Genomic DNA, 144,179 nt, shown 5'->3' on the forward strand with positions numbered 1-144,179 from the left:
CAAAATATGTGCCACATCTTTGTACGGAGACAATAAACTTTGGATCATAAATGTGAAAGCACTGGATGCAGCATTTGAGTCATTGTGGGACATACCAAATATTTTCATCCCGACATAATCAAAATTAGGCTTTAAATGTATTTCATCAATCATCAAACTGATAATTTTCTCTTTCTCCTCTAAAAAAGTATATTTTTGTTTTACATAACTTAAAAAATTCTCATCATCTTGTTCACTGCAAGGCAGGGGCGCCGACTTGCAAAAATTATTGAGGGGGCTAGACTGCACCGGTGATCCAGGGGTTATGTAATCCCATGGCGTCCCCCCGCCCCACTTTTCAAAAAAATAAGTTAAGATTTTTTGAACCTTGAAAATGCCAATTTACATATTTTCTGGTGTATATGATTTATACAAACAAACAATATGTGACATGGCGTTTTCAAAGTCAATCTAAGATTTTGTATACAAATTTTCTGGTTCAATTAGATCATGTCACTTGTCTTCAATGTGGGATATTTTTACAGTTCTATTTTGGGGGAAGTTGTGCAGTTCCGTGGCTAGGCATTGATATAAGGTAGGGCTTGACTTGCATGGAAGAGTACTCCCAGTGCGCTTAAATACAAAAAATATTGGGAGGGTGGGGGATATACCGCGGATTTAACCCCAGGAAATTTTCTAAATTGGAGATGGAAAAAGTAAGTTTTACAGTTTTTTAAGCATTTTAGAGTAATTTGTTATCAACATTAGAACCCCGAAAACTCTACTCTCGCTAACTCGACACATGTTTTGACTTTAAAACACACACACACACACAAAAAAAAACCCCTCATGTATGGTATTTTCGTAAAAAGTTAATTTAATTTATAGTATAATAATTTTGTTTTTATGCTATTACAGAATAGTGAATACATATATATAAAAAGATTGAAATTACACTTAAACAAATCTTAAATTATCATTAAAAAATAAAGCATAAGATATTGCTGTCGCACTTTGAATAATGAGTGAAATAGCTAATTTAAACTTGCTTTTAATAAGGCTTAGAGTTCATTAAATAAAAATAATATCCCACAGTTAATTTGTTTAATAAAGTTAATATAGTATGTAAATAGCTGGTTTTTATAGGGTCTTATCATACCCAAAAAATATTGAAGTATTTGAAAATAACTAATGCAGTACTATAGTAATACGGTAATAAAATAGTACTAATATTTTGAAATTTTAAATCCAACATTCTGTATGTAGTTAATTCTCTATTTTACAGAGATTTTTAAAATTGCTTTAAATACCAATATTAGAGCTGTCAATAGAAAGGTGCAAATGTCGACCGCCTGACTAGATTACCGAATTTGAAGTCGTCGACGACTGGTCGAATATCCAATTCATCCAAATTATATCGCCGGTTAAGAACAGCCAAGTTGTTCAATCACTTCTTCCCCATTGTTAATCGGACAGACTATCCGCAGGTTCGCACACTGGGACAAATTCTAAGTGCTCGCAGCACCGTAACACTATCATTATTCACACCACTCGTTTTCAGTTGACATACTTTTTATCGTAAAAATTATTTGTTGTAACTTATTACTGAATGTATTTTACAAGGTAACTATCTTCAAACAAGGAAAATAAAAAATACTGGAACAAATTTGTGAGTTTAGAAAGTATTAAATAACTAATAATTTTCTTAAATTATTGGGGGGGGCTCTGCCCCCTCAAAAAACTTTTTGAGGGGGCTCGGGCCCCCTCAAGCCCCATGGAGTCGGCGCCACTGCTGCAAGGATTCACATTAAATTCTGCACATATTCTTCTCAAAGTACTTACATGAGGTAAAATAAAAACATTTGAACTTCGTAAAAATTTGTAACAATGAGGAGAAATAGACTTTAAGAGACAACAAAATATGAGAAAACTGGGAGAATACCTACGTTGCTGTTTTGTTACATTAAAGTTAGCAAACTGTTCAATTACAAAATTTAAAAACTTGATCTGTGAATCATCATTGCAACTATCTTTAAGTTTTAGGAGAAGCTGAACAACAACATCACAAATTACTTTTGATTCATCAGAATTATTCACATCTGACTTACTTAACATTTTCAAAGAAGACAAAATTTTAAACAATATATTTGAATCATCAACTTTCATTGGAAAATCAAAAGTATCTAGTTTTTTTAACGAAAAATTTTTATGGAATACATATACATTTAAATCATTCTTTACAAGCATGCTGCACAATACCTCATGAGTTTCTGACAGATGCAACAAGAGCACGGAATCTTCTTTGGGAATGTAAGTCCAAAATTCATCAAGTTTTTGCTCTTGAAAACATTGCTTAAAGTTCTTTTAAGGTAGAAAACAGAGTTTTGTTTTTATACTCATTGTCAGCAATAATACTTGCCTCTTGAGCTTTTTTAAAGAGAGATTCCTCTAATCTCTTACGTTTTTTAGAAGGAGATTCTCGTGCAGGTGTGACTGATGGCTGGAGGTAAGATGGACAGTTACCCGGCAAAAATACAGGAATCGATCCGTCTCTTAAACGAGGATGTTTTAGTTCACTCTTTAGAAGTCTCATCGACTTTTCATCGAAGAATTCTGCTTCATGAAGAATGTCTTCTTTGCGAAAATGTAATTCACATACCTAAGGAATAGAAAACTCATCAATAAAAAAACATATGCAAAAAAAAATATTGAATATTAAGAAAAGCGTTTAACTGAAAATGATAAAACTCAACGATATTGAACTGTATTTTTCTACTTAAAATCAGGCAGATAGGTGCAGAAAAAGATTTTAAAAAAATTTTCTGCAATAATAATTATCTGTCATCTTATAGATATGCGACAGGCGTCTCAGCATTGCATTGTTTACCTGATATCGAATGTTGCATAATTTTTAAAATTGCAACATTGTTTAACAAAATTATTACTTAGCGAAAAATAATTATGTTTCACTTTCAAATATATTTTGTTGATATGATCAACTATATTTGTTAGAACACCAGTGACATAGCCACGGGGGTCCAGACCTTTCTCCTAAAATGAGTAAGAAAATTCAAAAATAAAAGTGTCCACTCTTTTAATATTTTCCTATCGCATGCATAAGATATGGAAATCAAATCTGAGCGCATACATTCCCCAACTCTTAAATTTTGTTATAAAAAATAAGTTTCACAAAAAAAAAAAAAAAAAAAAAGAAGAAGAAGACGTAATTGGGTTGTGCTTTTCCTATGAAAAAATGCCAAATGTCTTCGAAGAAGAGCATCGATTTGGATTAAAGATGCATCAAGTTTAAAATAGAAAATTTTTGAACTATTTTATGAAGTGCAAATGCATTTCCATTTAACATAGTAAATTTATCTATATATTAAGTATAATTATCAATTTAATTTAAAATAAATAATAAACCATTTCAAAAAAAGCAAAAAAATAAATAAATAAAATAATATAGTAAATGGGTAATTTGCTTTATGTTTGTCTGCAAGTAAAAACTGATGTTTATTATTATTAGTTGCATTCTGTTATTTACTTTATTACTTTTCATTCTTTCATATTTTATTTTCATATTGGTATGTAGGTTATATAGACAGCTGAGCAAACTCTTGTATTTAGATATCATAGCTACTTTATCATTATTAGCTGCATTCTGTTCATTACTTTATTATTTTTCATTCTTTCATATTTTATTTTCATATTGGTCCCCCGACACGACGACGCTTGGATATATTACTGCTATTATTTATAAGGTAATTTATCAGAAACCTCAAAAGCCGATAAATATATTATTTTAAACATTTTTTAGTCGGGTATTTTTAGTTCTTTATTTTAGTTTTATTTAAGGTTTTTTTTAGTCGGGGGTTTTTTAAATTTTTAATTTTAGTTTCATTTAAAGTTTTTTTCAGTAGGCGATTTTTAAAATTTTTAATTCAATTTTTATTTCATGCTTTTTAAAGGCCAGAATTCAAACTTTCCCGGACGTGAAATTGTAACACGAGATTCTGTGCCACTGAATCTGCGTATTCTGACAATAGTTGCAATTCAAGTTATTGCTAACCGTAGTATGCAAGTTATTGCTCACCGTGATATGTAACTTATTGCTCACCGTATGCAACATAGTGTTGGAAAAAGGTTTTGTTCACCGTGCAATTCGTAATTATGTTGCACAAAGTTATTGTAAATACGCGATCGTAATATACAGTCGGACCTCCATATATCGAAGTAGCAAATTGCCGGGAAAAAATTCGATATATAGAAACGATCTTATTTTAACATAAAAAACTTCTAAATCATTAAAACGTGCATGAAACCCAATTTATAATTTAAACGAGCATTAAATGAAAGATAACAATAAAAATATTAATTTTGCAGAAATTACATTTTTGCGCCTTCATACATCTTCATTCTTCGGCAAATCAACTTGATCTGTAACATTAGGGGATTTTCGTTTTGACAATGGAATCGAGTGAAAAGTAAAAAATCAATCTACTTAACTTGAATGATTTTTACTGAAGCTAAAAAGACTAGGAATGATACTCAACAGACAAAAGGGATAGCTTGAAACTGATTTTACAGTGATACTGGTTACAACTAAGATTTGAAATAAACTTGAGGGAATGTAAGAACTCCAGAACGGAACAACGACTGAACTACACACTCCTAAACCCCAGATTCCTCAAGTTTTGTAGCAACCTTTAGTAAACATAATTTTCTCCGCTAAGCTTCATTTTTCATGATACCAACAGTCTAAAGCAGAGAAAAACCTACGAGTATCTCGAAAAAAATTTCGATATATAGTAGAGACGTACCGAGTACTCGGAAACTACTCGGCCAAACTCTGATCAGATACTTGGCCAATACCGAGTAGTTGCAAAAAATTGAATATTGTCCAAGACAGATACTAAAATTTATAAAAAAAAAAGAGCAAGAATTATATCCTGCAATCATTTACCATTAAAATTTATAAGTCAAATTTAAATTTTGAGAATAATGAAGTTTGTAATGCTTCAATGGAATAAATCTTTATTTTAATGTCGGCAAAGTTAATAAAACTTATTTATTAAAAATTACGCAAAAAATGTAAGTATAGAAAATATGGAATTTTTATATTAAAAATGGATTTTTGCTGCAAACAAAAATTAGTTATAAAAAATGTGAAAATACCTTTGCTTAAAAAATAAAACAACCTTAAAAGTACAGTGCAGGAACTCTGCAGACACGTGTTTTGGCGTTACAAGGAATTCCTTTTTCAATGCACAAAATGGGGGCTCGTAGATTTAAAGGCATCCGACAAAAGTCGTATTTTTTTGTTGAATGTCTTTACATTCTTTAGCTCACATGTTATGCACTGAAAAAGACGTTCCTTGTAACGGGGGGGGGGGGAGGGGGGCAGAAACATGTGTCTGGAGTGTTCCTGCACATTTGTTTTATCTGCTTTTAAAAATTATTTATGTTTGGCAGATTAGAACTATAATTGATTGGTATACAGTGAAACCCCTCCTAACGGACACCCCTCTTATGCGGACAATTTGTAATTCCCCAGTTCCAATGCAAATAACATTATTTAACCCCTGTCCTGCTGACACCTCTCTATTGCGGACAAAAAATTTGTCCTGTTAGTGTCCGCATTAGAGGGATTTTACTGTACTTCGTTTTAATTCCAACTTGATTAATCATACCTTTTATTTATTTATTTTTAATTTAAAAAATTATTTTTTTGTAAAATTTTTGACACAAACAAAATTGTATATATATAATGCGTAATTAAATTTCAGCGGGAATTTAGTTTTAAAAACTATTATATGGACAAGGAGGTTTATACTACTATTTCAATAAGTTCAAAATTCATCACATGTGTGTCGGTGGTTCTTCTTAAAACATAATTGGTACTTGGAACTCGGCCGAGTAGTGAAAGGCCAAGTACTCGGTAACTCGGTACTCGGCCGAGTAATAAAAAGCCGAGTACTCGGTACTCGGCTACTCGGCCAAAGTGCTACTCGGTACATCTCTAATATATAGAGATTTTTTCGATATATAGAAACAACTTTTCTATGTAATGAACATAGAAATTTGCTGGGATTTCGATACATAGAAAATTTCGATATGTGGAAGTTCGATATATGGAGGTCCGACTGTAGTTATTGCTCACCGTATGTAATATAGAATTTAAAAAATGTTTTTCCCCGTACATTTTGTAATTAGAGTTGTAATATTCTGTTGTAAAAAAGTTTTTGCTCACTGTGCACTTCAAAATTATGAAACACAAAGATAATATAAACATGTGATTGTAAAATAGTTATTGCTCACCGTAGAATGACTGTTATGGCTCACCGTATGTGATGCAGTACTATTTATAAATTATTGCTTACTGTGCATTTCATAACTTATAGACGCAGTGAAAGGTTTTTTTGTAAATTACATAATGCATCATTCAAAAAATGAAGATCTTTTTCACAGGAGGTGAAAAACATCTCGGCTCTTTTATGTAAATGCAACTTCTATCCAAAACCAATGTATGTATGACGTTTTTTATATCTCACCATGCATTTATCAATTTTTTAGAAGTATTTAACAGTTTATTTGTAAATTGCACAATGCAGCATTGATGTCTCTCAAGTTTCTGTAAAAATGTAAAATTTTCTTTAAAACCTAAGTTCTATTTTCACAAAGAGTATGAAGCTTCTCAATGGCGGGAAGCACCATGGTCTTACATGTAAATACTAACATTATCCCTAAGTAATCCTTCTATATTGTTTATTATTGTTCACCATGCATTTCATAATTTATACAAGTAACTCATGATGTATTTGTTAATGATACAATGCATGATTAATAATCAAAAATTATTGTAAAAATGTGAAGTTTACTTTAAAACTGTTAGAGAAAAGCATTTCTCTCTCTCTCTCTCTCTCTCAGCTCTTACATGTAGTAAATGCAATTCCTATCTATAATAATTGAGTATATAATGTTTTTAATTGTTAACTATGTATTAATTTATAGGAGTAACTTAATAGTTTGCTTGTCAATTTAACATTACGGTATTAATTTTTCATATTGTAAGCAAATATAGTCTCGTTATGGAGAACTTATTATCAAGTGGAATGAATAAATATCCTACTGCTGTTATAGTTGTAGTTATTTTTGCCCCTAATTCCTTCGTTTTGTATTTAAACTGAACTTTTAAATATTTTTTAAGAGGGTTATTTGATATTTAAATTGTTTAGTTTAATATTTTTTTAGAGTTTGTTTTCCATTTTGATACATTTTGTATTCTTGTTACACAGAATGTTTTGAAAAAAAATTAAGAATTAAATTTTAAATTTCATCACCACTAATTTCAGCAAAATTTGACAAGCAGATACGCGCATAGGGAGCAAAGCTTAGGATTGCGGGGGGGGGGCATTCCCTCGACCCGATTGAACATTACTAAAATCTAGCAAGCCTGTGCATGGCCGAGTGAATCATACTAAAGATTTGGAAATCTTATCAATAGTTATGTAACGATAAATGATTAATATGTTCACTGAAATATGTTGAATTCAAATCTGTATTTCTTGTTACTTTTCGGCAAAAAGGTTTTTATATTAGTGGTATTTCGAAAGAAAAAATATTTTTGCAGTGAAACACACAAGTGTTCCAAAAATGTATTCATGCAACGATTTATGCTTGATGAGAACCCAATTTCTTCCATAGCTGTTTGTGCAAGATGTTGCTTTCGCTTTTTTTTTTTTTTTTTTCAAATTTGAAGAGTAAAATATAAATAATAAAATTTACGAAACTCGTTATGAACTTTCCTTTCACAGTTTGAAAACATATCCACATAAAATATAACGTTTAAAAAATGTTCCGAGAACAGTCGGATGTTGAATGTTCTATCGAGCAATTTAGGCAAGTAATTTTTGGGTAATTTAGATACAACCCTTCAATTATTATCCTTACTACGATAATAAAGGTTACGAAGCTCGTTATGAACTTTCTTTCACAGTTTGAAAACATATATATCCACATAAAATATAATGTTTAAAAATATGTTCCGAGCATAGTCGGATGTTGAATGTGCTATCGAGCAATTTAGGCAAGTAATTTTTGGGTAATTTAGATACAACCCTTCATTTATTATCCTTACTATGATAATAAAAGTAAAACTTACTTTCAAAGTTCGATGAAAACTCTTCCAATTTCCAATCTTCTAGTTTTTTCTTGACGAACAGATCAGCCATTTCGATCGCTCCGCAAGACAGCACGAAAAACGCGCCGAAAGCGTATGAACATTGTCGACACTTGTTCACGCTCTTGAGCGACGCGTAGCATGCGCAATAAGAAAAGAGTTCGAAGCTCGCGAGTTTTATTCTTGGAAGTCACGCTTATTATATTTCCTATTTATACATGAATATTTATTAAACCATGTTCTTGAAACGTTAGCTGCAGTATTAAATGATTGTATGCATCTTTATTCATGAATTAGTGTTTGATAATGTGTTGTATTCTTATATGATGACTTGGGTATGTTCGTATATGATGACTCGTATTTCTCGTATGTTTGTATTTGATGCCTCATTTACTCGTTTCTGAATCAATTGTATTCAAAAAAAAATGAATACATTCAGAGTTTCATTTTTGAATACATTTTTTTTAACAGTGTATTTAAACAGATTTCAGGCGCACTGTTTCTCTACTTATTCCTCTGTTTCTAGTTCTCATAAAAGAAAATCTTCTAAATGCTACGCTGCAGAAGCCGTCTCCTACCTCCTAAAATTTTAAAAAGCCTTGCAACATTTGTTTTTAGAGAGCGATTTCCTGAAAATTCCCGGAAGAGAACCCATGACTGAATACCTTGACCTCCACAATATGATAGATTATATAATATTCCCTTCAATTTCAAAACATTGCTATGCCTCTAACATTAACAAATATGATCTATCTCGAATAATTTTCGGAGAGCGACACCCGAAACTCTTCTTTCTGATATCAAAAAAGAAGGATGAAAATTCAGTTTTTAAAACTACAATTTCTAAAAATTTAAGGAGAAGGAATCTTTTCCAATAACCTCATTGAGGAACGCTCTCTAAGACTTCAGTTTCTAAAAAATTCCAGAGAGCCCTAGAACCCCCCCCCCCCCTTTCCCTGACATCATTCAAGACTGTCTTCAATTGCGTTTTTAGAACTTCAATTTTGAAATATGGGGAAAGAGATGTAAATCGATCGAGGACAATCCCTGAGTCATATCATTTTTCCTATCGTCATAAATATGGTCTGAATTCGCGTTTTAAAGACATAAATTCGAAAATTTTCCAGGGAGGGCATTCCAACTTTTTCTCTCCTTAACACTACCAAAGACCGTCTAAAACTACGTTTTTAGAACTAAGATTTCCGAAATTTTCTGGGGCTAAAGCCTCAGGACCCCCCTATTGATACGTGCGCATCTTCGAGAACTGACCGACCCCCTTCCAAAAACCAGAAGTTTTATTACCTCATTCTCTCCATATACAATTGAGGCAGTGAGAAGCAAAAAGATGTAAGTTGCAAAATTAAAAATTTGGAGATAACCAGTTCAAATAGTAGAGGGACCTCTCCTCTGTCTTGGGGCAAGAGATTGTACTAATAGCCCTGGTAGGTGCTGCTGTACAGCATGATTTAGAAAAAAAATCAATGAAGGCTTACTTGATACGTTTTATTCAAAACTTGAAGTCCACTTACATCCCTTTGCTTCTGACTGCCTGAATTTATATATTAGATATGATTGGAAACATTACTGGAAAAGAGAGAGGAAGACGAAAGGATCGACAATCATTTCAAATAAGAAAATTTTTTTCAAGTGCTCCAACCCCAAAAAAAATCTGGTGGTGCTACTGCTTCTGTCCCTTGGATCCCTATCATAAGCCCCAGCTCCCCCTACTTTTATATAGTTCCTACGCCTCTGCTCGAGGGGAAGGGGGATTAGAAAAATCTCTACAAATCCTTACTTCAGGGGGGGGGGGAGAGCAAACCCATTCAAACGTAATATTTTCCTAGTCAATATTTTATTTTAGAAATCGGGCGGTCGAGTGGTTTCCTGGGAACATTCTGTTTCCAGGAAACTGTTTCTGGAAGGAAAAAACGTATTAAGATGAGCTGTTGTTTACTTGTTTCATAAAAAAATGAATGGTGTAAAATATAACAATGGAATTTTACCGTGTATGGTATGTTTTATTTTTAATTTAATCTCACATAATATAATATATTTAAAAAATAAAAATCTTTGGTAAACGTCAAACAGAAAGTTCAGTGTCACTGATCCTTTTCTAACAACATTTTTTGTTTTGAATGCAATCTCACGTAAGAATAAGGGGAGGATTTGAAAAATCTAACGTACCCTTACATGGGGTTGCTGGGGAAGGGGGGGGGGGCAGGTCGAAAATTGCCAAAATCATCCTTACGTAATTAATGAATGACCTTCAACTTATAAACAGTGTGCTACAGGCATAATCAAGGAACGGAAAATGGGATGGTAAATTTTCCACTTGTTCCACATTAATTTCTTAAAATTTCAAAAAATTGCAATGAATGCATATGAATTTACCAGAAAGCATTCATAATGTCTTATGCAAATAATACCATAGAATATTGAGAGAGTATTTCATTTAAAATAAAACACACGATTGCGATATTTAGTATCTATATTTTACTTAAAACAAAAAAAAAGAAGAAACAAGGACTTCCTGTTTATCGGAAATAAACTATACAAATTATTCCTTTTTAATTATTTCAGTACACAAACCAGAATCACAAATCCATAATCTTGGAGGAGCCCATCCCTCCAGAAGCACCGCCTCAAATGCCACATAGTCTCTCCCCCCCCCCCCCCCCCGAAGAAAAAAGACCCCGTTAAAATAACCTTCCGCTGAAAATTTCATTAGCTTAGTTTGTGCAATAACTGCCTCCCCACTGAACTCAGTTCAGATCAGTGGTTGAACCGCGCCGTGCTGCGGACACCCGCTGGTGAGAACAATTTATTTTATCTACCCGTTTGTTGGCTCTCTCAGCTTCAATGAGATGACAGCTGCTTCCAGCTCGGTTATTCACTAATCCAGACTGGTGAGTTCTTATATGAACGAAACTGCAGTCTCAGGATGTGATAACCGGGATGCCCGGTATATTGCCTGAATGTTTTTAAGGGTTTCTTTTCAATTCAATTGTGGTAAAGTTGCTAATAAACCTTTTGAAAAGCGTGAAAATAATATGTTTTGAGAAAATTTTTAAGATCAGGAATGTATAATTTTTGTGATCGTGAATGTGAATAATTCATTTTCGGACCACGATTATTATACAGAATCATTTTCGAGATTGCAGTTTATAAGGTTCATTAAAATGAGAAACCAAGTCAGTGTGTCTAACTTCACATTAGACGTTAGAGGATGTCACGTAAGTGCGCATCTGGAGGCACCAACTAATAGTAGAGGAACTGACGCATGCACAACGTTTGATGTTGCACAGCGACAGTGTGGTTTCACACCAAAGAGAAGGTGATTACACAAGTTATCGTTCACTACGGAACATGTCCTTGTTTTTAACCACAAAGCCATTGAACCTAAAAGGAATCGAAAAAGCTCAAAATTATGAAAATAATAATGTGCTCTATTTATAGCTTTATTATTTTTTCGGGCAAACTTTTGCTGCAGACTATCAAAGTAGACATTCTAAAGTAACATAGGGACATAGGGTATACCTAAGTAGTACAAATGAGTGCAAAGTATTTAAAACCATTCATTTACCTAAAAAATTTTTAAAAAATGGATGGCATTTTTGTGAGACTTCAAGAATTGCATTAAAAAAATACTAACAGTCTTAAAAAGTAAAAATTGATAAATAATAGCCTAAAAACCTTCCCCAAGCCAAACCATAATAGTTTTTTCCTCTAACATACTTTTAACGCGAAAAATAAGACGATGAAGGTTGTTAGGTTTTCTAATTTGTCTCTTAAATAAACTTTTTTACATTTTTCTTATCTTTCTTTTCATTCTCATTTTTCATTTGTTTTCTCTGCTTAGCTTGTTGCTGCTCTAGTCTAAGCTGCTCTTTGACCGGAGTGTCGGTCAAAATGGCTGACTTTCTCTTTTTTCTTCCTTTGCCAGTCTGTTTTCTCGGACCCGCTTTTTCCAGAGGTCTCACTTCTTCTGGGGTACTACACTTTTACTACACTGCTTTCATACTTCTTCCTTCTTTTACTTTGTTGACAGCTTCTACCATAGTCTCTATGGTGTACTTGCCTCTTTCAGACTTCTTTTTGTAGTGTCGTACCACGACAAATCTGAAAACCCAACACACAGATCAATATCAAGTCATAAAATAATCAAATCATTCTGTGAACATATCAGTTTAATGCTATTTTTATAAACACTTAGGCCTATTTTGTTTTAACATGTATCTTTCATGAATGATTAAGATTGTGATTTATTTTTTGTCTGTATTTTGTTTAAAAATATAAGTTGTCAAATAAGAAGCTTACCTTTTCATGTGTATTTAACTATTTATGCTTCATTTAAGAGTAAATAATATAATAAATATCGATAAATAGTAGCGATCGAAGGGGGCGGGGCATATTTTCGATGCGATGGGACACGTTTTCGATGCGAAAATGTGCCCCGCTTGGTGTTCGAAAACGTGCCCCGTCCCCATGTTTTTCCTTAAACTTCACGCAGACGGTCAAAAAAAAATTTTATGGACAAACTATCACATCACAGGTAGCTCCTAAAAATGCTCTTTCGAAATATTACAACAGACAAAAACTTAACTTAAGACGTATATGTTTGTTTTTAGTTTAAATGAGGTCATCAAAATTTACTTACCTGTATAAAAACAAGTGAAACTGACGTTACGCAGCGACGTGAACAGCCTTCCAACTGAAACTCTCGTAGTTGTCGTCTAGTGGCGCAGCCTTTCAAATAGTCTGGTCGGTGCTTCGCTCTACCGGCTGGTTAACGAGTTAAAGTCAAATCGAAAATGTGCCCCGCGCAAAAACCTGCCCCGGTCTCCCCTAATTGAATTCTGATCAGCGGACGATGGGAAAGAGATAGAGAAATGAACTGCTTTTTTCTGACACGTGACTATAAGTTTTAAAATGGGTTATTTCAATAAAATTTGTTCAGTAAAGCAGGATTATTAATGGATAATTTTCTGTTAAGCTTTAATAACTAAAAGGAGTATTATTTATTCCATTAAAATTTATAAAAGTCGAAACATTTCAAAAAAAAAAAAAAAAAAATGAGAAAGTTGAACGCAATAGCTCCGATAGGACTCATAATGTCAAAATATTGACTGTAAAGCATACCTGATTAGCAGGCATTCAGGGGCTACTCGATAAGAGGTCACTGTGAACTTTCATAAACTTTCCTGTCCCAGAAAATTTTGTCTGACGAGTCTTCAAATTTCGAGCAGTTTTTTGCGAAATATTACATTAAAAAGATATTCTCATTAGATGTAGTGATGTGGGTAATTAGGAATTTCATTCGGAAAATAGAGAAGTAACCCCATCTGATATAAAATCGGGGAGCCTCTGCATGTATTACACTAAACAGAATGATACTTACCTGTCACGGTCTTTTGATATTTTGAAGATGGTTCCGTGGATGTTGATGATGATTCAGTTGTTAAAAATTGCTCAGGTTCATTTGATGTAGAAGGTTTGCTACATTTTCCCGTTTCAAGCCACCTCTCCATAGCCGCAATCGAATATGTAAAAAAAAGTATTTTTACCAAAATAGGAGCGTTCTTCAGGTCACCTCCTCTCAAGAAGACCAAAAGAACACATGAAATTATCTTTATTTTTGTCGGAACGTCCTTTTATTTTTGTCTTTTTTTTTCTGGTCATCTTGCGCTTCTTTTTTTGTTGGTCTATCGGAAGTGACATCACAGGATCCAACGTTATGCTGGCTTACGATTTGCTTTTGAAATTGTACGTTAATTTTTAGACTCCTCCTCTTTTTTTTCTGTAACGTAACGCTTTTTTGGTCAAATTTGAGATGCCGCAAACACATTTGAGAAACCGCGCTTCGGTAAGTTACTTTGAAGCCACGTGTTGAATAATGTCAAACACATGACACGTCTCCTTTCTCTTTCTACCCCAAACTTAACCTTTGACCAGCTAAGTGGTCTCCTAAATTTTTGTGCATCCTTTGGCCAGGGTGTTGTTGCCAGCTGCAAAAAACCGCCAAAGAGATCTGGTGTCTCATTTTGTTTGGGTAACATCGGGGTCGCTATAAATTGAATCGAAGCGGCGAAACTATAACACTGCAAAATTCGAAACAGAAACCTGGAAGCACCGAGAAATGAGATAAGAAAGAAAGGGGGGGGGGAACTCAGATCCCCGTCTGACTTCTGTTGACTTATTAGCACGAGAGTCGTAAAAAAAGTGGGGGGGGGGGGTGTCCATATACGCTGGAGACTCGACTATGGATGGTTGACATTGCTTCCACATAGTGGCATTTTTTATCCACCTGTTTTGAGACTGAAGGTTTTGACCATTGGCAGGGCCGGATTTAGGGGAGGGCAAGCGGGGCTACTGCCCCGGGGCCTCCACAACAAGGGGGTCCCACAATAAAATTTTTACAAAATATCCTAACTTTCACGCGTCGAAAATATCGGATATATACAAATAATACATCAAAATATTCGGATATATATCAAAGATCAAAGACTCGGATATTTTCGAAAATATGATGATCTTTTCGAATACTGATTAAGGGTCTTCCACTCGTTCGTTGCCCCGGGGCCTCCACACTTCCAAATCCGGCCCCTGCCAATTCGTAAAGTTGACATTTCAACTTTTGGCCAGCTTTTTGGTTCAAATACCGCCATGTGCGGCGGCTCTGGTCATAGCCTACGAGGATAGCCCAGATTCTCGTAGGCTACGCTCTGGTGGTCGAATTTGCCGCTAGATGGCAGCATGAATCACGAATTTTTAATTCTGCATCTGGAATCTTTATTTAACCCGTCGAAGTAAATAAACCTCAAACATGCGAATTTTGCCGAACAATAATGCGTTTTATTAGGTATTTATTGTTTGAAATTTGTTTTGATCATTTAATTGATGCAATTTACTAATAATGTGATTCAATGGAAATTAGTTATTATTTCAAAATCTTTTGCAATTGAATTTTCTTCCAATAAAACGTGCTCTTAAAAAATACAGTGTCTGTCAAAGAAATGCATCCATTCGAAATGAGTTAGCTGTTAGTGTGACCAGCGGATTGGAATGATATATTTCCAACTCTAATGGTAAATACAACAGAACTCCGATAATCCGTAGTAACTTAAACCGGTGCCTGTTCCAAGTGCCCCGAATTCCGAAAAAAATGAGCTGAAATTGTAACTTCTTCGAATTGGGTATTTGCTACACTTTATTTAAGCGGCTCTACCCCTAATGATCCAACATTCATGATCCGATAGGCTGTAGATAGAAAATACTGCATCTTAAACAAAAACTCAACAGCATGAAAGAACAAGAAACATGGACAAACAAAAGCAAAAACAACACAGAGGACGAAAACAAAAGCACCACACCATATCATGGGCGGTCATTCCAAGCTTGTCAGCTTGCGAGATCGAGATTTTCGCTCATGTGATCGGTTGTGACGTAGAAATGTCGCAAAGTAGCATTCTAATCTACTCGAACGTAGCTTGCGGCTAGGTTCGAGTAGATTAGAATACTATTTTGCGACATTTCTACGTCACAATCAAACACGTGAGCGAAAATCTCGATCTCGCAAGCTGACGAGCTTGTAATGACCGCCCTGGGAATGGCAAAAAGGAAAAAGTTAAACTTAGCCAACATCAATGGCCGTCAAAAGGTCCAACAGGCAAAACATCTATAGGATAACTGAGATAATTTAATAATGTAGCAAAAGAAAGAGGCACGCAGCCCGCACAGGCCTGTAATCTGTTTCCCTGTTTATTGAATTTTCTGCAAACTAGTATTGCATGATCCAGTGTATCAGGTGTGTTGCAACTGGTACAGAGAGGGGTATTCGCGTGTTTGATCCGGAATAGATTGTAGGTGGTTAGTGTGGTCCTAGTTCTTGAGATGAGGACATCTTCGTATCGGTTTCTGGGCATCATCTGGATTTTGTCCTTCATGTAGGTAAGGTGACTGTAGCTTTTAGCATAATTGGATGATTTCCAATTTAAGAGAGCTTTATCCCTGGACATGTTTTTGAGCTTGGGGATAATGTCTTCAGGGATTTTCCAGTGTAAAATAAGGTTTTCTCTAGGGCCATATTAGCGATTCTATCCGCGATTTGATTGCACTGTATTCCCACATGCGCACTAGTTCAGGCGATAACTATTGAGTGTCTGTTATCGATGCATCTTTTAATATTTTGAAGAATCATTGTGATAATATAGGTAATTTGTGCTCTTTTAAGGATGGTAGGAATTGATAAACTGTCAGAAAGAAAAATAACCTTATCCCCCTGATTTTCCACAGTGGCTGATTGCTAACCAAATAGCCAGCCCTTCTGCAACGAATATAGAATTTTCATGCGGTATTTCCTCCATTATACATTATTTTGTATTGCTGTTATAGATGCCGATTGAAGTTGGAGCAGTGACCTTTGATGCATCTGATGCAATTATTGGTGTGTTGTTTCAAGTGTAGTTGTAAAAGGCTTTGTTGTTGAGGTTCCTTGGGGTATCATCATTTTAAAAAGGCAAATACTTGCTGGGGTATATTGGCAAAAAATATTGGGAAGGGAGGGGATCTAGACGCCTCTGGAGTTCCGAAGGGGGTATGTAATCCCCACCCCCTTACAAATAACAAAGAGTTAATTCTTATAAATTAATTTCTTCACGATCATAGCTATCTACGATAAGTAGGAAAGTAAAAGTTAAATAAAAGCAGACATTCTTAAACAGGGGGACTACAACTTGTTCTCTTCTTGTAATCTTTGATGATTTAAAACCTTTCATCGAGGGCAGGATGGACTAAGAAACAAACGAATAAATGATGAATAAAAAATGCTCATAAGCATGTTAAAATTCGGCCATTACAATATTACTTTCGCGAAATCTTTTATACCTTTTACGAACCCCCAGGGGTTTGCGAACCACCGGTTGGAAACCGATGTTGTAAACTAGTTTATATAATTGAAGAATTCACAAAGATAAATGTGGCTGCATTCTATCACTTTTCCCCCTGTGATTTGACAACCAAGAAAAGTAGATTGCTAACTGTTAAGACCATGGTTAGCCTTCTTAGCACTCCAGTGTCATTATACTATGACACCGGAGTGGGAGTATCGAGTGAAGAATATGATCATGTGCTGCATATGTTGCACATATGGTACAAATTGTGCCCATAAGTGACAAAAAAAAAAAAAAAAAAAGTAAAGAAAACGACTTATCAATTGTCCCGAGAGGGAGGATTGTGTGTGTGTGATTTTTCTCCTTTCCATGGAAGTAACTATGGAATTTTTGGTAATGTTTTTGAGGTTATCAAGTGTGGTTTAATACATATTGATATTAAAGAGTCAATCGGTTTTAGTTTGACAGTAGGGTAGACCAGGGCACGTTTTACAGATTTTTTTCAATGAATGTTCTAAATTTTATGTTTTAACTTAGGAAATTTTAGACATTGCGATTTTATGAAGGAGTTAATGGAGTCAAAATTGGTATCTTCAGTTGTTGCTCAGTTTGTTTCTAACCATTGAAAAAATGATTTTTGAGTCCAAGTGGGTTGCTTAAACTTGCCCCGGTGCCTAATGGTGTTCTGTTAGTGTTTTGAACATAATGTCTTACCATCGTTAAATTAAAGCAAATTTATTACAGACTGAATACTGTATAAAGTAAAAGCTAAGCGAACATGAAGACAGTACTACACGGTTGTAAGCTATAAGAAACAAATTCGTAACTCAATTAAAAATTGGTGATTTTCAAAACTAAATTAGCTGAAAATACTAAAAAGTTTTGAGAGAGTTCGGAGCGAAAAAAGAGTCAGGGTGCGTTTAGAAGTAAGACAAGTAAGAACGTGCCTAAAGGTGCTCAGACATCAACGCGTAAACTTGCCCCGTCACCAAGTTTGGATTTATTTTTAACATGCAAAAAATTTAATAACATTTCAGTTCATGCAAATACAATTCTCAAAAAAGGATGGAATTCTGCTCAAAATGCTTGGGTTCATCAATAGATCTATTTCTATCAAATCTAAGAAAGTTCTTCTGCCTTTATACAAGAGTTTAGTAAGACCTCATTTGGAGTATGCTGTTCAGTTTTGGTCGCCTTATCTGAAGAAAGATATTTTTGTATTGGAAAGGGTTCAAAGAAGGGTAACTAAATTAGTAAGGGGACTCTCAGATTTAGATTATGATACCAGACTTAATGGGCCTTACATGTATAGCCTGGAGCAAAGGAGAGTCAGAGGGGACATGATTCAGTTATTTAAATTTATCAAAATGAAAGATGTAAATGGATTAAATTTTTGCGGGGAAAGCAGGACAAGGGGTCATTGTTTTAAGCTATTTAAATCTCAGGCTAACTTGGAAATCAGGAAAAACTACTACTTTAGCAGTGTCGTGGGCACTTGGAATAGCTTACCGGAAGAGGCGGTAATGAGCAAGATTGGATCTAGAGGGGGGCCATGGAGGTCATGGCCCCTCCCAAAGCCTTATGATTGTAGGAATTTTTTTAAGGAAAAGAAGAAAAAAAATATTATGAGAAGATAACAAAATTTAATACATGTATTTTACTGAAAAAGAAGTATAGGCCTTAATTGGGAGATAAATTATATCCCTAATCCTCAAAACAAAACTTTTATTTCCAAAATTTTTCTCCATCTTTTATATTATTTCTTGATTCCAGCTACAGACACTTGGAAGATCTCTAAATGCTGCTGTTCTCAGAGTATACCTATTGTTCACAAGACCAAATAGAGCCTAAATTTTCGTTTTTATGGCTTTGATTTCGAAACTAGGAGGAGAACCCCCTTTTCCCGTGCCCTTTCACAAATGCCTTGAAATGTAGCAAAAAATTTTATTTTAAGTCTTTTTTATTTGGAAAAAATGTCAACGGAAACTACCTATCACTTAACTTGCTTAAAAGCGACTTAAATGAATTTTTTTGGAACTTCAATTACAAACGAGTTTTGATAGGACCCCCTCTCCCCCTAGTTTATATCATGATGATAGCTTTAAAAGGAGGTTTTTTGGAGAAGCTCACAAATCTTCTATCCCTTTCTAAAATATGTATAAATATAGTTAAAAATCGAATTTTTTGAGCCTCAAAGACCAAATATTTCCAGGAAGGAAGGATTCTAAGCACCTTCACACTTCCTTAAACGTAAGCAAACATTACCTAAAGGTGCATTTTTAGGCTGGACAGCTGAAGAGTTGGAAGAGCACCCTTCCTCTTCTAACTTCTCAATGTATAATAACAGAATATTTTGGTTTCTAAGCTTTATTTTCAAAAAGTATTTTGGGACCAGCGCCCGAAACCTGACCTTTCTCAGTACATCATCAAAAATAGACAAAATGCGTTTTTTGTTTCCTAATTTTCAAAAATTACTCGGAAATTTAAATTTTGAAACAGTTTCGAGGGAGATTCCTAAATCCACCCCCCTCACCTAATGCTCGTTACCCCGAAAATTGAGTTATTAAAACTTTATTTTAATGAAATTTCTGGGGAGTTATCAGGGTCCAATTTCCCAGTAGGCAGAGTAGACAGTTACCTAGGGCGGCAAACTTTTCAGGAGGGGGGGGGGGCAAATATGCTATTATAATATACATTTGAATTAAATTGTTATTCTTGAAAGTAAAATATTAGCTTATTCTTTTATTTTCCACACAGACAATTTTTTTCTTGTTATTTAATAGTGATTACTTTCACACACATCTTACGAAAGTCAAATGTTTTCCTATCATGGTATTTGCCGAATAAAAATTTTTTTGGGAGATAACTGTGATCATTTCATCGGGGCGCCTCAGAATGTGAAACGCGATCATTTCTTCGTAAATTTGACAGTTTGAACCTGGGAAACACTTTTTCACGTTTTTTTGAGTCAAGGATATTTTGCTTTTTTTAGGGGGAGGGGGCGGCAGATTTCAAATTTGCCTAGGGGCGACATGAAACTGAATTCGACCCTGGGGAGTTTGTTTAAAAATTTCGGATGGCCCCTCCCAAAACATTCGGCTGAATCTGCCACTGGAAAACAGATTATTCTTTCTGCATGCTAGACGGAAGCTCAACTGATGCTCAAAAACTTAAGAGGATATTTGCTAGGGAGCAGCAGCAATATGTTATGACTGTTGACTCTCCAGTTATAATTCGTTTAAAAAAAAGGGCACTGCATAAACGTGCTCCATGCATAAACATACCTCGGTCTTCCCTACTTTTTAGTCTTTTTGTCCTCAACTTTGCGTGCACTAATCTTTACCTAGCTTCCTTATTAGGGTCCATGTTCCTAACATGTCTCGTGTGTCTGAATCGCTTTTCTGCAGAGAAATACAATTGAAACTTAAACTTTCACTTGGTTTTATTTTTTCTTATTTTTTTTTTTTTTTTGCGATACATCTGATGCTGGAAAAATCCAGTTGTAATAGAAAAATATTTTAGAGATTTTGAATCTTAGGGTAACCTTATTTGGCACACTTACGCACTTACTTAAATGACATGGATGGACTAGGTTGCCATGAGAAAATTCCGATTCTTTGAAGGGTGCCACAAGTCGAAAAAGTTTGAGAACCCCTTACTTATGCAATTCAGATGACTATTGAAAATTAAAGTCCGACTCTGAAATGTCTGAATAAATCCATTGTTTTCTCTTAAAATGAGCAAAAACTCGTTATATTTTTATTTATTACTTTCAGAAAGATACATTTTAAGTTAAGATGCAATTTTTCTTTCCTTTATTTTATTTGCTTTTTTATTTTAATTTTTTACAGGGCTGTTCCTGCAATGGTTTTAAGGACTTTTGGAAAAACATTGCAATTTCTCTTTTAATTCCCCCTTTCCACTATCAATTCTTTTCCTAACCCATTTTAAAACCAAACTTGACATTCTTTCCTTTTGAATTGACCACAACTGTTCCTGTTTTTAAAGTTGGTAATTATATTATTACTAAAAAAAGGTAGATATTTAAATCAAGTATTGCATGAAAAATGCATGCTGTTGTACAACCTTTGTGTTTCCTGATTTATTATTTTAGGTCTATAAAATTAAAAATTTATAAAAAGGGTTCAAATTTTAAACTTTTCTTTACATTCAATATACTAAGTACAAGGTGTTATCAAAAAAGTACGGTGAATGAATTTTTATAACAGCAACTGCTAAAGATTTGTCCATTAGCTTGCTCATCTGAGACAATCAGGGACAAGTTTTATAACACATTTGAACTTGTCAGTCAGCTGCTAGAGCCGCTAGAGTGAGGTTACGTTTATCATGTGTGTCGCGCAACATGGATTTCGAGCAACACATTAACTGTTGTAAAAGAGCTCAAGAAATCTTAAAATTGGTGTACAGTGACAATGTGGTAACTCTGAAGACAAGTGGTGTGACCAATTTAAAAACAGAAATGAGACTGTAGAAGACGAGCAGTGTGCGTAATATAATATCCAGTAAATTCAAAAACAGCAGAAAAGTGCAAAAAATGGAAATAATGATTCGATTCAAACAGAGGAATGACTATTAAAGAGCTATGACCCCGTCCTTAACCAGAAGCTTGATTTGCCCTTGGTTATATCATGCTTTTTTTGTTGCTTCTCAACAGGAACAATATAAAGAGGTTTTACTGTTTGCTTTATATGCTGTGCAGCATTCAAGTTGTTTGTATTAATGTTTATTTTTTAGGAAAATTTGAAATTTCTTCTCAATTCTGATGAAGAGAAGTATGTTTGAAAGTGATTCTACTAACTATGCATGTATTATTTAGTAATAATCTGCTTTTAAAATTGAATGTTTTGAATAAAAAATGTTTTTGAATAATTCTAGTAGTATACTTTCTGCTTTTGCTCATAAATAACACACAAATCTAAAATCATTCCTCATTATTGTTTTAATTTTCTGAATTTTATGTCTTTTCAGGTTTGGTGATGCTCAATATGAGATAATTTCTGCAATTTTATCACATTAATTGTTTTTGTTTGAAAATGGCATAAAACAAAATTTTTATTCGTTGGCTGTCTTTGACAATGCAAAATCAAATGTTGGCGAAGCTTTTTAAAAGACAAATTGTTTTGTCAAATGTTACTGTCCAATGGTAAGATTTTTATATTTTTTCTTCTAAATGTATTCTAGGTTTAAAGTTCGTTATAAAATGTAGATAAACATTATGATATTAACTTTTTTTGTTTTGTTTTTAGTTTTATTTTATTTTTAAACGTGTACTCTATGTTTTTCAAGATAAAGAAGTGTAAAAAAGTGTTCTCCCTGACTTTTATGCTCTCCATTTATTCAGTTTCAATTTTCGTGTATCACAAAGTTGAGGATTGAATATGTTCATTTTTCTTGCTATGTCTCTCAGATGAATAAAATTACACTATACTAACAGTGAGTGTATTCTTCATGGTTTTATTTTTTTCTTCAATTAAATTTTCATTTCATTAAAAAGTTCTCAATCTTGAGTTAAGAGCAATCAAGAGCTGCTTCTGTTTTTGGATGGAGCCATTATTAAAATATGACCAACAAATATTCTGTTCTGGAACAATAATAATGCAATTTTTCATTTACATTTCATGTAACCTTATTACATTCAATGCATGTGACACACTTTTAAGCTCTCGACTAACCCAAAAATTCAAGTATCTAGAATTCAGTGTTTTCTGTATTATCCGGGTAGTTGAGCTTTAACTGTACTTCTTTGTAATTCATTTATTTTGCTTTGGGCATTTTCATTTTCTCAAGTAATATAGTAAGTTCTTCAATGTGCTGCCATTCTAAAATTGTGTTGTTCAAAAAATTGTGTAAATCTGAGAAGTAAACATTTTTAATAGAACAATTGAGTAAGTGAATGAATTGAAAATCAAAAATGCATATGCCTTATTTTCATGTGTGAAATATGTCTGTGTTTGTGGTTAAAAGTTTTCTAAAGTATTTGTTTTCGAAATTGTAATATTTGTAAATACAGTTAATTCGCGATAACACGAATCTAAAGGGACTGACAAAAAACTTCAACTAATCAAAAGTTTGACTTACCACTAATTTCGGTTTTCAGCATTTTAATATTAGAAACCATCAAATATTTTAATTAATATGTACATATAACAGACAAAATTACAGAACGTAAAAGTTTGTAAGCACAATATGCGCAGTTTAATCAAAAATATTGAGAGAGAAAAAAACGAATGCATGGTTTTGATTTCCATACTGCTGGATCCACTTGAATAGAGCTGATTCTACTTCAGGAAAGGTGCACATCTTCATTCATTTCAAATTCAGATTCATGGATTCTACCGCTTTAAAAGTTTCTCTTTTTCTTTTAATATTGGCAGAGTACTTGCTTAGACATCTTTAATAGTGGAGAAAACTCATTCTGTCTCTTAGGAACTTATTAGCAAATGATCGAACTAAAGAATGAAGGGGAACACATCTTAACTTAGGTCAGTCTTTGAATAAAGGTACAATCAGTTGACTTGTCAACTTGACAGCTTGAAAGTTATTCCGGTAGCTTTGTAGCATGCTGATTAACTTTGCTCAACGTCAATATTTTTAGTATGTTTGACTTTGTCATGTCCCTGGGGATCAGATAGAGTAGTGCATATGTAGTGACTTTGCTATTTTGACTGCTGATTCTTACTATAGGCATTGGTGGTTAAAATATGAGTGGCACATTTTAAAATAATAGAGAGATTATTGAGCTTAAAAAGAACTGTTCCCACATACTGTCAATGACTATGACAGTACAAGGATACAAAATGTTTAAAGAAACAACTTCCAATTCCACCTTGAAAAATAAATTTAAATGTTCGCCGTTATTAAAAGTTAGGCACAGTTTAAAAAATAAATATTCTCAATTGTCAAGAAAGGGGATGTTGGCACTTTCACCTTTTGCATCTGCATGTATGTGTGAAACAAAATTCTCAATTTATTACCAACAAAAAACTAATACTGCAGCAGACTTGTCACTAAATGGGACTTATGAATTGAACCTTTATCCATGAAGCCTATTATTAAAAGATACGTATACCACTCATCCGAGACCTTCGAGATTTGAAGACCATCCAACTGCAAATGACGTCATCGTTCGTCAATCCACAATGATATTGGGAAGTGAACGCTTCGATTAGTATTTAGGTTTAATTAAACTGTTTGGTTTATTTATTATTGTCTTCTATTATTTTAGTAGCATTAAAAGTTCTACTTTTTCATTTGAAAACATAAAAAGGAACCCATAATTTACATTAAAAAATACACTGAGCTTATTTCATAGTATTTTACATAAAAACATTTATAAGTCTTACAAAGTATTCAAATAACTAAACACGATTTTATTTTACAATCATGTTAAAACAAAGTGATAAATAAACACAGTTTTATTTTTCATTTGAAATTATTTTTAAAACTAATCACATTTTAACTACTCGCATATTGTATTGAAACAATAAGTCTTAAGAAGTATTCAAATAAATAAATGAACTTTCATTTTGCAATTACATCAAAACAAAAAATAATTTTACCATTGTATTTGAATAAGAATTAAATGAAATTTTAAAAAATAAATAAACAATTTTACTTAAGTAAACGGGAAACATGACTGCAATAACATCAAATTAAAGTACATAATACCAGATTATTAATGTTAACTTAGCTGAGCAAATTTATGCTTTTAAAAAGTTTCAGAGTTCCTGAAAGCTTATTAACAGAAAACCCAAGGAGTTAAGAAAATATATAGTTCAAGACATTTTGCCCTTTTTAAGCATAACAAACAAGCATAGAGCATTTGGCAAAAGCACGTTGTGTATCCACTGCTCAAAAGTAATCTTTTGCACGCCCAGAAATTATGAATGCAGTTAACTCAACCACAATTTGTGCATAAATATCATAAAACTTCAAGACAACGGTGGAAAAAAACTTTTTTTTTTTTTTTTTAAATTTGTGCACAGAATAAGCTTGTTTGAATATTATTGGAGTGGCATAGTTGGGGGAAAATGTGTTTGAGTATTGAACCCACGACCTCCGGCGTTCAAAGCTAATCTTCTATCTCAGAACTACAGAAGCCCATCAAGGAATGTTTTTTGATCAAAATAACACATGCTAGTGTATGAAACAATTTAATCGAAACCGAAAATATAAGATTAGTTCAGTTAAAAGCCTGTTTCAATAAACTTGTTTACATATTAACTGAATATCAACACCAAGTTACGATGCTTCTGACAGCAACAAGTATATTTGCAGAAAATTTTGACGTATGTATACTGTCAGCTTGGAAAATCCATTTCGAATAAATGCGTGCACAAGGTCGAAAAAATAAAGAAATAAAAAGTAGCAAGTTAACCGTTTCAAATATTAAAGCAGTATGCTGAAATAACAAATTACAGACAAAGATATTAGAAAGGAAACTGACAATTGTTTGTTTAATGGAGGAAAAGTAAGGTAACCTTCACTGCATGAACTCAAATGCATAAAATGTAAATTTGTTTATCTGAGAAAAGTACTTACCTCCAAACTTAAAAATTTATTCCATGAGGCACCCAGTTTTTTTTTTCGCATGCAGGTTGTTCAGAAGCACTGACACACTTTCAGTCAGCAGACACTTACAAGACTTATATATATATATATTTTTTAATTGCCTCTACATTCCAGTACGTGGAAAGGATGAGATAAATCTAACAGTATTGTATTCAAAAATGTGTATCTGAAGTTACTTCCTATTTCATCTATTTCAGCCAGAGCATGCAGCACTACTGTTTACTGGTAAACTGCACTGCTTTCAAAGTTTCGCGACGACTGGTGGCGTAACGAAGCGAGGGGGAGGGGGAGTTTTCTGGCCTGTTATCACGTGGGATATGACTCATCTCATCAAAGTATAAACTTAAAATTTGCCTGAATGAGTGCTTCAAAAATGTTTTTATGAAATTTGTGTTAATTTTTGAAGTTACTTTTTGAAGGCAATAAATATTATTCAAAATAATTTGCATTTCAATTGCAAGTAAATCATTTTTCAAATGTTGCATTCAAATTATGCTACTGAAGAAAAACCAGGAGTTCCTCGAAAAATGTGGACATCCAAAAGGAATCCACATATCGAAGAAATTTAAAAATGCTGCTGTAGAACATTCTTTCTTACCCCTATTCTGTTGTCAGAGTAACAGCTGAGTCAAAAGAGCATGTAGTTAGAAACACTTCTGATTCTGCCAATGTGAAGTCTGAGATACCAATTCAAAGGACTACTACTGTCTCATAAAGAACAGAATAAAAAGAACTTTCGTTGCAGATGTGCTCTTTTGGAGAAAAAAAGAATAATTTTCTACAACATTTTAGCTATAAAAGCTGCTGGGGGGAAAATTTTTGTAATTTTCTTAGGTTTTCAAATTATGTTGAAATTTAAAGAAAAAAAAGTTTTTAATTTATAGTTTCATTTTCATTTAATTTTTCCTACAGGTGCAAATGTTTTCAGTCCAAGAAAGAAGAAATAAAGGTTAAATTTTACCATTTTCTTAGCATTTTTAAACACTTTTAGTTCTTTAAGGTATTTTTTAACTTATTACTAATTCTTATTTTCTTGCAGGGAAATTTAAGCAGAATTCCCCAAAAAAATATTAGAAACTTTGGAATAATTGCCCATGTTGACCATGGCAAAAGTACCCTTTCTGATCGTCTTATGGAATTTGCAGGTAAATTAATATTTTTGTTAACATTTTCAGTCGCAAAAATTGTTTCGTGTTTTTTTTTCTGCACAGTACTATTTAGTTTAAATTACACTATAGTTTAAGTATCTAGGTTAGCCAGAAAGTTAGTTGCACCACTTCGTAAACATGTTCTGTCTAAGATTTTTTTGATGACATTGTGTGGCAACACTTCAGACATGTATCTTTATTGTGTGATGTAGTGGCTGCTCCGAGACTAGTTAAGTTTGTTCGATAATCAGTCTCAAACATGTCTACAAGTAGCGTCCAAATTGGAAATGCATGCAGTGTTCCGTTTTTGGGGGCAAAAAGGTGCAATTTATGGGCAGTTGCATGAAGTGTGTGGTAAAAATGCAGTGCCACGTCAAGCTATCTCGAAATGGTGCAACATGTTTGAGAATGGAGGTACAGATATTGACCATGCTGAGCAAGAGAGAAGACCATCAACTGCAAGGTGGGAAGTGTGGGATCACCCTTTTTATAGCCCAGACCTTTCACCTCCTGACTTTCATGTTTTTGGTCCCAGGAAACAAGAACATTCAAAACTACGATACTATTCAGATGACAAAATGAAAGCTGCAGCCCAGAATGGTAATCGTACATTAGATGGGATTTCTTTGCAGAAAGCATCAAAACACTTGTACCACGCCTCGACAAATGCTTAAGTAATGGAGGTACTTATGTTGAAAATTAGATTTTGAATGGAACTTTAATATCAACAAGGTTATTGTAGCTTGGCAAGCTTTGAAATGCATTTGGCAACAGTCAGTTTCACCAAGGTTTTGCTGCGTGCAAAGGGGATTTAAATTTACGTTTTGTTACTTTCTTATGAATATGAATAACTATCGAGTAAAAGTGACTAGACATTCTGAACTGTAGCTTTAGATATGCGATTGCTATTAATGACAATAATTGAATCGAAAGAAAAAAGACGCATCGCGTAATTTGTAGTTATTTAAGAAATAGTTAATTGATTTGAACTAATTTATAGAAATATTATGCATAAATCACTTTAATTTTCACACCTGTTTATAAGCACTTTGAATTATATTCTGTCAGAGTTTTAATTTTATTAGAATTGATATAATGAATTGTTTTGCCTGTAAGGTCAGATTTAATCCAGTTTTTGTGTTTTTTTTTTTTTTTTTTTTGTTTTGTTTCCTGCAATTTGAAATGGAGCTCTTTGAAATGGTTTCAAGAAACCTCAAGATGAAAAGAACAAGAAGCTTTTGTCGGATGTCTTTTTATCCACAAGCTCACTTATTTTGCCTGTGGTGGGGGATGAATTTTTTCAGACAAATTCCAAATTTTCGCTATCAAAGATTGCAGTCATATTTTGAAAGTTTTCTTAAACGCTCTTTCTTCTCTCTTTCCACATTAATGCTTTAAAGTTGATTAATTCATTGCTCAAAGTTGTAATTTTTATTTACAATAAATATCCATGAAACATTCTAATAACGGGTAATATTTTGAATGTTACACCATAATACATCAAGGAATCATATAAAATATTTTAACAAAAGTGCAAGAAATGTGCAATTTTGATAAAGATACTGGTAAAAATAATTCAAAAAGATCACTACATTTTTACGCAAACAAAATGAAAAGGAAAAACATTCGAAATGAATTTATTTAAATATAACTTTGATATAAGAAACGCTTATTAATCATTCATAATTACCTCAGCTAAGCCTTTAAATTTTCACAATATTTCAAAAATATGGGAGGGGGGCTTTTTTTATGCATCAATTGATGTTTTGTATAAATTTAACCACCCATGTACTGGTTCTGCACAAGAAAAAAGAACGGGAAGAATAATCTTGCACGTGCTTAGCCACAAAGCAACCCCTCTTGGTAAAGTCGCTCTTCGTATTGTGTGATTCTGAAGCATTGCTTCTATACAGGGACTCGATCTGTAACTACTGTACTTTTTTGAAAAGAATCTGTAATGGTCAATACCCTGTCTGATCTAAAATGGAATGCTCATTATTATTATCAGCATTGATGTCAATTTGCTGTAATAATCATACAAGACACATCAATAGATTGTTTTATTTGAGATATTTTGTTCCTTGTATAATACACATTAAATTTATTTCATGAAGCTTCAATGGATGTAGTGCTTTTTAACGAAATAATATAACTTCGTTTTTTGAAAAAATCACGCTCAGTATTATAAACTTATTTTCGTCTTTGTAATCATGTATTTTTGCAAGAAATGACCTATGGTTGTTATTATCATTATTGATTAATTAATTTTAATATTAGTCATAAAGTTGAATTTTGTGCTGAAACCTAATTAGAAACAATTTTTGTGACACAAAAATTGCAAATTATACCACAAATTCAATTTGATGCATATTGTAACAATATGGAATGCAATAAAACTATTCATGTTGGTTGTATACCATTTGCTGTGTTTATTGTTTTGTGATATTTCATTTGCAATATTTTAAAAATTAATTTTAGGCAATATTCATAGAGATAGTAAAAATCAGCAGATACTTGATTCATTGCAAGTTGAGCGGGAAAGAGGCATAACAGTGAAGGCACAAACTGTATCACTCTTTTATAATTGGAATGGAGAAAGTTATTTACTTAACTTGATTGATACACCTGTGAGTATAAGTTTTCTGTTTTATAGTATTTTAAAATACAGATGTGTGGCATATGTTTTGCGGCTTGTGTGCAATGTTGAATATGTCTAATTAAAACTATTTTCTGTAATCTGTATTTATTAAAATAGTTTCACGTTTTTTTTGTTTATATCTTTTTACTTCCTTTACAAAAAAGGAAGAATTGTATTGGCAAAAAAAATTTCACTCAAAAATCGGCCTTAATTTCCATTTTGCTCACCCCTGAATGAATGTTGAGTTTTTTTCCAACCTGACCATGCGTGGATAAGTGCCTAAGAACGTATAGACACCCAAAATATCCATTTTGACCATCCCCAAGTTAATTACGAGTTTTCTCGTGAGGTCTGTATGTATGTATGTGCGTATGATTGTTACATAACTTAAGAACAGTATGTCCTCGAAAGTTAAAATTTGGCATGTAGACTCCTAGTGGGGTCTATTTGTGCACCTCCATTTTGGTTGCATTTGGATGTTCAGGGTTCCCACGATCCCTCAAAAGCAGGGTTGGCCGGATTGTACCCAGTGGGTTTTTTGAAAAAACCCATAATTTAGCCCACTTTGGGTTTTTTTTTTAATTTTCTGAGAAGTTTAAAAAAAATTAATTCTTTCACAATTTAAACTTCTTTTTTATTTGTTCTTCACCACAGACAATGGACATAAAAATTGAATTTTGAACTTTAATAGTATTTCTCAACTCTTCACGGCATTAAAAAAATACATCAAAGATTTTTAAATAAATATATTAACTTTTATCTTTAACTGGTCAATAAATAACTCAAATTATCTTGACTAAGTCCTGTCATGTTGATTTTCTCAATATTTGTAGATTGTACAAAGGAAACTACTCTAGCTAAAAGGCTTTCATGTCACTTATTTTCTGCAAACCAACGCGTCACAAATCTCGAATAAACAAGGTATATTTTTTAGAAATTAACAGGTTTTACAAACGGTTGGACAGAAAACAGAATAGGATGTACAGTATTTTCATTATGTTACGAAAAAGTTTAATATTTCTTACTCTGTACACAGAAATAGAAAAACAGGCAACATAAAATTCAAGGAAATGTCTTGATTAAGCTGGAATTCAGTAAAAAGGGATTTAAACTACTTGAGGTTCTACAGTAGTTTTGCGTAACAAAGAGAAATACAATAAAGTAAAATGCAAAACAAAAAAAAAATAATTAAAACCAAACTATAGGTTTTATCACTCGAAAAGTAACTTTGCCTTAACTGTTGTTTATCATGGAAATTAAAAAATCTGAAACTTCACCATTCTTGGGTTTCGTCATCTTTCACACTTTTCTTCAGAAAACGCTTAATTTTCCCCCAAGATGATTTTTGTGCTTTGTCCATATACTTACGCTACAATATTCTACAAGTACCCCACATTTTCCCTATAAAAAGACCAAAAAAAAAACATACGTCTTAAAAAACCCAGCTTTAGTTGGATTTTTTGGGTTTTATTTAAAAAGAAACCCAAAAAACCATCCATAGGCTTAAGAAAAAAAAAGATTTTTGCCATCCCTGCTCAAAAGCACCTACAGAGGCCCTATTTTTCAAGAATTGTTTGTATGGGCCCCTCTATAGGCCATATTTAGAAGCCAACAGCCCTAAAAATAAATCAAAGGCTCTATTTTTTTATCATTTGGGTCTTTCCATGTCAGACTTTCAGAAGTCATCTCTTTGATTTGTTACTGTCCCCCTCCGAGAAGTTGAGCTTTGGCCTTGAGCAAGTCCATTTCTTTCAAGGGAGAGAACACAGTAAGAAGAGGAATTGTTAGTGCAGAGTTGGGCTACCATCAAGCCTTTTGACCTTCAGCCGTTTCTGCACCCCTATTTCAGCCAATGGAATTGTTTAATCCGGTGGCCAACGGAGCTCAACTTGCCAGAGGCAGACAGTAACTGTATCAATATTTTGAAAAAAGAAATCTATCCTAATGAAATAACTAAGACATTTATCTGCACTTAAATTTATGATTTTCGAGGAAAGAAAATCAAAATTTTAAACTTAAAAAATCAGATTTTTTTGAGATAGTATCCTTGAAAAATGTTGGAAAAAGAGAAAAAAAATGTTTATTATTATTGTTTTTTTTTCAATGTTCTCTTAAATTAATGCATCCAAAATTTTTCAGAGTGGGACCATAAAGTGACCAGTTGTCAGGGGCGGATCTAGAGGGGGGCCATGGCCCCTCCCAAAGCCTTGAGATTGTAGGAATTTCTTTCAGAAAAAAAGGGGAAAATATTATGAGAAGATAACAAAATTTAGCACGTGTTTTACTGAAAAAGAAGTATAGGCCTTAACTGGGAGATAAATTATATACCTATCCTAAAAACAAAACTTATTTCCAAAATTTTTCTTCATTTTTTACATCATTTCTTGATTTCAACTACAGACACTTGGACGATCTCTAAAAGCTGCTGTTCTCAGAGTATACCTATTGTTCACAAGACCAAAGAGAGCCTAAATTTTTGTTTTTATGTCTTGAATTTCGAAACTAGGGGGAGAACCCCCTTTTCCCATGAGTTTTCACAAATGCCTTGATATGTAGCCAAAAATTGCATTTTAAGTCTTTTATTTGGAAAAAATGTCAACGGAAACTAGCTTATCCTGCCCTTATCACTTAACTTGCTTAAAAGCAACTTGAATGAAATTTTTTGGGACTTTAATTACAAACGATATTTGATAGGATCCCCTCCCTCCCTAGTTTATATCGTGATGATAGCTTTAAAAGGAGGTTTTTGGAGGAGCTCACAAATCTTCCATCCCTTTCTAAAATATGTATAAATATAGTTAAAAATCGATTTTTTAGAGCCTTAAAGGCAAAATATGTCCAGCAAGGAAGGATTCCAAACACCTTCACACTTCCTTTAATGTAAGCAAACATTACCTAAAGGTGCAATTTTAGGCTGGACAGCTGAAGAGCTAGAGAAGAGCACCCCTCCTCTTCTAACTTCTCAATGTATAATGGCAGAATATTTTGGTTTCTTAGCTTTATTTTCAAAAATATTTTGGGGCCAGCGCCCAAAACCTGACCTTCCTCCGTACATCATCAAAAATAGGCAAAATGCGTTTTTAGTTTCCTAATTTTCAAAAATTACTCGGAAATTTAAATTTTGAAACATTTTTGAGTGAGATTCCTAAATCCACCCCATCACCGAATGTCTCGATACCCCGAAAATTGAGTTTTTAAAATTTCATTTTAATAAAATTTCTGAGGAGTTCAGAGTTTGTTCAAATATTTCGAATGGCCCCTCCCAAAACAATCGGCTGGATCTGCCACTGCCAGTAGTTACTGCCATGCCAATACTATGGGAACATTTTTGCTGCTGTTGATAAAATTTTGCTTTAAAACTGGGAACGGAAAGTAACTATAGGTGGTGCTGTAAATCGGATAAAAACAAAACCAGCTTGTCTGCTACAATGTTCTGCTATGGTTATAAGCCAGCAATGAATCATTACTTTTCTAATTGTTTTTAACCTCCGACACACAAAGGAAAGAGTTTATAATGGGTGGACCAATTTCAAAAAAAAAAAAGTTCAAAAGAAGAGTTGATCAAGAGTGTTCTTAGCTAAGTTGCGTCTTTGGATGACATTAATTAACAAAGATATTAATTAAAAACCTCTAAACGGTTTTCTGCAATTTTTGCAGTGAAAACATATTTAAAGTTTTTAAAATTTAGTACTATAACAAAGAATATTTTTTTCTCCGAATGATAGAATGAGTTTGGAACTTTCATGTTATTTAGAATTCGAATTATAATGCTTTTTTAAAGCAGATTTTAAATACGGCTAAGCCTTTATTCAAGCGTTTGGTAACCAAATTCATTGTTGGCCGACAAGGAAATTAAAAGCAATGATTTAAAGCTTTTATATGTTGCCAGTTTCTATTTGTTAACAAATAATATACTTGTAATTGCTTTTTTAATAGTATAAGGCTTTTAAAAGGATTTTCAATATTCCCTCTTAATATACACTATATGACCTAAAGTATTGGGACAGTTTCAAAAATTCACATTTTTACGGATTTCTCGAGAAATAAATGACCAATTTCTCTGTAATTTTTTCACTTAAAAAGTATACTCTAGCTGTAATTTTCCAATAACAATTAAGTTTGCTATTCATTTAGGGGGGCCAGCAACAAATTGAGGCAACAACAAAAAAAAAAGGGTTTTTGATCATTTTTCATTGTAAATAGCTAGGAATAAGCTATAAATTTCAGAAATAAGTTACAAATCTATTAAAAATTTATTTTTATATTTTCATGAAAGCATCTTTTATAACAATGGAGATAAAAGCATTTCTTTCAAAAATGCAAAATGTTTTGAAGGCTTGAATCACGTTAAACTTTTCGTCAAATGTTACTAAACTTTTAGAATATTTGACAGCATAATAGAGAATAATTATAATACATTTTAAAGTTAAAATATTGAAAATTTAATGAAATATGAATGTTAAGAGCAATTAATTTTTTCACTGTGCATGCATGAAAGATAACAATTTATAACATTTATAATCCACTCAGATATATCCCACTACTCATTAAAAAAAATTCCACCTCAATATCTTTAAAATTTGAAAAGTTATTAGCGATCTAATGAGTCGAATTTCTATAATTCTTGGATAGGTGACGAATGGTAAGGGGTCGTTCGCAAACTGGCAATACTTTCTTGCTATTGTTGCAGAGGGATTCATGATAAGAACGAATTATTTGCAAACGATCCCTCACAATTCGTCATCTAACCCAGAATTATTAAAATTTAGCTGATTAGATCGTTGATGACTTTTTAGATTTTAAAGATACCAAGGTGGAATTTTTTTATGAGATGTGTTCCAACAGGGTCTTTTGCACCTTTTGGCTGGAAATCATTGTTAATTTCCATGCTAACTCTAGGTGTTATAATTTGGCAAACATTTGGCAATATATCGCCAAGCTTTTGGTCGCCAACTTGGCGACAAATTTGGCGGTTTTTTTAAAATCTGCTTTCATTTTGACCACTATTGGCGATATTAAGAAAGTAAACCATTGAATCATACTAAAATTGCCAATATTGGAAAAAGTAATCAGTATAAAATGTTACGAAAGGCGCCCGCATTGAACATTTGTGAGTGAAAAAAAAAATTGGACAGTTTATCTTTACTTTTTTATATAATTTTTAAAGTGTTTCCTTGCTTTTTACAAGGCACTATTAATATTAAATAGGTGTAAAAGGAAATTATGTGATGCACACATCAGCTCGTTTGTTCTGTACTTACCTTGATCCATTTGGAGTCTTGTATTTTAAATTCTAATTTTAAATCATGTGAGCTATTTTTGTATCCAATACAATTACCGTAAATTTGTTTCTTCGGTGTTAGGTGACATAGTTTATATGTATCTTACATGATGTATGTCTTACATAATTATGTTGTTGATGTTATTTCAATGCTTTGGATTAGTAGTGTTTATTGTTTAGAATTTAAAAGGTTATTGAAATATTAAATACATCATATATAATTCCATTTTTATAATCCATTCTAATCATTGCATTGTATTGACTTCTGAACTATAAAATCAGGTACTATTCTTCTAGTGCATATTACTTATTTCATTATAAATTTCAATAAAAGTATTAATTAAAATATGTAGTTTGTTTTCTTTCCGGAATATTTTGCGCCTGACACTCCTATACTAAAGTTTAATTTCTCTCTGGTAACCTAAGGTTGAACTATATATACACTGTTATATAGTATTCAAAAAGTGATACTTTTGAATTTTTCAGTTTGCATATCATGTTTTCAAACTTTTTATGAGTACATTATTGCAACGTTCTCATAGTAAAAAAGGGATATTATACCACAGATTTTTTCAGATTTGTAAAGCTTTCTGGCATGTATACTGTAATTCTTAAATGATTGTTTTTCCTTATTTTCCATTTCATTGTAATAGGGTCATGTAGATTTCAGTTATGAAGTAAGCCGGTCATTAGCAGCCTGTCAAGGAGTGGTTCTGCTTGTTGATGCAAATCAAGTAAGACTGTTAATAACATTACCCTTTAATGTGTTCATCTTCTACTGATATTTATGAATTTGCTTTTGACTTGTTGCTAATTGAAATGTGATGTACCTGTGTGGAATTATACATAAGCTAAGTACAAAACTGCTTATTTTCTTCTTTTATGAAAATCAAATCCGAAAGTTTATTAAATTGCCAAAATCTGAAGAACCATTTCACTATAATTTTTTTGTATGGCATTTAATTCTTTTTATTCTTCTAAATTTGCTCTAAATATGAGATTTTGAAGGTGTCAGTCATCAATAACGTTATGTTATAACTCGCATGGCGTAAATTCATTTTACGTCATGTTAGTTGTTACATTTCGTAACATCATAAAATAGCAGCAGCTTTGTAGTAGCTCCCCAAATTTGGTGTCAAGAATGAGATGTTAGATTCATTGTTAGCTTGGTAAAGTTTAGCAATATTGCCATAATGCCTTATGTTTAAATCATTGTCAATATTGTATTGTCATTATCCATAAAACTTTTTACTGCATCGATTTGTGAAGTAGGAGTTCTGGGTATTTAGAATCTTCCTTTTGTCTCTCCAAGGATCTTTCATTATGTATTTTTTTACACCTTTCATTTAGTTATGACTTTAGATTAGTCAAGTATTATAGCATTTTCATAAGATATTTGAATGTTTTGTAGTTCTGTTTAAACAAGTCATTTGCTTATGACAGTTAACTTAGGATAATTCAAAGCTTTGTAACTTGAATGTTATTTAATCTCCAAGTTTTCATTGGGTATTAAACTCTTGAGAAGAATGTGGGAACTTTCCTTAGCTCAAACTACCAATAACTCGAAGCTTTTATCCGGGCACGTGGGACTTCAAGTTATCAAGTTTTAACTGTAATACTAGAAATTAAGCAGTTTTATTACTAAAGCATATGTTTATTCCTGTAATATTCCTGATTTTTCACTCTTAATAAGGGTTGAGACTACTAGTTGCATTTCTCCTAAAAATCAAAATAAAGAAAAAGAGTTGTACTGATTGAGATAAACAGAACTAATGATATTTCTTTTTGTATAAGGAATTTCTAGGTTTTAAGTTTAAAAAAAATGATTCAAATCAATGATTTTTTTTTGTTAAAATCAGTTGACTTAAATTATTGTTACTTTGCCTTTTCAAGTTCTTGTTAAATTTGAGCTTACATAGTGTGCATATTTGAAGCTGTATTTCAACAGTAATATGGCACAGTTTTAAAGTATAGTTAGTCTCTTGTGTCATAAAACTCAATTAAAGCTGTATTTGTTAAAATTATAATTTCTCCTAACATATTATCATTTTTTTCTAGGGAGTTCAAGCTCAAACTGTTGCGAATTTCAATCTTGCATTTTCTCAAGAATTAAAAATTATACCAGTTCTAAATAAGATAGATCTGAAGAATGCACAGACAGAAAATGTTTGCAAGCAGCTTAATAATTTGTTTGGCATCTGTGAAGATGAAGTCCTTAAAGTAAGAATTTTAGGAATTATAATTATAAAACTTTGATGTTCAAAAAAGAAAAACTTTTTGAAGGAACCAGTTCAGAATTATACCAGACGTTAAATAATGTTTATTCCAATACGTATTGACTCTTGAACTCTTAGTGTAGAGAATTGTGACACTATGTGAGAGATACTTCCTAAATTGCTTCCAATATTTACTTTAAAAAAATGAAACAAAAGTTTGCCAAACTGTATGCTGTTAACATATGTATAGTTGCTAACTTCTCAAAGTAAAGCTTGAGAAGGAGCCTATATAAGTTAAAACTTTTCTGCTTTATCACTGTATTTTTAGGTATTAAAACCAGGGTTGGGTTTTGGACTGTCCAAAACTGGTTTAGGACAGGACAGGTGGTTTTTATCCTCCAAAACTCTCTGAAACTGTCCAAAAGTGTCTTAAAATGTGCAAAAGTATGTTAAAGCTAAAGGGGTGTAATCTAATCAATTTATATTTACTGCAATATTCATAATGCATAAATGTAAATATTTATGAGGTTTAATTTATGCATATTTAATATTTTTCTCCAAAATGTTCATTTAAAAAATATTTTACTTAAAAAATTGCCAATAACTCTATTACATAAAAACTTCATTATATTTCCTTATGTAACAGTTGGTAGAGCCATAAAAAGAAACTCACAACACTACCAAGACAACTAATTTCAGTTCCATTTATAACTCAAAGGAATGGTATAAAATGTGGAAATATTTAGGTGCAAAAGAAGAAGAAAAAAAAAACTTAATTTTTTTTAATGGTTTTTGCAAATAAGTTTTACATAATTTTTTAACAAAAATTATATAATATGATTAAATTTATGCACTTATATTTTAAAACTTGTGCTACTTCTTTTTTTAGTTCATATTTTTAATATGATACATTCTGTAACTACATTTTTTTAAAAATGTATTGCATTTAAGTCAATTATTGCACTATATTTTTCACACATGCATAAATGTTGAAAAATTTGCTTACTATTGTGGGGGAAAAAATTCATGCATCCAAATTGAAATTTTACTGAAGAATTCAACTTCTACATAACTAGATTAAAATCAGCTGTATAAATAAGTTATATATATATATATATATATATATATATATATATATATATATATATATATATATATATATATATATATATATATATATTTTATACTTCAATGTTCACATTGAATGAATATTTAAAAAAAAAAACTTTGCCACATTTTGTTCTGTGTTTAATATTTTCTCTGGACATTTTCAAACAGTTTTGAAACACAAGGGTTTTTGAACAGGACGGTAAAAACCTTGCCAACTCTGATATCATTTCCACACATGCATAAATATAGGAAATTAGGTTACAATTATCAAAAAAAAAAAAAATAATAATAAATAAATAAATAAAATAAACATATAATTGAAAATTTTAATCAAGAATTCACCTTCTGTGTAACCAGATTAAAATCAACTGCATAATAAGTTGAATGTTCACATTTAATAAATGTTCAATATAAACATTACTTTGATACATTTTATTCTGTTTTTGATGTTTTCTCTTAAAATACAATTTTATCTAAAAATATAGTTCTGGACAGAATGGTAAAAACCAGGGTTTTTACCGTGATTTTTTCTGTAGCATCCAAAACTTTGCTAACCCTGATTAAAATTTTTGAATTAAGTAAGAAACTACTTAATTTGCTAATTTTAGGATGGATTTTCAATACATTGCTTTTTAACATTGTTTACTTTTTTTTCATAATTTCAATGTGAAATAAGCTGTTTTAATGATTAAAGAAAGCTAAGTCTATCAAAGGTTGTAGGCACTTGGAATAGTTTCTAAAAAGCAGCTGTCTTTTCTGTAATTGCAGTGATTAAAATGTGACCCTTATGTGAAAGTCCCGGAATGGTCATGTAAGAGTCCCTTTTGTGTGATAGTCACAAAATATCAATGTATTGTCATCAACAGGCTGCAGTAGTTGATGAATGTCAGTCCAGGATATTGCAAAATGATTTCATAGTGACATCTTCTTACTGTCACAAAATGACCGGTCATAAATTAATTGTTTTAACAATGTTTGCAATTAAATACCAGAATGTATCCACTCTTGTGAGATGTCACAATTCGGGCACATGTACTGTGACCATTGTGACGGCCCTATAACTTTGCTATAACATGTCGCGACCCAATGGGATGAATATAATTTCACAAAATCTCTGAGTGTTAATACCAGTGATGTTGAAAAGCCCAGGACTCATCTCGCTGGACCCAGAACATGTTGATGGTCTTTGTTTTTGTGTATAGTTCACTGTAGTACTAATCAAATTGCACTATAAAAATAAATGATTCAAATCTGGTTCCCACAGTCTATGGCTAAGCATGTTTTTGATCCAAGATTCGTGAACTATTTAAATTCATTTTTAGTTAATGGAGGGTATGCTTTATACTGTAAAAATAGCGGACAGGATTTTTGATAAGATTACGTATTTATGTCTGCTTTTTAAAATGTCTTAGTATAAGTTTTGGATTATTTAGGTATCAGCAAAATTAGGCACTGGTGTGGAAGATGTTCTAAAGGCTGTGATTCAAATAATTCCTCCGTAAGTATTTGATTTATAACATATATCATGTTGTACTTATAAATATAGTATTGACTTAATGTTTAATAATTACAGTAAAACCCCTATAACGCGGACACTAATGGGACAATTTTTTTGTCCACAATGAAAGGGTGTTCGCAGGACAGGGGTTTAATAATGTTATTTTCGTTGGAATCGGGAAATTAAAATTTGTCCGCATAAGAAAGATGTCCTCACTTGAGGGGTGTCCGTTATTAGGGGTTTTACAGTATTTCTTTTTACTATTTTATATAATACAGTAAAACTCCTCCTAACCGACACCCCTCAAAGGCAGGTACCCCTGATATGCGGACAATTTTTAATTCCCCAGTTCCAATGCAAATAACATTATTAAACCCCTGTCCTGTGGACACCTCTCTATTGCAGACAAAAAAAATTGTCCTGTTAGTGTCCACATTAGATGAATTTTACTGTATATATTTATTAGGGTAATCCAAAATGATATGAGAAAAATTAAAATTGAAAGTATTAATCTTTGCATTGCTGCCCTTTTACCACTATGCTAAGTGAATTACCAAATCAAACTTTAATTTGTGATTGCTTGGGGGTCACAATAAACTGAAATTTGTAGTTCATGCGTAAAATTGTAACCTTTATTTTTTGCTTGTAAAATTTCTCCATTTATTTATCGTTTTGAAACAAATCTCTTAACTATTACAATTTACTCTAGAAGACTATTCTGCCGTGCTAAGTGCAAAAGTTGAATCTGCAGCTGAGCTCAAATTGAGAAATAACTTTTCAAAGTTTTATGCCTCCATATATTTCACTCAGATTCCACATTTTCAGATATTTTTAAAAAATATTTCCCAATTGCCCATAAAACATTGTATAAGGGAAAGAGGGGCACATATGAACATAGTATGTTTTATTAGGATAACGTCAAGCAAACAATCTTTAAAATTTCTCAAGTAATAACAGTACCAGTCCTACTTCATGGTCAAACTTTTATAGATCAAGGAGTCAGTTTATGTTTCTGCAGTAATTTTATCACTGTTTTCTTCACGTAAAAATACATTTTAAGCTAATTGTTGAGCAAAACTTAATTATTGCTAACCATCATATGAGCATTCAAGTAAACTTATGACAAAGTTTTTTTTAAACTTAATTAAGAATTCTTTGTTATGTTCTGATGTCAGAAAGGAAAATAACAAAGTTTTTTATTCTTAATTTTGTAACTATTAAATGAGTGAAATTTTGAAGAAATACAGAAAAAACAATTCTAGTTCTCATTAGCTGCAAGGCATACTTTTTATTTACAGGGTGGCGACAGATCAGGGAAATCAGGGAGATCAAGGAAAAGTCAAAGAACTTGATCACTCAGGAAAAAAATCAGGGAAATATCAGGGAATTTTGAAAAAATAACAAAAATCCAGGGAAAATTGAACAAATGAAGAAAAAAAATCTTTTTGCCCCTTGCAAAGCGAAGTACTTTGATTCGTTACCAATTTTACACCTGTTTTTTTTTTTTTTAAGTAAAATTAATGAGGTGCGATTATGCAGTGCCGCATATTTGTGCATTTTTTTCCCTCAAGGTCAAAGTATTCAATCTTAGGATGAGCTTCCTAAGATTGCTTCTGTGTCTGTAAAGTTGTTTATTTTACCTAGCTTGAATTTTTCTTCCACGCATTCCATGCTACGTAAAATAAACAACCCTACAGGCAAAGTGGAAGCGGTTATTGATGACTTTGCTCCCTTGCTTCTCAATCATTGTTTTTAAGTAATTAGCATATTGTTATCATGATTTCAAGAAAAAATCTTTGTTTTTTAAATGAATGCTGAAAAAATCTTAAAAGTTATCACTTGGCATTTTTAATTTAATTGCTAAAATTGAATTTTGACTGAAAATCAAATTTGTTTTTTGTCATGGTATTACTTGCTGTCATTTCAGATTATACAAAGGGTTTTTTTTCAGACTTTAAAACTCTTTTATTTTAAAACCGTTTTCATATACATTTTGCAATTTAAATTTGTTTTTGCATATCAATGTTGCTTGTTACTAAAGTAATCTAAGATTTTTTTTCGACAACTAATGAAATCATTTGAAATTGAGCTGTGTACATAAGTCAATATTTTTATTATTTTTTAATAGTTAAAGTATTGTATTCATTCATTAAAACCTTAGTTCTTGATTAGAGAATAGCTCAAAATGACTGGTTGTTGAAAGATTTCAATTTGTTTTCCGTAAATATGTCTATTCTGCCGTGTGCAGGTAAAGGGCAGTAACTACACATTTTTTTTTTTTTTGAATTTTTGTCATCTATTGTACCTTATCTTTATTGTACATACTCGCTTATTTGGTTTCTGCTGAAAAAGAGGCGCGAAAAAACCCATCTAATTCCAACATTTTTCTATTGTTAGTACTGAATCCACCACATTTCTTCAAATGTCTCGAAAACTAATTTCTGCAGATACTGCCGTTTGCCTGCACACGGCAGTATTATTTACGTAAGTAAAACTACATTACTTCTATACTTTAACTATCACTTGTTATTCTTGCAGCAACAATTATACTGCTTGAAAATTCAGTTCAAGGTTATCTCCATTTAAATTTTTTAGTTTTATCACGATTAGATATGTTTTTAAGAGTGGTTTTAATAATTTCTAAGAATTCTTACGTTAACTGGTTCCTGTAAGTAGACTATTTGTTTTAGATTGCCTACAATATTTCTCTGTCAATAATTTAATACACTATTTTTACCAAAAAAAGAAGGAGCATCTTTTCAAGATATATTTTTAATTAACAGCTTAAACGGTTTTAAACAGTGCATTTTATTTAATATGCAATGCTTTTCAGGTAGGGCAAAGAAAGGAAACTATTATCATTGGTAACATAAATCAGGGAAATTTGGTGAACTTAATCAGGGAAAAGTCAGGGAACTTTTTTTTTTTTCAGTTTCTGACGCCACCTTTATTTAGACACTCATTAGGACTTCCTGCTCTCTTTCCCAATTCAATTCAGGGCCATCCAGGGCCAAGGCCGCCCCTTTGCAGTTTGGTAGACACCCTCCTCCCCACAAAACTTACACTACACTGATTTTGAGCTGGAGACTCCTGAAGGGCCGGGCCTCTGGCTTCCGATTTGGCTAGTATCTGGTTATCAAGATGGGCCAAATTCAGCTCCATGCTACATCCTGCATAAAAAAATGCAAAAATCATGGTTCTCGCGTTTTCGTAGAAAATTTCTCAAGATACATTTTTGTGACTCATATGCATGTCTTGCCATTTATTTAATACTGAATTCAATGTTTTGGAAGTTCTTATGTTATTGCTTATTTTTATCTTACTTATACTGCATACTGTTAATATCTTAAGCATGAGAAAAAAATACAACACTTTCTCTACTCTATTTCATTTTCTGCACTACTTGTGATTGAAGAAAAAATTGTTTGTTCTCAGAAATGTTTTGTTTCATTTATTCTTAACTTAAAACAGGTGTGTCTTACAAAGTTATAATCATTTTGTCAGACTGGACTTCTGTAAGAGACTTCTGTAAAGTGTAAATGAAGTGCTTTAAATACTTTAAACTGTTCTAGAGTCTTTGAAAATTATTTAAGTTTTTGAAAGTCCTTGAAAAGTACTTCAATTTTGTCTCTTATCAAGAAAGTAAAGTATGAATTTTCCGAATGGCCAGAATATTACTCTTTCGTTACTTATTTTCTGAATCTCTACACCATTTCTTTTAAAGCATTTTGTACAGTTTTTACTATAGGGCATTTGATGAAATGGGAGGGGGGGGGAGATGTTGGGGAAATGAGCAAAAACAAATTACACTAAAAGCGGATATGAGCAAGTGACAATGTGCTTCCCTTTTCTCTTCCCTTGCTTTTCCTCTCTGTCCGTTAATGTCAATGATTTGTCAAATAAGCAATCTTTATTTTGATTAATCTTAACTTGCAAAAGAATGCATAACTTTTAAAAGGTTTTGTTTGCCTATTTTTTTTCATATTTTTGTAGTCTCAATTACCTCCATATGAGGTCTCAAAATACAGATTTTTATATCTACTTTTCAAAAAATTTCCCGGGAAGAAACCCCCAGACCCCCTAAAATAATGGATATTTTACATCCCACTTAAAGGGTCACTCTTCTCTTATCCTTCCCACTGCAGGATGATTAAATAAAAAACAAAATTTTAAAAATAATAAAAGCAGCGAGAGCATTAAAAAATGTGACAGAAAACATGAGGGCTGTATCAGTAAAAAAGACAGATACGGGAGAAAATGGTCTGTTTCACTTACGACAAAAATGTCTGAACCACAAAATGGGAAAACGTACCTGCAATAGCTCAGGGCCTCGTCAAGTATATATATGTACATATATGTATGTGTGTGTGTGTGTGTTTGGGCCATGTGCGAAACCGGACCCCTCTCGAAAAGAAAATTCTGGATACGGCCTTGTCTAGGAGCATGTGTGAACAGTTCCCATATCATCTAAGTTATATTAATATTAGTGTAGGGTATTATAAGTTTTTTAAATAATGTGTAAATATTTATAATTATTCTTTTTTTACAATCCATTTGTAAACTTATTTTGAATGGTCATCATCATTTTTTTAAATATTTATTTATTTATTTTTATTATTATTACTTTATTTTTTAAAATTAATTTGATTCTTAATATTTGGTAGAGTTTAGTGTTATATAATGCTTATATTGAAAAAAAAAGACAAAATATTTTCATTTAATTAAAAATCAAAGTTTAAAATAATTTTTACATTCATTAACATACTCAATAAGAAGCTTAAATAGTCAGCCATGTTGTCATGTCCTCGATTTTGTCCATATTTTTTTAACGACTAGATATCCATGAGAAAAGGCCAAATTATTTTTTTTAGATGTTTTAAATCAAAATTACACTTTGGAGAATTTTTTCAGAAATTCGGTTTTTGATCATTTTTCGGAGTCACCGTTTGGGCATGAGTTTAGAAAATCTCTCTAATTTCTTTACTTTTCAACCAATTAAGCTGAATTTGATATCAATTTCAAACTAATATATTTCTCTTTCAGCGTGAATGTCAGAAAGTATTTTGTGAACATATATATATATATAGTTGGGTGTTTCCACTCTTTATCTAAAGTCAGTTTTTATGCTTTTTCAATTGAGAGATTAAATAAGTCATATCTCCGGTGTACTTACTATGATATGCATGATTTTTTTTTTTTGTAGCATACTTAAATTATTCTCTTGCTATGTAGAAAAATGTAGAAGGGGTTTTTTTGTTGTTTTGAAATAAAAAAATAAAGGTTTGTTTTGCGGAAAATACAAGTTTTTTATTGCTTTAAATCCCTTTTAAGCTTAAAAAAGGCAAAACTTTTCAGAACAATTAATACTGGTATGTCAAAGGATAAAAATTGATTTGTATCAATAGTTAATCACTAAAAAGTTGTTCACTTTGGAAAAGAACTGTAAAAATCTCCGTTTCAGACTTCACAAAAAAAAAAAAAAAACACTTTTGATTGAAAGTACTAAATATTTATAATAATACTTTAAAGAATAGTGTAAAAAAATATTTCTAAAGCATTATTTTGTATTTTTTTTTCGACATTAAAGGATGGGGTAAAAAAAAGAATAGTTATTATTGTGAGAAGTTTTCATAGCATAAACTTGTTTGGATTACGTTACACCTGACAATGATCTTCCACTTACAGTACTCCCTGCAGCAAAACTCTAGATTTCTCTGAAGAAGATTTTTGCTGATTGAAGTATATTTTAAAGTCTCTTTGAAACTTACGGATAGAAATTCTGATTTTCTCATCTTTTGAAACAAAGGAAATAGTAAATTTTTAAAATAAATGCAGTCTGCACAAGTATGCCTTTATTTCACATTTTATAATCACTTTCACTCAAAGTGAAAGAAGAATGATGCATATTGCATGAGTATCGAAAGAGTGGAAGATCATTGTCAGGTGTTACGTAATCCAAACAAATTTAGGAAACTTTTCAATAGTAATTCTTCTTTTTTTTTCATCTTTTAATGCTAAAACAAATGCAAAATAATGCTATGAGAAATATTTTTCACACTATTCTTCAAATTATTATTCTTAATCTTTTAGTAGGCTTTCAATCAAAAGTGTTTTTTTTTTTTTTTTTTTGAGAAGTCTGAAACAGAGGTTTTTGCACAATTCTTTTGCAAAGTGAACAACTTTTTAGTGATTAACTATTCGTACAAATCAATTTTTATCCTTTGACATGCCAGTATTAATTGTTCTGAAAAGTTTTTGGCCTTTTTTAAACTTAAAAGGGATTTAAAGTAATAGGAAACTTGTACCTTCTGCAAAACAAACTTTATTTTTTCTATTTCAAAACAACAAAAAACACCCTTCTAATTTTTCTATTTAGCAAGAGTTTAAATATGCTACAAAAAAAAAATGTGATGCAGATCATAGTAGGTACTCCGGAGATATGACTTATTTATTCTCCCAATTTAAAAAGTATAAAAACTGACATTAGATAAAGAGTGACAACATCCAACTTTTCACAGAATACTTTCTGCCATTCACACTGAAATAGAAAATTAGTGGCTTGAAATTGATACCAAATTGAGCTTAATTGGTTGAAAAGTAAAGAAATTGGAGAGATTTTCTAAATTCATGCCAAAATGGTGACTCCGAAAAATGACCAAAAATCAAATTTTTGAAAAAATTCTCCAAAACATAAATTTTTTTCAAAAAACGAAAAAAAAAATTTAGGCTTTTCTCATAGATATCTATTTGTAAAAACATAATGGACAAAATATGAGACATGACGGCACATGGCATTACGCCGTTTGACCTGAAATGACCCAAATGCAATATATAGCAATAATCTTTACACAATTAAGTATTCTTTGTGTTATGCAGTCTTATAAGTTTTTTTTCCTTCTCTATCCAGTGATCAGAACCTGATGCAATACTTTAAAATTTGACAGTGAGCAGAGTTATATAATTCAGAAAAAATAGTTCTTTTTTTTTTAATGACACACTTTGAATCTGACGTAATATAGGTTGTCAATGTGATTAATACATATGGATATGTTTCACATTAAAGAGATTTTTGTTGAAATATGATTCTTGTTCTGTCTTTTTCAATCCTGTTCATATGTTCCCCCGACTTGTTCACATGTGCCCTTATGGGGGGGGGAAGCACATGTGAACAATCAAAGACATTTTTTAAAAAATCAATAAAGTAAGAAAAGTAATTGTTCAGAAAAATCTAAAAAAATTCCATGGCATAAAGAAAAGACTTCAATCATGAGGACATCGTTACCCTGAGAAATTAAAAATATTTTTTGAAAAGTAAAGAAATGTAAAAAATTGCTCACATGTGTGTTCACATAAGTTATAAAGAAACCCCTGGTGACAATAACTCATTTTTGATAAAAAGTGCAGGTACCACTTTTGTGCTTAGTACTGCAGTATTAATAAACTACTGATCAGTAAAGTTTGAATAGGTGTTTCATGATGAAACGTGTGCAAAAAGGTTCAGGAGCTAATCAATCAAAGAGGCTATGAGCCTTTAGAAGCAATAAGTTCGTGTAAAAGTCTAACGATTGCTATGAGAATTACAAAGTGGTGTTATACAATAATACCACTTTGTATTGATCGTAAACCATAAATTGACAGAATAAGAAAATGGTGAGAATTCTCCCCATTAGTGTAGAATATGTTGAGAAAATGTTTTTTAGTGATTTAATATATATATATATATATATATATATATATATATATATAGTATAAGTTGATGAATAAATAAAAGATTGTGTTAGTTTGAAATGAAAAAAGAAATGATTGCAGCAAAAAAGTAAAATTTTTTCAGTCCTCCAGGTGATCTTCAGAAACCTTTTCGAGCATTATTGTATGACTCTTGGTATTCTCAACACCGTGGAGTAATTTGCATGATCATGGTTGTTGACGGTACCATTAAAGTTGGAGAAGAAATAACATCTTGTTCCCTGGGATGCACATATGAAATTAAAGAACTTGGAATTCTGTATCCTGATGAAGTTCCTGTGCATGAATTGTAAGTATGCTGTTTTATTATTTACATATTTTCCAAATATTTTATTTATTGTCATGTTTTCTGAGTAACATGAAGAACCAATTTCTTCAAAACATTTCATGTTACTATATATATATATATATATATATATATATATATATATATATATATATATATATATATATATATATATATATATATATATACTCAATAACTTGAAGCCTTATTAAAACTCAAATATTCCTTTATTTGAGTTTTTAGTTGGTCCCAAAATAATGTTGTGTTTTCAATACAGATTTCGTTCCGATTTTATGCATAAAAATTCAGCCAAAGTAAGAAAAAAAGATGTTTTTCTCCTTCTAACACACTGATTTGCATATCAGCTTGTAGGAAAGTGAAAATTTATTTACAATAGTAATTAAGGAGCACTATTTACAATAGTGCTCCTTAATGCACACAGTATTGCAAGATATCTTGAAAAGTATACGATTGAGCATCTTTTTGCCCTGGGGCCTTACCAGCGTTACGTGTGTGACTTTTTGACACTATTTCTTTTCAAATAACAATAAAAACTAATATGATATCTTTTAAATATTTCTTATTAGTTTCGATTGGAGTAACATAAGATATGTAAGAGTTTTTGGTGGTGTTTTTTTCATAGGATAATTCTAATTTTTTTATAAAATTTTAAATGCAGCGTTTCTGAGTGTGTGACTCCAAAAATCTGAAAATAAGCTATACCTCATATTATTTTGTAATTTCATGTGAAGTTTTAAAAGATAAATGAACAGTATTTTTTGTACATGTGTCTAAGTATACTAGGTATTCCACAAAAAAAAATTCTAAAGCTTGCACAATAGCATTCAAAATAATTTTATTAGCGTTACGTGTGTGACTGCGTGCAGTAGTTGGGGGGGGGGGGGATTTCCTTATGAAAATCAACAGTTTACGTTAAATGTTATTGTGCACAGAGGTTCTTTGGTGCTCAGGAACTCACATGGGTTTTTTTGTCCCCCTGGGGAACGGGGGTTTTCTTTATTCAAATTCAGTTTACATCGGATCATGCCAAATTTGGCACAGAGGTACTTTGATGCTCAAGAATTCACATAGGGTTATTTTCTCCCCTCTATGAGAGGTCGACCCCCCCCCCCCCCTTAGGGAGATTTTGCCAGAAAATCCATAAAATGGATGTTCATGCTTATTAGTAACAATAACATTTTTTTAATTAAAAACAAAAGCCAAAGACATTTAAATTTTGAGGCATAACATTGCTCTTTTCTACGCATTAATGGGAATTTTTATGCTATTTTTCTTTTATTTAAGCCTGTGTGAATGTGTTGAAAATGCGTCACTTGACACAACTTTTATTTCAAGGTATACCGTGCAATGCCGGGGAACGCAGCTAGTAAATAACTAAATTGAAAGGATTAATTCACAAAAAAAAGAATCAAGATTGAATTAATTTTTATTCTAACATTTACTTATGTGGTTTAAAACTATTTGGAATGTTTTAAATCATCTGTAAAATTTATTTACTTCACTTCTTCTGAAAATTAAAAATTATCAAAAAATATTTATGCAATTTAAGGTATTTAGATCATTGTACATTTGATCTTAAAGTATGCAGACTACAAATACTTAGCTTAATTTGCTCTTTGGATATGAAATAAACAATTCTTACTTCGTTCTATTTGTTTATTATCATTATTTTTATTATTACTTTTTTTAACACTCATTGAGTCTTGATTTCAGTGCCAGCACACAATATTTTTAGCTGATAATGTGAAGTACTTTTTTCCTTTACATTCAAATGTAAAGACCAGAAAGCCTTGTTAAAAATTTTCTGCCGAATGAAGATGAAAGCCAGGTTACAGGTGTTATGTATCAAGTTCATTTATGATATGAGATATTTTTCTTCTAGTCCCCTAATTTGACCTTGGAGGAAAACTTTTGTTCCTTTTGCATTACGTGTGTGACCAAAAAAAAAAGTGACCAGCATATTTTGGGGGGTTAAAAACTTATCATGAGTCCTTATTTAAAAAAATGTAGATATAATTATAGTAAAGCATCTGGGTTCTTTATATTCGATAGTTTTCCAAAAAAAAATTGATGATTAAGTAAAAAATGGCTCTTATATTTATTTCACTAACAGAGCTTTATTTTTGACTTTGTCGATATGTTTTCAAATAAGGCTATATGAGATTTTTTGGGAAATTGTTTTCAAGTAGTTTATTTTTAAGTAGATTAATTTCTTGGTTAAATGCTGTGATTGCGTTACAAATTCTTTTGATTCTGATATCTTGCAAAACAATGATGCCAATAAAAACTTTTTTACTGAGTCAAGAAGAAAATTTTTGAACACAGTTAACTTTGGTTGCGTTCGATGAGCTCAACCGAGAGCGACCGGTTAGTTAATCACGTGACAGCTAATGATCACGTGCTCCAATCAACCAATCAACTGCTTAGAATGGTAACCGCTGTGGTAACCGGTTGATCATAGAACGATTCGGTTAGTAACCAGTTACTTACCGGTCGACCGGTGAGTTTCGTCGAACGCAACCTTAGAATTGAAAATCGCGTCTTTTATCGTAAATTGTGGTTTCACAGTTGGAGTCAATATTAATTTTTATGTCAAGAAAATTAAAAACTTTACAACTGGAACTAATCTTTTTTAATGTAAGGGAGTTATGATAAATATTTTATGGAGTTCATAAAAATTGGAGTGGTTGATACAAAATAAATCATCGATATATCTGTAATAAAAAGGTGCAGTACCAGAATCATCAATAGAAAATTTTCTTTCATAAAATAATAGAAAAAGGTTTGCTAGGGTAGGACTAAAATTAGCACTCATTGCAATACCATTAATTTGTTAAAAGCATGAATTGCCATTTTTTAAAAAGTTGTTAACGATACAAAATTTAGTCAGTTTGAGAAAAAAATTTCTCACTAATATTGAGTGAAGCATTGACTGTTTTGAAAAGTTCAATGACTGTGAATAGAAGCTCATTGAGTGGAATGTTGGTAAACAGATTTTCAAAATCAAATGTTTCTAGATGAAAGATGTGAAGTATATTACGTAATTTAATCACTTCATTGCTGTTATCGATTATCCAAAACCATTTCTCTTGGTAGAGCTTAAGTTGGTATAAAATTTACTTAAGATAAAATTCAAGTTTAACACTGAAATTTTCCCCAATTGTGTTGGTGGCAGAACAGATGAAAAAAAAAAACAAAACATGTGTTTTATGGAATTTTGGAATTGCGTAAAGGTAAGTTAAATGAATTAAATTAGGTTGGGGCAAGTTTATGAGTTTGTAAGCAGCTAGGAATTATTTTATAATGGAAGTTTCATTAAGTGTAGAGTTTTTGTAAGTAGTGGTTTTTTCCAATTCTGATTTCATAATGTTAGCATTAAGTTTTTTACAGCAAATAGAAAAATTGGAGTTGGCTTTGTCAACAACAGTGAAAACATATGCTTCTTTGAGTTCCTTGAGGGAATCAAGATCATATGCTAAAAATTGGAAACAAGAAGTCTTCATTAATAATTTCTCCAAGTTTCAATTTTAAACTAAGCAGAAAGTGGTGTCTGTATTCTAGAAAAGCAGCAAGTGAAATATTGTAACAGTGAGAGAGTTTCCTAATAAAATAATCATTTTCACTAGAAAGTTTATCATAGGCCTTCAAAAAATTAACCTTGAAGTTAGGATGGAATTTGATACCAAGTACATTTTTTTTTTAAATATTGTTTTGCAGAAAATTCAGATCACAGGTTAAAACATGACCAAAAGTAGAATTGAAAAACTTAGTGTCAGAAAAATTAGCACAATTACAATTGAAGTCTAAGTATTCTTCCTAGTTTTTGCAGCATCTTGATAGCTAAGAATTTTTCTGTAAAAGGAATTTGAAACTAAAAACAAGTTCACGATCTCGAACTGGAAAAAAGTCCAAGAGATTATTGTGTATTTTAAAAAGATGTAGATTGCCAAAAGGGCTATTCCACACTGAAATATTTTTTTCACATAAATTGAAAACAAATCTCTTTTTTCATTTTTTATATCAGATTTTGACCATATTTCCATATTTAGTAGCACACAGACAGAAACAAAAAATGCGTAGTTATAAAGGTAAATTCAAAAGCCATATTTTTCTTAATCATTAATTTTTTCTTGAAAAAACTATGAAACAACATTAAAACAAATGTTCTACTATAACTATGAGTTAAAAGCTTAAAGTCAAGAGTTTTAATAAAATTTCAAACCTAGAAAATACTCAGATCATTTTTGTTTCGGTAACACACGTAACGTGTAAAGTAGTAAAGTTTTTCTCCTAACCTAAATTAGCGGGCTAAAAGAAAGGGTTTAGCAGAAAAGTATTAGTAAATTGAGAAACATAAAAGTTCACTCATTAACTGATTTCCTTAATATAATAAAGGATACTACACATTCAACCAAAGTATTTTTATTCAACCAAGTTGATAGTGATTTGAAGATAAGCTGTGCAAAAATGTAAAATATACTCCAGGTATCAAAAGAATGAATGTTATGTTATCTATGAAGGGCAAAGTTAAGGCATGCAGATGCAGATGACTTGCACCATATTTGATAGTGATTTTTGATGATTGATCAAATAAAGCAAAGGTTGTTACTGACATACATGTAGGGGATTAGTGTTATGTGGATAGGAAAAATCCTAACCACATAACTTACCACAAAGGTTACCATCCCTCCAAAGAAGATGGCCCATCTCCCTGGAATCCTACAGAGCAACTCTCTGCCCCCAAATGGCATAAAAACAAACCCTATAAAATAAATTCCTCGAAAATATTCAATGGTGCAGTCTGCACCATAACCCCCTCTCCTCCTGGGCGCCCCTAGTCAACAATCTTAAAGACTTTTAGTTCACATGATTTGAAACTGACTTAAATAAGTCATATTTTTGTACTAAAATGAGACTTTTGAATGAAAAAATTTCACATGCGGCCGCACTCGTAACACTCTTCAGGAACATTTGTACAGGACGTATTCATTTTGAATTGGAAATGTAAGAGCTTCAAAAAAATATATTTACAAATAGTACTAACCCATGTAACACATAATACATGTGTAAAAAAATGTGGTTCATTTTACTCTCAAAGCTTCAGTTCATTCCATTTCTTTCATTTTCTGAGTCACAAACATAATGCTTTAAAATTTGATGAGGAATTTTAGAATTATCCACATTAAAAATATGGCTATTAAAATAACCCTTGATATTCTTCATTATCATACTAAAAGAAAATAAAAGATATTTTGAAAACTTCATTGAAATTTTTATTATTATTTGCAAAGAAACCGTCAGAAAGTCACACATGTCACAGTGAAAAAGTCCGGTAAAATAGTCTTCCCAAACCATGATCTACTTCAATTGTTAAAATAAATTGATTTCCTTCAGTAAATTTCAAGTAATTAAATGTTTTTGTGCAGTATTTGTGGCTATTCAGTTGTAATATTCACAAAGGGTAACACACATAACGTTCTGTTAACACATATAGCGCACCAATATCACCAAATTAAAAAAAATATTTACTGCTTAAAAAATTTTTAAAAATTCCCTAAACACACCTTTGATAATGTATCTCTCTATAAGAAACTAATCTTTATTTTACTCATTTATACTTGACAGGATTAAACGTATATGTACAAAGTTTCAAATATCTAGCTTTATAAAAGGTAACAATCATAACGAAATTTCAGAAAAAAAATTTTACAACAAAAAATTAATATGAATCTTCAACTTTATTTACATACTTAAAACACATGAAGATTTAACAACTAGTTGAGAAAAATATGAAAAGTAGCCAGTAAGTTTGTTACAAAGGGCATTAAAGTTGAAATATGCTGTGTAAAAGTAACACAGGTAAAGAATCGCCCAAAAGATTTTTGTAAGAAGCTGAAATTACAAAAACAGTGTTTCTTGTCTTGGTTCGATCCAACTTTATAGGTTAAAAGATTTGTAGCATAAAATTTCAAAATGTGAATTTTTAAAACTGTACAATTTAAGTTAAGATATTGACAGTTTGAAGCACAAATAAAAACAAATGAAAAAAAAAATATACAGGCCCTAGATCCCCTAACTCATATTTAGAGAAATAATATCCATTGAAAAATAATTTAACCACGAAAAGATTGACATTAGTGCGACTAATACTCACTGAGTTATGAAATGCAGCGTTTTGTGAATTAAACCACTGCCATCAATAACACTTTTCACAAGTTTTTGTAGTGTGTTTTTGCATATCATGGTATTACATTTGTAATTATTTTTAAATAGCAATGAAAAAAATAAATATTTTTTTTTTTATTTCAACAACGTGTCATTCTTCTGAAAGGGCGATAAGTTCCAATCTCATCTTCTATATGGCCCATTAAAACTTTAAACTCAAATATGTCCTTGAGTTTTGATCTCACAAATTTCAAGTTTTTTGTGTTAGTCATATTTTTCAATGAAGATTATTTCCCTAAGTATAAGGTAAGGGACCAAGGGCCCATATAAAAAGTTAAATTTTGTATTTTTTAACTCATTTTTATATTTTCTTCAAACTTTCAATATCTTAACTCTGCATCTGATTTTGAACAGTTTTGCAATTGGAAGTATGCATCGAGGACTAACAGTTGCGAAAATAGAGGCTTTGCGGGTTAAAATGGAACAAAAAAACATACATTCAATAATGAAAATATATGCATAAATAAGGATAGCATGCATGTCAAAAAAATATTGCGAATGATGCTAACATTTATACTGTCTAGTTTCATCTTAATTTATACCTAAGTCATTCCACCATCTTTTTGAAGTCTCTTTCTGTCAATGCCTAGAACTCTTGCTTTGATTTCTCATACAAGTACCTTTGTATCATTAAGTTTGATGCAATATAAAATTTTCAAACCACTTTTTAATTGAACTGAAAATAACGAATTCTAATGATGCACAAATATTCCAAACCTTTGTGTATGCATGTTTTGAGGTTTCTCGGTTACTGGAACCCTTTTTTCTATGCAGAAGACCGATTGCATAGAAAACCAATTGGACCAATAGAACCTTGTAGCTAAAAACATCCAACAAAAGTGACAAAAAAAAGAATGAAAAAAAACTTTAAATTGTACAATTGAAGGATTAAACAGTAATCAGTGAGAGAGTACAATCAGTTGAGTATCAGTATAATCCGCCTTTTTCTATAAACCTGTTCACACTGTATTTTTCAATAATACACACTTACATGTATACAAAAGAAACATTTAGAATTTTTCCTAAAGAAAAATATTAAATTTTTTGTTTTCAAAAATTTGCCACTATAGCATTTGTTCTAAAATTATGATAATAGTAATGATTCTACTCTAATTTCACATGTAATTTTTGATTTCTTTTATTTACTATGATTTGCTATTGTTTTCAGCTTCATAAATATATTTTTAGACTCTCTGGTCAAGCTGGTTACATGGTTGCTAAAATAAAAAACCCTCAACATGCAGTTATTGGGGACACATGGTTTAAAAAAGATACTTGTGTACAGCCACTTCCTACTATTATTTCTTCAAAACCAGTGGTAAATAGTTTATTTTGGTGATATTGTTTGTTTTATATTTAAATCGCCTTATTTTATCCAATAATTTCTGCATAAAATGTAAAACAATCTATTACTAATTATACAAATACAAAAGTGACGACCAGCAACAAGCTCTGGGCCCAGCTAGACTGGTCCTAGTCAATTTACAATCCCCAGTGAAGATCAATGGCCCTCTTAAAACTGTCTACTCCTTTGCTCATTACCACCTCTTCCGGTAAGCTGTTCCAAGGTTCCACTACCCTGCTAAAATAATAATTTTTCCTAATATCCATGTTAGCCTGAGATTTAAATAGCTTAAAACAATGACCCCTTGTCCTGTTTTCAGTGCTAAACTTTAGCCCCATAACATCTTTCGTTTTAATAAATTTAAACAGCTGAATCATGTCCCCTCGGTCTCTTCTTTGCTCAAGACTGTACATTTTTAGCCTTCTAAGCCTGGAATCATAATCTAAGTGGGAAAGTCCACTTATTAGCCTTGTAGCCCGCCTTTGAACCCTTTCCAATACATTAATGTCTTTCTTAAGATAAGGAGACCAAAACTGAACAGCATACTCCAAATGGAGTCTTACCAAACTTCTATATAAGGGCAGAAGAACTTCTTTAGATTTATTTGAAATAGATCTATTGATAAACCCAAGCATCTTATTGGCTTTGTTGCTAGCAATGCTGCACTGTTGGCTAAACTTTAAATCCTGACTTATTAGGACCCCCAGATCAGTAACTTTGTCTGCCTGACTAATGACTGAACCTTAGAAATAATAACTTGTACACTTATTTCCATGCCCTAAATGTAGCACTTGACATTTCCCCACAATAACAGCCATACCCCATTTATCAGCCCACTCCATAATATGATCTAGATCCTCTTGCAGCTGATTTGCTTGTTCTTCATTTTCTACAGTCCCCATAACTTTGACATCATCAGCAAAACAATTCATGTTCCCAGAAATATTTTTGTGAATATGGTTCATAAAGACAATGAACAAAACAGGCCCTAACACTGATCCTTGAGGAAATCCGCTTAAGACCTCACTCCAATTAGAATAATTTCCCCTTACAACTACTCTTTGTTTCCTTCCGGTCAGCCAATTTTTTACCCAAATGAAAGTTTTCCTTCCTATTCCTATATCAGCTAATTTGCTAAGTAGAGCAACATGCGGTACCTTATCAAAAGCTTTTTGAAAATCAATGTAAACAACATCTACAGGCTTCTTATTGTCCAAAGCCATGGTAACTTTGTCATAGAAATGTAATAAATTAGTTGCACAAGATTTACCTTTCCTAAAACCGTACTGAAAACTAGTCAATAGATTATTAGTCTCTAGAAAATTTACTATCTTAATTTTCATCAATGTTTCAAAAATTTTGCAAACCACCAGAGTTAGACTCACAGGTCTATAATTTCCCGCACTCCCTTTAAACCCTTTCTTGAAGAGCGGTGTAATGTTAGCCAGCTTCCAGTCCTCTGGCACTGTCCCCGAATTATAAGAAGCATTGAAAATGTTTGCGATTACATCTGCTAATTCCTCTGCACATTCAACTAAAATTTTCGGATAAATATTATCTAGCCCCGGAGCCTTAGTCTCTTTAATTTTTTTCAAATGAAGTAAAACGTCATCCCTGGAAAATACAAAGTCCTCAAGCTGTACTATAGCTTGTGTCTTGTTGGTGTCAACTGTTGAGATACAGTTATTGTTAAAAAAACTCGAAAAAAAGTTATTAAGAACATTAGCAATATCACTATCGTCCTGAATTAAAATTCCGTGCTCATCAACCAGTGGCCCAATATGACTTTCGAACTTTTCCCGAATTAGCGTATGCAAAAAACCTCTTGGGATTCCTGTTTATGTTATCTGCCAGTCTTTACTCCAACTCTCTTTTCTGAATCCGTACCAAATACTTAAATTTACGCCTTGCCTTACAATATTGGAGCCTATCTGCACTGTGACCTGTTTCTCTAAACCTATGAAAAGCAGCTTGCTTGTAATTTAGAGCGTCTTTAGTTTCCCTGGAGAACCACATTGGCCAAATTTTAGTGTTGACACCCTTTCTCCTAAAAGGAACATGATCCCTAACCGTATTCGCTAGATTTTCCTTAAACTCTACCCACTGAAGATTCACATCGCTATTGTCCAATCCAGAAGAAAAAACTGCTTTCAAACTCTTCCGAAGTGCCACAAAGTCAGTATTTCTGAAATTGGGCACAAACCTAAAATTCTCTACTTTGTGCATATCAAATTTAATCCCAAACCTAATACTGTTGTGGTTACTATCTCCAATGTGTTCCCCTACACATAACACCTGAACAAAGCCTTCCATGTCGCAGAAAACTAGATCTAAAATCGCGTCCTGTCGAGTACCCTGAGTTACAATTTGATCTAAGAAACAGTCACCAATTACTTTCAAAAAATCCTCTTCTCTGCTATTACTATGGTAAAAATTATTCCAATCAATTCCTGGAAAATTAAAATCTCCCATTATGGTGACTGACCCCTTGCTAGAAATGTCACTAATAATACTGAACATCTGTTCGTCTTGACCCTGGCTTAAGTTGGGTGGCCTATAAATATTCCCCAAACGTAGTTTTTTGCCCTTATTACTAATCAACTCCAGCCAAATCATATCAATCTCATTAGGTTTATCATTAATTACCGATTCATTGCACATTAAAGTGTCTCTGACATAAAATAAAACCCCACCACCTCTTTTACCTACTCTATCTTGTCTAAACAAATTATACCCAGCAATAGATAATAAATCATCATCACTTTCGGTAGCCCATGTCTCGGTAACTCCAATAATATCCAACCTCTCGTCTATAATTATGTTTTTCAATTCTTCCATCTTGTTCCTAATACTACGAGCATTTGTATAAAAAACCTTAAGTAAGCCCATCTTACTTTTATTTAATGCTGCACGATTGTTTGAATCCCAAGTGTTAAAATCTTTTCTCTTATTAGCCACCCTATTTCGGGTTAGTACCCTTTCGAATTCTGCTCCTTAAACCATGCCCACCCATTCCAACTTAGTTTTTTGATTCTGAAGCCTCTAAAACCAAACCACTAACCATTTTGACCCCTGTAGAGCTCAGATGTAGGCCATCCCTAGCAATCCAATCTCGTTTACATCTACTCCACACATCAATAAACCTAATACTACGCTTAACGCAAATTTCCTTGAGTACCAGGTTCATACACCTAGCCCGTTGGTTTAACCAACTCCTATGCACTCCATACCTGGGAAGCAAACCAACCACTTGGACATTTGCTGAACAGTTGGTTGCTTTGTCCAACAGGGAATCCCATTCCTTTGTAAACTCATCATTGTTACTATGGCCTACATCGTTAGTTCCCACCCACAACGTAACTACATCCTCTTTATTAAATACCCCCTTCTTTTCAGCAACCCTATTTACATCTCTCACCCGAGCCCCTGGCAAGCAACATCTAGCCACCTTACGTCTAACTCTGCCTATTGAGTTTCCCACCTCACGCACCATTGAATCTCCCAAAATTATACCCTTCGTTTCCCAGTCAGTCGCCTCAGCGATAACTTTCCCCTTTACCTCTGGAATTTTCCCACTATCTAACACACAGCTAATTCCCACATCCTTTTTACTAACTTCCTCCTTTAATTCTGGAATATTCCCACTATCTAACACACAGCTAATGCCAACCTCCTTTTTGCTAACTTCCCCCTTTCCCTCTGGAGTGTTTACCCCATCTACACGCCTACAGCCTAATGCTAACTCACCCTCCAAAGAAAGCATCCTAACTCTGATTTCTGAGAGTTCAACACAATTTGTGCAAATGAAATCCTTCTCAGACTCATCCTTCCCCTTAAACAAGCAGAACATCTGACATAGGTCACAAGAAATCCACTTGTTCCCTTTACCACTTTTAACCTCCTTCATTATGCATATAACTCCCATTCTAGCTCAAAATGGTACACTTAAAAAGTCAATACAAAAATACAAAATTGGAGAAATAATGTTAATTATTAGAATTAGAAAGCATTGGAAGTAAAAGATACAAATATTACTAAATCTTAAGACAAGCAGTAAATTAAAATAAACAAGTTACACCCTAAACAGAGCAGTCAGGCTTAACAAGAAATCAGCACAATTTAGGCTTAGCTACACAGAATAGAAAAACACTTTAAGAAAGCAAGTAAATCAAAAATAAGACTTAAAAGCACAAGAATACTTAATTATATGATAAAATACAATAAAAATACTAAAACTAAAGTAGTAAAATAAACAATTACAGTAAAAAATCACTTATCTCAGGAGCAGCAAAACACTCCCCAGCAACTGTAACGCCCTCTAGCGGCGAAAAGCTGCTAATTAACTGTTGTACTTTTAAAATGCTAATTATGAAGTTATGTACACTAGGGTGGAGTGAAAAAAATCAAAATCTGATAAATGCTATGTAATAGTGCGAAAAAGTGGCCTTTTGTGGAGATATTTGTTCGTGCAAAAGGATTTCAACAGCAAATAATATCTTGAGGTTCTACTTGTGTGTTGAAGTTGACCATTATTGCATGAAAACTGGAAAAAATAACAATTTCATCAAAGATTAAAATTTGATGAATTTGATGTAATATCACTCAAGAGTAGACTTTTTGTGTTGATAGCACACTGGATACGATCACTTTATTGATAAACTATGCTTTGAATTGGACCAATATCGCATCAAATTGAATAACATCGTGATTCTCCGTAATTTGAAGAAAAGTATTAGAAGTTATTATTTGTAAAATTTTCTTTTCATATTAATTAATACATGCATGGATACAGGAAAAACAAGCAATAAAAGTATTTCTTATCTAGTAAAAAATAGTTGATTTTATACTTAGCCCATAACTTTGGCTCAAAATGTAAAATTTAACTATGATGGAGAAAAAAGGTTAAGTATAAAAATTTGAAAATATAAATATAGCTTGCAACAGCCCACTTAAGTCTCACCTCAAAACAGAAGAAGATGAATGGGTTTTGAGCCCTCAAACTGTAATCAGATTGACTACAATAATACATAGTTTGGAGGCTGAGTTAAACTATTGTTTTGACTCCTGAAATGTTCAACTTTAGTGTTACATTGCGGGGTAATATTCCTGGATTCTAATCTTGGTTAAACAACAAACTGACGCTTCTTTCTCTAATGTTACCCATTGTCGCACTGCTTTAGAAGGATATGTCAGGTTTCAAATACCGTACAATTCAGTATGTACACCATTTAGCAGTTTCTTTCAAAGTTTTATCTGAAATTCCCTTCTTAAAAGAGGGAGCTAAGTTTTCACACTTCTGCTTATCAATTTACTTCTACTGCTTCTACTTATTTTCCCTGTACCTATGCAAAGATTAATGACTTCTATTACTTTTCCTCAAAGTACTGAGATTCACAATGTTATTCAATTTTGACACTATATTGGTCCAATTCAAAGCATGTATGGAACTTTAAAATATAGTTTCTTATTAAAACGATGGTATGTAGTATGCAATCTACACAAAGAGCCTACTCTTAAGTGATATTACATCAAATTTTTATTTTGGTGAAATTGTTATTTTTTCCTTTTTTTATGCAATAATGGTCAATTTCAAGACGGGAGAGGAATCTCAAGATATTTTATGCTGTCAAAATCCTTTTGCATCACCAAATATCTCTACAAAAGCAATTTTTCCACACTATTACTTAGCATTTATCAGATTTTGATCTTTTTCACTCCACCCTAATGTACACCCTACTTTCCAAGTGATTTCATTTGACAATAACTTATATGCTCATGTAAAGGTCAAACTATTTTTGATAAAATTTGAATGTTCAAAGCAGGAATTTCCTCAAGATAAAAGTTAAGGGAGAGCTTATTCTTAGAATACAGTACAATGATCTATTTATGAACTTGCTCCCTGACTGCCCAGGGGATCCCTGCCTTTGCTCCCTGAGCTATGTCCAGGAGGTCACTGCAAGCTCCAGTCTTATCACTAAAATTCCATGTTTGAATAGCTGATAAAGAGATAGGGTCCTTTTAATCCCTTTCTGTTGATTCTCCTGATCATTTAAGCTTAAAAGCATTTACTAAATAGAGCTTTAGCATTTTCTCCAATTTTTTTTCTGGTTCTTTTTCTCTGTTCTTTTGGGGTTTTCTGGGTCCCTTGGACCGTATTTTTCGCTTAAGTTGCGTCCCTTTCCTGCGAGTTTGAGTAAAAAACCCGCTGTAGTGTGTAAACGCAAACCCTGGTTCTTGATTATACACTCCTGTTTGGGAAAATTGCAACACCATGAAGAAAGCATCATAGTTGAATGAAATTTAATACACAGTTGAGTGGTGATGGTACAAAAATATGATTACATTTTCAAATCAAACAAAAAAAAAAAAATTGATAGAAATTAGTATTCTGTGTGTCCACCAGAAGAAAACATAAAGAAACTTGAAACAAAATATATTTCAAGTTTCACTACAATACACTTATAATTTTTCATTGATCTAAAAAATTCTAATCATTATTTTGGATGTATTAGTGCTTGAATTTTGTTTATTAATCTTATTAAATTTGTTGCCAGAAAAAATATGGTGATCCATTTTCTACTATTAGTCTTCATATTCTTAAGTACTAATTTTGTATGTTTCGAACAATGTCATGCATTACATTAAAATTTAAACTTTACAAAATATGGATCATTTTTTCTCTTTTTTAAAAAGGTTTTTGCAGGAATATATCCATCAGATCAATCCAAAGCTCAAGAGCTGAGAAAAGCCATTGAAAAACTGCTGCTAAATGATTCGAGTGTGAATGTTTCCACTGACAGCAGGTAAAACAATATTTAAAATTTTAGATCATTATATATATATATATATATATATGGGTGATTCTCCAAAATCCAAACAATATTATGTCCCAGTAGCCTAGCACAAAAATTGTTTATCTCAGAAAATGTTTTCATTTTTTTAATAGTTAGAAATAACTTATCTGATGTTATTATACTCTTATTAAAACAAAAAATCATTTAGTTTTTTCTACAAAAAAATTTTAAATAACCAAGAAAGTCACACTTTTGGCATGTCCCCATCCGTTTTTCAAATGGACTTAAATTATTTAAAAAATTTCTATTAACATTCCACAAATTCAATTTGTAGTACAAAAACTAAGCATACTTTAAGGTGTAAAAAGCATTCTTTATATAAGTTTAATTATTTAAATCATCAAGGTACATCATTTTAAAATTCGTCCCCAGGTTTTCATGTCATTCTTCTGTCCTAAGAATGAATTCAAGTATTATAGATAAAAAAGGAATTTTTAATCTGCTGTACTATAAAACTGTTTATTATCACAATTTTGTTAGATTCTTTGAATATTTTGTTAATATGATTTGTCTGCTGTTCTCATTAACATTTTGAAATTCAAGAATAGGGTATGTAACATTTTGGCTGTCATTCTCCTGGACGATATTTCTGTTTTAAATAAACAAAAAATTGTATCTCTACTCATTGTGTGTGGTTGAATTAAGCGGTTAGAATAGAAAAATAACATTATTTATCTTGCATATAATCCTGGGCCTATGTAACAGGCAAATTGTGTGGAAAATATCACACACACATACTCCTGTCCTAAAAAAATCACTCTCCTAGCATTATTTCTCAAGCACTGGTAATGCATCCCATAGAATATAAGGATTTATTTCCAATGCATTTGTTGGAGAATCAGATTGATTGTAAAAATGAAAGCTAAATTTGGCAAATGATAAATAAAAAATTTATCAGTGGAATAATTCTATTTATTTATTTAATTATTTATTTATTTATTTATTTTTTTTTTTTGTTCAGACAAATCATTCCAAAAGAGATTTATTCGTTAGACATTTGTTAATCTAAATGTTGCTCAAATAGGTTTGTGAAGTTGCTGTAAATTTCGTAGTTGCTTTAAATTAAAAGTAAAATACATGTTATTGATATTGCTGATTCCCTTTTTGTTTTATGTTTGTATTTTTTGAACCATAGAACAATTCGCAGGTAACAAGAAGGTAACTTTTCTTTTTGTGAATTTTATCATACTACTTAAGCATACTACTTATCATGGCTAACTTCAAGAATGTTTTAATGTAGCAATCGATTTTTTTTCGTTGAAATGAACTGGCTTTATTCACAGTGTAGGTTACTCTGAGTGAATAGTATGGAAAAACCTATATGGGACTTTAATTCAAAGAAATTAGGGTTGTCCATTAAGGGAGGTTTTACATAAATTTTGTTTTGTCACTTAATAGCCATACTTTTTTATTTTGGCTTTAATTACATTACATTACTTTAATCCATATACATTTATATGGGACTTTAATTCAAAGAAATTGGGGTTGTCCATTAAGGGAGGTTTTACATAAATTTTGTTTTGTCACTTAATAGCCATACTTTTTTATTTTGGCTTTAATTATTTCTTTATTACTATAGTTACATTTTAGATAACTCATGAAGAAATTCAATTTGTGACTGTCTTGGTGCTGCTTGTCAATGTCTTGCTGTATTAAAATTTAACCCCCTATTTTGAGGCTGTAACATAATCAAAATGAGTTCCCTCTATTTTTCTCTCAGTAAGTTCATAACAAAGTGTAAATATATATTTTTTTCAGTATTTTTATTTTTAAAAAAATGTGATTGGAAATTGTCAGGTTTTTGGAGAATTATATACATAAATACAGTCAAACCTCGTTATCACAGCCCCTTTGAGACTGTCAATAAAGAGTCGTCATAGCAAGAGCAACGTTATAAACAGGATGTCTCAAAAATTCGTAACTAAACATTAGTTTATAATAAAATTACAGATTTAATAAAGAAATTAAAATTTGATGTTTTGAATTTGATTTAAGTAATGCAGTTTTGAATTATTATCTGGTAAAACTAAAATTATAAAAAATAAAAATAAAAACTTTTTTTAATTTTTTCATTCTAAAATACTTTTCACTAAGGGTTTGCTTAATTTTTGAAGAATATTTTGAACACTCCTACTTTTCACATAGTTGGTTATTAAATGAATGAAAAATTGTTTCCTGTAAGTATAAGCAAGAAAGAAACAAATAAAGGAATTCTTCACTTTTGGCCATAATTTGATTCGATTTTCATGGCTAAGCCCCACTTTTCGGAAGTGGAAAAAAAATGTTTCCTAAATCTTTTCTCCGCTTTAAAGTTGTGTGTTCCTTTACAATCTAATGAGGGATTCTTATCTCTTTTTCTTATGGGAGAAGCTTGCAGTGACCACCCCTGCTTAAGTAGCTATGATCTTTCTTTTTTCTCTTGCAGCTTCTCTAGCCAAGTATTAAAATCCACCTGCTTTGCATTCCTTTCAATTGTCCCCATTGTCAAAGTCTGAAATCTATAAGAACTCGATCCACTTGCCCCCCCCCCCCCCCCCCCCCCCGACATTTTTGAAGTGACATGCATGGTCTATAATAACACGTCTCTTATCTTTCGTGAGAGTCAGAAATTCGTACAATTAACTTTTCCAGATATTTTCATTTCTTTACTGAAAATTTTTCAAATGCAAAGGAAAAATGAATCTTGTCTGAGCAGCTCAATGTGTAGTCGTAACTTGATTTTCACCATTAAACATTTGTAAAATCTGGAGTCACTTAACATTAAGATTATATGACATAAGTTCAGGACTTGGAAAAAGTGACGTGAATTGCGTATTAGAATAAGTTATAACTGTGTTGAGCATTGAGGTTTAAAGACTGCTGTTTCATCACCATTCATTTACAAATAAATAGGCTTCGTAACAAAGCATTATCTTGTGCCTATTGTGTGCATAACAGCTGCATTTTCAAGGACAATCTGACCCTAATTTTTACTCTGAATTTTATTTTGCTTTATAAAATGTTAAGTTATGGTAGAAAGATTAGAAACTAGTGCAGTTACAGAGAACTGTATTGTATGGATCAGTGGTTTAAAGTATTTAGTGTATAATATTTGTTATTAATCTTATTCTATCACTTTGGAATTACTTTTTCTTGAGTAATTTAGTTTTGAAATACACCTTTCATTTAACCTCTAGTTATGATAATGTCCCCTATTGCATGGATTTAGATTTTAAAAATTGTAGTGTTTGATTATAATTTTATATTCTTTTCTCATTTCTTTCAGCCCAGCTTTTGGAAAAGGTTGGAGACTTGGCTTCCTTGGTTTACTTCACATGGAAGTTTTTTGTCAAAGGCTTGATCTTGAGTACAATGCTCAAGTTATTATTACAGCTCCAGGTGTTCCCTATAAAAGTATGAAGCTATATTTACTATATTTTAAAATTATTCAAGGTGTATTTAGATACTTGGGAATTATTCAATTTCAATTGAAGTGAAAACCATTTTTTATTAAACTGATTGGCAAAATCAAATGCAGTATCTTATTACATTTTTGAAAAATTATAAATTAATCATTGGGGAAAAAAAAGCAGAATTGGATGTTTATTATACTACAAACTAATGAAAATAACTCACAATAATGCTGTGAATCTTTTTTTTTTTAATTATTTTAAACAGTTTTCTTGAGGAATGAAAAACTTTATATTTAAAATTTCATCTAATCCTCCTTGCTTTGAACGCTTAAGGAAAAAACTAAGTATTGCAACTAAATTGTGTTTTCATGAAGATTTTTAATTTTTAAATTATTTTCATACTACTAGTTAAAATCTAGATCTTAATGTTTGGTGTAGTCGCCATGTTTGGTCATTCCCAAGATGGAAGTACAAAGGTTGATCCAAAAGTAAGGTTCCCATCAATTTTACAAATGTACAGCACTGTCTATTCTTATTGAAATTTGAATCGTTGGAAAGAAAAATTGTTTCTCTATTTTTATACATAATCGCCATCTTTTTCTATGCATTATTTTCAACAGTGCCCAAACTTCTCTATCAAGTTCCACAGAATTCCACTGCCAACCCATTGAGGAAGCGTTTCACCCAATTTTTGACTTGGTCGCCACTCTGGAAACAATGGACATCAAAGTGGTCCTTAAACTTACAAGTAGAAACAAGTGGTAATCACTAGACTCGAGCTCCAGACTGCAAGGAGAGTGAGACATGACAATCAACAAACCACCCTGTTCTTGATTGCAGTGATGCTTCCTCTAAGGATTGGCGATGGACGTCTGTGATACTTAATACAGAAGTTAGGGCATTGCTGACAATAATGCACAAAAAGAGATGGCAATTATGTATAAAAATAGATAAACGTTTTTTCTCCCAACGATGTAAATTTCATTGAGAATAGACAGTGCTGTATATTTGTAAAATTGGTGGGAACCTTACTTTTGGATTGACACTCACTTATAAGATTCTTTAAGTGCCTAAATTTTCAAACCAGAATTGGAAGTTTATTGCTATGCAAACTGTTAAAAATAACACAAAATGTGTCATAATTTCTTTTCTTTTTTTTTTCCAAAAAAAAAAAGAAAAGAAATTATGGCACTCTTATTTTCTTGAAAAATGAAGTTTTATTCCTCAAATTTTATCTTCAGAATATTTTACTTTAGACGCTAATGGGCTAAAATCTGACTATTTCATCAAAATTGTAATTTTTTGAGGATTTAATTTTTTTATAATTACTTTTATGCAACAAGTTCAAAAATTTACTATCTTAAATTTTTTCGCGTAGTTGCTGTGTTTGGTCATTTGTAAGATGGAAGTAGACAAGACTATTAATTGCCTAAGTTTCCAAAAAGACTTGGATACTTATCTCAACACAAACTATTGAAAACTTCACAAAATGTGTCATAAATCATGTTTTTTTTTTTTTTTTCATTTTAAGTTAATTACTTTCTTGAAAAGTGAAATTTTATCTGCACAATTAATTGCATTTGATCCTCATTTATTTGAAGAGACTGCTATGAACTAAAAAAACTATTTCATCTAAAATGCAGTTTCCTACCAACTTCTCATTTAATTACTTTGAAACAATTCAAAAACCAATCTGAAATTTTCCAAAATGCATGTTTTTGTAAACAAATTGGTATTGAGTAATTCTGTTTTAGAATGGTTCCATTGGGTTCCCATGGGTTCCATTTATTTTATTTTATATTAAAGTAGTAAAAACTTGCCCCCCCCTTTTGTACTTTAAAACTCTGTGGCAGAGGTGGCCACTTATAAAATTTTAAAGTCTTGACCTTTATCATAAAAGTGCTCTTTCAACCTTGAAGACTTCAGCTGGTTTATTTTGCTTTAATAACCAAATACTTCTCAATTGAATTTATATTTTACATGGTGTCCTTGCACCTGGAAAGTTATGGGAAATCATGGATTTCAACTGCGATCGAATTCAGTCAGAGCCAGAACCAGAAAATATTTTCAAGGAGGGTTTAATAATTTTCCTACGGAGCTTACGAACCATAAAGAAATTTGTGTTAATGTTCAAGTCGTTGGGTTATCTATTATGAAAGTGTTTTATGCAGTTAACATTCATATGAAAGACATTTGAGTTTTGGAACAATATTTTTCGGAAATTTTTAAATATAAAGGAACATTTAAATGTCAAACCAAACTTTTTTTTGGGAGGGATTGAACCCTAAGACCCCCCCCCCCTTGTATACGTCCCTGAATTTGGTTATGAAAAGTTAAGATTTTCAGCAAAAAAAAAAAAAGCTTAAAAAGTATATTAGAGATTTTTCTTAGAAAAAAAAAAGTCTATTGTATACATTTTAGTTTTTACTTGATATTTCTTTTTTCCAGGAAAAAAAGGGAAAATTCTCATTAATTTCTTTTTCACAAAAATAAAGAATTCACAAAAATATTTTGCTTTTTTACAAAATGGGTACCCAAAAAATAAAACCTGGATCGACCCCTGGTTATCCAATCAGCTACTCAATAACTAATATAAATGCCAAAACTGCATCTTATAATGTATTCTGACACTAAACCGTTGACTCTTGCATGCAAGAAAATCATCCTAATCTTGTCAATATTCTTAGAAATGAACTATTTATACAATTGCTGCTGAAGTTGCACAGCTTTCCAGTGCTCCTTCTCTATTCTGTGAAGTCTGCCATCAAACCTGCAGAAATAATAATCAGATAAAAACTGAGAATGCTTGATCTAGTAATTATATTATTGTTCGTTCAGAAAAGCTCTTGAACACTTCAAACTCATAGGGAAAATTTTTGTTGATATAAAATGCTTTTTATTTATTCTTGTCCAAACAAAAAGCTATTTTAAAGTACTTGTTTTGAAAGCAGAAAATACAAAAGGAAAAATTTCTCACGTAATTTTACTAGGCTTTGCTGTATGCACTACCATTTAGATTTTACCTTCTGCAATATCGTATTGTAAACAACTTCAAAGTGCTTAGAAAAAGCCAATCACAGTTTAAAAACTGTTCAAAGAATATAATTTTGTTTTAAATCACTACCCTGTCACACTTCAGTTTCCATATAAATGACGAGATAATGTTCTCTACCTATGTTGATGTCAAAGTTAAGATATTAAAGATTGATGCTGGACTGAGATTGTCTCTTTTTCGTGCTCTTGTAATCCAGGGTAGCTGATTGACTCAGCTGTAGATAAACCATCCAGTGTGTTGGATCATATGCGAGATAGCTCGTTCAAACTATTTGATGTTGTGGGACAACCAGTTCACGCATAAGTTTTGCGATTAAGTGCTAATGTATTTTTGAACTGCTAAAAATTGAGTAAAGAATTGTTCACATAAAATAAAGACAAAACTATGGGTTAGAACTCTCGAATTAAAAGAAAAAAGGTTTGTTTGAACTACACTATTCTCTCAAAAGTCATTCGGGGAGAGGATACATAGACCTACCGACACTCATTTCCTTATCTCAGAACCCTCTTTATTTTGAAATATTTTTTTAATTCATTAGTAACCCTTTAAAAAAACTCTTAGCAATATTTTTATGATAGTAATCATCTTTTCATGTTTTTTTACAAACTTTTTCCACTAAGTAGATTAACACAAATAATGCTCAAGGCCTTTCTTTTTGAAAGTGCCCTTTTCAATTGCAGTTCATTTATTTATCCCTTTATAATCCTCTATTGAACATTACTCCTTTTCCTAGGTTTAACATCCCCTCCCCCCCCAACTTTATTGAATCAATAGGTTTTTGTTCAAATATTTGGCAGTTTATGGAAGTTTTCTCCAGAAACTTCTCTAAGCATCTGCTTGCTACCTATCAGAAAATCAAATTTCAGATTTGTAACCAATTCTATACAGGTCCTGTCATGCACACCTCTACTAGGAAGGCTGTCCTATCTCACTGCATTTGGTTCATGTCCACTTGATCACATGACTTTATGCACTCTATAAATCCCAGAGCATATTGTAATGAATGTTATTGCTTACACTTTCTCATGTCAGTGGCACTTCTTAAATTTTTTTATATTGTATCTAAAGTTTAATGTCTTTAAGCATATGCTTCAAGACATTTATTAAGTTCTTCAAAATCTTGGGTGCTGCCATCTATTATTGTTCATTGAAGTTAAAAGACATGGACTTCATTGATTTTATTTTAAAAACTTCATAAAAAAAAAGGGAGGAAAAAAAAATAAAACGGGTGTCTTCAGGGCCCGAACACTGCCCTTCAAAGGGTTAATGATTATTAAGTGGAATTGGAAACATTTTTACTTCATATAATTTTATTCAATTTAAAGAAATAAAAAACAGCAATTTGAAATTAATCATATATTTGCAATGCTAAGTTTTGTTTTATGAACAAACATTGCCCTTAAAAAAAACTGTTCTGAGTTTGATATATTCCTGGTAACATACAGCAGATCAAGTTAACTTATCAGATGTGATTTTGGTTATAAAGTCTACATATCAAATTCATGCAAACTGCTTATAAATAAAACAGAAATGTAAACGCTTTAAAATAGCATTTCATCTAGGACACTGTCCTATTTCTTTTCCCTCCAAATGCTTTTCTGACATACTTTATTTTTTTCTGTGAATATTAAGTATTCTTTAAAATTCAACTCTTTATAATAATATATTTTTTTCTTCACTCCTTTATTGTGTCCTTAGTTTTATCTTTTGAGAATTTATATTATTTAAGATTGAGAATTAATATTTTTTTCTTCACTCCTTTGTGTCCTTACTTTTATCTTTTGAGAATTCGTATTAAGCATAAAAATTCCAAATCTATTGAGAAAGTAACCCCCTCTCCCAGTTTCTTTTGAAAACATGTTAAATAAGTTACAGCTTACTTTGTGTGTACTCTTTGTGTAAGATTTTCTTTGTATTATCAAAGTAGCCAATAAATTGTTTAATTGTATTTATCCAATTGAATTTTTTTAGTCAAAATTAAAGGAGAGAAAAACCAAAAAGCATATGGTGGTGAAGAAATTTTGATTACAGACCCAGTAAAAGTAACTATTAAAAACTATTATTATTATTATTATTATTATTATCATTTTTAACTGAGTCTGTTTTATATGACCACTTTGGGAAACAATGATTTTGATAACAATAAACAAATTTTTAAATTAGATAAATATACCTATTTAAGCCATATATGCTCAGTTTTAAAGGTTTCTTGTTCACTGAATTTCAACCCTTTCAATGGGTTCCTTATTTCACCATTTGTAGGGGGTGGCTCAGCATCAAGGCTTTCTTCAACGGACTCATTTACTTCATGATTCGTTTAGTTTTCTATCACAATCTAGAAAATGCCTGACTCTGTTAATGTGGAAGCTACAGCAATATTTTGATAATTTTCTATTCCTGTCTAAAACTCCATCTGTGAAGAATTTTCTGCCAATTTTTAGGTTTGTTTTCAATTTTTTTTGCTGGTGAAAAATTACACCCGGACAAATCTTGGGTAGGATCGTTTTCCGATCGTTTCAACAGAAATCTAATTCTTAATTCAAAAAAATGATAGCATTAAACAATGTAACGATCCCATTAAGTGATAATTTAAACATACAAATCAATAGAGAAAGTGAGGCTTGAGTGAGTTTGATATAAATTAGCAATTGGTAACATTAACTGCTATCACATTTAGCAAAGACTACTGTATGTTTCAGTACATTGTTTCTTATTTAAACACCCTCTGTTTTACTTTATCTTCCTTGCATAAATGGGATCAATAATGAAAATACCAGTTTCCTCAAACATTCTGTTAATTGCTGTTCTGTTAATTCTGATAATGCAGTCAAATCTCGCCTTACACGAGGGATGCATTCCAAGACTCCTCACGTAAGTCAAAATTTCGCGTTGTGGAAAAATGTTGTGTCATATGATTTTTTTATTAACATACCCAATCATTTTAGACATTTAAACACATTTTTAACTGTTTCTGACCATTTGTTAACTATATACAGTAAAACCTGTAAAATTGACCACCTTTGTAAGTTGACCACCTGTCTATGTTGACCGCTTTTGTCAGGAACGGAATTAGTCCTATCTTATATAATGAAGGAAAACCTCTGTAACTTGACCACCTCTCTATCTTGACCACCTGTCTATCTTGACCACTAATGAACACCAAGTTTGGATTGGAGTATTGTAAAAAACCCTTTGTAAGTTGACCACTTGATTTATTTTTAAAAATTTTATTTAGCAAATTATTTTATTATTATAATTTTTTTTTTTACGCTTTCCAAGAATATTTCTGATGCCAGACCAGCATTTTACCAACTAAATGAAACAGCAGCATAACTAAACCTCCTTTTGAGTTTAACCACATGGAAAACTACAAAGAACCCTTTTATTCTCCAAACTTGTTTTTCTTCTGTTGTTAAGCGAAAAATTTGTAATTTTTGATTAGCTATAAATTTTAGGAACTATTGATATAAAATGAGTAACTTTTCATAAACAATAAGGCTTTATTTTTTTTGATCAATTTACTGAAATTTTAAATTTCCACGACACATTATACGTCATTCTGGGAAAATAATCTCTAAAAATATTTGAATAACATCTTAAATTATTGTTTCAAAGTAATGCTAAGCAATGAAAGTGAGTTAAACAGAAAGAGCAGGTGTCAATTGCAAGAATTACAAAAAAAAAAAAAAAAAAAATCATTACCCCCTTTATAAGTTGACCACCTGTCTAAGTTGACCACCAAAGTACTGCACCGCAAGTGGTCAACTTACACAGGTTTCACTGTATTACCGTTTCTTACATAAAAAGCTGAATTTTTACTTTATTTTTTTAAAAGTTGCATTATTCAACATAAAATACTGTTACGATACACAAAATCAATGATCAATGGGAGAGATATATATAAAAATGAAACAGTATGGAAGGTACAATATGTAGTAATAATGAAGTACTGCATTGCAATAATACTATACAGTAGCTACAATAAGTTACATTTATAACTTAAAAATTGAAGATGATGATTTATCCTGTGCAATCTGATCATCATTCTAATATATTTATAAATACAGTAGCTTCGCAATTGCTTTTATAACATTTACATCTATGGTAATACCCCTCTGGGACCCCCTGGACTTATACAGATTGCCTTCTCTTGACTTTTAATAATACCTATGAAAGATTCACCCATCTACCTAATTGTCATGCTACCTTCGACCTACTTTCTAGTTGTTCAAGCTTATCAAAAATCTTTACCTTTTCTTAAATTGTTGCAAGCTTTCGCTTTTTGTTTCTGTCTTCAAACTTTAGATGAAACAGCGTGCCTGGGTGCCACAATATTTCATCACCTTTCATATTTAGAATAAATAAATGAAAAATGAGGAGTGGTGATACATACACACTAACAATGCTATGTTTATAGTGGGGTATGTGGGAACTTGGGCAGTCAGTGATGCTGAAAGTATGAAAGTACATTCACAAATTAATGCTTAGTAGTCATGATGCAAAGCCAAAGCTTAACATCATGATTCCTTTCTGAATATTTCTGTGTTGAGAGCGAGAAATTCGCTTTAGCTCTAAAATTCTTTGCTCTGGAAAAACTCGCGTTATAGCCAATTCAGGTAAGTCAGATCTTGTTGTAGTGGGAGTCGACTGTATGAACATTTCCCAGCAACTTATTACTTAAAACATTTTGCATTCTTCTGAACTGATGATGTTAAGTACTGCTAGTAGTTTCACTTCTACATCTTAAGAAGATTTTTCTTTTAGTTTTTCTTAAATTTCGGGTATAACAGTATGCAAGGATCAGGCACCTGTGCTGATTGTTCTGAATAGAACCAAAAAGAAAACTCTGCTACAATCTGCTGCAAAAGTGATATTTTGGCCTCTTCTGTACCAAAGCTTTTGTTAACTTTTATTTTTTTTGCAGTGTTCAATTGTTTTTTTAATTGGTAAGAGGAGGGGAAAAAATAATTATTTTCATTTTCTATAAATTGTTTCTTCCACAATAGAGCAAGAACAGCAGAAAAAGCTGCATATTTCTAAAAAAAATTTACTGAAAAAAGAGAAAGCTTTGAATCTTATCATAGCAAAAGATTGAAGAATAGGCTTGCTTAGTTGTTTCTTTACATGTTTGCAAAGTTTCTTGAACATGATGTCATGATATGTGGAAGAAAGTTAACACTTAAAACATCACACTTACCAGCTACCTACTTGGCAGATTAGAGGAGATCGCTACCTAGTCTGTACCCTGCTATTCGCTAGTGCGTTTGATTCAAATGAATCTAATACTCTGTAAAATAGAAAATACTGTTAAACTCTCTTAATAAGATCAATAGGGTGTCCCAAAAAATGAAAGTTGATGTTTCAAGTCGCTCACCCTCTTATATTTTTCCTTTTATGACAAAACAATTGTAAAAAAAGTTTCATATAATTTTAACAACGGCAATCTGTGCCGACTTGCGTCTGAAAGTGAATCAGCACTGTGTGGAAAGTGGAATAGAGAAAAAACTTTTTTTGGATTTTGAAATTTTATGTCAATAAAATGTTGCCCTATAGCCCCCTATGTACCCCAAAAATATTTATCCAAGTAATAAGATATTTAGGTACCCAATTTTCCGCAGTCAATTCAAAGAAATACTTTTGTGACAAGATTAGTTCCTGAATTTTGTGTTAAAATGCTAAGTATTAATCAAAACTTGAAATAACTTCCCTAATAGCACAGTGAGCAAAATAAGATGCTTTTGTGACCCTGGTATGCATCACAAGCAAAGTCGTAAATAGGTAGCCTCAACATTGAAATGTCAGTTCGGGGTGACGAATGCAGTGCGACGTTGCAGTGACGACACAATTGCAACTCAGGTCACCTAGTGCCGGTTTCCCGACTGCACATTGTAGTCACAACGACTGTTGCGACCCATCCGTGACCTAGTTGGGAAGTTGCAACAACGTCACATTGAAGTAACATGAAGTAACTGACTAATGACCGAACCCAGTAAATAATAACTTGTTTGATTATTTCCATGACCTAAGTGTAGCACTTGACATTTCCCTACATTAACTGCCATTGCTCAAACATCCACACACTTTTTGTTATCTAAAGCCTTGTCATATAAATGCAATAAACTAGTAGCACAGGATTTACCTTTCCTGAAACAATACTGCAAACTAGTCAACAGACTATTTATTCCTAAAAATTCATAATCTTAATTTTGATCTAAGTTTCAAAAATCTTACAAACCACTGAAGTCAGACTTACAAGTCTATAATTCTCTGCATTACCTTTACACTCTTTCTTGAAGAGCAGTGTTATGTTAGCCAGTTTCCAGTCCTCTGGCACTGTCCCTGAGTTATAAGAAGCATTGAAAATATTTAAAATAACATCCACTACTTCCTCTGCACATTCAACTAAAATTTTTGGATAAACATTATCTGGTCCAGGAGCTTTAGTTGCTTTAATTTTTTTCAAATGAAATAGGACCTCCTCCCTGGAAGACACAAAATTCTCAAGCTGTATAATAGCTTATGTGTCAAGTTTTGAGATACAGTTATTGTTAAACACACTGGAAAAAAAGTTAATAAGAATATTTGCAACATCCCTATCGTTTTGAATTAAAATTCCGTACTCACCAACCAGTGGCCCAATTTGACTATTTCGAGCTTTATCAGAATTAGAGAAGCAAAAAACCTTTTAGTTCAGTGTTATCTGCTAACCTTTGCTCCAATTCCCTTTTCTGAAATATGTACCAAATACTTAAAATTATGCCTTGCTTTACAATACTAGAGCCTATTATCACTCTGACAAGTTTCTTTAACCTGACGAAAAGTAGCTTGCTTATAATTTAGAGCTTTTTTTAGCTCAATGGAGAACCACATGGGCCAATTATTAGTACTAACACCTTTTCTCCTAAATGGAACATAGTCCCCAACCGTTTTTTCTAGTTTTTCCTTAAATTCTATCCATTTCAGATCTAAGTTATGTTTTCCAATCCTGACGAAAATACCTCTTTTAAGCTCTGCGTAAGTGCGACAAAATCAGTGTTTCTGAAATTGGGCACAAACCTACAACTTTCATCTTTGTACACTTCAAATTTAATCCAGAACCTAATACTGTTATGATCACTATCTCTAATATGTTCCCCTACACACAACCCCTGAGCAAAACTTCCTACATCACAGAAAACTAGATCCAAAATTGCAGCCTCTCGAGTTCCCTGAGTTACAACTTGATCTAAGAATCACCAATTACTGTTAAAAATTCCTCTTCTCTACCATTTCCAGGATAAAAATTATTCCAATCAATACCCGGAAAACTGAAATCTCCCCATTATGATAACAGATCCCTTACTAGATACGTCACTGATATTACAAAACAGCTGTTCATCTTGTCCCTGGCTTGAATTAGGTTAGCCGAGCCCCTGGTAAACAACACCTAGCCACCTTAAGCCTTACTCTCCCAACTGTATTACCCACCTCCCTTACCATAGAGTTCCCCAAAATTATACCCTTAGTTTCCCAATATGAAATATTTATCTCTGAAATATTTACCTTCTACAACTGGCATGCACCCTAATGCTAACTGGGCTTCCAAAGTTAGCATCCTGAATCTTAAGTTTAAGAATTCTGTACATTTAGTGCAAATATGATCCTCCTCCAAAACAGACTCATCCTCCCGCTTATACAAGCAGAACATATGGCATAAGTCCACAAGAGATCCACCTCTCCCCCTTCCCACTCTTAACCTCTTTCATTATGCATATAACACTCATTTCTACTCAGAGACTACTCCAAAAAGTCAACCAGAAATGACAAAAATGCAAAAAATACAGAATAAATGCTAAAAACAGCAATATAGCAGTAAATAAACAAACTGAGTTGCTATACCCAACGAAGCACACAAAATCAAAACAAGGAGATCACCACATGTTAGGCTTAGCTCCAAAAAATAATAAACATTTCAAGAAAGCAATAATAGCAAAAATATGCCCCCAAAACTCTAAACTATATGATGAAATACAGTAAAATACTTAAATTAAGCAGTAATAATCAAAAAATACATTAGGAAACCACTTATATATATGTGCATTTGAAATCACTGATATTTGAGCTCCCTACATTTAACGTCCATACCACAAACCATTACACCGCAGAATCCATCTTCCCACCCGGGTTTAAGCCAAGAATCCTAACCGCTAGACCAAGTGGGAGTTGTTGGAAAAAGATTAACAAGTGATGAGCTGTAGACCTTCATGTAACTTAGACGCATCCACTTAGAGGTGCCCACTCTTGCAAGTCACAATGCAGCTTTACCACAATGTCATAGAAAAATGAAGGTCTGAAGGAGGCATTTCAGATTCAAATAATGAAGAAGAGTTGCAGGTGAAAAAATCACATCACTAAAATGTCCATAGAAATATCCAAGTATTTTTATTTTTCTAGAGCTAAAAGAAACTATCTAAACCAATGCAATGACATTGAATTTAGTTCAACAGGAACAATAAAACAATTAACAACAATTTACTGTATCAAACAGCATCACATCTTCTAATTAAATGGCCGAATGCATAAAGATATGTTGAAAATGCATTTTCACTTATTATTTTAAGACTATGCCATTTACTTCAAATTGAACTGGGACACACAGGGACGCATACACATAGTGAGAGAGTAAGAGAAGAAGAGAGAGTTTACAAAACTGCTACATTTTATATCAAAAGCACACGTGGGGGAACATCTGAAGACTCTGAAGTTCAATCATTTATATTGCCACACACAAAAACTTAAGAAAACGACTCTCACAGTTATTACAAAATGAACTCACTAAAATCTCGACCCGTTCAAAAAGTGAATCGCCCGAATGGCATCATTACCGATGAGATGTTGTTTGTTTTGCATTTGGAATGATTGTGTCCGATCCAAACTGTATGGGAAAAACGTATTTTAGTTGAAGAAAAAACATCAGGTTTTTTTTTTTTTAGTTTTACAGAAAACTTGAGTAAAATGTTAACAATCGGCCCCATTTTTGCCACATGCAAAACCAAAAATGTTACACAAACTATTTATGTTGATATAAAAAAAAGTTTATTGTATTTACACATTGATAATAAATCAAACTATAGTAATTTCAAAAAGTTACAGACCCAAAAAATTTCTCAAACTATTACAAATACAAATTTAGATTATATTTCCCCCGAAAATTATTTCACAAAAATTCCTAAGTTGCATTTTAGTATATGGCTTTGTCAGGGCATCAGCTTAATTTAATTTCAATTTCATATACCGTATATACTCGCGTATAGGTCGATCTCGCGTATAAGTCGACCCCCCTTTTTCAGAGAAAAAATCTAAAACCCGCGTATAAGTCGACCTCCATACTTTCCAAAAACATCGCGAATTATTTTCAAAGAAATTTCAAAATAATGAACACATTTATTTACAAATAAAATAGGAATTAAATAGGAAAACATTTCTAAAAGCCTTCAAACTCGGATTCCGAGTCGGACGCAAAAAAAAGAGTTCATTAAAGTCCGCTTCCGTCATCACCGCGTCATCGTATACATCGGCAGCTGCAGAATCGTCAATGATATCAGAGGTTGCGTTCGACGAACCTCACCGGTAAACCGGTAAGTAACCAGTTACTAACCGCGGCGTTCTATGATCAACCGGTTACCGCAGCGGTTACCATTCTAAGCAGTTGATTGGTTGATTTGAGCACGTGATCATTAGCTGTCACGTGATTCACTAACCGGTCGCTCCCGGTTGTGCTCGTCGAACGCACTCTCAGTCTGAATGGCGTGACTGTTGACGATAAATATTTTCATACGTTTCACGATATTTGTTAATTGCTGATTTGATCCTTAATAAAGAAGAATAAAATTATCTTTATTTATATGTATTATTTAGGTTTTTTTAGTTATTATTTTTGAATAAGTTCACTTTTTCACACGATCAACTTATCAGCAACTACCTGTAACCGCACATCGGCATTTCTCGTAGCTTCCCAAATCTCGTTGATCGGAAAAAAATTTTCGGAAAATTTGACCCGCGTATAAGTCGACCCCCCTTCCTTTGATCTCATTTTTTGGACAAAATTTCTCGACTTATACGCGAGTATATATGGTACACCAATTTAAATAATTTTTCATTTGCCAAATTTCTCAAAAAATGGTATTTTATGTCAATATGTTTACTCTGCTGATTCTGTATAGGGACTCTTAGAAAAACCTGTTGCTGCAATGTTGTCACAACAAATATATATCACAATTTTTTTAATTTAAATTCAATTTTTCATTATTCAAGATTCTCATAATCCAAACAAACTCTTTAGCAGCTTCTGCGAGTGTGACATACTCAGCCTCCGTAGTAGAAAGAGCTTAAATGTTTTCCACATAATGGGTGTGTTATCCAACGATATAATGTAACCCCCTATTGAAACCTATCATCTCTGTTTGCTGCCAAGTCAGGATTTGAATAGCATTAAAAATTTTTTTTCCAAAACATTTGATAAATTCAATTTAAAATTTTTAATGTACAGAACATATCCAAGAAGTCGGAGCAAACAATGCCAATGTTTAATTCCTGGATTAGATTAAAATTCTGAGAAAATGTTTAATGCATGCTATGTCAGGGTGAGATCTATTTGCCAAATATGCCAAACCAATTAAATTCCTATATGGTAAAGATTTGCATTCCTCCTGCTCTGATGCACTATTAGGAGAATCAATTTTAGAATAAATTACACCATTTGTAGTAGGGAGGTTACTAATAGGAATATTATATCTAGAATACAATTAGATAATTTTATCAATATACTATGTTTGATAAATGTACCAATTCCCATTTTCATTTTCATATTCAACCCCCTGTAATTTTCTTATCTCCCGCAAAATTTTCGATTCAAAATAATTTCTCAAAACTTTCATAATTTCATCTAGATCAAATTTCAATCCATTAAAAAGTATGATGTCATCAACATAAAACAGAAGAATAACCTTATTTTCATAAATATAACAATTATTACTCCAGTTTATACTAGAAAAATTCATTTTCAACGATGTTTCATGGAGTTCAAAATACCACATTCTACCACTCTGGTGCAAGCCATATAGAGCTTTCTTTAATAGACAAACCTTTCCAGGCGCTTGTACCTTACCACTAGGTTGTTTCATATGAACATCAGTATCCAATTTGGCATACAAATAAGCATTATTAATGTCCACATGTTGATGACACCATTTAAAAACACACAAAAATACAGAAAAACAATCTGATTATAGAAGGTAGATAAAACAAGGTTTTCTCCAAGACTTTACTCTTGTAGAAAACCTTGTGCACATAAGCGCACCTTGTATTTAACTATATTTCCTTGGTGATCTTCTTTAACAGTATACCCACTGATTTCCCAAAATTTTAACATTGTCACGTGGATCTACCAACATCCACACCCCACGGTAATGCATCGGCTGAATTTCCTAGTCCATTGCGTTTATCCAATGTGAAGCCTCATTTGAATTAACTGCTTCTCTAAATTTTCAATAAGTTTAATTTCAGCAATATTTTCCTCCATTAGATCAGATACTTTACCCTCTTTTAAATTTTTATGCGAAAAATCAAAATAAGATTCATTAACTTCTATATTGTTTTCATTATGAAAATTAATTACTTCATATAAAGAACACTAACAAGTTTTAATCCCTCTACCCTGTAATAAATATCAGTTTGATCTCCCGGCAGCCTAGGAACAACTTCACGAGTAATCTCAGAACTTGGCCTTAATTCACTAGTAGATTCCCCACTAGAATATTCATCCACCCCCTGACCTTCAATTTCCTGTTCTGACTTGGCTGGATAGTTATCATAATCATCAAAATTGTCAAGTAAATATTTCATAGTTTGTGGACAACTTAACCCAGGATCCAGTACAACATCCGCGGACTGACATTCGTAAGTGGCTGCCACTTTGTAACAATGTATTGGATTATGACTTTGTAGTAACGCATTGGGACTGTCATATGATGGTCACATACACATTCCCTTTTGATCACTGCTATTATTGGTTAAATTTTGACATCAGCGTGGGAGGACAGTGACAGATAAAGGTAAAATCGTGCAACAGTCAGGAATGGGTCACGCTTTAGTCACTGATCTGTTGGAAAGTTATTAGAACTCTTAAAATTTTGTCGTTCACTGATTTTGTTAGAGAGAAGATCAATTTTCAGACTTTAATCATTGAAAAAGAGGTTTTTCATCAAGTCACTTTAAGGTTACAATGCAATGTCTCCTTAAAGTTACATAGTTACCGGTCACAATTCAGTTGTTATAGTGACTTTGTAGTGAAGCCACATGGAAAATATCGCGAATGTGTAACAATGTGACTGTATTGTCAAAGTTAAGTCACTTTTTGACTGTGACACTTGTGACTAGCAGTGGAGTCACTGCGACTTAGCTGTGACTCGTTGTGCTATTAGGGTTTTCTGAAATTAATTCATCAAATTTCTATCTCTGGGAAGCACAACTAACTTTAATAATACATCTGTACACCAAATTTGACTGAGCTTTCTTTACTTGGTATGCTCATCTGAGATAAACTTCTTATTTCAGTATGCGCATAGGTAATCTTTATTAATGCAAAGAATCTGCTGCACTAGTTTACTCAGTAAATACTTTAATTCTTAAGCTTTGGTTAAGTGGCAGCTTTTAAATTTTAAAATTTCTGACATTGTTTTTATTTATAAATTGTACTATTACTCACATGGTTTATTTTTTACTTTATTTTAAGTCAATGTATTCATTTTTTGTATTAAAGAATCTTATAATTTCTACAATGCTTAGTTTCCAGATCCAAAGGTTGTATCCGAATATTTTGAACCAATGGTTTTAGCAACAATTATAACACCAACTGAATATTATAGTGAAATTTTGAAGATGTCCATGGTAATTATTTTTAGTTAATACTTATCTAAATCTTTTATTATTTTAATTTTTTGTATAAGTATAGAAAGGAGTTCAGCATAGTAGGGTGTATTAATTGTGAAGTCAAGTATGGTAGTGAAATTATTATGTTTTTGGTTTCTTTAAGAAGAACCATACTTAAAAAAAAATGAAAGAAAAGATTCTTCCTTACATGAATTGTAGGCAAAAAGTTTCTAATTTTGGTATATGTTATTCTAAAAATGCAGACTATAGTTTTATGCTTTTATAGTTCTGTATATGTGAATATAGTTCTGAGTAAATAGTAACTTGATTCGGAATATTGGTTATTTTTATCACAAAATAAGGTGGCACTTGTTTATTCTACAATAAAGTAAAGAATTGTGAGAGAGTGATTTGAAATCAGAACTCTAGCGCATCAAATGAACCTGAAGAACCTGCTGACGTACACAGATAAGGTGTAAAAGCTTCTAAAAAAAAGGTAACAGTATCACATTGTTGGATGCAAAAAAAAAAATAAAATGTTTAAAATATGAAGTAGACATCACAAGTTCTCTCTTCTGTAGCAAGTGCACGAAAATGTTAATGAAAAATGTTGTGTTTTTTAAGTGCAGCAGTAGGATTTTAAATAGCTAAAATATAGATTTATTGAGTTGTGTGTAAGCTGAAGATAAAAGTAAATGTTTTTTCTCATTGGTCCATGTCGATTGTCTAACACTTAAAAGAGGAACTGTAATTTATTGCAATTTAATGCAACAAAGGAACCTAGCAGTCAAAAAGACTGCCTGTGGCATGTGTAGGTATAGGGCATTGTCTAGCTTTCTAGTGTTAAGTTGTTTAAAAATGTGTTTGCACACAATTTCTCCTTTTCTTTTCATTATTTATTCATTTATATTTTGACTAAATTCTTTTTTTTTTTAAATTTCATATTTTATTTTCTGACATTTCATAGCAAAGAAGAGGGCAACACAAAAACATCCAAACCATTGATGATGGCACAATGATGCTTGTATTTAAGTTTCCTATGAGTGAAATAATCATAGACTTTTTTAATGAACTTAAGACGGTGTCATCAGGATTTGCTAGGTACGTCTAAAATTTAAATAATGTCTAAACAATGTATGTTTTTATATTTTGTATGGAAGCTCTTAATTGACTTTTTAGCTCTATAATTTATTCTTTCAATTTAAACATTTATCATTTAAAAAGCGTTACATTATGATCTGTTTCAACAGACAATGCAAGAATTCATGTGTCTTCTACATTGTAATTGTGGTTCAAAGCATTTCTGTAAAATTTCTCAACTAACTAGCAGGAATCCTTGATTCAATTACCTTCTTTAAGGCTTAGAAATTATATAAAAATGGAGCATAATGTATGAATAAATGCAAACTGATATCTATCAAATAAGTGATTACAAAATTTAAATTGACTAATTGCTGATTGAGTGGTAAGTTACAGACTGAATGATTAACATGGGTAATATTGAAGAAAAAAATTATTTTGTAGATTGCCATTTAGTTTGAAGTGTGATTGATAATGTTGCTTCATTTTTTTATGCTTCATCTAACTATTTTAGTTCATTAGTTTATAAATTTAAATATGTATTTATTGAAAAATTTTATTGTATTTCTTTTCTAAGTACAATATTTGTTTGCTTATTTTATTATTTTTCATTCTAAAGCTTTGATTATGAAGAAATCGGCTATGAGTCAAGTTATTTGAAGAAGGTAAAAAAATCATGCTATTATGTTATTACACTTCAGAGGTTGCTTAGTTTATTTGATATATGTAAAGAATTTATATTTTAAACAGTCGCTTGAAATATGTTGCTTGCTTAACCTCATGAAAGTCTTAAGTTTTATTAAGTTATTCATAATAACATTATTTTGTTATTGAGATATTTAGTTGACATCTCAGGTGTGAAACTAAGTGATTTTTTGAAATTGATGTAAAGTGATGTGCTGAAATCTATACTAATAATATAAAGCAGTAGAGTTTGTTTGTTTGAACAGGCTAATCTCACGAACTACTGGTTCAAATTGAAAAATTATTTCTGTATTGAATAGTCCATTCATTGAGGAAGGCTATAGGATATACAACATCACGGATCACGCTATGACTAATAGGAGTGAAGCAGTAATACAAAATATTATGAAACAGGAAAATTTATATCCACTATAATATTAAAATCTGTTCGCGTCTGTCTGTCTGAAGATCTATCTTCTCAAGAATCGCTGCGAATCGAGAGTCGAACGAGATACCGATCAATTCAAAATTTTCCAAAGAAAACAATAGGACCAATCTCGTAATTGTACAACTTTAATTAGCGGAGATATTAATTAAAACGTTAATTAACATTACGTTATTCAGGAATGTTTATTTCTTTCCTGTTGCCATTTTGAATCTGGGTGAGCAAATAAAATTCTAATAATTGTTTTAAAAGAAATTTTTTTGGCTGCTGTCCAAATCTTAAAACAACGTCTCCATTTAGAATTTTATTTTAAATTAGTTTAAAATTGGTTGCTCCTATTCGGACGCAGCCTTTATTTTATCGTCTGTCCTTTTTTTATTTTTTACATTCAATGTTCTTGACTCTTTTCAGCATATGAAAGTTGTTCCTTTAGCTATGTTTATTGATTGTAGTGTAAGTTTATCTTTCACAGGCCTCATATTTTGGTACACTTGGGATGTGCAACTAATTATGTTTATTTTGTTGGACTTTTTCCCGTCAAATGGATGAATTTTCGAATTGTAACAATACTCTTTTTCTTTCCTGTTTCTATTTTTAAAATACAGTTTATATCGTTAAAAGAACATGTTAAATTAAGATTGTTTGGATTTCTATGTGAAACAGAGTTGAACAAAAAAGATTGTTTTTAAGGATTTTAACTAAAGCTAAATTGGAATATGATGACTTGGTATTAAATTAATGCTTATAAGTAGTTATTTAGTCTTGGTGCTTTAGTTTCACGTAATCAACAAAAACGTATCTGTCATTCTTTGTAAAAAGCTGATTGTAATTATGCATAAATAGTTCAGATATAGTCTATCAGATGTAATTAATTTTAACGTGAGCACAGATTATAGTTGATAATGCATATATTTTCATCTTTTGTGCTAATTGAAAATACTCATAACTTGTATCATTGATAACTATGATTAAAGTTAAGGAGATTATTGCCAAAAATATGCTCTACTGATGTTTTGCAAACCTTGCATTACGCTTATTTATTTACTCCTTAGCGCTTTAGAAACTGATGTCAGAGTAATACAAAAACATCAGTTGGACATCTTTCATTTTTTAAGTAGCCCGTGCAACGCCGGGCACGCAGCTAGTTACAATATAAAATGCTTGGAACGCAGAATATTTCTAGCCACAGTGGCTTGACATGATGTTCTGGCGTCGCGATCCAATAGGCATAGGTTCAAGTCAGCCATGAGGCAAAGCTAGAGGGTACCTTTCATAGAAAATCCTAAACAATGCTAAAAATGATTGGTTAAAAAAAAAAAATATATATATATATATATATATATATATATATATATATATTATCATTATCATTATTTATATATATATTATCATTATCATTATTTATATATATATTATCATTATTTATATATATATATATATATATATATATATATATATATATATATGTATACAGAGTGTCTGAGAAAGATCCGTACAACTTCAAAAATTTATTGAAAAAGAAACAATAGGGTTACAGCGAAACTAATTAGTACATTAGATAGAATAACTCAAAAAGTTTTTTCCCTATAACTAAAGTTATTACCTTAGGAAATTTCTACATGAGACCCTTTCGTAGCACGAACAATATCAAGACGATAATCCAATTCCATCCACGACCGTTTCAGCATGCTAACCCCAACAGTAGCTGTTTGGATGTTTTGTTCCGTTGTGTTTGCGCATCGGATTTTATTTCGATATACCACGCAACACATTGAGCTTTCTTCACACGATCCGCCATTGAAATAACTAAAATGCTTTAATATTCCATTGCGTGACATGTAGCGCCTTATATAGTCAGAAGCATACTGCAGAAAAAAACTTTTTGAGTTATTCTATATAATGTACTAATTAGTTTCGCTGTAACCCTATTGTTTCTTTTTCAATAAATTTTTGAAGTTGTACGGATCTTTCTCGGACACCCTGTATATATATATATATATATCATTGTCTTATTTTTCTTATTAATTAACTAATAATATTATTAACTAATAACATAAAGCTGAAGTTTGTTTGAATGTACTAATCTCAGGAACAACAGGTTCAAATTAAAAAATTATTTTTGTGTTAAATAGCCCATTCATTGGCAAAGGCTATAGGCTGTATAATATCACGCTATGACTAATCGGAGTGCAGCAGCAATAAAAAAATGTTAAGAAAACGGGAAAATTTATATATATACTAATATTATGAAGTTGAAGAGTTTGTTTGAATGCACTAATCTCAGGAACTACCAGTTCAAATTGAATTTTTTTTTTTTTTTTTGCGTTGAATAGTCCATTTACTGAGCTATAGGTTTTTTTTTAAATCAGATTGACCGAAATATTTGTAATTGCAAATTAAATGTTTAAATAATTATTTAGTTCTATGAATTCCTAATAGATGGCGGGGTAAGTTTAGTTCTATGAATTCCTAATAGATGGTAGGGTTAGTTAACTCTTCGAGAGGGAGCTGGCCGACAGTGTCAATAGCTGCGAGGAGCCATGATGTGATCAACAAATATATTTTTGAATGCGTTTTTTTGCAATGTTCAGGTACATAATTTGATTTTGTAGGATTTTTCTATTGGGTTTTGTTTTCCTTATTCCTTCAACATTTGTTTTTTTGCTTATAGTTGAAGATAGTTACTTATCTAAGCAAATAATTTGATTTGTCGTATTATTCAATTGTTATTGTTCATTATAACGTTTTTATTATAACATTGTTTATTTGGTGAAACACTTGAAATTGCAGAGGGAAAACCGCTTTACTCGCTAAAAGGCAGAGTTACGGTAGCGTGGTTGCTTGGCGTGTTAGTTGAAGAATTACTTTGAGTTTTAAAGCTGTTATTAGTATTTATATGTGATTTGGCGAATAGTTTTAAATTACAAAGAGCCTTTAATAGGTCTTTTGAAAAGGTGTGTACAATTTTAATTGAAGAAAAATAATCGTCTCACATCAGAAGGGGGGGGGAGCGTGTATTTCTTTTGCTCAACAGATTTCCTTTAACTTCTTAGCACAGGCATCGTTGTGGGGGTACTGCTAGTGATAATATAAACAATAATAGTGACTAATATTTCCTGTTTAAAATATACCTTATGAACTATATTGCCCTAAATAACTTCCCTTTAGAGTTTAGATGTTTTGTTGAAGATCTAGAAAGCTACTTGAGGGTTTATCCTGAAACTTCATGAACCCATAAAACATGTAAAGGTGTAATAGTTCAACCTAGGGGTTGGCCCAAAGGCAGTATAATGACCAGCAACAAATTGAGAAAAACAATTGCTTAAGGCCACCGTGTAAAAAGTGATGCTTGGACTTAACTGTAGTATATGATTGATGTTTCTTTTAACTATTGTATAATAATAATGCATTTATTTGTTGGGACCTGAGACATATTTTAAAACTTCTTTTTAAAAATTTAAAATGGATTGCAAGTTTAGAACCCCCATGATTTTTGACCTTATACAATGCAGTTTTCAGAAAACTTGACAAACTACAGTCATTAGAACATCCTACAGTTCAAATATAGCAAGTGTTAAATATTTGATATAATATGAGCAAAAAAAATGCATCAAAAAGTTTGTTCTTGTAGCAGACCGACATATACATTGTGTTCCCCATTTAACCTGCAAAACCTCTATTTTCACTACCATTAATCTTAGGTGCATACTTCCAATTGCAAAAATGTTCAAAATAAGGTGCAGATTTAAGATATTGCAAGTTTGAAGCAAAAAAGAAAGCTGGTGTAAAAATACGAAATCTAACTTTGTATACGCAATCTAGGTGACTTACATTTTGGGTAATAATCTCCCCTAGAAATTATTCCAACACAAAAAATTTGAAATATTTCAACCAAAACTCAAGAATATATCAGAGGATATTAAGGACCTTGCAGAAAATGAGATTTGAATTTATTGCCTTTCCAGAACAATGACAGGTTGTTAAATTAAAAAAAAAAAAAAACAAGATATTCATGGTTCATTCTCACAAAAATGGTCATTTTCATGTTCTTATTGTAATGTAGTAAAAGTTTTATGACAAATACATATTTTTAGGGGTTTCAAATACTTTTCAGAATAGAGTTTAACAAGATAGGTAAATTAAAATGTACTTATTTTGTTTTAACTACATTTTAAACTTTTTTTTTTTTCAAAAGACTGGCAAAAAAACTAAAGCACATGTTTCAAAATGTTGCATATTTTTTAAACAAAAAAAAATATCCTTTTGAATAAAACATACCACAACAAAATATGTTCTACCGTTCCTGAGATAATGTACTTTAAAGATTTTGACGAAAATCCCAAGTGAGAAATCGTGACAGGACCTCCATCTTTGGGGGCCTGTATCTTGGCGAAGGAATTTTTTTTTGGTTAAAACAAAAAAAGTGTTTTTTAATTTTTTATGAATTTTAACATTTGCTGAATTCAAAAAAATCGGATTACATCATGTTACGCTCCTTGTTGAATTAGATAGATACTACCACATATATATATATATATATATATATATATATATATATATATATATATATATATATATATGTTTTCTCTTCTATTATGCAATTTTTCTATTAATTCTATCTTAATATCTTGTCGTAAATATCTGCCTTTTTATTTTTTCTAACAATTTTTTGCATTTCCATTTTGAAATAACTTACATAGAAAATTTTGAAGAAATAGAACACAAAATTAAATTTTCAGTGCATAATAGATGTAAAGTTATAAACATTAGCAGTCTTCTGGCACAATATTTTATTTCAGATGGCAAGTTTTCACTCTTTTAATAATTTTATCAGAGCAATTTTTAGAAAGTAGGAATATTTTCCATCTACCCTTTTTTTTTCTTAATAACTAATATACGTTTTAAAGAAAACTTCATGTATGCACATGAATATTTTTAACTGCATGATATGTTCTATAACTGTACTCTTTTTTTCTTATCATTTGCAGTTTATCTTTACTTTGTCAGCTCAATTAATGCTGTGTTTTTCCTAACATTTTAGGTGGATATTTTGCTTAATGGAAAAATTGTTAACGAGTTTTCTGTGATAACTCATGCCTCTCAGGTGCAAAAAGTTGCTAGAAGGATGTGCCTTAAATTGAAAGAAAGTATTGAACCCCATTTGTTTTTGATTGCTATTCAAGCTTGTGTAGGTGGAAAAGTAATTGCCAGAGAAAATATCAAGCCTGTAGGAAAGAATGTTACTGCAAAACTGGTCTGTAAAGCATTTACTATTGTGCTTTTGTTTTCTTTCCTGAAATTAGTTTCTCTGGACTATATTAAAAAATGCTAGAAAAATTGTACAGTGTATGTGGTTCCCCTTGATAGTAGGGTTCAATTATTCATGTAATACTTAACTATTCTAGTGTACTCTGGCTGGTAATTGAGCACTTAAACATAATTTCTTTTTTTTTTTTTTAATGGCAATTCTAAAAACCGAAATTTGGCAAACAATGGTACAAGCATTTTTATTGATGTATATAATTCTGAAAACATCAATAAATAAATAAATAAAACATAATAAAAAAAAAAGGTAGTATTTAAAGTCACCACTGAGCAATTCCACGAAAAAGTGGACAAGAGCGTTTAAACTTAAAAATTGTTTTATTGCTACAAGTAATCCATCAAATTAAGCTTATAACATGAGGTTTATGAAATTGTAAAAAAAAATTTCATAAAAGGAATCTTTATAATATTTTTTTAGCCTAAAGTTATCTTAATGCAATAAACTTGTATGTAGGAAAAACATAGTATTTTCATTGACTGAGAATCACTCATTAAAGCAGCAGCATTTTTATTATATGTGTTTATATTACTATTTGGGACATTTCTCTATCTTTTGAAACACTTAATTTCCATAACAAAATATTTAACAGCATGTTTAGTATAAAGTTATGAAGTCTCGCTATCATACCCGTCACACAAAAGAGGCTTAAGTTACCATAGCAAATGCATTCTTCCATGGAGAAACATGAAACTTTCCAAAGTTCTAATGTTTGCAAGTCTGAATAGGAGTAGAATGTTTAAGTTTGATCAAATTTTCATTCTCTAGGAACATTTTGGTGTGATGGGTGTAACAAAAGCTTGTGACACATGTGAAAATATCATTGTGACAGGTGCATTTAAAATAGTTTTTTTTTTTTTTTTTACACTTTCTAATTCAGTTAGAAGACTTTAACTCCTTAAGACCTAGTCCACCCCAAGAGGCTTTGTAGCTTAGATCCGAGAGTGGCCCACTTAAGCAAACACGGGGGTAGTGGGTAGAAAGAGTCCCCTAGTGTGAGACCTCCCCAAGGAGGTTTTTTTCTTCTCACCACTTGTCGCTCAGCAATTGGTAGTGACAATTGCATGAATGGAGAGTTGCTAATGACTTGAGATCACATGGCATCCTCAAAAAATGAGAAAAGATGAATTCATTGTGTTTTAATTTCCTGCACTTTTATTAATTCTGACCATTTTATACCAGTTTTTAGAAACAAATGGTATTTTGGGTTTTATAAATTTATGTATGAATTATCATTAGTAAAAATGACACAAAACATTGTTAATAAATCACACAATTTGCAAATTATTGCATATACATACTTCAGGGTTACAAGAAACCTCAAAACATGTGTATGCAACTACTGCTTGCAAAATTTTGCCATCTATTAACTTTTTTTCTATCATTTTTATTTTCAGCCCAAAAGTACTTATTTCTTTCCAGTTTTAGAATCTTGAAAGCAACGCTTAGCTTCTATCAGTGCTAAAAAGGCATCTAAACAGATCTGCCAAGAGCTTTAATGGGCCCTTGAAAATAAACTGAGCCCCCCCCCCCCCCCCACACACACAACTGTAATCCAAACAGTAGTGCAGCAAAGAAGGAGATAGGAGGTCATAATTCCATTAAGTCATAAAACTACACATACGCACACATAATATGAATATTATGAATGTATACATGGTTCAACCAACTCCCAGGCTCAGGTCACTGACTAAAGAAAATGCATTGGCAACAAGTTCTCTCAGAATGGGCGAGAAAAAAAAAGAGTTATGTTACAACATTATAAATTTTTTAATCTAGCGAATTATCACTTTCCTTTTGAGTTCAAAATTCTGAGCTAAGCAATTTTCTAATAATATATTAAAAATTTGCACTTTTAAAAATTTAATCACAAAACAGCATTTTCTAATTTTCTTCTGAACAACGTGTCACTCATGCTCAAAGCAGTATTTTTTGATACATACATCTGTATGTATATTAAAATAATAAAATAAGATGCTGTGTGTGTTTGTCTGCCTTGAGTCAATCATTAAAAATCTCTAGATTAAAAAAAAAAAAAAAGATTGTTGTGAGTTGTGCTATGTATAGTGCAGCTGTAATAAGTTGAGCTACGACATTGGCAATTTTTACCTTCTCTTAGAGAAATTAGATAAATATAGAGATAGATATGCATAGAATAATAAGGATAGATATATAGATAAAGACAATAGATAGATTTAAACACATATACAGAGATATAGATATTGATGGAAATGATTTTTAGATAACCATCAAATTTACTTTAACGGTCAGCGAAAATTAGTAAAAATAGTATGTTTCTATTTTCGATGATGAGTTGTGCGGAAAAGGTGCCATTAGTGGCATTAAACTCCCATAAAAATTTTGAGGTGTGTGGTAAACTTCTTTCCTTTGCCAAAAATGAGTAGAAGTTTTGGCAATTTTCAGTTTTTAATAAATTTTTTCAAATAGTAAAAATTTTGTTCTTGCCATATTTCTCTGCCATAATTACATAGTTTTATCTCGCATGATGCATTTTTAGATGCATGGTGTGTTATAAATTAACTAGTTATTGGGAATATTTTTTTTAATTTAAAATATGCTATTAGAAAAAGCAGTGCAGCTCTCTGTTTGATTTGCGTTAAAACCAATGGAAGTAACACAAAATTCAAATACAAATACAAAAGTGACGACTAGCAACAGGCTCTGCGCCCAGCTAGACTGGTCCTAGTCAATTAACAAGCCCCAGTGAAGATCAATGGCCCTCTTAAAACTGTCTACTCCTTTGCTCATTACCACCTCTTCCGGTAAGCTGTTCCAAGGTTCCACTACCCTGCTAAAATAATAATTTTTCCTAATATCCATGTTAGCCTGAGATTTAAATAGCTTAAAACAATGACCCCATGTCCTATTTTCAGTGCTAAACTTCAGCCCCATAACATCTTTCATTTTAATAAATTTAAACAACTGAATCATGTCCCCTCGGTCTCTTCTTTGCTCAAGACTGTACATTTTTAGCCTTCTAAGCCTGGAATCATAATCTAAGTGGGAAAGTCCATTTATTAGCCTTGTAGCCCTTGAACCCTTTCCAATACATTAATATCTTTCTTAAGATAAGGAGACCAAAACTGAACAGCATACTCCAAATGGGGTCTTACCAAACTTCTATATAAGGGCAGAAGAACTTCTTTAGATTTGTTTGAAATAGATCTATTGATAAACCCAAGCATCTTATTGGCTTTGTTACTAGCAATGCTGCACTGTTGGCTAAACTTTAAATCCTGACTTATCAAGACCCCCAGATCAGTAACTTTGTCTGCCTGACTAATGACTGAACCTTGCAAATAATAACTTTTGCACTTATTTCCATGCCCTAAATGTAGTACTTGACATTTCCCAACATTAACAGCCGTACCCCATTTATCAGCTCACTCCGTAATATGATCTAGATCCTCTTGCAGCTGATTTGCTTGTTCTTCATTTTCTACAGTCCCCATAACTTTGACATCATCAGCAAAACAATTCATGTTCCCAGAAATATTTTTGTGAATATGGTTCATAAAGACAATGAACAAAACAGGCCCTAACACTGATCCTTGAGGAACCCCGCTTAAGACCTCACTCCAATTAGAATAATTTCCCCTTACAACTAACCCTTTGTTTCCTTCCAGTCAGCCAGTTTTTCACCCAAATGAAAGTTTTCCCTCCTATTCCTATATCAGTTAATTTGCTAAGTAGAGCAACATGCGGTACCTTATCGAAAGCTTTTTGAAAATCAATGTAAACAACATCTACAAGCTTCTTATTGTCCAAAGCCATGGTAACTTTGTCATAGAAATGTAATAAATTAGTTGCACAAGATTCACCTTTCCTGAAACCGTACTGAAAACTAGTCAATAGATTATTAGTCTCTAGAAAATTTACTATCTTAATTTTCATCAATGTTTCAAAAATTTTGCAAACCGCCGAAGTTAGACTCACAGGTCTATAATTTCCCGCACTCCCTTTAGACCTTTTCTTGAAGAGCAATTCGTTCTTAATCACTGGTAAACCTCTTAAAATATGAACAAAGTTATTATATCTTAACTTAAAACATGAAACGGCACTCCTGTAAGAACATGAAAAGAAAAATAAAAAAACAAAGATGTCATTGTAGGTGTTAAAAAAAAAGAAGGAAGTAAATGTTGTTGTTGCATGCCCCCATGGTCATCAGTGCTAGACCAGATACATGAGTTTAGGAAGTAAATAAAGAACTGCAACATTTGGTGTACATTTTTCATACGAATGAACTCCCGGTTGGACATCTGATAAATAAGATAGAGAAAGTACTGAACCTAAGAACTTTCTGGCGCAATCAAACCCAAGCTGATGGCATGCGAAAACCTACTTATGCTATCATTCTATGTTACCTCTGTCATGTATTTCTACATTGACAAAAGAAAAGGAAAATACTGAACATTTGAGTACGGACCAAAAACATAATTGATAGTTGTGCAACTGTTTCAACTGGACTGTGCTCTCCATAGTTTCAACACAGCCAACTAGGACCTATTACGTAGTCTAAGTGGCTCACAGCTACCTACAGAACTTTTTGTTTGCACTTAAGTACCTCAAAAACCAAAGATGCCTTACGATGTCTCACACTGTTCTTAATATGAATTGATTTGCCTATGTGATTCGCCTGAAGAAATGACCAGGATACGCAAAAGGGATTTAAAAAAGTAAATAACATGGCCATCCTAAGAATTTCAACAATGCCACCACAGCAATGAGAGCTGACGAAAATCACGGTATAAAAACATTGTGATGAATACTAAGTGAATAAATAGATAGCAATTATAAAAGAAGAAACAAGGATTGAGAAATTCGAGTGTTTAAGGTTCCAAAATTAAAATTCAAGTTAACTGAATATGACGATATGCTCGGATTGTTTCTTACCCAATATCAGCCAACCTCGAGTCACGAAGTGTCTTTTGTCACAAGAAACAGGAATAAACATGGTATCCAAAACAATTTTAGAATCTGAATCAATCTTAGAATCGTCAGCTGTATGCAGTAAATAAAAATATTACTAAAATAGCACTGAATTTGCAGATAGCCATGAAGGAAAAAGATGCTTTCATTGTAGCAATACTGTAACAAGTAAAAGCGCTAAAATGCAGAAATTTAACTCAGAAAAAGCTTTTATTACCTAAAAAAGTGTAGATAAAAACACTGTTGAACGTACAAGCAGAAATTTTCTGTACATCCTCACCATCTTTTGTTCTTTGTTGAGTTCTGTGCTGTTTAATCCTAATTTTGAGTGCAGCTGCAAAGTTTTCAAATATCACATTTCAAATTTAAAGTATATGCAGTAAAAAGTTAATTTATGACACACCACACATCTAAAAATGCATCACATATGATAAAACTTATAATTATGGCAGAGAAATATGGCAAAAACAAAATTTTTATTATTTGAGAAAATTTATTGAAAATGTTAAAAAAAAACTGAAAAATGCCAAAACTTCTATTCATTTTTGGCAAAAGAAAGGAGTACACCACACCTCAAAATTTTTATGGAACTTTAGTGCCACCAATGGCACTTTTTCCCCGCAAATCAACACCGTAAATAGAAACATACTATTTTTACTAATTTTAGCTAAAAACATGAAAAAACAGCATTTTTCGAGACATCAACCCAACTGCGGCAGATCAAGAAATTGTTCAAGAAAATTCAAATTTCTTTATATACACTTTACTCTACTAATGGCACCTTTTCTACACTACCCATTATCAAAAAAAAGTTGTTTTTCGGCCCATCATAATGAACATGTATCCATTCTTTGATTTTTTTACTACTTCTTTTAGCAGTTATTGAACTCCACTTATCCTCAAAATCTAAAAATTCTTCAATTATTGATACAGTTAAAATCATACTCTTTATATTCATACTTAGTATCTCTTTTGTAGAATTTAAAAATTTAGTTCATAAAGACAGTAGTAATCAAAACAACTGTATACACGAAACTAACCTTATAGCTAATGTTGAAAGGTGATGTGCTTATGTTATAGGCTTTTGCATCAATGTTAATTAGAATATTTTTCTATTCTTTGACTATGTCTTACTTTATTTTTCTAAATAGATGTTTCTTAAGATATTCTGAAAATTTTTTTACAGTATGGTGGTGATGTCACCAGGCGGATGAAGTTGATTGAACGTCAAAAGCAAGGAAAGAAACACATGAGAATTGTTGGAAACATAGAACTATCAAGAAAAGCTTTTATTGATGTATTGAAAAGATGATGTTTTTTTTTGTTTAGCGAAGCAATTTTTGATATGTCTCTAGAAATATGTATTTTTTAAATATTGATATGTCATACTGTGATAAAAAAGCTCTGTAAAATTCTGAAGTTGTTGGAAATTTCTAAACTGTGCAGTATACAGCTGATAGCAGTAAGTGAAAATCTTATTCAGTACAAATGATTGGATTAGATATAATAAAACAGAATAACACAAATTAAGTGTAGAATCTCTTTTCATAATCTCCGTTGAAACTTGTACCAGTTTATCTTTGAATTTTGATTTTGACTCTTTAAGTGTGTTAAGTGCTGCAACATAAAACTTCATATTGTAAACTGAAATCCTTTAATTTGTTTGGTCATGTAATTATTCTTCAAAACTAAGATGATCTTTTTAATAAAATAAGGTTGTTATTTGTTTTAATTGAAGTTTGTGTAAAATTAAATGCTTCTATGTTTTATTTTTGTTTTTGCATGTTAAAAGTCAGTAAATCATTTTGACTGAAAAAGGATTTTAAACACTGTCATTCTTTTCTCTGTTTTTAAAAATATAAAATCTGATAAGTATGATGAAAAATATGTAGCAATTTCAGAACTCACTTTGGAGAATGACACTCAGCAAGTAGTCCTGTTCACTATAATGTTAACTAAATCATTTGAATGGAAATATTGTTGGAATGTTGGCCGCCTTTCCTCTAAAAATTTACATTGTGGCCCTTGGTTGGAGAAAAAAGGTTGGAGATCCCTGCGCCACGGCCTATGGGTATTCGGAGATTCCCCCCCCCCCCATAATTTGGAGGAGGGGGACAGTCCCCCTCAAATTTTTTTCATATACAAACCTAAAAATTTAAGACACAAATTTAATATATATATATATATATATATATAATTAATTTGAATTCTAAAATTTTGTATTCAAATTATGTTTTTTGCAATCACGAGTTGCGACAGGACCCTACTTTTTTGTTACTACTCTACTCACTTGTTTCTAGAAACAGCTCCTGTCCCACCTCTTAGGCGGTTACGTGTGTACAGTTGTGTATGTGTAGACCTGTGTGTATGTAGGTTGGCATGTGTGTTGGTTATGTGTAAAGGTGCATGTGTGTATATGTATGAGCGTGTAGGACATGGATGCCACCGACCAGGAGAAACGGCTACCGTGAGGAGTTGCATCTGCAGAAGACGGTGGGGTTGAAAAGGAACCAAACATCAAGGAAGGTCAAGTGAAAACAATTAGCAATCGTTATTGCTCAAAAAACGAAAGAAAAGAGAGAAAGAAAAGAAAAAAGCGACGTGAAACCAACTTAGTATTTTTGATTTTTAAACAAAAAATAGTTGTGACTATTCAACTTTAACTCTTTAAGACCGGGAAGGGGGGAATTTTTTACTACAGTTAAGTCCTGACTTTTTTGACCAAGCTATTTTGGAAATGGAATCGTCCACTCTGAGACCCCCATCGGCAGCATCTCGTCAGTTCTTGTGTGCACTAATTACAGGAGGCGTGGTAAGCTGTCACCTTAATCGCTGTCACGCTTCAGGCGTGCGGCCTTTTTCGCTATTTCCCTAGTCTAGCGTTTATGTCAGGAGGAAAAACTAATTAAAGTTCTTGGTGGACCTCACAAATGTGTCTTGGTTGAGTCAAATTAAAAAGCATATTTAGGTAAATCATTAACATTTATTAGTACTAAAATACAACATGTTAACAAGGAAAAAAAAGGCTTCTTAAAAATATATTATTCTTGTAGAATCCTATCCAGCAATAATAAAAATATTGCAGCGAACATGAACAATAAATAGAATAGTTATACCACAGGTACTCCTAAAAAAGTTCATCTTGATAATGGAAAAACTGTCCAGCGATATCAAATCATCTTCCGCCAGTTGATTCCAAACGAAGTCTTGAAACATCCATAAGGCCGGCCGGCCCTATTCATTTGGCATGTAGATCAAGTGGAACGCTATTCCATCATCAATTGGACGGTAGATCCAAGGGTTGGTAGCCCACTACAACAACTTATGCCGGAGGAGACATCCTGGTTATGGTTGCAGGGGAGAGAGAGAGATCGATGGACGGATGTCCACCGCTTAAATACAGCTTCGATGACGTTCCACACAATTTACATATTCTTGGTTGCAAGTTCGATGAAATTCAATAAGAAAACTCAGATAAATATTCTTGGCGACACTTAATTTCGTTGAAACAGTTACATTGACGGACAAGATTTTTTTTCACTGTGATTTTAACTGAACCGTCAATCAAGCACCGTGCGGTTTGTTTACATTTCTTACTACGCATGCAGGAAAGAACGAAAGTTTTGAGACTGTATTTAATTAGTGCGGCGTCAAGATATGGAGAGTCCACTCACATAAAAATAGGTAAGTATTATTAATGTCATTTCCCCAGTACCGGAAAGTCAAGAAAACAAATAAAAAATATCAAATATTTTGACAGTTTATCGCGTATGTTGGTTCAGCTGTCTGCGATCTATAGACACATGGGATGTTTTAAAATTAGGAGTAAAACATCTGAATTACAAAAAAATATTCAAAAATCAAAAGCAACTTCGGAATGAAGAATTTCAAAGGGAAAAAATAGAACAAGTTGCGTGAATGAAAAAGAATGAATATCAAAGTTTCTTCATTTCCCCTACCTCCCGAAAAGCGGGCATCTTCACAAGTTATTAGCTATCAATCCTTGTAGTTGTATTGCCATTGGGAATTGTACATCACTGTCACTTGTCCCATCAGTTGAAAATACTTCGGTCGGAAGAAAGGATGTTTGAGGTGGTCTCACAGCGTGACTTTCCATCAGTTCCTAACCATATTGCTAATCAATTCGTTTTTTTTTTTTTTTTTGGATATGTACAGCATACATCGCAAAATGCCTAACCTTTCTAGCAGCTTTAGTTTTTGGAAACATTTCCCCCGATTTCGATTGATTAAAAAAGTTTGAGCACAGCCAATAACTTTTTTTCTTCTGCAGAATAATAAATTATAAAACATATAGTTCTTTTTAATACATGTTTTCCTTTTTTATAAAGTTATTGAAAAAGGCTATAATAAAATTATAAAACATTCTTTTTTCAGAAATATAAATATTTTTTAGATTTTTAAGAGACATATTTTAGAATTACAGAAAATCAGAAAAAATATATGTAACAGGGGCATGGCGAGAAAAGGTATGCCGGGTTAATTCCCAAATTCCTTAACTTTCGCATATTGATTGTAAATCTTAATATATGTTATTCACATATATTAGCCGCCTTCAACGCGTAGATGATTCGCCTTTTTGCACAATTCACTTTTTATGCCATTCGCTCTCTTCTCCAAGAATGTTGCCTTCGCTGACTGCTAAAGTAAATTTGATGGTTCCTAAGAATCATTTCCAAAGCCTCATGTGATACTTTGCGGCGCATGAGGAGTTTTGAATATCTTAAATAAATAATAAAAATCTATATCTCTGTACATGTGCTTAAATCCACTTATGTTTGTAGCCATCTATTTATCTATCTATATCTCTATATTTTTCTAATTTCTTTAAGAAAAGGTAAACATTGCCAACGTCGTAGCTCAACTTATTACAGCCGCACTATACATAGCACGACACACAACATTTTTTTAAAATTATTATTATTAAATCTCATCCTTAACTGAACGCTTCCTGAAATTTCCATTGTTAGATTTCTAACGATTGTCACGAGGCAGACAAACACATAACTTCTTATTTCATTATTTTAATGTATATAAAGATAGATATCTATGCATAAAAAATATTGCTTTGTGCGTAAGTGACATGTTGTTCAGAAGAAAATTAGAAAATGCTGTTTTGTGAATACATTTTTAGAAGTTGAAATTTTTAATATATTACTAGTAAGTATGACTTTACTCACACTTTTGAACTCAAAAGGAAAAGTGACCCTTTGCTAGATTAAATATTGTAACGGATCCGGCGAAACTTCCAACTTTCTTGAAAGGACGACACAGTTCTTGATAAAAACACAGGAGCTTTATTTACACGATGTACAGAAGAAATCGTTAACAACTGCTAAATTAATCATCAGCAATTAAACAAATATCACTCAACACTATAAACTCAACGGTTACACACATATTTACTTCCAAATACGAAAACAACACAGCGAAATGCCTCGCAATAAACAGAGCTAATACACTCTCAGAACAAATTCTCAATCGAAACTGAAAACTTTTTATCACGCGGGACGCTTTTATAAACATCGAAAAGTTTCCACAACATTTTTACTGCGTCTGGAAATGCGTAGACCGTTATCAAATTTTATCAATGAAAAAAAAAGGAAATAGGGGATCGTATACTTCAGCCGAATGTAAAGGGGTTGTATATTCATTACAAGAAACTATTTACAGGTTACGTTACTACAATAATTACTATTTACAGAATTCGTAACATTGCCCCCTTCCCAAGGACTGCACGTCCCGGGCAGTACAATCCCCAGAAAGGGTGCCAAACTTCTATCACAAGTTCACAAATACACACATTAAATAATAACCAATAATGCATAGGAAACACAATAATAACAAGAAATATTACTAAACATTAAAAGCAAAAAAATTATCTACAACTTTTATGTTATCAACCATGGTTGTTTACGTAATACTCATGAACTATGGCCATAGTATGGGGCTAACCGATCATAATGTACAACCCTAGGGTTTGCATTAGGTGATTTTTGGATCCTCACTACGACGTCATTCAGTCGGTTAAGGACTTTGTAGGGTCCATCCCAATGCGACTGCAATTTGGGTGAAAGACCTTTCCGTCGGATGGGATTCCATAACCAAACCTTGTCGCCTTCGTTGAATTCATGTCCAGTAGACCTTGTGTCGTATCGGGTTTTCATCTTCTCCGCCGCGATGTTGATTCGCTCTCGTGCGAAGTTATGAACGTCTTCCAACCGGGCCTGGAGATCCTGGATGTACTCCTCAGGCGATGCAGGCGCATCCGGAGGACGACCGAAGACGAGATCACAAGGTAGCCGAAGCTCTCGTCCGAAGAGCATCTGAGATGGGGCATATCCGGTAGTCTCGTGGACAGCACTGCGGTAGGCCAGCAGGAACAAAGGTAGCTTCTTGTCCCAATCCTGTTGATTTCTGGATACCATAAGAGAGAGATTATTCAGGATTGTGCGGTTAAATCTCTCCACCATGCCGTCCGATTGTGGGTGTAGTGGTGGTGTCCTAGTTTTCTCAATTCCGAGAATTTGACATAGGCCCTTAAACACAGCAGAGATGAAATTCCTCCCTTGGTCGGAATGGATCTGCAAAGGTGTTCCATATCTCGAGATCCAATGCTGGACTAGAGTCTCTGCTACGGTGGTAGCTTCTTGATCTGGAATGGGATATGCTTGGTGAAGTAGTCAATGAAAACAAGAATGTATTTGTTCCCATCAGCAGTTCTTGGTAGAGGACCCAGGATGTCGATCCCAATTCGTTCGATAGGAGCTCCAACGTTGTACAGATGTAGCTTCCCTCTGCTTCTTTTCTTCGGTCTTTTACGAGCAGCACAGGCGTCACAAAAATGGCACCACTTCTCCACGTCATCCTTCGCCTTGCTCCAGAAGAAGCGCTCCCGAACTTTATTGAGGGTTTTCAAAACACCAAAATGTCCTCCAGTCGCACTACTATGTATTTCGTTCAGAACATCTGAAATCCTTGATCGGGGAAGTAGTAACTGCCACCTAGACGTTTTGCCGTCATCAGATTCCCATTTTTGGTACAGCACGCCGTTCCGTAAATGGAGCGAGTTCCATAAAGCCCAGTATCTTTTTGTTGCAGGACTGAAGATGGGAACGTCCTGCCAGCTAGGTCGCCGACTGTCACTCTCCATGAACTCAAATTGGTTTTATGTCGGGGTCTTCAATTTGATCTTTTCGAACTTGGTCGTCACTCCATGGATTCTGATGATGTTGGAGTCACTGTCACCTGATAGGCAGTAGGGCTAGTCGTTCCATACTGTTTCTCGATTCGGGAACAATAATTGCAGCTCTCAGGACAGGGTCTCCTTGATAAAGCGTCTGCATTACCGTGAGACAACCCTTTTTGGTGCTTGATCTCCATGTCATATTCCTGGAGCCGCTGTACCCACCTTGGCTATCTGGCCTTCTGGATTCTTGAAGTTCAAAAGCCAAGTTAACGAGGCATGATCTGTCCGAAGCAGAAACTTTCGGCCGTAGAGGTAATGATGAAAGTGTTCTACAGCTTTCACAATGGCCAGTAACTCCTTTCTGGTGACGCAGTAATTTCGCTCCGACTTTGATAAGCATTTGCTCCAGTACGCGATGACATGTTCATTGCCGTCAATTTCTTGGGATAAAACAGCTCCGATGCCCTCGTGACTCGCATCAGTGTCCAGGATGAAGGATTTTTCAGGCTGAGGATAGGCGTTGATGTTAAAGCCTCCTTCAGTCGTAGAAATGCATCTTCGCATTCTTTGGACCATTCAAACTTTTGCTTGCTCTCCGTCAGCTTATGCAAAGGTCGTGCAATGTTGGAAAAACCCTTTACAAACTTCCTGTAGTACGTGCAGAGCCCCAGGAGACTTCGCAGCTGATGGATGTTTCCGGGACGACTCCAACTCTTGACCGCAGATACCTTTTCTGGATCGGTTTGTACACCTTCAGAAGAGATGATGTGACCAAGGTAGTTCACCTCCCGGCGGAACAAATTACATTTGGACGGGCTTAACTTTAGATTGGCTTCCTTAAGCCTCTGCAGCACCTTCCTAAGATTTGCCAGATGTTCTTCGAAACTGCGTCATACGATGATGATATCGTCTAAGTAGACCAGACAGGATTCGTAGGAAAGTCCTCTTAACACTGTCTCCATAAGACGCTCGAACGTACCTGGTGCATTGCAGAGGCCGAAGGGCATCACTTTAAACTGTCATAAGCCTTGTCCAGTTGTAAACGCTGTCTTCTCTCGGTCATCAGGGTGTATCTCAACCTGCCAGTAGCCGCTCTTCAAGTACAGGGTCGAAAACCACTTGTGTCCGGAAAGAGTGTCCAAGGTGTCGTCTATCCGTGGAAGAGGGTAACTGTCTTTCTTGGTGATTTCATTCAGCCGCCGGTAATCGACACAAAATCTGGTGGAGCCATCTTTCTTTCGGACCAAGACGATGGGAGAGGCCCAAGGACTGGACGAGGGTTCGATGACATCATTCTCCTGCATCTCTTTCAGGAGGGTCTCAACCTCTTCCTTCTTGGCAAACGGTAGTCGTCTTGGATGCTGTTTAATAGGGAGGTGTTCTCCAGTGTAGATCCTATGCTGCGTTAAATTCGTACGGCCAACATCCTCCGATGTAGATGAAAACAGATGCTTGAAATCGTCCACCAATTGTTCCGCAGCAGTTCTTTGATCTTTCGATAATGGCGCACTTCCAATTAACTTCGATTTCAAGGACTCAGAAGACACAGTCTCGGGGGAATTGATTCTTCTAATGATGCAGTTTACTGGAGTACAAGTTGCCAAGACTTCACCTTTCCGGATATTCCTGGGCCTTTCACTCACGTTGATGACTCGCACAGGAATTACATCTTTAGAAAGGTCCACAAGCGTAGATGCTACCAGCACTCCTTTTGGGTTATTGCTTAAGTTGGGGTATTCAATGAGTCCAAATTGAAAACTATTGCTTTCTTCAATGGAGCCAGGTATTAATGATTCTGACCGTGAGGGAATCGATAAATCTGTTTGGGCTATTATTTGATGAGCGGATTTTACATCACTTTCTGCGGGGAAAACGGCTGTGTCTTCTCTCATCGAGTGCAGCTCATTAGTCTTGAAGTCGAGGTTGAAGTCATACTTCTTTAAAAAGTCCAATCCGAGAATGAAGGGGTCTGTGATAGCAGCAACGAATGCCGTATGATGGTAAGGGGCATTTCCAAACACAATTTCTAAGTTCACTGTACCTTCAATCTCGATCTTGTCACCTGTCACAGTTTGGAGGATAACGCAGGGCGGCGTCCATAGAATGTTGAGTCCAAATTGACGAGCCACATCTGTTCTAATGATTGTAACATTGGCTCCAGTGTCAATAATCAGCTCGCAGGGAAACCCGTTTACATATGCGTAAACAAACAGTCCATTACTGCCGCCACTCGTCGATGAAATCTGGAAAACTTTAAGATGGGGCTCATTCCAATTTGGCGACCTCCGCCCCGCAGATTGCCATGGCTTAGTTTTCCTGGACCTGAGAGGGAGAGGCGCTCTTCCCTCTGGTTTCTTGGCGAGCTTCACAGTTTCTTCGTAAGTGACCCTCGCCGCCACATTTCCAGCACTTAATTGGTTGTCGATTTTGGTCCTTGGGAGCCGAAATCCTTTTGAGGGTTCCTGCAATTTCTTTCATTTGCTTTTCAAGTTCAGCAAAACGTGACGAAACCGGATCAAGCTCATCAGTTTTCACGCCGCGGATTGAATGGCGATCCTTGCGGATTGCTTGCTGGGCGGCCTCCAACATCATCGCATACACAACAGCAGAATTCAGGTCTTTGACATCCGCCATCCGTAGAGCTTTCTGGATTTCTGGATCTCGAACCCCGTCGATATAGTAGTTGAGTGCCAGGTTGTCTCGAACATCCGCAAGACAGTCGCAAAAAGCAAGATGAGACAGTCTCTCGACGTCCGCCGCAAGCTCTTGCAGGGTTTCCCCGGTTTTCTGGAAACGGGATTTCAACTGGAGTCGGCTGAAATCTTTCTGGCACTTCTCACCGAAGCGAAGCTCCAACGTAGATGTGGCGGCGAAATCCAGGCGTTGGCTGTCCGGAAGGGTCTGAAGAATGTCCGCTGCGTCACCTCTCAGGGATGCTGCAAGATGGCAGGCCTTGGTAGCAGAGTCCCATCCGTTCGCTTCCGCCACTATCATGAATTGAGTTTTGTAAACCTGCCACGAAGTTTTCCCATCGAATGTGGCAAGTTTAATGGACGGTCGAGCAACCGATGTGGGAGCGCCAAACTGTACAGAGCTGCTTTCCGCGGTCGCCAATCTTCTTTCCATGTCCTTAATTATTTCTTCCTTAAATGAAGTAAATTTCTTGTCTTCTTCTTCCAACTTATTTTCCACATTGGCGATGCGCTCTTCCACAGTATCAAATTTTTCTTCCAGAGCATCGACTTTATCTGCCATGGCGGTTAGTTGATTCTCCATCATGGTTTTCATCGACGTTAAGTCACTTTTCATTTCAGCTTGACATATAGTAATTTAAGTAGTTAAATCACTATTTAACTATTCTTGGTTAGTCGCTAATTCCTTTTTTAACTGTTCTTGATTTGCAGTAAAACTTGCAGTCAAATCACTTTTTAACTGGTCTTGATTAGCCGCCATATCATTTTTCAATTGTTCTTGATTAGCCGCCATATCACTCTTCACAGAGGTGATTGCGTCAAGAAGTTGTTTTAATTGTTCATCCATTGCGCGAGTAATCACCATAAAAATAAAGTCCAAATTTAAAAAGTCTTTATGAAAAAAATGTCCAAAGTCACACTTACTCCAAGAAATTCCTAAAGTAGCCCCACGTTGGGCGCCAATTGTAACGGATCCGGCGAGACTTCCAACTTTCTTGAAAGGACGACACAGTTCTTGATAAAAACATAGGAGCTTTATTTACACTATGTACAGAAGAAATCGTTAACAGCTGCTAAATTAATCATCAGCAATTAAACAAATATCACTCAACACCGTAAACTCAACGGTTACACACGTATTTACTTCCAAATACGAAAACAACACAGCGAAATGCCTTGCAGTAAACAGAGCTAATACACTCTCAGAACAAATTCTCAATCGAAACTGAAAACTTTTTATCACGCGGGACGCTTTTATAAACATCGAAAAGTTTTCACAACGTTCTTACTGCGTCTGGAAATGTGTAGACCGTTATCAAATTTTATCAATGAAAAAAAAAGGAAATAGGGGGTCAAAAAATTCAGCCGAATGTAAAGGGGTTGTATATTCATTACAAGAAACTATTTAAAGGTTAAGTTACTACAATAATTACTATTTACAGAATTCGTAACAATATATTATAACATGGTAACATAATTCTTGTTTTCTCTTCCATTCTGGGAGAATAGTTGCCAAGGCATTTTTTTAGTTACAAGAGCAACCAGAACTTTGGAGTTGGTCGGACCATGCTTACATAATATACATATTACACTGTTAAAAAAAAACTGAAAATTCAGGTAGTTTTCTGACTGTTTTTAACAGAATATTTCCGTAATGCTCCAAAATGTATTTTTTCCTTACAAAAACGTAAACATCCCGACGAAAACGGAATTTTTCCATTTCTAGGGTTGCCGCTGTGCTGTACTTTGCTCCGATTAGTCTTCAAGTCATGATAAACATCACTTATTGATAGTGCTTTTTAATCGCACTGTTACATTTTGCTAATTAAAAGCATATTTAGAATAACAACTCAGATGCTGTAGACAAAATAGATTGCTTGCTATTTCATGTCTGTAGAGTAATATATTCGTATGTCGAAATTGTTTATACGCCTTTGAGCTTTGTAGGTTTGAAAAAATGTTCGCGCCATTTTTAGACTGGCAGATATGTTTTGATCGCCCTAGTGATTTGATGTGGGTTTTACTGAGTCAGTATTAGAATATTTTTGTGGTTTTAATATTTTGCTCAATACTTTGAACAATTCTATTCGTTAGTCATATTGTGTGCTCTAGCAGTGAGAATAGTTTAAGGATCTCGTGTTATCAATTTAAAATAAAGCCTATTGGATTAGCTGTATCCAGATGCATTTAGCACCGCTGGTCATATGTAAGTGTTGTTGAATATCTTTGTGCATGTTAATATATAAATGTATTTTCCTTGTTAATATGCATTTGATAGAATTCCGATGATAGTTTATTTAGAATTTATACAACTAATAGAGTTATTTTTTATTGCTCTTACGCATTCTTGAAAGTCATTAATACGCTTAATGCCATTTCGTATCTATACCGGAGATTATCGTGTTGTGCGAGCAAAATAGGAAAAATCACTCAGGTTTTTTTTTTTTTTTTTTTTTTTTTTTGGGGGGGGGGGGGGGGTTCGCTTCACAGTTTGGAATACTGAAAATAACTATTTTAAATCTCTAAATAAAGGTGTATTGTTGATTTTTGATATATACAATGAAAGTTTTGGCAACAATAAGTACTTAATTTAATTTATTAAGATCTTATCCAACAACTTATTTGAGATTATTGCAAGTTTCTTGGAAAAACAGTTCGGGTAAAACGAATTGATTGATATTGATATATGCTTAAGTAATAATGATTATGTACTAAAAATCTATGTTGCGATTCCAATGAGTGAAAAATTTGGATATCATTGGGGGGGGGGGGGGTGTAGCATCTGGAACCAAAAATACTTCACGTGCATGTCAATGTTTCTGTTTTTAAACACAATAGATATGCGGTACTCTCTATCAGATATATTATGATATGATTACGTCAACCGGTTTTTAATAGAATTTTATTTGACATATTCTGCAAATAAAAATATCATATTTTTCATGTATGTTTTTCCATGCCACCCCAGACAATGTGCGACGAAGGGAATATCGAACAGTATCAGCAGGGATAATTGGTGTCCTATTCAAACCCATCAATTTTTCTGCTAGTACTATTTGATTAATTTGACTCATCTGAAGTTGATATAAAAAGTTTTGGTCAGCAAATGGATGCTTGGTATGTTAGGTAAGTTCTCTCTCCAGATGTTAATTTAAAAAATCTTTGAGTAACAAATGCAAATAAAAAAAAGTAATAATTTTAGAACAGTTAACTATATCTGCATTATATATCATTTTAAAGAACTAAATTTTTAATGAAACGAAAAGTCAATACTTGACATAACTTTTTAAATATTTTTTGAAAATAAAATCTTTTTACTTAAATACGGGAAAGTGAGAAAAGGAAAAAAATACCGCAATGAAAAAATAAGGAACGTAAATTCTGTTGAAACACAGAAAGATCGTAAATGAACGGAAAAATAAGAAATGGAATTTTCGTTCAGTCACGAGAAATTTATAAACGGAAAACTACAACTACGGAGAAATAAGAAATGGAACTTCTGTTAAATCACGGAAAGTCATTGAACGTAAACGTAATATTTACGGCAACTTTGCTGCCGGTACTTTCTCCGTTATTTTCAGGAAATTTTTTTAAGAGTGTACGTGTGCGTATATGTAGTTATTATCTCTTAATATAATTATGACTTCGTATCTCGTTTTTTGTTGCGCTACTGTTTGGGTAACAGTTGTGTGGGTGGGTGGGGGGGGGGGACGCAGTTTATTTTCAAGGGTTCATTCAATCTCTTAACAGATCTGTTTAGATGCCTTTTTAGCTCTGATTTGCTAAGCGTTGCTTTTGAGATTCTAAAACTGGAAAGAAATAAGTACTTCGATGCTGAAAATAAAAATAATGAAAAAAAAAAGTTAACCGATGGCAAAATTTTACAAACAGTAGTTGCATACACGTGTTTCGAAGTTCCTTTTAACCCCAAAGCATGTATATGCAATTATTTGCAAATTGTGTGCTTTATCAACATTGTTTTGTATTATTTTTACTAATGATAATTCGTACATAAATTTATAAAACCCAAAATACAATTTGTTTCTAAAAACTGCCATAAAAGGTGAGAATTAAAAGTGCAGGAAAATAAAACGCAATCGAATTCGTCTTTTCTCATTTTTTGAGGGTACCATGTGACCTCAAGTCATTAGCAGCTCTCCATTCAGCAATTGTCGATGTCACTTGCTAAATGACTACCGGTGAGAAGAAAGGAACTTCCTTGGGGTGGTCTCTCAGTAGGGGTCTCTTCCTGCCCACTACCCCTGCGTTCGTTTAAATGGGCCGTATTCGGGCGGTCTCGGATCTAAGCTACAAAGCCGTTTTCGGGCGGCCTCGGTCTTAAGGAGTCAAAATTTGTGCACAATTCAATCTCACTGTCTGTCGCAGTGACATAACACGTGACTGGTCCTGTCATGTCACGGGACCAGTGGGAGTCCGAGACCCCCCCCCCCACTAGGGTGGTTCAAAAAACCTTTTTTTCAGCTAGAGTCCAGGACACCCCCTATTTTCTTTAGACTTACTAATAGTATAATACTGTAAAAGTTATAGCTTCTACCTCAAATTTTAAGAGGATGCTCAATGACCCCTTAATTTAACATTAACCGTAGCATAAGAAAATGCCCCAAATTCAGAGACATTTAATTTCCCCTGCTGTTTTTTGGTAAATAATTATTTTATTGCAAGGTATATGCTTATTACTAGTGTATATTACAATATGTAGCATTGTTTTTTCAGTTCAATGTATTTTTTAACCCCCTCCCCATACTTATAAAGTTTGAGGGAGGGGGTTGAGCAACCTCTTTCAGTTGAAATAGGAAGCTAAAATTCTTCCAGTATATTACTATCCACAAATCTAAAAATATTGATGGGCGTCCTGTTATCTAGGAGAAACTTGGTTTTTTTCATGTATTTTTCAACCCCCCCATAACCCCCACCCTCCGCAGAGTCAGAATATTAATTAAATTGAGATAGTTTTATTAACTGAAGCAATAAAACGCTGCATGAAGATACAGTTTTAGATTAGTTATGTGTTAAGGCATAAATCACAATTTTAATTGCGTTTGAAAAACCTGTTTTCCACAAATTTAGGAAGAATTTCATCAAACATTTGAAAAATGAGTACACAATTTTTGTTGTAATTTGTACTTCATTACGTATTTCATTTTATATTTCTGCAATGCAACAGCGTCAGAGGAGGACGTCAGAGACAGCGCCCCTTCCTTTTTCTTTATTGTAACTGAATTTCCATAATTGTTTAATTCCAATAATTGAATGTGTCTCCCACCTTTTTTCCCAGGACCACACCAATGTGGCCCGCACGAAGATATTCCCTTTTCTATTTATAGAAAATAGTTTTTTTTTTCCCTTTAGTCAAAAATGAGCACAACGTAATAATTCCTACTGTAGCTAATGGAAATTTACTTTTATTCATTTGTTGTAGTTGGAATTATATAACTAACAAGTAGCAAAATTTATAACTAGGAACTAATAGTAAATGAAACTTTTTTTATAACCTTTTTTTATAACTTTTATTGGAAATACAAATGGATTCCTTATTCATAGAAGTAAATTTGAGTTTAGGCATCCATGTGATATGGACGAAATTATAAGGACAATTAGAGTTGTGTGTTTTAAAAAGCAAAACTTGCATGTTTTTTGTTCTGCACACTATGCTACATAACGATATAAATGCTTAGTAAGCGATTGGAGAAGTCACATTCTATGTTTAGTCTTCCCGCTGGGTACAAAACTTAAAAGAATTTGAAAAATTCAGAGTGATTGCTTGAAAAATTTCACGACGTACTATACGTCAAATCTCACAAATTTGAATAGAGATCGGTTAATTAAAGCTTTCTCAAAAATTCCGGCAAATAAGGTCGACAAAGACGAAAGGGTAGGAAATCTTCTGTTTCTTTGTGTGTGAAACTAATGATGATAGGACGAGCATGCTGCAAAAAACAAACACCACACTGTTAAAACCAGGAGTGCCAGTTCACCCTGCGGTACTGTTTTTTCACCCTAGGGTGAAAAAACAGTACCGCAGGGTGAAACGGAGGCTAGGAAGTGTCGTCAAGGTGCTTTTGGTTCCTCAGTGGGTGAACGATGTTAACAAAAGTGATTCAACAGGAGAGCGACTCATTGCGCATGCGCTCTGACTTATCGTCCAACGACAACTACAGTTTGAATGGCGAACGAAGGAAGTTGCAACGAAATTTGCTTTCACATTGAATGAAGTACAAAAGTGAAAATTTCGTGGATTAATCTTCGAAATCTCGCGTAAGTAAAGGCATTTGATCATATTGTAGCACTTAGAGCTTTCGAACATATTTAAAGTGTTTAAAGTATGTTGACAACTGCTTATTGTTCCGTTTACCATGTTAAATATTTAATATCTTGCTATTTATATCCTGCAAAACTGTTACCTAAAACTATCTATCAGTACTCTCTTGAACAACAACAACATAAAAAATAAAAACGTTTAAATCAGTTGATAATTGAATTGCTAATTCAGGAATAAAAATGCATCGACGTGAGCAGCCTATGTACCAATATCTATTTCTTCTCAAATGAAATAGCTACGTAGTGGAAACGAACAAAGCAGCAAAGGCGGGGGGAAAAAAACGCCTGAAAAGAAATCTTTCTCACTTAGCGTTTGACTCATGAGTTTCACATCGTGTTTTGGTTAACGTATCTTTCTTAGGCGTTATTGCATGAAGCGAATGTAGTTATCTACTCGTTTTTATTTTTAATCTGACGTAAAACCTGACATTGAAAAGAAGGGCTTTTAAATCAGTATTTATCTTGTACGCATAAGGATACTCAAATATCGAATCTTATACTAAGTATTGACATGTTACGCTCGATTAAAATTTTAAACGTTTATGAACGCTTTTATTTTCCCATGATTCTAATCTAATGTTACCTAATATTTCTGGTTGTTCCGGCAAATGATTGATAACTACCTTCCCTATTCATTTTCAGTACGGATCTTGCAGTAAAAGTTGTCAACAACATGTTCATTACTGAGCAATCCAAGTGTGAATATAAGAAAAATAGTGCACGAACAGACAAATTAAAGTCATGAACGCTTCTAAACTATGTTCGAAAGTTGAAATGTGATCAAATGCCTTCGTATATATAAATCAAAATAAATAAAACACAATTGCATTCAAAAACGCAAACAACACGGGGGGGGGGGGGGAATCTCTCTAGGAAGCAATTAAGGTGCCATTTTTCTCACCTAGGGTACCATCTTTCACCTACGGTGCACGTTGGGTGAAGGGAGCCAGTTTTTCACCCTTGCTAAGGGTGCAATTTCGGCTCTCTATCGGGTGCCGCTGGTGAACAAGCGTTTCACCACTGAAAGGTGCCAAACGCAACCTGTAGTTTTAACAGTGCAAGAGATATTACATGAGAATTCAAGTTCGATACAGTACTCGAACTGTTCAAGATCTTTTACAAAAAGAGCCTTAGTTCCATTATGTGGAACTAATGTAATGACAGACTCTTAAAAAAAAGTTCATAAGAGACCCAGGGTTGAGCATGCCAAAAATGCGTTGTTGGGGTAAAAAGTGGGATAATGCAATGTTTTCCGATTTAAAAAAAAATGTTTAATTAGGGTGGATTAGATGGTTTTTGCAACTTCTGGAACGATGTCTGAAGGGAAAAAATCCCAAAACGTACATTTGGTGGCTGATCAGTAATGTCTGACGAAGTTTCGCAACAAACTGAAACTATACCAATATTTTTTTGTACACGGCAGAATGAATTCTGAGAGTAATGTTAATGAACTCAGCAATATTTGAAAATCAAAATCACCGTTGATTTCGAGTTTGAACTATTTGTTCCAGCAGAATAATGCCTAATTACATATTTCTCAAATCTCAAAATCATTGCTTGATGCTTATTTCGTGAAATGACTGTGCTGGCCGGACAAAAGGCTCGACCTAAGTGTAATAGAAACTTAGTGAGGCATTCTGGCACTCGGAGTCTGAAAAAATGGTATTCAATATGGAAACAAGTAACAACTCATTTTCTCCATCGAAAAAGCTAGGATAATAAGAACGTTCTTCAAGTTCCATGACTTCAAGACTGCTAAAGACGATTGGAAAAAAAGGGGACATTATTGCTAAGTTTCTCAGGGCAAAACGATCGTTGTCCTTATAATTTTCTTCAGGTTTAACAATGACATTTTTTAATTAATCACGGCAAAACATTGATATTTCGTGTTTTCAAATGTTCTAATGTTCTGCATTCCACAATGATTCCCAGCATAAAAAGGCATTTTGTGTATAAGTTTCACTGAATTACCTAGGTCAGTCAGAAAGTAAGTTGCTACTACTGCAGCATAACCAAGGCAAGATTAGTTTTTCTGTTAATCAGTCGCAAACATGTCTCGACAGCTGCAAGTAACGTCCAAATTGGAAGTTGCAGTGATTCGTTTTTTGTGGGCAAAAAGGTTAAACTGCACTGAAATTTATGGGAAGTTGCATGAAGTGTATGGTGAAAATGCAATGTTACGTTAAGTTATTGCGAAAGGATGTAACATGTATGAGAATGGGCCTACCGATATTGATGACGCTGAGCGCGTGAGAAGACCAAGTTTAGGTGGGAAGTGTGGGATCACTCTCTTTAGCCGCTTAGACCTATCGCCTCTTGTTTTTGGTCCCATGAAACAAGAACTTTCAAAGCGGCAATACCATTCGGATGACGAAGTGAAAGCTGTAACCCAACAATCGTTATCGGACATTGGACAGGATTTCTTTGCAGAAGGCGTCGAAAAACGTATACCACGCCCCAACAATTGCTTAAATAACGGAAATGGTTAGGTTAAAAAGTAGGTTTTGAATGGAACTTTAAGATAACAATCAAGTTATTGTAAAATTTAAATCCTTTTCTCTTTTTCTTGGGCAGTGCAACTAACTTTTTGACTGACCGTCGTATTTCAGATTATTTTTCCGTGGAATTTTTCTGCTGTCGTTATAAGTCCGACTACCAATGTTTCTACATTCAGTTTATCATCGCCGAGAAAAAAAAATTGGGATAAATTAGTAATCTGGAGTTGACTGTAGTCCATTCCACCTCTCGGATTCACGCTTGGTTGGACACACGCTGAAAATTTCCTCCTTGAGAAAGAGGCGCTTTTGTGTTATTTTATGTACAGTATGAGAGTGTTGACCACAAGATAAACACCAATGTGAAAGTGATCATTTTCAGAGTTCACTGTTTTTGTAATTACATGTTTTCCCTCTTTCCTTTCTTTGTACTGAACAAAGGCAGTCAAGCAAGAGTGCAAAGCACAAACATTCTAATTCATTTTTGTTTTGATTTCACCAGAGCAAGAAGCAAAACAATTTTGATTAAATTTCAACAAACGATGAAACGAAAAAAGAAATCAAGCCGTCCTTTTCTTTTTGCAGGAGTGTGGTTAAAAAGCGATTTCCAGCATTAGTTTTGCTTGTTTCTACAATTTATGCATGAGTGGTTGGGAATCGAGTTTGTTCCTCCTCAGCACTTTTTGGGAGGAAATTGGTTTTCTTCAACATCAACAAAAAGAAGTTTTTTTTCGCTTTAAAATAACGAATTCAATAAACAAACTGAACTGTTTCTCATGTCCCAATAAAAACAATATGAGGTAATAGGGCTTCAGAAGGTGTAAAAGCTTTTCCCACGGGAATAAAACCAAAGGACGATACTTGCTGTAGGGGTTGGATTATATAAAAACAGTAAAAGGTTAATAGACGACAAAGTAAACAAATTAGAGGCTGCAGAAGGTTTAGAGTCAAATATCGTTGGTAGTATATAGGGGAAAAAGTAGATACAGGGAGACTCGAAAATTCAATTACATTTATTATTTTTTTGTTAAAAAACATAGAAATTAATTTCTTTCAAGTAGTACAATATCTGTCACTGTAATAGGTATTGTAAAAGTGTATCTAGAAAAATTCACACAAGCAAAAAAATAAATAAATAAAAACGAAATGTAATTTTCTCTCCCTATTCCCCCAGTAAGTCGGAACAATGAGACATGTTTTTTTTTTTTTTTTTTTAAATTAGCAAGTTTTGAAACAATCTAACGATCTGGGAAAATATGAATATTGTTGAAAAATATTGCTGCCGTTCGGATTTTGGTATGAGCTATTGCCTTTGATAAGGTAAACTTCATGTCGTCTTGGGAGACAGTGGTGACATTTACCGCAGATTGGATCTTGGATCAGTCAGATTGGACTGAGATTAAGATCAGAGGTTCTTAAACTTTTCCGACTCGCGGCACTCTTTGAAGAAATAGATTTCTTCACGGCACTGTAGTCTATCTCTATTATTTAGACGTATGAGAATTCCTTTCGGGGCTTGGAAGCCTTATTATTGAATCATTTTTTTTTTTTTAAATACAGCAACAACGCTGACTTCACTAGAGAATAACACTGTACAAGTTTTGTTTCCAAAATGTTCGATGCATCGACTTTTCGTTTTGCGGCAAGTCTAATTCTTCTTTCAATCGCTGTAACATGTCACGATCAATCATAGAAAACTCAGATCGCCTTACAGTTATAACAAGATCGCTCACGTGAGACACTGGCATGCATAGGCCCCCGGAGGTCGCCGTGAACTCCCCCCCCTCAAAAAAAAAAATCCTTATTCGGCAAATTTTGTCTGGCGATTCGGCAAAATTATCATTATTCACATAATTTGGAGTTCCATTCGGCAAATTGGAAATTTCTCCCCCTCTCAAAAATTTGAGTTCGTTGCGCCTATTAGCCCAGTAAATTCAGGCCGAAAATAGGGTCGATGCACCACAAATTTATAATTAGCTGAATTTTTCAGGATTAGTTCCTGAACGTGTGAAGAACGAGTCGTGAAAAATTCCCATGTGAGCTTCTATCCAAAACGGCGGATTAAAGATGGCCACCTGGTACATTTTGCCTCTCTTATATCTATATCAAAAATGAAAATTTTTCAGCTCTGAAAAAATTTCTAGTACAGTTTCGATACATAACCTAAAATAAGCAATAAAAAAATTTCAAACTTTTTTTTTGTACACCAAAAACTGAAATTTCTGTGTTCTACGTAATACGCCACAGCCAGGGGCGTAGCTAAGGGGGGGGGGGGTTGGGGGACAAACCCCCCCCCCCCCCGAAAAGTTAGTCTCAAAAAAAAAGAGAAAAAGAAGAGAGAAGAGAAAGGAAAAAATTCCAAGCGATTACACACATATATATATATATATATATATATATATATATATATATATATATATATATATATATATATATATATATAATATATATATACATATATATATATATATATATATATATATAAAAGAAGTAACCCCCCCCCCCCCCCCCCCGAAAGTCGGGTCTAGCTACGCCACTGGCCACAGCAGAACACATAAACTACTAATATATATAATTTTTTGGGAAATTCTTTCAAAAATATTTCCCCCCACATATAAGTCAAAAGCTGTTTTTTTTTTTTTTTAATTCTAAAAACTGCTATATATGTTTGAATTGGTGCTTGTGTTTTACCGACATTTCCCCATAAAAAGCTATAAGCATATTTGATCTGCAAATTGTGTTTTTGGTCTGAAATGCAACATTTTTGATGTGAAAATTCAATGCTGATCTGTGTAGCTCTTTGAAACTACCATAAATCGTAAAGTGGTTCGAAATGGCATTTGTGATATTAAGTGATTATTAAAAAAAGAAGAAAAAAACACTCTCAGTAACGTTAGAATTCGTCAAAAATGGTTCAAAACTTTTATTTTTATTGAATAGATCATTGTTATCTTAAAATCGTATATTTGCATTTTAAATAGCAAAAAGTTATTCAAGAGGTTTTTTTTTTCTTTTTTTTTTACATTTCTATATGTGACAGTGAAAAAAAAAATGTCGGTGCAAAATTACTGCCTTCAAGTACTTCAGGAAACTGTAGAAAACGTAACTTTTGAACGCAAATATTTTTCGATTTCGAAACCTTTTGTTTGCTTTTTTTTTCTTCTATTCTTATATGAAAGTGTTACCTACTAGAAGTAACCATAAACAATGGCCCAGCTAGGTTCCGCAATTATTTTACTCATAAATAAAAAAAATAAAATAAAAAATGCCTTGTTCATGGAAATAAAAAAAAGAAGAAAAAACTTTTAATATTTAAAAATCGAGACCAATTTAATATCAAAGTAGTAATTTTGTTACTTGTGCAAACAATCAGCTATTTTAATGATTACTGGGAACATAATATTAAGCTCTCTTAATTAAAGTATGGCTTAATTAGTAGTTTCAAATGTATGTTAACAAAAATAGTACTTAGTAAATTTGAGGGGTAAAATTGAATTGTATCTATTAGGCCTATATTTGATTAATATAGGCCTAATAGATACAATTTTCAGTTGGAAAAATTTTTTCTTTGTTCTCGGAGGTGAGAATTTATTGTGTAACATGACTGACTCCTTGTCCTTCTAAAACGAACTAAAACACAATGTTAAAAAATTAAATATACTTAAACAGGTTTTTTTAGAGCTGAAATATTTTCATTTTTGACCGAGTTGTGAGGAAGGCAAAAAATAAAGCGGACATCTTTGATCCGCCATTTTGTATGGAAGCTCATATGCAAACTCTTAGGGGACTTTTTATTATTTACTCTCCATGCTATGAGGAACTAATTCTGAAAATATTGCTTGATTATAAATTTGTGGTGCAAAAAATCCTAAATTTACTAGGCTATATGTGTAAATGTGTCAGTAACTTTCGTCCGTGTCAGACACGGGCAAATGCTTCAAGTGGAAACTCGTTGTAATTAACTCGGGAATCGTCAAAATGGATATTTCGGGCGTCTATACGTTCATAGGTATATATGCACGTGTGGTCGGGTCGAAAAAAAAAATCGACATTCATTCGGGGGTGAGTAAAATGGAAATTAAGGTCGATTTTTGAATGAAAATTTTTTCTCGAATACAATACTTCTTTTTTTGTGAAAGGAAGTTAAAGGATGATCAAGTGCACCCAGGCCTCCGATTTCAACTAAAAATGACACACTATGTAGCAAATAAAATTTAACACCGCATTTACGGGTATGGGGAACAAATAAAATTAATCTATCAGCGATGTATATGGAATGCAGCTTAGGATTCGAGTAATTACAGTTTTAGAGGGTCTTCGTTTTTGGGGGCACTCTCAATATTGAGGGGGGGGGGCATTGCTCTGAGAGGGACGGGCACCCTTTTTTAAACAATGAAATTTTCTCTACAAGGAGTATCTCACCCTCCCGTTGAAACTTGCTAACTTGATGTCAAAAACGCATTTTTCGGAACGTTTTGGTGGTAACGTTGGTTGAAATGGGGTTGAGGTTCCTTCCTGAGTCGTTTTAACTGAAGTCAATATCAAGCTATCGTTAGCGATATTTAGGGATCGAATGCTCCTTCCAGAAATTTGCACAAATAAAAGTTATAAAAACGAAATTTTATGCTATCAGTGATGACTTTAAGGTTATGAGGAAAGTGCAGGGGCTCTCTGGAAATTTTTCGTCGTAGAACTCGGGAAAACGCAATTATAAGCTATCTTTCAGAACTTTAAGAGAAGTTTTTGGGGACTTACTTTAGATTTTTTTTTTAATTTGAGTCTTTTTAAGGAAGAATTTTACGCAATTCTTATCGAAATTACGTTACTTAGCGGTTCTCCTCCGGAAATTTAATTTCAAAGTTATTAATTTTCAGATTAAAAACCTCGATTGCAGAATGAAACTATTTCCTCCAAGTCTTTCTATACCATTGCAGATCACAATTAAAGTTGCTTTTAAGTACTGATCAAATGGGAGATGGGGCTGCTGTCCCCTAGTCCACCCCCCTCTTCCATTAGTACCCCACTACATATATAGTGTATATATTTATTCTAATGCATATTTGAATTCACAAAAGTATTGCTGTACTAAAAACGTCTGAAACTTTGATTTTATCTAGTGTGAGTTGAGACCTTATGGGATGGGGGGGGGGTACAGTCCCCCCCCCCTCCTTGGATCCATTGCTAGTACATTGTGGGAACTTACGCTCTTCAGTGATACTAAAATGATAAAGTCCACCACTAGCGCAGCCAGAAAAAACTTTCTGGAGGGGGTATTTTGATCAAAAATACCTTTTGGAGGGAATTTCTTTATCAAAACAGTTCTTTCATATGTGTAAACTACTGTATATATTAGAATACGCATTTATGTTAAAACCAATGCCTCGGGGGGCGGGTTCATCCCCCCCCCCCCTTCGCTGCGCCACTGAAGTCCACGAAACCAATATACTTAGTTGCCAATACTTACGCCCAACGATTCCCTTCCAAAAATTTTTGTGTTGTCGGCTAGAAATTCGCGTCTGCTCTAAAACTCGAAACTTGTGAAATAGTATTCATTTCGCGTAAGTCGAAACGCACCGCAGCTTGAGTCCATTGTAATTTATTTCTCAATCGGAACTAGTGTATACACTAGTTCTCTATAACTAGTGTGCTAGAAAACCACAAATGTCATTCGCTGAAAATAATCTATACGTTTCTCAATAGACTAGGTTATAAAAACGTAAAATACGGGAAATACGTAGAAAGCACAAGTCAAATGGAGAAAAATCTTACGGTAATTTAGATGACACTTTCAAAGGGTATAATATCTACATTTTACGAAAAACATTATTACGTAGGGGAGACCGGGGCAAGATGACGAATGCCTTAATTTTTCCGTTTTAAACTAGGTAACTGTATCAACTGCATGCTACTGGCTCTCCTATCCGCTGTTCGTTCAGCAACAGTATAGAAATACTGAAATCGCCATATTTGTGTTAGTTCTGAAGCTCTGATTGTTTATCGTTGCCACGGTCTAACTTTTATGCATGTGTAAATAAGCTCTGCTGCATATACATATAGGATATATTGTGTCTCTTGAGTATTTATGAGTAACTTAGTTTAAATACTACCTATTACCATGAATAAATGTCAATTAATTGCCTTTTTTTATGGTTGTGGAGAAGAATCTGTTCAAACAGGCAGTCTGGGGCAAGATGATGGGCAGCAACGCGGGGCAAGATGACGAGCTTGCCTATTGCCTGTGTTTCGGAATTTATTAAACTAATTATGTTGTCCACTTTTACAAATTCCTGTAAACGCTGTGTACTTATCCACGCGACCTTGCGCTTCTCCTCTGGGGCTAAAGGACGCATTGAATCAATGGAGGTATCATTCGGAAGCGGTTGACCAGGGGCTATTTATAAACTAGTCGACCAAATGACTAGTTGAATGAATTAAACCAAGCAAAGAATATCCTGCTCTGCTGATTATTGAAAATCATAAATCTCACATAACTTTGCAGGCTATCTTATATTGCAGTGAAAAAACATTATCATGATTGGGTTGCCATTTCACACATCGCATCGTCTCTAGCTCCTGATGCGTCATTTTTCTGCCAATTAAAAACCTAGTATAGCCAAGCATGTGACAACTTTATGGTTATTCATCAAGGACAAACTATAACAGCAAAAAAAATATTGGTGAGCTTTTGAGCATCGCTTACTTCAAAGCAGCTACAGTTGGAAATGCCGATCAAGGGTTTAAAGAATGAGGTATTGAGTCTCATAATTTTCTTGTTTTTAGCGGACTATGACGTTGTTGGCTCTGAAACAGGGAATAATAGTGCTAATCCTCAGACCTAGGAAGTAGAAAACCAATAAATCCTCCAGACGAAGCAGAAGTCATTGAAAATGCTGATTCCGATAAACCAAAGAAGAATGTTAGTGTTTTTGATTTCAATGCATTGCCTAAAGCAACACAATGCGAGAAAACAAAAACTGAAGCTCAAACATTCTTAGAAGCACACCCATCAAAGAAATGTCAGAACAAGGAGCAAAGCGGAAGAAAAAAAGAATTATTTAAAAAAACAGGGGAAAAAAACTCAAGAAGATAAAAAGGGAGTAAAAAAAAGTTCAGACCAAGTTCCTGTAGGCCCAAGTCTATATTACTCTGGACCCGTATTCATGCCAAGCAATACAGTTGCATAAAATTCAAAGAATAGTGTTCTAAGATGCCTTGCTTGGTAAAGTGGAATTTTGTGACCCTCCAACAGAAGAATGGATCCAGAACTGTAAAAGCCAAGAGTGGTGGCATGAGGAATGTTCCAATCATGAAAATGGTATTTTTATTTGTGTCTATTGTTAGCTGCACAACTTAACACTTGAACATTACGCTGCAATGCATTACGCTTAATTTGATACTTAGTAAGATGTAAAAACATAGCTATCATTTGTAAAACTAGATAACATATTCAAAACATAAAATATGTTCAACCTTTTTCAACGTTGTCATCTTGCCCCTAGGTCTAAGTCATCTTGCCCCAGTACTGGGGCAAGATGACGATTTGTTGAGGTTATGAAAAAATAAAAATATCCTTTGTTATTTTTATTTGAAAAATTAATTGGTAATATATTTAATACTACAAAGGACCAGTTTAACAGCTCATGTAAAATTAATTTTACTATCCTTAAAAAAAAATTAATAAACCACGAAAATTGTTAGCATAGTCATCTTGCCCCGGTCTCCCCTACCATTTAAAAACCATTGTAATACATTGAATTGCGAATTCTGGCAGGTTGAAAATATCCGTATGTGGATTGATTTTCAGTCATTGAGTTCAAAGTGATAGCATCTTTCAGGATTGAAATATTTAGATAGTTTTTTTTCCTGGTCCTTTTGAGAAGGAAAATACACACTATACTCTTTCCCTATTTGTAAGCTCTTCAACCCGTATTATCCCACTGTCCTATTTAAGGGACAGCTGAAGGTTTGATCAATCTTTAAAAATAACATTCTTCTCAAATGTAAGAAAAATAAATAAATTGGGATAAAATGGGATAATGCAACATTGAAACAAGAGAAGGGCTGTGCTTCCGGTTCTTCTTGTTAATTTCCATCGGCAAACGAAAAGCTTTTATGTGTTTCTATGTCATTTCTGAACAAAACAACTGATTTTACTGTTCAAAAATGGGTCTTCAAATAATGAGGAAAGAGAAGGAACCAGTTTCAAAGACAGGAGAGTCTGTGGAATGCATTTCTAATTTCATAGATTAACTTTCAGCAACGTGGATTATCTTTAAAAAACAGAAAAGAAAAAAAAGTGCTCATTTTAGAACATTTTTTTAAAAACTTTTTAGGGCAAACGTAAAATGCGGGAGACACCATAATAACAAACTTACAGCACTGGTAAAATTAACACTATTAGTATACGGAAAAACTGGAGCCTGATGAAAAAAAAACGCAAAATGCGGTAAAAACGTAGATTCGGGGGACGTAAAATCGGGGTTTCACTGTGTATCACTTTATTCTGACTTACATGTTACATTCTTCTCAAATGGTAAATCCAGGAGCAGTTGTGATTAGTTTTAACCCTGAAGTGAATGCCATACAAATATTTGTCTCGTTTACACAAAATCTCTAACCAATGAAAAAGTTAGGGATTGAACAAAACAAATAAAAAACTTTTTTTCTCCTTTCCATTATTTATTTATTTATTTTGTTCACTATAGCAAAATCGTACGGATCAACTAGTCTTGTTAATTTTGTGATTTAGCCATTTGTTGTACCTTTAACTTTTCTTAAAATATGGACAAAACTTTGGATTTTAAAAATGTTTGTATGTGATCATAACTCTTCTCCTCAGAGCAGATATAATTTTGCTGACAACAGCCCTCTACTCCTCTCAGCAGGCATGCTCGACTTGCCTTAAGCTTTCAACTAATTGCGGCGCTTGTTTCATTCTTATGGTGAAACCAATGAGAGAGGATCGGAGATTGGCCGAGAGAGAGTGGAGGATGATGCGGCGGGGTTACTAGCTCTGGCGAGAAATCGTTACTCGAAGGATTTTCACTTCCAAATGTCGTTTGCTCTCTTCCAAGAGCAGGGTTGCCAGACGTAGTATTTTTGATACTACGATAGTATTGTTTCACCCCAAATTAGGGGTTGAGTATTTTTTGTGGTATTCCGTTAAAAAATGGGTTTATATGTGATTTTTTTTTATTTCGAAAAAAAAAAGAGAGACAAAACAAATTACGTACAAAGTTTAAAATCTGATTTTTTTTTTTAATTAAACGATGAGAATATATATTTTTTTTAAACCACCACCTTAGGCATACATATTAGAGCCTGCAAAAGTATTGTTATTTTTAGTTATATTTCTTTTCCAGCAAATGGCGCCAAATATAGTATTTTGTAGTATTTTTTCAGAGGAGATGTAGTATTTTTCTGTTTTAAAATCTGGCAACCCTGTCCAAGAGAGAAGTGATTTACGACTGCTCCGTTCACAGTGAGATTTCATGATAAGGACAGGGGAAAGAAAAAACAAAGGGCGCCAAATTGGAAAAATAAAATAGGACAAAACCGCGATGGAATTTTAGAATTACAGTAAAACCTGTGAAGTTGACTACCCTTGTAAGTTGACCACCTGTCTAAGTTGACCGCTTTTTTCAGGCACGGAATTAGCCCTTATCTTACATATCAACCTCTGTAAGTTGACCACCTGTTTAAGTCGACCACTAAAGCATAGGCGGATTTAGGCTGTGAATTATGGGGGTGCAACAATACAGCAGTGGCGTAGCTAGGGTGGGGCGAAGAGTGTGGTCCGTCTCGAGCGGCATACTTTTCGGGGTGGCGATTCAGCACTTTTGATGTGAAAAAAATCAGATAAGGAAATCATACTTTAAATCTAATACTGGATTCAATGAGAAAAGAAACCCTTTTTGAAATGTAAGGTTTTGGTATGACTGAACGGTCATTTCAGTGTTCAAAGTTGAAATATTTCTGAAGTGAGCCCTTAAACCTACCTTATTCACTTAACGTCCTTAAATTATTTTTTAACACTTAAATTTTATTTTTAAAACTTACATTTCGGAAAATATTCAAATAATATCAAATATATTTCTGTAATATAACATCTGTTTCTATATGTAAATATCAAATATATTTCTGTAAAAGTTGTTTCTTTGCCAGTGCTGAGTTAATGCAGGGAAAACGAATTGTTGGAACTTTATTACCGAATAAAAACTGACTCTCTATCGTCCCCAAAGGGTAAAACTGACTTCAGTTTTGATAAAGATTCGGTAGAGAACCCCATCCCCCCAAACGTTACTTTTAACTGCAATTTTTGATGTAAATTCAGAATATATCTTTGAGATAGTACCTTTGCTTCCTTAAATGAAGTTTTCAATTTTGAGTTCGATAATTTTCAATGCGTTAATGTATTAGATATGTCTCATTGAAAGGGTAGCAAATAGAGTAACCATCCCGGGCGACAGAAACTGTAGCTACGCCATTGCAACATAGGTGATCGGCAGGGGGGGATACAGCACTGCAAATGGCAACTAAAGCTGCTATTTTGACGGCATTCGACTATTTTGACGACAAAAGCGACTATTTTGCAATCAGTTGTAGAATACGACGACTATTTTAGTAAGTGTAACTAAAATTCGTAAAAAAGCTAGGTTTTTTTTTCTCCTAGGAGAAAAAAATTGTAAAAAAAGTAAAAGCAAAATCGCTTTTAAGTTGACCCCCTAGTTACCGGGGGAAAATGAAAAGTTTTACCGCGTTTAATTTTTGAAAACAATTGTTTTAAAAAGTAGGAAAATGAAATGTCATAAAACATTCACGACCAGAAAAAATGTGATGATTATATTTTTGTATAAAAAAGTTTCGTTTTTACGATCGCGGTTTTCGTAAAAGTATCGTTTTTGCGAGTGCGATTTTTGTAAATTATTAGTTTTTGCAATCGCGATTTCTGAAAAAAGTTTGTTTTCACAACTACTTCTTCTTCCCTTTTTTTTAAAACTGTTTTTTGGTTTTTAATTTCTTTCATTCGTACTATATATTCATTTTTTTTTTTAAACGAGAGCTACTTTTTCTTTCGATCGGAAATATCATGAATGTGACGTTTTGAGCTCTTTTCATAGTCTTTTACTGTTGTCTTTAATTAACAGTCAGACAATAAGAAATTATGTTAGAATGTGTCAGTGCTGGTTTCTATAGAATTTATTCAGGGTTGGTCTAAAATTTGAAAAATATTTTTTCAAGTTTTCCTTTAAAAAGGTTGTTTAGAGAAAATTTGTCCCGCGTAGGTCTGTCCCACTTCATTGCATTAATATGATATAAATGCTATTTAAAAAAAAAAAAAAAATAGGAGACTGTTTTAGAAACTATATTTTCTGTACCTAGTAACTATTTTGGAGACTATTACTTGTATTAAAGGCAACTAAAGCAACTATTTTTAGTAGTGGAACTCAGTGATAGCCCTGCCCACTCCTTCAGAAATTTTTGAAATTTTAAAGTGGAAATGTTGGGTTTTAGTTGATTTCAGAGTGATGTCATTGCACTGTTTACTGGAATGATGTGTAAGGATTTTATATCGTTTTTGAGGAAATATATCACAATAGCCATATTTTTTGACTCAAATAGCCATGGTTGTTTTAAAGAAAAATAAAACTGTAGTGTTATACCAATACATACCCAATTACAGAGTATAAAAGTAAAATACAAATACAGCACAGAAATATAATTAAAGGAATGTTTTTATTTGATTTATGCAATTATTTATCATCTTTCTTTTTTAAATGGAGAAATACTTCCTTTTAATTCGTGTAGCACAATTTCTCTCGCACTGGCGATGAGTGGTGACTGGGTCACACAATAAGCTACATATTATTGTATTTTTTAGGTTTGCTTTTAAGTAAATTAACTTGCAATTAGCTGTAGAAATATATAAGTTGTTTTACACAATTCCTGAGGAGAAATATATATTTCCTCCTGATAAAATATATTTCTTTTAAATTTTCTTTGAAAATCCAACGAAAATTGTTGGGGGTGCCGCGCACCCCCTGGCACCCCCGAAAAACCGCCTATGCACTAAAGTAGTGCACCGCACGTGATCAACTTACACAGGTTTTACTGTAAATCGAAAATTCTCAGAGAAGCAGTTCTAAAATGCAATGAATCTAATTTTATTCATTTAAGGGGTCACAGTACCTTTCAAGCAATTTCTTTTAATTTATATAAATTTTATATTTCTTTGCAACCATAACATGCATACTTGTTTCGTAATCAATAATTTATTTTCAAAATTAAAAAATATTGCCTACTTTTTTAAAAAATTCCAAAAATTGAGGAAAATTTCAATTTTTTAAAATTCCTAAGGCTTTTTTATTTTTGGACTAATTTAAAAAAAGGTTTTTGCTAAACGATCTCTATAATCATCTCTAAAAATCTGTGCATTCATTTGTTTATGAGTTTATTAGAAAATTTTCTGTGATTAATTATGTAAAAAATCAAAGTTTTTTTTAAATTGCTTTTTTAAGGTTTAACATGCTCTAAATATTTGAGCAATTTATAAAATGCTTATCCAATCCACAGTTTTGTCAAATATGTTATCCCAATTGCAAAAAGTATTACTTTAAAGCTGTATCTTTAATAGAAAAAAATCCTTAGTGGTTCTAATGACAACACAAAAAAACCATTATCGAGAAAAAGCAATTTAAAGTTTTTCTTTTGCATAAGAACACATAGCGAGCATGGCCTAAAACCACGCGTAACGTTTTAAATATTGAACTAAAGCAATGAAACTTTTCCCCTGTGTCCAGAATAGCTTTTAGTTTTGAAAAAAGCAATAAAATTTTTTTTGATCGTTTCATCATTTTGAGGTACTGTTACCCCTTAACCACAAAACTTTTATGGCACTGCTCCAGTAAAAAAAGAAAAAAAAAAATGCAATTGGTGGTCTAGTCTTTGCCCTAATACGAAAATAATCTCCGCATGCAACACCCACCCATGACGTCATTTTTACGTACGTAACAAAACCCGCTAGTCCAGAGGCGGCCCTAGGTCTTGTGGGGCCCTCAATTGAAAATTTAAATGATTATATTAGTTGCAGGGCTGTTCACAAGAGAGATACCTTTTATTTTACAAAAAACATTTTTTTTCTACATAAAATCCCACATAGTAAAACCTGTCGATAACGATACTGTTGGGACCTAAAAAAATATCGTAATAAACAGGTTATCGTTATAGACAGTATCGTTATACACAGGTTTCACTGAGTGTCTTTTAGAGAAGCCAATACCGTTTAGTTCAAGAAAAGAAAGAGAGGGGGATAGAGAGTAATGTTTTTTTTTTTTTTTCTGCGCTAACTTTTGCAATTTTGGGTTTCTTAATTTGATCAGAAAAGTGTATAATTTAGTTTGTAATAATTATGTTATATACTTTTCTGTGATGTTTTAACAACTATAATATTATTTATTTCATTAAAATTTACAGAAAGCATTAAAAAATGGACCTTACGGTATTGGCTTCTGCAAGAGAAACATGTTTTAACCATGAAAAATTCAGTTTTGATTCCGTAGTTGAACAACTACATAGGAAATCAAAGATCACTTCTTATTTAGGCCTGAAGGAACTCATTCTTAACCTGTTTCATCCCACTGTCCTATTTAAAGGACAGCTGTCGGTTTAATCAATCTTTACAAATAATATTCTTCTCAAGTTTAAGAAAAATAAATAAATTGGGATAAAAAAGGTTAATAAGTAGTTGATCTGTATACGTTTTTAATTCCTATTTTTTCCATGATCTCGATATTTCTCACAGACAGTTAGATAAATAGCAGGGGAAAATCAACAGATTTTATTTACTGGAATGAATATCTAGTCAAGATCAAAAATAAAATCATTATATATTTATCACACTTTTTCCTTACTTGAAAATAGATTGATTTTTTTAAGGATAGCGTTTCTCAATATTTTTTGACCAGCTAACCAGTTAACATTTTTGTGAAAACATTCCACGGATCAGTAGTATAATCCCCTCGCCTCTTTTCTTACAAAAAACAAGAATTATGTATCAAAGAACTTTTATATGTGTTAGTTCTAAGCTTTCATTGTATTTTACTCAAGATAAAACGTTAATGTAGGGACAAGTGCGGGGGTCTTCTCATATACATCAATTGGAAAAGACAGAAGTCATTTTTCACGCTTTATTTCGGCGTATAAATGCAGCTGGCCCCGCTCCTCTCGCAGTCCTATTCTTCCCCACTCTCCCCTAATTATTGTAATTATTAGGTCTCTACCGATGCATCGGCGCCGATGGTTAAAAAAATTAGCCATCGGCATAGGCAGCCGATGCTAACATCGGCCCATCTGCCTTGAAAAACATCTAAATGCCGATGTTTTTTGGAAAAAAGGGGGGAAAAAAACTTTTATCCGTCTATTTTGTACTGCATAGTTAAAAGTACAGTGCTGGTAAAAAAATAATAAATTGTATCACCCTCGCGTTTTCACAACAATGATGTGAGAAGTTTTGGTCGACCGATTAACGATGAATGTCGGTGAAATTCTGCAAAACTTATGAAATAAACATTTAACAGCAGGAATACGATAATTGTTTACGTAGATCGGGGCTGTTTCCGGGCCAAGGCAAACGGCTGACCCCATGCTCATTTTTCCATTTCTGAACCTGCGTGTGAGTTTAAAGAAAAAAAATTACATGACCCCATGTTAATTTAAGTCTAATGGCAGGATAAAGGTTTTTAAATTGTTACTTACCGGTTTGGCCCTATGGGCACGGAGCAGAATCATCCTGGAAAATGACGTTCGGAACTGAAGTAAAGTGATCCCGGATAGTAGGAAGCAATTTCTCCTCCAAAATGCCATTATACACCTAAGCGTTTACTGTTCCTTGCACAAAGTGAAACCCACCAACTCCTTGGTCAGAAATACATCCCCAAATCATCTGGGATACGGGATGCTTGACTGTATGTTGAATGCAGTCGGGATGATATTCCTCTCTCTTGCGGCGCGGGTGATGCAATTTTTTTTTACCACCACTGTAAGTAGAGCATAGGTCTCGAAATCGAGCAGCAACGGGACCGACACCAGTTTCCGATTTCGGAGTATGCCGAACTTTGGGTCACTATATAAAAATTTTCCCTAGACACTTATCAAACAATCACTTGGTTCAGAGTTTGAAGAATTTTACGCTCTTAAAAGAAAATAATTACCGTTTATGTTAATATGTTTGTCGATCAATTTTGTACGGAAAATGAGGTTCAAATTTGGGGAATCAACCAATGTCGTGGGATAAAATTTCCGAAATTTTTTCTTCGCGAAAAGAAATCGAAATTCTCGATGTTTTCCCGATTTTTAACTTAACTTTGTTAACTTAACACTAAAGAAATAAATACTCGGATATTCTGACATAGAATCTGAACCTTAATTGAAGACTTTAACTGCAGGAAAAACTCATTCGTAAGAATAGTAAAATAGAAAAATTCCTTAAAAAATCCATATTTTTCTTTTTTACTTTTAAAGCCTAAGAAGAAGACTATTTTCCCCTGAAATCCGTATTTATAATTTTATAGCTCGTCGCCTAAAAATAAAGTTGCATGCAGCAATCTTACTTTCGCAGTAATTGCAGGGTTGAGGCGGGACCGGCGCGAATCTTCCAGTGAAAGGGAGGAAAAATCTTGATGACAAGATTTTCCCTCCTTCTCTCTAAGATTCTCGGTGGTCCCGGTTGAGGGGGATAAAGGGGAATGAAAAATGAAAAAAAAAAAAAAAAAAAACATTTCTTTAAGTTCTATATTCAACTTTTAATCCGATTGTATTAGTAAGAACTAATTTAAAAAATATTTTCTCCACAGCTATTGAGGGAAGCGACAAAAGTAAGCAAGATCATGAAATTTAAATATATTAGTGAATTCTATTAGTATTGAGTATTAAAAAAAAAATTCCAAAAATAACTTAAATGCTTTTATTCTTTCAAACCAATTCAAACCAATTGCATCTTTCAAATAACTAACGTGCATTTTAATATGATTCTTCTTAACAATCGCTTTAATCGTCGCGAACCAAATAAGATTGCGAGGCAATCTTTGTGAGCGGCAGCGAGCAGGAGGCATTGCCCCCCTGTTGTTGCAAAGATACGAATTTTTTGTGACCACTCCTTAACACCACGTAAAGTTTTATTTATGCATTTATTCATTTATTTTCGTTTAAAAAAACTTCACCGGTTCGAAACCCTTTTTGACATGTTTTTAATGGCGTACGAGTAGATTTTTTTTTAAATAAGAAACGGGAAAAAATAGGAAAAACCCTAATGGTCTGATATTTTTTCCTCAAAACTTTAACGGGGAGAGAATAGAAACCTTTTTTTTTTATTTTTTCAAAAAAAAAGAAGAAGAAAGAAATAAAAGGGGATGGATCGGGGGGGACTCACCGGTTCCCGCATTTGTTTCAAAAGCTTTTGCCGGTCGGTGGGTCAAAAAAGGTTGAGAAACGCTGCTTTTGGGAACGGTGGTGGGTAATCTATTTCAAAAAACATTTTTGCTCATTTTCTGACGCCATGTCAATTATATTCATTTACGTTTCTTTTTACGGAATAAAATTTATTCATTTAAATTTCTACCAAGCATGAATCGATCTACGATTTTTAAGAAGGAAAAACACATACCTTACTAGCCGGCCACTAATGAATATCTTTAGAAATGAAATATAGTTGCTTTATGCATCTAAACATAAATAAAATAGTTTTTGATTACCTAATTTTTTATCGGCATATTTTCGTACTGTTAGCTAATTTTAGCTGATTTTCTTCAAAAGAATATTAATGATAGCATGAAACATTTTCAATTTATGGGAGTCTTGTAGAGATATCACTTGCAACTTTTTTTTATAAAACTAGCTGCGTGCCCGGCGTTGCACGGGCTACCTAAAAAATGTAAGAGCAGTCCAGTTGATGCTTTTGTAGTACACTGACACTAGTTTCTAACGCGTTAAGGAATAAATAAATGCGCGTAAAGCAAGGTTTGCAAAACACCAGTAAAACATATTTTTGCCAAAACACCTCATCAACGTTAATAATCGTTATCAATGATACAAGTTATGAGTACATTTTCAGTCAGCACAAAAGGGGAAAATATATGCATTATCAACTATAATCTTTACTCACGTTAAACTGAATTACATCTGATAAACTATATCGGAAATATTTATGCACAATAACAATCCGCTTTTTACATAAAATAGTCTACTACCCGGCGTTGCCCGGGTGTTTATTAATGCAACATACCACTCAGATAAATATTTGGATGGATTATATCCACATGGTCGTACAAGAATTACATCAATCCGTTTTCCAGGTACAAACCCTCAAAGAACTCAAATAACTTGTAAATCACTCATTTACTTTACGACGTGCACGGTCCTCCTCGAAAATGAAAGTTATGTCATGTGACGCGTATTTAACAATCAGGCTTGAACAAAAAAAAAAAAAAAAAACAGCAAAATTTTGCTGCAGATTACGGCAAAATAATCGAAAAGTAAACAACTTAAACACCCTGATTACAGGAAAAGCCTCAAAACAAAAACAAGAATTTTACCTGTTCATATTCGAGAAAAAAATGGCAACAAATCTTTCATCTCAATAATTTTCTTCACCCGATATACATTTTAATAAAAGCGTTGTTGCGGAAAGTTGAGATGAAGCACTGAATAATAATTTGAATGGAGGAAAGCCTTCGAAAAATAGGGATTTGATTTTGTAATCTAAGAGTCATAATTAATAGTTTTTAATTGATATCTCCGCTAATTATTATCGGAAGATTATGTTAAATAGCTAAACATGAAGACGGGAGGATTACGAATCCATCGATACCTGGTTCGATGGTCAGTTCACTGTCGTTCGGGAGAAGAAGCTTGGACATAGATAGATAGATAGATAGATACTCAGATTTTATATGTATAAGATGAACGAATGAAATGAACAGGTAAAAAAAAGAACCCCCCTATGATGAACGGATCATTAAAAAGAACGACATTGCTCATGTCTACTAAAATTAGCTCTGCGTGTAGAAAGAACTGGTCTATGTGCTGTAATGAGTTACAGAGATATTTATTAGTGAAAGTTTTATCTAAATCTTTGATTTTTTATTATTATTGTTATTTAATATCCAATTGTCTTTAAAAAACGATTTCAAACTATTTTTGATAGCGATAAGGGAAGAGGTAGGATTTAGGCACTCTTATGCGGCAATTTTTCGAAATTAAAATTCCACAAACGCAATTTTAGGTAATACTCGATGATGTTAAGGGTGAGGGGATTAAGAGTCCCTCAGCTAATCAACTAAGATTTTAAAAAATTGAAATCCTAAATAGAATTTAAGAATACAGTCGACTCCCGCTACAACGCGATCCAACTTACGCGAATTGGCTATAACGCGAGTTTTTCAGGAGCAACGAATTTTAGAGCTAAAGTGAATTTCTCGCTCTCAGCACAAAAATATTTGGAAAGGAATCATGATGCTAAGTTTCGGCTTTGTTATTAACTACTAAACATTGACTTCGTGTGAATGTAATACTTTCATTTTTTCAGCATAACTGGCTGTGCAAGTTCCCATACACCGCACAATAAAACATAGCTTTATTAGTGTGTATACATCACTACTCCTCATTTTTCACTTATTTATTCTAAATATGAAAGGTGATGAAATATTGTGGCACCTAGGCACGCTGTTTCATCAAAAGTTTGAAGATGGAAACAAAAAGCGAAAGTTTGAGGCAATTAAAAGAAAAAAAGGTAAATATTCTTGATACGCTTGAACAAGTAGAAAGTGGGTCGAAGGTAGCACGACAATTAGGTACTACGAGTGAATCTTTCATATAAGTATAATTAAAAATCAAGAGAAGGCAATCCGTATAAGTCCAGACCTTAGTTTTAATATGAAGCACTTGTAGTATAGTGTTTAAGCAAAATGCAAACAATATGAAATTGCGGAATCTGCTCTTGTATTGTAGATTATAGATACCCTGAAAGAGGAATGTTACCGTAGATGTAAATGTTATAAAAGTAAATGCGAAGCTACTGTACTTAAAAATATATAAGGATGACGAACAGATTGTGCAGCATAAATCATCGTCCTCAATTTTTAAGTTATAAAAGTTGTTTATTGTATCTACTGTATAGTACTTTTACAGTGCAGTGTTTTATTATTACTACATACTGTACGTACGGTAATATTTTATTTTTAAGTCTTCGTCTCCCATTAATCATTGAGTTTGTGCATCGAAACAGTATTTTATTTTGAATAATGCAACTTTTATTAAAAAAAAAATACGGTAATAATTCGGCTCTTTATGTAAGAAACGGTAATATATAGTTACAAAAAGGTCTAAAACAGTTTAAAAGGTGTTTAAAAATGTCTAAAACGATTGGATATGTTAATAAAAAAATCATATGCACAACATTTTTCCACAACGCGAAATTTCGACTTACGCGGGGAGTCTTGGAACGCATCCCTCGCGTAAGTCGGGATCCGACTGTACCTTAGTAGCGTTGGTGGCGGGAAAAATTCAGGGTGTGCCTCTCCCCCGAAAATCCTCCGAAACTGAAGCCTTAAATGTACGATTGTAAGCCCCGGCATTGTTAGCGAAGACAGAGAGGGTGGGTTTACGGACTCGGCCGCAGTAATTTTCGGAAATTGAAGTTCTAAAAACGATGTTTTAGAGGATCTTCGGAGATATTAGATGGGCTATCCCTCCAAAGGAAGTTTTTCATAATAGGAGTCTTAAAAACGCGATTGTAAACAATTTTGCTAACGTCAAAGGAATTGATCGAGTTCAAAAACTCTCCCACGGCACTCTTCTCCAGTAATTGTTCAAAATTGAACTTCTAAAAATGTTTAAAGGAACTTTAATGGTGTTGGAAGAGGAAGTTTGGGGAGGCTACACGGAATTTTTTTGAAACAGAAGGCAGATTTAACGCTATTGCATCTGACCATCTTTTGGAAGCTTTAGGCGAAAAGATAGCAGTTCAGAGACTCTCCCGTGTCAGTTTTTAGAAACTGAAGTTTCAAAGACGCAATTTTTGACGATTTTCGGAAGTGTTGCGTAGAGGGGGTATAGGCTTCCCTCCGGAATTTTTTCGAAATTGTTGTCTTGAAAACGCGATTGCAGGGGCAGTGTGTGTGAATTCAGAGGAAGGGATGATGCTTAAGTACTCAATCGCAGAAATTTTTAAAAACTAAAGTTCTGAAAATGTAATTTTAGGCCACGTTTGGTGCCACTAAGGAAAGTATTGAGTTCAAGGACAGCTTCTCTTCGCTTTCCTTGGCTTTTCTTTTCCAAAAACATTTAAAAGTTATATTTTTTGATAAAAATATTTTAGATTTCTTTCTTTACATTTTTAATTATTGAAATACAATAAATCTCTAGTAAAGTTTTGTTTTACTCCCGATTTTACTTTTGAATATTAAACTACTAGTCTAAGATGTGACTCTTTATGATTTTTCAAATTACTCTCTCTTTCTCTTTTATCTTTTATTCTATTGGAAATATATTCCTACGTCCCATGTGTTTTTCTCTACTTTGCTGTGATTTTCGATATGATATGTTCATTTAAAAAATAAGAAATGTAAATATGCCAGAGGTAATGTAGCCATCATCCTCAGATATATTATAGACAAAATCACTGATCGAGTAACGCTCTGACGTCACCAACAATAAAACTCGTGCATAGCATGCGTGACGGCATTATTTTATTGTTGAAGCACCAAAAATTCAGTAAGTTATTTAAAATTTTATAATATTTTTTGGAAATGTTTGACATGCAGGAAAATGCTTTATTTTGACAAGGCTGAACTGGATTCGATACTTAACTGCTTTACTGGTAAGAATAATTTTAGGAGAATGAAGAAGCAAAAAAGTGGTCACCTATTAACGCTATCAACTGGAGTTTAGAGTTAATCCACAAGAGTTAGGGTTAAAATTTCAACTATTAAAATATCACCAAAGAGGCAATTGTTTCGTTTAAATGTAGAAGCAATTTTTACCCGTCATACTTTGACTGGTCAAAGTATTTATTTATCTGTTCATTTTTTTTTTTTTTTTAATATGACTTGCCATCAATTTCTACACCGTACTGAAAACCTTAAAAAATATTTGAGCCTACTACACTTTGGTCGTCTTTGGTAGGGTGTTTCCATCGATCATCGATCGTCTTTGAACAATCGGTCAACATTTGGCATCGGGTCATCGGCCATTGGAAACAAAAAATAATCGGCCAAAAATTGCCATTAATCGAGCCCTAATTTTTTCCATAAGTAAATAAACCTTTTTTGGGTAAAACAGCGCAATATAAAAAATCATCACAAATAACGTAAAAATATCCTATGAAATGTTAATATAAAATTATAAGACGACAATCTTAAAGACCAGGTAAAACTCTCCCAGGACCGGTCACATTTTTTGAGGGCCGATGCCAGTCCGCTGGACCAGCGCAGCGGTGGAGACTTGAAAATCCCTGTTTTAGAAAACATTTAATTTAAATTTCAAGGCAAAAACCACATACTTATTTATTACAAAACATCGTCTATTGTAACTTGAGCTTTAATTTCAAGAAACGCATTTCTGCTGACGCTACTCTCAAGGAATTATGCCTATCACCCTTAATGTAACATAAATGTTAGAGTACACGTTTGTCAAGCTTATGTTTTACAATATGCATATTGTAAAATTTAAGTTTTTAAGCATGCTTACAAACTTAAATTACATCATCTTGCTCTTCATCAGGACCATACCCCCCCCCCCCTCGAAAACAACATTTGGGATTCATCGCCAGGATTAACGAGACGAGGGTTTCCAATCCCGCGCCGAATTCAGTCCCGCGGGATTTCGGGATTGTAAAGAGCCAATCCCGCGGGATTGACTTCAATACTTCTAAAAATTTAATTTTAATATCAACTCGAAAAAGTTGTGCTTTTTAGGAAAGACTGCTTTTGTTACTTGAATTAATAGTTTTCTTGATTTCTGTACACTAGAGCATACATGACTTTGTAAAGCACTACCAAGTCAGATCCCAGTTAGCTATTATCGTTTGGTACGCAAACATGTGCCCTAAAAAAGTCCAACGCGTCTCAACACACGTGATGCGGCTCCAGTGCAGTTGGTTTTACTTAGATTAAATAACTGTGGAGTAGTAACATTTAGTTAAAAATTCCCCATTAACTTCATCACCTTTTGAAGCAGATTTTTCTTTTCTTGTGCTTGATTTATCTCAAGAACTACAGATTTCGAACAAATACGATGTCTATTGGATATGTGCTTTGCTGTATCTAATTTAACTTGCATTGGGAAATAAATACCTTTGTGGCTTCATTTGTTGTTGTTGTTGTCGTGTGCCAGCTAGGCTGGCAATTTTGGGTGCGCTGCTTCACTTTTCCAACTGTATCGTTGTGAAGTTCGACTTCTACAGTACACTCATGCCATAAGGACCCGTTTCTAGGGTAGGCAACCATTCACAGCACAACAACACGTTCTCACAAAGAAAGGACAAGGACAGGAGAGAGAAAGTATGTCCATGACCGAGCCGGGATTCGAACCCGGACCTTCCTGTCGCAGCCAGACATCTCTGATCACTAGACAAGGCAGGCGGCTGTGGCTTCATTTAACGTTTATCATTGTATCAATGCATTTGATTCATTACAGCAATACTCCTACGGGTTTTGCCATCAGTACTGAACGTTCGCTATTTTTCCGAAAGCGCAATTTTCTGATTTTTAAACTTTAGCAAAATGGTTTTCGAAAATGTTTTTAAATCATACGCATTTTCTCAATTTGCTGAACGTATGAAAACTGAAACCTCGAAAGAGAATACCAATTCGTTTTCTGAAAAATATTCTTATTGTGTTCTTAGATGGTTAAATCACAGTTCATCATTTGAGATGTAGAGTTTTTCTTGCTCTTCTTGCAGCTGTACGAGGAAGGTGATTCAAACTCCAGATGATGCTTGTGAAAATAGTCGTTTTATAAACGGCAAAAGTCGGAAAACGTTTGAATGGAAAAATATTGCAGGATTGAAAATCCCGCGGGATTTTGCTCTTAATCTCGTGGGATTAATCCCGTCAAAAAACATGCCGGATTTCGCGGGATTCGGGATCGAGATTTCGTGATTGGAAACCCTAAACGAGACCGTGACAGCCTAGCAAAAAATTTGGAGCCCGATCCTGGGTGGGGGAGGGGGGGGCATCGGAATAGTATTATAGTCCATTTAGCGAGAGCTGATAGTGGACGTAAACAAAGCAACGTGACAATTGGCGTTACCGCTGTCTGCTTGGCGCTGGGATGATTGAAGACAGCGCCAATCAGATAAGCGAAATGTCCGCGCTTTCAATGCGAACAGCATTGCCAATCTGGCGAGTAAGTCATGAAAGTAGTAACCCTCTTTGTTTACTTCCTCTATCAGCTCTCGCTGAACTGAGTATAGTTGTATGGGGGAAGGGGGCTTGGTGACCAAACTGGAAAGGCTGTCCTGCTGGCTCTCGGCGGGCCTTATTGATCCTTGCTTTGCGCATCTAATGGGGTCCCGAGCCTTCAATTACGTCAAGCTTGTTCTTAGGGGTGATCCTGGAGTATCGGCCACCCGCGTGAAAAGACCTAATGGGCCCCCCTTTACAGATGTTTTCACATTTTGATTACTGTATACTCAACGTTGACGTTATAAACTCATCACCATATAGGAGTAATAAAAAGTAAAATGTAAATCATTAATAAAATCGCTAGTGAAATTTTTACTGAAAAACTTGCCCAAATAGGTTATAAGACGAATAACATAGTTTACCAAAATAAAAAACAAGCAGAAATATTACCTTTGAAATAAAAATTAGCATTTCATAATTAGAAATGCAAAGCTACAGAATTTCTTCTGAAAATATAATTAAATAAAAAAAAATACTAAAGCATTAATCTCGTGAAGCGAAAAGTATAAATCTCGTTAAACAAAAAGTATACAAATCTGGTCCTTCTTCAAAGACTCTAACCTACTGATTTACTATTAAAAACTTTTCTGGCTTTCTGATTGAGAAAGAAGCAAATTTGTAAATCATTTTGGTGAAATCAATTTTCTTTAGCGATTTCGGATTCAATAAAGACGATGGTCAAATGCAAATCTGATAGCCCCTCTCTCTCTCTCTCTGGTGTCGTATCATTTCTCAAATATTTTTTAAACTTTTAATTTACTGAAACTTCTTTTACTTGAAATCATAGAAACAGGCGAGGCTGATGGATTAAAAATAAATTCGGAAAACAAGGAATGTAATCATTTTTATCTATTATTTCACTCAAAGAAAAAGCATTTTCTACAAGCGTCATAAAACAATGGACACAAAAAAACACTTTTTCCCTTTGATGAAACCAAAAATAAACCAGGACCTGAAAAAAGGAAGAAAAAATGACTTTTGAGACGATGACCCACACAGAAAGCTATTGAGTGTTTTCGAAAAAATAATTTTGCGAAGCTTTGAAAGTTGAAAATGTGTTTTTGCTTAACGAACAATTTGTTTTGATTTCTTCTCCGACGATTTCGTGCCTGAGAAACGAAAAATGTAATTAAGTGTTAGAACCATTGCCCGCTCTTGAAGCGAACGGGTTCATCTGTGATTGAGTAGCGACTCATGCGTAACATGGGCGTATCCAGAGGACAGCAATTGCCTTCTCCCTTTCCAAAATAAATTACAATGTCCGCCGCTTATTAAAATCACATTTGTTCTGAGGACATTTGATTTTATAAAGCGGCTGATTTCATTAACCGGCATACCTCTACATTAAAAAAAATGAAAGGTTTTGAAGTTTAAATACTCTAAAAATGAATTGATTTACTTCATCTATTTCTGTTTTAAGTATTTCAAAATACAGTTATCATTTCAACTAAACACAAGGTACATTTTTTTTTTATTATCTGCACTAGAATCTTACACTATAATGCCACGTGCAGGTAAACAGCAGTATCTGCAGAAATGAGTTTTCAAGGTATTTGGAGAAACGTATTTTGGATTCAATACTAACAATAGAAAAATGTTGGAATTAGATGTCTTTTTTGCGCATTTTTTTTTAAAGCGGAAAGCAAATAAGCGAGCTTGTACAATAAAGATAACGTACAATAGATGACAAAAATGCAAAAAAAAATGAAAAATGAAAAAATTGCAGTTACTGCCCTTTACCTGCACATAGCAGTATAGGCTTATTGTTGTTTGCTTAACAGTACACTGTTAAAAATTCAGGAAGATTTTCTGGTAATTGTTACTGTAAAATGGCGGGCTAACGCATCGCTGATTTTTACGGTAATTTTTACCGGAGAAATAAGCGATCCCAGCGCCAATTGGTTGCTGCGGCCTACCAAGGAAACCGTAAAATTTTACAGTAACATTTGATTTTTACGGTAATAGTTACTGGCAACATGGATGCCAGTAACAATTACCGTAAATTTTCCGGAAAATTTTTAACAGTGTATTGGGAGAGCAAAGATTCAATATCATTTGAGAGTTTACAAAGTTTGTTGTAACATTCAACATTATATTTTCCTCCTTGCTCTAAAGTGCATTGTACATTATCAAGCGCTTTTCTGACCTCTATTGAAGAGACAAATTTGACTCTCAGATCTCCTCATCTTCTAAGACCGATTCCTTCACTTCTTGGTGCTTCTTTAACAATTTTTCACCTATGATGTCCAAAAGTTTGAATTTATAAAACGGCGATAGTGATTTTATTACAAGATGGTTTTAACATGTTTTGGTATTGCAATGATTCTGTTCTTCCAGATTTGATTTTAAAAAACGGCTGATTTTATAATCCAGTGATTTTATTGGGTGGCGGGTACTGTATATTCAAAAAAGAAAAACAAAAGAGTTTTTCCAAATTTATTTTTGACGGTTGTTTCAAGTTTTAAATTTTTCGACGTGTACGGCTCTTGTTGTTTTGTTGGTGTAATACCGCTATGAAGTTAATGTTAAGGTTAGCTTAACTTTAAAGCAAAGTTAGAAACACTGCGCTTTTCCACCAACTCCCTACAAATGGGGAGGGATGATATTCCTCTCCTTTGCGGCGCGGGTGATGCAATTTTCTTTTTACTACAGTAGAGAACCAATTATCCGGGAAGTTCGGGACCATCGCTATCCCGGATATCTGAATTTCCCGGTTTTCTGGATCGATAAAAAGCGCTATTGGCCGATTCTTTGTTAATCTTTAATACATAGTTATGCATACACTGTTAAAAATTCAGGAAGATTTTCTGGTAATTGTTACTGTAAAATGGCGGGCTAACGCATCGCTGATTTTTACGGTAATTTTTACCGGAGAAATTAGCGATCCCAGCGCCAATTGGTTGCTGCAGCCTACCAAGGAAACCGTAAAATTTTACAGTAACATTTGATTTTTACGGTAATAGTTACTGGCAACATGGATGCCAGTAACAATTACCGTAAATTTTCCGGAAAATTTTTAACAGTGTATTAAAATAAGAAGGAAACAGTTCAGAAATGCTTTTAAATACCGAAATATTAAAAAACTAATAGTGAGAGAATAATTTAAACACCAAAAAACTTAAATTATTCATAATACCTGGGACCCTCACATTCCGTTTGGAAAAGAAAATAAAAAATCCACCACTTTTCGATGTTTTAAAACGAAAGAAAATGAAGGGAAGGGCAAAAAATAAATTTTTAAACCTAAATGTGCGATTTTTCTACTATAGTGTATGGATAACTAATGCTTTTGTATTTCGTTAATATGAACAGAAATTTGGTTTATGAGTTATTGCAGTCTTATTAGTCTTGCGTTTAATGGATTTCTCGATTTCACGATCAACTAACTATCCGGAAAATTCGCGAATCTAGTTTTCGGCGTTTCCCGCACTTTCGCGACGTCACTTCGGCTAAACGCCTTAAATTATAGGCCATTCAATAAAATATTGCATTAAATAAGAATTGTTTAGAAATTGTTTAGAAATTAATGCGACCCTTTTCAGTTAGAAGAATAAAAGACGAAAATTTCAGAGTTACTACTCATAAAGTATAACCGATTGAAGTTGGTGTTTGCAAACATTTTCCCGAGTTATACTTGGGTAACATGGTTTTATTGAGAAATTACTCATATTCTTTTTTGTATTAAAAAAAAAATGCTTAATTTTTCGAAAATTGCCAAAACTGCTTATTTTTAAAAAATAGCGGGAAAACCGGGCAAAAGTTGCCGGTTTTCTGGTTTCCCGGTTTTTTGGTTCCCGGATAAAAGGTTTTTTACTGCACCACTGTATACCAAGAGAAAATTGTTCGAACTACAAACGGGGCCCCATTCCTGAAATAGCTTATGCCCATTTTTGTAATGACTCCTTTTTCTACAATTAGGAAGTTGATATTGCGTCGACTAATCCATCCTTTTGTGATTTTAATTGCGTGCGGGTGTTACTACAGTATTGTAGGGCTAAATGTTTTCTTACGGAAAGTAAGACTGGAGAGTTTTTTTTTTTTTTTTCAATCAAAAGTCGTTGTCATTGTGCTTTGTTCATAAATTGATAAGCGGAGGGATGAATTTTTCAAAAAAAAAAAAAAAATGTAAGAATAGTATAATAGAATAGCGTAAACTCACTATACATAAAAGTTAGGAAATAGATTCTATTCTTTGATTGTTGATTAAAAAAAAGGCAGGGAAGAGGGAAATATGGGGCAGAGTAAAATGGTGAAATATTTAACTCTGTTTTTAGCCCCACCTATCTGGTTTCCACCTAAATACTGTTTTCATAAATGTTTGAAATTGTTGCAAATTTAAACAAGGAAAACATTAGCATTAAAAATGATCTATCAGTAAAATTTTAAACTTAGTGCATTTTGAAGTACGGTATTTAAGTATACATTATTGATATATACATTAAAACTCCATATTCCAGTCAATAAATATCTCTGACTATGAAATGCCTGTATGATGCATAATATTTCGAACTGATAGGCAATTTTCAGAAAAAGAAAAAAACTCCAAAATCCATATCCATCTGTTTTTTTTTTTGTTTGTTTGTTATCTTTCTGAAGACCTATGTTGCCGCTACTTTCAGTTTTTTCATTAGTTATTTTATTTTGCATTTCTCTTAAAGGAAGTGTATGCAGGAATCAGTGTAATGTATTTTTAAAATATAAAGCACTTTTATGCATTTTTGCTTTATGTGTTTTAAATTCGTTGTTGACGGCATCCCCCTACCTATGCCCCCCCCCCAAAAAAACACACACAAAATAGGAAAGAACAAAGAATAATAATTAAAAAAAAAACAAAGTATAAAAGCACTGGGACGATTCTTCAAGAAAGAATTTAGATAATTTATGTAAAATTTTCTTGCCCCTTAGAAATTTCATGCCCAGGACACGAGCCCTGGGGGAGACAAACAGTCGAAGTCCAATAATTTTCCGATTAACAGTCATCGCAAAACGGAACGAGTTTTGTGAAAAAGTGACTGCTCAAAATCTTGTTTTATTGTCCAACACCACATCTGCTCTTAAAACAGCTCAGATGACTAGAAGAAAGGAATGAAATCTAAAACACGAATTTAAGGTACATAATTAGAATGGAGAAATAATAAAGGCAAACTTTTGAAAGAATTTTAGAAAAAAGTCCTTTTTTAGAGTTTGTTTACATTTTGTTTGCTGATATTTTTTTTTCTAAGTTCAGCCATTTTCCGATAAACAGTCACCGAAAAACGGAACGTGTTTTGTGAAAAAGTGACTACTAAACCATTCAATGACTTAAAATCTTGTTTTATTGACCAACACCACTTCTGCTCTTAATGGCTCAAATGGCTAGAAGAAATTAATAAAATCTTAAACAAGAATTTAAGGTACTTGATTAGAATGGAGAAATACAAGGCAAAATTGCAAGAATTTCAGAAAAAAGTTCAATCTTGGAGTTCATTAACATTTTGTTTTGCTGATATTTTTCTAATGAGTGTCCATATGCGAACAATTGTAAAATTCTTTTCCACTGAAAAAATAATTTGAAAGTGCAAGGGAAGACAAAATTCTTGCAGCTTTTCAATACAGTGCATTGACCGTTAGCATAAACGCATAACAGGAAATGGGTAGTTTGATGGTGGGGGAGGGAGGTAAAAAAAGACCTGCACAAGGAAAAAAGTGTTTTGGTTTTCATAGCAAATCTAAAGAATTTTGTTGGATTAATGACCGCAGAAATAAACAGAAAACATTTCGCTTCGCTAAATTCGATTACCTGCGAGAGGCGACTGAAGTAGAAAAGACGCTTTCTCTGATATACATGGTTGTTTATAAAGTCTTGCATTGAGAAAGAAAATTGATCAAAAAAATCAAATTCATATTTAATTGTAATTTTTTTAAATTTTGATCTTAATCTCAAAAAGTTGTTTTCCAAAATGCGGAATCGCAGTCTGGAGTCGAAATTTTTGAAATTTCAAGAGTCGGAGCCGGAGTGATTTTGGGGTATCGAAGACGAAGTCGTAGGCTTCAAATTCCAGGATTCGGAGTCGGAGGGAAAAAAGATCAACTTCAGCTCCGACCTCCGAAAGGGCTCGATCAAGGGACTCGTGTCCCAGTTCCAGACGACAACTTCTGAGAACGACAAACTGACATGACTCTCCACTGTCCATTAAGAGACCAAAGAGTCTAAAATAACTCAAAATTACCTTTTTCTAACATCGCCAAAGAGAGCTTAAAAATGTGTCATTAAGATTTGTGCTTTTAGAGCTTCAAAGCCTTCAAAGCTTCTTCGGAGCCTCAATTCCGAAAAATTCCGGTTAGAGCGACCCTGGACTCTCTTGTTTCCCCTATCTCCTATCATCACCAAACAAACCCTGAAAGCTTTCGATTTCGCAAATTTTCCAAAGGAAAATACCCATTCAATTCCCCAGCGTGTCAACATATAGCCTAAAATTACGTTTTTGAAATTACAATATCAAAAAAAAAAAAAAAAAAAAAAAAATCAGAGAACTGCATTAAAAGTAAGTACACGAAAGAAAAAAAAAACGTGATGATGTGTGCATCACATGACTTCCTTTTACGCAAATTTATTGATAATAGTGCCTTGGACTTAGAGAAAACAAAGAAACATTTTAAATATTTTCACCCCAAGTTTGTTGCAAACCGAAGCAGAAATAAAAACGTTTCATTCAGATTAATTTTCCCAATATTGGCAATTTTAATGTGATTTAATGGTTAAATTTCGCCAATAGTGGAAAAATTGAAACCAGATTAAAAAAAAAAAAGCCAAATTTGTTGCCAAGTTGGCGACAAAATTTGGCGACCAAAAGCTTGGCGATGTATCGCTAGATGTTTGCCAAATTATACCACCACTTGAGTTTGCATTGAAATTAACAATGATTTCCCCCCAAAAAGGTGTAAAAGACCCCCTTTGGAAGATCTGAATGCAACCAAAAAGGGAGGTGCACAACTAGATCCCACTAGGAGTCTACGTACTAAATTTCAACTTTCTAGGACATACCGTTCTTGAGTTATGCGACATACATACGCATATACGCACATCCGCACATACGTACATACAGACGTCACGAGAAAACTCGTTGTAATTAACTCGGGAATCGTCAAAATGGATATTTCGCGTGTCTATATACGTTCTTAGGCACTTATCCTCGTGAGGTCGAGTCGAAAAAATTTATCTCAACATTCATTCGGGGGTGAGCAAAATGGAAATTAAGGTCGATTTTTGAGTGAAAATTTTTTCGTCAATAAATACTTCCTTTTTTTTTAAAGGAAGTAAAAAGGATCTTTTATCATTTAAGGTCATTTTTGAACGGCTTAAAATCGTATAGAATTTGGTTCTGCGGGCAACACTCTAAGAATTTCACCTAAAACTGATAACGCTAAACAAATTAGTTTGCGCATAAACAATGATGAACTACAAAACAACTGAAACAATGTAGAGAAAAAAAACGTGAAGGAACACTTGATACCATTGCAAGTCCTTCCAAGAAAATTGCTATCAATGCTGTTTTTCTTAGTTTGCGCATAAACAATGATGAACTACAAAACAACTGAAACCATGTAGAAAAAAAAACGTGAAGGAACACTTGATTGATACCATTGCAAGTCCTTCCAAGAAAATTGCTATCAATGCTGTTTTTCTTAGTTTGCACATAAACAATGAACTACAAAACAACTGAAACAATGTAGAGAAAAAAAACGTGAAGGAACACTTGATACCATTGCAAGTCCTTCCAAGAAAATTGCTATCAATGCTGTTTTTCTTAGTTTGCGCATAAACAATGATGAACTACAAAACAACTGAAACCATGTAGAAAAAAAAACGTGAAGGAACACTTGATTGATACCATTGCAAGTCCTTCCAAGAAAACTGCTATCAATGCTGTTTTTCTTTTGCAACCTGTTTTGAGGGGGTAGAGAGAGAGAAATTAAGTAGTACGTATCGCGATAAAATAAGAGGCTTCATGTGTGAAAATATTTTCGTCAGGTCAATTTTTACTTCCTTTTACAAAAAGGAAGTACAAAATCGGCCTTAATTTCCATTTTTCTCACCCCCGAATGAATGCTGAGTTTTTTTTTTTTTTTTTGACCCGACCACACGTGGATATATGCCTAGGT

General features: G+C 33.2%; 1 protein-coding gene across 1 annotated transcript; it reads left to right on the top strand.

Moving 5' to 3' along the window:
* Window positions 1–14,969: 14,969 nt before the first annotated feature.
* LOC129218553 (translation factor GUF1 homolog, mitochondrial-like) lies at window positions 14,970–95,531 on the top strand. Its single transcript, XM_054852856.1, has 18 exons — window positions 14,970–15,017; window positions 22,036–22,210; window positions 26,551–26,587; window positions 26,678–26,783; window positions 29,265–29,413; window positions 35,359–35,439; window positions 36,764–36,925; window positions 39,465–39,529; window positions 47,361–47,564; window positions 54,996–55,125; window positions 61,846–61,955; window positions 65,272–65,399; window positions 70,425–70,495; window positions 81,279–81,380; window positions 82,330–82,463; window positions 83,062–83,107; window positions 88,613–88,825; window positions 95,031–95,531. Exons 2-18 carry the CDS (start codon window positions 22,143–22,145, stop codon window positions 95,154–95,156), a joined length of 1,932 nt encoding a protein of 643 aa, XP_054708831.1. The 5' UTR covers window positions 14,970–15,017; window positions 22,036–22,142; the 3' UTR covers window positions 95,157–95,531.
* The last annotated feature ends 48,648 nt before the right edge of the window (window positions 95,532–144,179 follow it).

This window comes from Uloborus diversus, chromosome 3 (assembly GCF_026930045.1).
Source record: "Uloborus diversus isolate 005 chromosome 3, Udiv.v.3.1, whole genome shotgun sequence".
Lineage (NCBI taxonomy): Eukaryota > Metazoa > Arthropoda > Arachnida > Araneae > Uloboridae > Uloborus > Uloborus diversus.

Excerpts from the sequence above, each read along its gene's own strand:
- LOC129218553 (XM_054852856.1), top strand. The coding sequence starts at position 22,143 with ATGCAAAATCAAATGTTGGCGAAGCTTTTTAAAAGACAAATTGTTTTG. Across the intron at positions 26,588-26,677 it reads CCAAGAAAGAAGAAATAAAG|GGAAATTTAAGCAGAATTCC; the intron begins GTTAAATTTTAC and ends ATTTTCTTGCAG. Across the intron at positions 47,565-54,995 it reads GAAGTTCCTGTGCATGAATT|ACTCTCTGGTCAAGCTGGTT; the intron begins GTAAGTATGCTG and ends ATATATTTTTAG.